Source organism: Mytilus edulis, chromosome 4, assembly GCF_963676685.1.
Source record: "Mytilus edulis chromosome 4, xbMytEdul2.2, whole genome shotgun sequence".
NCBI lineage: Eukaryota > Metazoa > Mollusca > Bivalvia > Mytilida > Mytilidae > Mytilus > Mytilus edulis.
Window position 1 is genome coordinate 68,029,724 of NC_092347.1, and position 144,179 is coordinate 68,173,902.

Here is a 144,179-nt window from a genome sequence, read left to right on the forward strand (position 1 = left end):
CATCATTTTGCAACTTGCAGCCTATTTTATTACCATTATTGAGTCCTCCTAAAGTTTCAGTTTTGTCAAATCCTGCTGCATCTCTTTAGAATGCATGTATATGTTACAGTAAATAGGTGAAATTAGGGATTACATGTAATTACTAAAATTTAGGAATTACATGTAATACCCGATGTACTTGGTAAATACAAGTAATTCCTGAAACGGCCCAGTTTACTAACTGTTAAAACAATGTTGTAATATTGTAAGCTGATCAAAAGTTATGGTAATTCTAGCTATAGAAGATCAGTGAGTACTCTTAAAAAATGATCAGCTTAAAATGTACCTTTTTTGTTATAAGAGCATTAGCTACGAGATATAAAATAAATTAAATATGATTTTTTGTTTGTTAAATCATTAATGGAAATTATATAGTGAAATTATAATTCACTTTTATCAGTCAATCTGGTTCTATTTTACTCAAATAAGCAGAGAAACATGGTTGATGATTTTTTTCACTTGCAAGTGAATAATTGGACCTCATTGAATACGTATTCATGTGACCTTCAATTCAACCCCTAGCTGGAAATAGGTTACCTATGTATTCAGATTTAGAATTGTAAGGGTTTCGCAGAACCCAGTATCTTGTCTATTTTAGCTGTAAGTCGCAGGCTCAACAAAAATGGGGGGAAAATATCAAATCTTTTGACTAGTGCTGTAAGAACCTTCTGTCCAAATTTGGTTAAAATCGAGGATGGTTTATGAAATGTAATAAATGTTAAAAAAAAAAACTTTAACCGCAGAGTGTATGTAATGTTAACTGGGGAAAAAACGAAGTCCATTTAGAAGGAATATACGAAAAGGGATTTGTTTTACAAACTTTACTTGTGGATATGATGATCATAAACAAGCTTCTGTCCAAGTTTGGTAGAAATTTAGGATGTTCTGAGAAAGTTATCAAAATTTTAAAAACTTCAACCAAAATGCCAATGTAATGTTAACTGGCATATAAGTCCATTTATAAGTAAAATACGGAAAAACGTGATTTTATTTTCACAAAATTTACTTCTTGAAAATTATCTCATAATTATAGTCAAGCTTCTGTTCACGTTTGGTAGAAATCCAGGATAATTTAAGAAAGTTATCAAAATTTAAAGACCTTTAACCACATAGTGAATACTTGTGAATGATGCTGACGACAGAATGGTTTGCTGTTTTTCGCTTTTGCGACAAAGGTCGCAGGCTCGACAAAAAGAAACATAATGACAACATTGAAAGAAAATCAAAAGGAATGGCTTATTCAATCCACAAAAGATCATTCTTATACAGATAAAAACCATAATAAAATTTTGTTGCGGGTATATAAGAGTTTGGAGGTCTTGAAAAACTCATAAAAAAGAGAAATACAAAAATATGAAATGCGACAAACTCATAAAAAAGAGAAATACAAAAATATGAAATGCGACTCTTAAAATCATCGAATTGTATAAATTTGTTTGTGAAGAATGTAAGCTTTATCACGACAGTCTGACAAAAGAAGTCGTAAATAAAACTATTTTGTAAAAGGAATTTGACTTATGTCATTGGGCAAGTTTATATGCAACAACAACAAACAACAAATATGTTATTTGCCAATCACGGCGTCCAAAATGAGCAGAACAATTACAATGTAATTTTCAAACATAATGTAAAGAAAATTTAAAATAGGTTAAAAATGACATAATATGATTGATTTTGATTTAATTGATTAATATAAAATATTAAAGCAAATGAAGTAAGCAGAGTATGCCTGATGGAGATTGTAATATAAAAAATTATGAGATTTTAAGAATTATCAAGATTATTCAACCAAATTTGACATTATCAAATGTTTATCATCAAAAAGAGCTTGCAAAGTTGCCTATAAACTTCTCACAAATGTATATCTCAATTTTGGATTGATATCATTGTTTTCATGCTGCAAATGACATTAAGGGAGTTTCAATACTAAGTCTTTTAAAACAACCATTTTTCAGTTTCAATTCACAACCACTAAAGGTGTGCCTTATATTCATTAATCCTTAATTAAGTCAGCCCTAAAATACATACCCTTTTACTTTCTTATTTGGTATCTTGGATTATATCTTAAATTTAAAAAAAAAATATCAAGTCAGTAAATAGCTGTAAAAATGACAAAAATAATCAGTAAATACCAGTAATCACTGAACCAACTAGTAAATACATGTAATTACTAAATTGGCTAGTAATTACAGGTATTTACTGAAATGTTTAGTAATTACGTGTAATTCCTAATTTCACCTATTTACTGTAACATATACAACAATTCTTTTGTTGAAACATCTGTACCATTGACCATGATTGACTTTTAATAATGAAAGTCAATTATTAACAAAGAGCTCCGTTCACCTGAGGAGTTGTACTCATAATTACCTGAGTGCAGACAGTATTGATGTCAATTGAAAGGTGATTAGTGGTCAATTAGCCAATCAAGACAGTGGCGGATCGAGAAATTTTCATTAGTGGGGGCCCACTAACTGACCTAAGAGGGGCCCCGCTGCAGTCACGCTTCAGTGATTCCCTATATAAGCAACCAATTTTTTTTCCCAAAAGGGGGGGCCGGGCCCCCTGCCCCCCCTAAATCCGCCTCTGCAAGAATTGACAAGATGACAACAGAAGAAACTGCAAATACAATTATTGATTAAATGCAATATGTTATGTCACTACACTAAACTAGGAATGTTTGACATGTTTAACTTTTCATACCATAATATGGTTTTAAGAAAAAAATGCTCCATTTTGGTTGAATAATTTGCTTTGAAAAACAAAGAATTATACGTCAATTGGTCTATACCATTATGTCAATTGGTGGATTATACGTCAATTGAGGTATAATCTTGGTGGTTATTCCTGACCTGTTGGTCCCTCAAGATAAAACTATAGTCCCATGAAAAACGTGACTCAATCAATCTATACAAATTTCTAGTCATTTTAAATCTGGTTACATTACCTCATTACATGAAAGGCGATATAGAAATTACTCTGCCGGTGACCTCGCTAAAAGCGTGCACTGACAAAAGGCAAAGAATGTGTCGAAATTGATAACAGATTTATAACAAGAGGTCTGGTCTTCCCTTCTTCAATACAATCATTAACCAAAAGATGAGCAATACATAGCTTGTGATAAAAATTCTGTATTATCAATAGCAGATTTATTGTTTTTACTAAATAACGTTTTGTCATTCATACATTGGCAACAAAATCAAAATAATACTTATCATTCATATCTTTGTCCGCAACTTGTTGGGTTGTTAAACTTGCTTTGGTATTAGGAATAGTCTTTTCCCTTTCAGAATTTTCCATACTAGGTTGAATGTATTCATTGTAAGAATTCGAAAAAAGCATCTAGAGCACTAAACTGCAATGACTCGAATGACTTGAACTACTATCAAACCACCCGTGCACGAAATTTTACCCGCATACTTTATATATCCAATCAAACAGACCTTTCTATAAATAGCGTAAACACGTGTACCTTATAAAAACTAGAATCGATATATGTACAACTTTGATAAAAATAAATATTTTTGTATAAGATGTAGAAATTTGAGTTATTATTGGATTTGCGATACGCAGCATTCAGTCGCATTAATAAAAACTTTGCTATACTGATTTTTGAATTGACAGCAATTTATTCAAAGAAATAGAAAAGTATTATTGTTGGTCCTAATGTATGTACGATCAGGTGCACTGGCGCTTGGGTATATGATACAGATATTTTTTTTTATTTTTTTCTTTTAAGTATGGATAGTAAAATTTGGTATTTTCTCCGAGTCGTTGAAATCACTCAAAACAATGTGAGACATGCACAGAAGTGATAGATATGTATTATAAATATAGAAAATTAAATATTTTAGTCAACAACAAAAAATTAAAAAAAAATATCTGTATCATATACCCAAACGCCTGAGTTTTTAGGTATAGACCCTTGCGTACAATTTTAGTAACTAAGTAGCCCTTTGTTTCATAAAACAAAGAATGACCAAGGTACAAGTATCTTGTCTTGGGGAGGGATAAATCCTACATTGTTAAAAATCACCCTTATTGAAACAAAAAATTCTCTGAGGCTGACATTATCAATATGCTTGATTTCTAAATTGACGACACATTTGTTACGTTTGTATGACGTATTTTTCAACAAAACAATCAACATTCCCATGGGAACTAGTCCCTCTTGTCGTCCATTTCCTTTATTCATATGAGGCTGATTTCATACATGAACATCTTAGGCAGAGAAAAGAAGTGACCAGTATCTTAAACTTTTCTTTATGCTAAAAAGATGATGTTATCTCACTGAATAATTAAAACTTTGGGGGCTATGTTGAACGCGTCTGACTCAAAACAAACAATTACGACAAAAAGAGATGATTTTGTAACAGCCACTATGTTCCGTCAGTTACTTTATTCCGGCGGAACTTATCAACTAGTTATTTCGTTCCGATGGAACTTTCCAACTAGTTGTTTTATTCCGATTGCAGTCGAAAAGTTCCGGAAAAAAGTAGCTAATTGGAAAGTCCCGGAACAATGTAGCTCGTTTCGAATATACCATATATTTCGTCCTTTTTGTAGAAAGAGGGGGAAGAATGGGTATCAGTATAAATAAGAGCAAATCATTAATTTACAAGAATACCCAACGCATTGAAAGTGGTTTCTTTGGGGACAAATATGAAAAATGGGCATGGAACTTTATTTTTGGAGAAATAATGAAAAAGTATTTAAATTTTGATTTACTGAGGAGGGGGAAGAACAAGCTCCTCAGTCCAGCAAAATTTAAGTTGTATTTCATAGCTCACATAAAACGGAATAAGTTGCATTATTATGCAAATATGTAGTATTCATATTACCTTCAAGAGAGGGAAGAATACCCCCTCCTCATGTGGGTCTTTGCATCAATTCTCCAAATGGAAGTGTCACGTGTGACTGGTCGATAAGTTCCGTTGGAACTTTTGGGCTAGTTTGTTTAATAATATAGTTCCGGTTTTGACTTATTTGCCAAAGAGGAACTTTGTGGCTAGTTGATAAGTTCCTTTTGACTTTTGTAATTAGTATGTTGGTTTCCCTTTGAAAGGTTCAAATATAATATGTTGCGCTTTTACTTTGCATCAATTCTCCAAATGGAACTTTCTGCCTGGTTGATAAGTTCCGTTGGAACTTTTGTGCTAGTTTGTTAATTCCGGTTTTGACTAATTTGGCAAAAAGGAACTTTCTAACTAGTTTATATACTCCTTTGGAACCTTTCAACTAGTCACTTTGTTCCGGTGGAACTTTTAAACCAGAGGAAGAACAAAGTAACTAGTTCATACGTTCCCTCCGGAACTTTTCGGCTAGTTAGTTCTTATCGCCCGGAACTTTCCAACGTCGGAACAAAAGAGCATTTACAATTTCAGATTCCTAATTGTGAACTTTTCATTTCTATGTAGCAACATTCCAGCAGCACCTGCATAGTATATATCTCCCAGTTATCTCTTAGTTATAAAAGGTTGCAACTACTGCCGCAAGGAACAGCATGGTTCTATCATTGGTGTTGAAATGAAACTCTCCTCCTGGTATAACTTAACATTGAAAAATTGTTGATTAATTCAAAGTCACTTGACCATGTCTCATTTTTCATGGTCCAGTACCTTTAAATTAATTGACAAATTTTTTTTCAAGTTAAGTTTAGTTTTCGGCCTAACTGAGTTTTATTGATAAGAACTACTACAGTAAACATCGATATTTTCTATAAAAATTACAATACTAACTGTACATATCAGTTTGTCGACCATTTTCATGCCCTGTCCACTAGATCGTGGTCCAGAGACTGAATTAATAAGCAAATAGAAGATGCCCACGAAATCGCGGTAAAATTCAGAATTGGGCAAAGGTTGAGTTTTTAAATTTCTCGGCGGTACGTCAACTGAGCATGCACGGAAGCGTATAAGACACGGATCGATCACGGTCTCCGAAATTGGACATTTTCTCAAAAGTTGGCGTTCTCTGTGGAAAAAAATATTGTTTCAAAGACAAATTAGAAAGTAAAAAACACTACATTTCCAAACGTCATATCATAAGCCTTTGCAGCTTCTTTAACTGCGTCAAAAACTTTGGGACATGGTGAGATTGTAAAGTTTGACAAAGTTTGGATGAACGTCAATAATGATTATGATCCAATCACTGGAGTATACACATCTCCAGAACCAGGGGTGTATCAATTCTCATGCTCCGTAATGACACAAAACGATAAAAAAAAACTTCGAGTGTACCTGTGGCAAAATAAGAAAAGGACAGTGGCTATTTATGCTGGTTATCCTGGTTATAATACGGGAACTCTAAATATGATATTAGATCTTAAAAAAGGCGACAAAATGTACATTAAACAACAAGTTAAGGGACAGACATACATGTACAGTGAATCTGCAAGCAACTTCAACATATTTTCTGGATATCTAATTCGGTGAATGGTATACACATAATAGTTGAATAAAAGTAAAAAATATTTTCATTACTTTCTATTTAAATTGTCAATTGAACAGATGCTCATTTGGAATAAGCGCTTCCATTGCAAGAAACGTTTTTATCGATTCGCTTCTTCCATAGACTGACAAAAGAATGTCTGAAAATTGTTTGATTTCTACTTTTAAATCTCACCCGGATGATATTAAATTGTCCTGTTCATATTTATACATAACTTAAAAAGATATGTAATATGACGTCAAAAATGGCTTTGTAAGACAAGTAGAGAAGTGATATTGGAATGTGATTTTCAGCCAATTATAGCGGCTACTATACCCTCATACACGAGCGAAATATTAACGATATGGTGACAATGATTGCTTGCCATACATAGCATAAAACTGATATTGAATATCCCGTTTGTAAAGTTCACTGAGCCGATTGCTCAATACAAAATAAAATGGATGAAGAAAAATCGGCGCAGAAAAGAGTTGTTGTTTTGGCGATGGATGGTAGCACCGATGCAGAATCGGCCTTGCAATGTGAGTTTCAGTGCTCTTTTTTTTTGTCAGTTCTCTGTATTAGCACAGTCTCGATTCATGCGTGTGCAAAACATCATTCATGATTAGTAATCGATCAATTATAATGCAGTTATGCCTTATGGTTAATATATGTTTCTTTTGGTGGTAGTGAAGGCCAGTACGTGACCTTTGACATGGATCTATACATTATAATTACACCCAAATACACACACAAATCACAAAAGTAAGGAAAGCCGTTTATATCAATTTGAGCCTTTAACATGTCAGGTATGTTTATGAATTTTGTTAGTAATTAGGTGACATTGCATGTTGCTTTTTTTTAAATAAATATTATTCAAAATTGTCTTGTACATTTTAAGTGACAAATTGGATGCATTGTCGTCATGGAGTTAAAAACACAGCCGAGTACACCAAGGAAGATGATAGACGAAGAAATTAAAAGAACTTTATCATATATTTCTGATACTGATAGTTTTCACGACCTATTCACATATATTTATATTTCATGAAAAGTTGTCCTATTATAGCGACGCTTCCTATCACCTTGTATGTAGGGAGCCCCCTTCCCTATTTCCCCCAAAGGTGACATAGGGATATAAATAAATAAGGTCCCTTATCGGTCTTCTCACGACTGGCAGTAATTCCTTTTAAATGGAGAAGTATACAATTTTGCAGCCGGTCAAAATGGTGACGCACTGTCACTGTGGATTCATTACTATTTGTGGGGATAACAATTTTCGTTAATTTAGTCGGAATAGGTGAACCACGAATTTTAAGGTTCAACGAAGTACAAATCTTCTAAAGTGCGAGGTTTTGGCATGCCACAAAACCAGGTTCTTGAACCCACCATTTTTTCCTTTAAAAATGTCCTGTACCAAGTCAGGAATAGGGCCATTGTTATATTATTGATCGTTTCTGTGTGTGTTACATTTTAACGTTGCGTCGTTTGTTTTCTCTTATTTTTGAGTGTAATTTCACATTGCGATAAGACGTGTCACGGTACTTGTCTATCCCAAATTCATGTATTTGATTTTGATGTTATATTTGTTATTCTAGTGGGGTTTTGTCTGATGCTTGGTCCGTTTCTGTGTGTGTTACATTTTAGTGTTGTGTCGTTGTTCTCCTCTTAGATTTTTGTTTTTTGTCCATGGATTTATGAGTTTTGAACAGCGGTATACTACTGTTGCCTTTATTTGTATGCATACTTTGACAAAATCACAAAAATACTATATCACTCCATTCCACGAAAATTGGTACCTATGAAAATATATGCATCCACAGTAAGTAAAGTTCGATGCCTCTCGAAAAGAGAATGCCATGCTATTTGTACCCAGGCTAAATGTTTGCCCTTATCTAAATATCCAAATTAATCTTCATTTTCAAGTGGCAGTCCAAATTCTCTCTATCTCATCTCGGACGGCCATTATTGCAGGACGACAGGACCTGCCGTATTTATTTATTGTTAAATTGTTCCGGCTCTAGTACCTGAACGTGCATGAAATATTTGCCACTCACTGAACATTAAACAACCAACACTCAACTAGTCAATCATCTCGCATTGTTTATAATTTTTAGCGTAACAGTAAGAACTAATGCACATGTGTCCCCTTTTAGATATCTATATTTGTTTACAAGTTAAATACAAAAGGTCAGTAATAATTTTCAAATAGTTTTTGACACATCCACATAGAGGTCTACGGTAGGTGGTCCGAAGTGACATGTGTTCTTTAATGTTTAAATGAACACTAGCTATGAGATGTATAAAAAAAATCTAATATCTTTTTTTTTTTGCTCAATCAATAACGAAATGCAAATACATTGTAGTGAAATAATAATCGCTTTTAGCAGCAAGTATTGTTCAATTTTGTCAAAATAAGCTAAAAAAAAAACCATTGATTATGAATTATTCACTTGCAAGTGAATAATTCGACCTCAATGAATCCGTATTCATGTGAATTTCAATTTAACCCCTTAGCTTGAGATGGATAACGCGTGAATTATATATGTGTAAAGTTATTTAAAGGAAAATAGTGTCAACATTGAAAGTGAAACAAAGATAAATCATTTGATTGACTGATTCGATCCACAAAAAATCATTCTTATACAGGTAAAAACGATGATAAACATTTATTTTTCATCTATAATATGAAATTAAATAGACCTAGAATAATCCAACAGCACGAGTTTTCTTAATCTTTATTTATGTTTACATCGCTTATATGGTCATTGCATGACTTTAGAGGTCAAACTCGATAATTTTAAAATTAGATGGCGTCTCGACTAAAATACACACGAAACAAAGCTACGTATTTTCATGCTCGTCCCTGTTTACTATATATTTTCGACTTTTAATAGTTTGGATAAATGTTTTACATTGTTATAAAATATGAGAGTTTGGTTCGGTGAACATGAATTGACAGCAAGTGCCCCTTTAAACAAATCAAAACCTAGAGAATTTCGTTTTAGGCCCTAAGCATTATGTATGATGATTAGTTTTTTTTCTGTTTTAAAACGGCTACATGAGCGGACCCAGGATATGATCTTGAGGGAATTATTTTTTAAATACATTTTGCTCGGAAAGTGTAAATTTTTAATTCGTGTTCTATTCTTTTTTCTCTATTAATATTCATGACATCAAAGTACAATCCATAGATCGACTAGATGACAACAGACAATAATTCTCAACAAAAAATGAAGAATTTGATTGAGCAACGTGACCCCTACCAATATCAGAATTGAAACTAGATGATCCCTTCACAAAAACACTAACTATTAACATGTTGGCAATTAATTTCCTTGGGTTGCCAAACAAATCTAGAAAAATGTCAGAGTTTAAATAATAAAAGAAAATATGAGATTAAAATTATTCAGCCAATATTTACTTTACAAATACAAAAGTTATAGCATAGCAATATAGTAATGGACAAATAAATAAGTGAGTTTACGATTTTTCAGGGTTTTCAAAGAATATTTATAGAAAAGACGACGAAGTTTTTGTAATACATTGTTTACACCATACAGCCAATCATGCCATGGGATGTACAGAGCACATGACAATGGGAGGTCAGTATGCAAATCCATTTGTCTTAATCGCGACACATCATCCAGTCCTTCTGTTCATCAAATGGTTCTTGTATATTCAAGGCCGTAACTAGGCATCTTATTTTAGTGAGGCAAAATAATTGAGCCAAGCGAAGCGAGGCGAATGTTTTTTTTTTGGAGAGTATGAAATGAATGGTGCAAAATCCTGCATTCTAGGTCTTTTTAGAGAGTTTGATAATGTTTTGAATTTGGACACTTTTTATATAAATTTTTCATATTTTAAGACTTTTACTAACACCAAATTTTTAACAACTTTATTTAAATTGATATGTAAGATAATCATCCAAATATCACTGATTTGAGTCTGCTGCCAGAACATAGAACATACATCGATTCAGTAGAGTTTTCAAAATTTTTCTATGGACGGTTCAATCAAATCGTTTCAGAATCATAATTTGGTCTGCTGATATCCTTATCGCGATGAACATGGAGCATGACAAGACCGCACAATCTCTCGCCACTCATGCATGCTCTTTTCCAAGTTTTCAGTTGTTCCAGAGCACATCATCATCAACACAATGATCAATGTCTTCTTCCAATTCCTTCTCCATCAGCAATTCGGTAGCAGCATCGGTAGTAACAGTTTTGTTTGCAAAAGGGAATTAAGCTTTCCTGTAAGCACCATTATACGTGGTATTTTAGTTCCAGAATCTATTAATTTAGGGGTTAGGGTTTGGGGGTGTCCGATTCCGAAACCCCGAATATAAAGAAATGAAATTCCGAAGTCCCGAATAAGTAAAGACAAAATCCTGTGTTAAAGGTTCTTCGATTCCTCAATAATATCAAATTGGAATATGGGATATTCTTTCAACTTTTAAGATTAAAGAAACATGGATAAAAACTAATCCATGCATTCATGTTTCATATTATTTATATTTCATTTATCTGTAAAGAGAAAGTTTAAAGTTCGTGAAATGAATACGCAGACAGGATTTGCCCCCTTGCGATGCCCAGTACTTGATTTGTCAAAAGTTGGTGAAACGGAGAAATGAATACGCAGACAGGACCAGTACTTTATTTGTCAGTCTACTTATCGTTTTTTGATTGTTCTAATGAAGTTATATGCAATACTCAGACTCTGTTCACAAAAAAACTAGTTTACTAGAATAATTCCTTCTTTACCTTCCTTTTTCTGCAAGAGCCTGTTTTTAACTAAAGAGCCATGATGATTATCGTTACTAGAAACATCACCCGTTGAGATGCTGAATTATATACAGGAATAATAGTTTAAAAGGAATGATGACAAGTTATAGAAATTAAGGTTGAGACAGAACAACAAATGACTATTATATTTATATATATATATATGTATTTAAAAAAATAATCATTGTCGAAATTTTAGTGAGGCAATTGCCTCACTTGCCTCAAGGGTAGTTACGGCCTTGATATTGTTTTCCTAGTTTACCCCTTCGATAGTTTCAAACAGAACTTTCAATTTATTATGGAGGGTATTAATTATTACAAACTCTAAATGTGTTTGCAGACCGTACTTTGACCTATAAGTGTTTACTTTTATAAATTGTGACTTGGATGGAGAGTTGTCTCATTGGCACTCATACCACATCTTCTTATATCTATCATAACATGACAGGACCTTGAACTTTGTTAATTGTGGATGCAGTTATGCATGCAGGGTATGCCGGGATTGTCCAGATATAGCTCTTCCTCCAGCATTCAAGCAAGTAATGCCATAGTATGTGGGGAGTTGGCATGTTATATGACAAGGATGTGCATTTTGTCATGAATTCGTTTGTTTAATGCATTCTGGATACGGTTTATATGGATTGTCCATTTTTATTTCCCAAATTACAGAGCCCATAAAGGGCATAAAATCAGATACAATTGATTTACCTAATTGGTAACAACAACAATAAAAACGGCATATATACACATATAAAGGTGTACATGTTATCAGAGCTTTTCTTATTCAAGTTTCTACAAATGACATGATGTTTAACTTTGTCATTTTGAGGTGCATCATGCAAGTGGGTATGTGACTTGTTTGTATAGCCCTCTCATAGTTTTCTAGCCAGAACTTTTATATAAAGCGGTTGTCCGTGCAGATACTATAACAGTGTGTTATTCTGTGACAGGATGTTAACAGTCAACATCTATTTTCGGCGCCGTATCAAAAATTCCAGAAGTTTATTTTTGTCGTCACATAATGCTGTGAAAATGTATTTATTACTTTAATACGACATTTGATAAATGAATTTACCACTTTAGCCTTAAATACGTTAAGAACAGTTTTTGCCTGGATATTACATTTACAAAGGATTTTTTACCCCCAGAAATAGATTACCTTCGATTCGAGCGTCACTGACGAGTCTTTTCTTCTTTAAGACGAAACACGCGTCTGGTGTACAAAATTAGAGGTCGGATTTTTTTTGTTGAAACTTGTGAACAGGCATTTTTTTCAACCTTTTTAGTCTATTTTTCTTCATTTCGTGATAATCGCAGAAAAAGTTTCAAACAGGAAATTTCTGTTTATCTGCCAACAGTGTCTGAATTGTTTTAGTATTATTGGTTGCAAATGTTGTTCTATGATATCCAGACCCGTTAAAACCGCTTATATTCTACTTTTATTCTTTTCAGTTTTGTTCTCTTCTTTCCAATCTCTTAACTTACAAGCTATAGAAAAGGCATTCCAAAAAGAAACAAACGATGCAGTTAAACTATGCAGTCAACTTGAAGAACTACTTAAAAAATACGAGGTAAGAAGAAAGAAAAATATTACATTTTTTTTATTTGCATATATTTTTCAGTATCATCAGTATTGTAACATAAAATTGAGAATGGAAATGAGGAATATAACAAAGAGACAACAACGCGACCAAACAGCAGACAACAACCAAAGGCCACCAATGGGTCTTCAACGCAGGGGGGAAATCCCGCACCCGGAGGTGGGCCACAACTGGCCCCTAATTAAAAATGCGTCTTTCTACGTTGTGATGATACACTATTATTTCAGATAAGGGTGCATTAAGGTTTGGTACCATTAAAACGTTTAAACCCGCTGCAATTGTTTGCACTTGTCCTAAGTCAGGAATCTGATGTTCAGTAGTTGTCGTTTCTTGATGTGGTTCATAAGTGTTTCTCGTTTCTCGTTTTTTTTATATAGATTAGACGTCATACTAAACTCCAAAACATATAAATGAACTAAAATTTAAAAACATACAAGACTAACAAAGGCATATCGAGATAACGATTTAATTATATCGAAATAACGATATATATATTGAGATAACGAAATTTTTTTTTTTTTTTAGGTCCCCTATGGGCTTCCGTAGGCAAGAGGCTCCTGACTTCGGATAGGCATACAAAATGCGGTGGGGTTAATTTTTGTGTGATCTCATCTTTCCCCCTGGATCTCTAGCCATATAACACAGAAGTAGAGCATTCAACTTTCATATTGACAAAAAAAAACGAGACAGACCAATCGTTTATTCCGCTTTCAATGTCACTTGGAGTAAAATTATTCACGTTTTTGCTGTACTAAATTGTTTCAGAATTGTTCATTTCAGATTGAAGGTAAAGTGATACGTGTGCAAGGAGATCCTGGTCACAAAATAGTAACGACTGCTGAGGAATGTAAAGCGTCATTGATTGTTCTAGGAAGTCGCGGACTCGGAGCCATCAGACGGACAATTCTAGGAAGTGTCAGTGACTACATATTACATCATTCAACTGTTCCAGTACTTGTATATCGAGGTTGACGCCATTTTAAATTGCATCTCCATTTATAATTTGACAATCACTGTAAACTTTGCAAAGAATGTCAACGGGACCAGTGACTAAGATTTGTTTATGTTTTCAAATCTAAAAATGATCAAAAGTGTTATTTCTAAACAGAAAGTCATTCCAAAAGATACTCAACATTAATACTCTAAAATGGTTGTGGCTTTCTTTAATTGTAATAAATGTTCATTTTCTCTTACATTCTAGTGTTGGTTTCTCTGCCTTAAGGATTTACTATTAGACATTTCCCTCATTTATTTCACAAAGAAATTATGAAAAAAATCACAGTATCGCATCCTGAAGCTTGTAGATTTTGAAATATATTTCATAATTGTCACTTTTATAAGTCAACATCCATCGTAATGAATCGGTCAAATCTTACATCACCGTCTATATATATTAATGATACGTTCCAATTATCATATTTGCGTATACATGCACCTGAAATTCTGTAGACTTTTAATTACAAATACGTTTCAGGGTAAGCAATGAATTTTGTTAACGGTCTAAAATTATTTATATAACCTGTGAAAGTTCTCACTCATTATACAGTAGCGGATCCAGGGGGAGAAGATGAGTCCGGGATTTGGATCCCCCCGAATTCTCATGATCAGTGCTTTTAAATAGGGACTTATAGTTGGAACCCTCCCCTTGTTTTATTTTGAAAATGTCCAAATCTGCCCTTGTTATAAAAATACCATATTATGATTGGAATGTTGCCTTAACATAGTCCACAACAATTCTCTGCAATTGTGTTTTGCCGAAATACTCTGAGCAGAGCTTGGAAAAACAAGTAAAAAATATAATGGACTACTGTACATTTGATAATATGCGAGACGTGGAAAATAGACATAAATATAAGGTTTCAGAATGTGTTGAAGTTGTTTATATAAAACTTGAAGGATCTATCAACACTTGTTATGCTTAACCATCGCTATTGAAACAATATTCAAGAATAAAATTATTGGTAGATGATTGCTATATACCTACAAGAACGATTTTGGACTATGTTGTCTTTAAGATAAAAATGAAGACCTCTCTAGATCTAGACGACTTCATGAATTGGTAAAGTAATATTTACGGAAAATCTGTGTCGCATATGACAATCTTCATGCTCAAGTTGTTGAAGCCACAACTATGTCCTCGTTTCCTTTTTTATAACAACACGAAAAAGCACTTGTACTTGTACATGTCATGAATGACTTGCGGTTAGACGCACAATTATTGAGCTAAAGTCAATTCAACTTCGTTGAATTTTCAAATTTTGGTGTAATCTATTTGTATTTTGTTTATAGGTTTCGTTTGTTCTACGTACAATACATACATACAAACTTGTTTCCAGGAATGAATTGAATGTTTATAAATCTATTTTAGTTGAATATCTTTAGTTAAATTTCAAAAGCCATCTCTCTCTTTACAATATATGTACTTTAATTATTATTATTAGGTAGACCTTGCATTGTGGTTAAAATTTGGTAGTCATTCCAGGGCTGTAGTTACATGGAGGCAAATGAGGTAAATGCCTCATGTCGGATATTTTTAAAAAAAAGTTGAAACAAAAGCTTGCCATATTTGTTTTTCACGGCTAGTGCCTTGCAAGAAGCAAGTGCTCTTCTCTCTCTGATGTTGCCCCAGTTAGAAACACGGGGCACGAATAACATGCAGGGCCCCTGTATGTTTTTCTTGACCCATATTTCTAAATTACTTTAAGTTTTCAGTGTTGATGGTCTATTGTTTGTAGTTACCCGGCTTTTTCTGATTATTTATTGTCCTACTTTATGACTATAGTCTAAGTATTGATTTTCATTTGTAAATCTAGTAATTTTGGTTTAAACTTGAGTTTATTATACCTTTCGTCTAATTAAAAAAACTACATTAAATTGTGAGAATATTTGAAATTAGCTCTGGTATCAAATCATTTGAAAAAAACAATGTATTGCAATATATGACCTTTTACATTGAAGGATTAAACTTGCATTAAGTCGTGTTCAGACTCTTTATACGGTAATAGAAACTAAAGGAGTATTGAGTAAACTTGCATGGGACTTAATCGAACACAAACCCAATACTAGTAAATAGAAAAAATACAAATTATCAATGGTCAGGGTTTTAATTTTATTCCTGTTCTTCATCTTGATAGTCGCTGGAGGGTCTTCAACATGAAAGAATCATTAATACCATAAAACAAGATCAAGATGGTCCCTATATAGTGTCGACTTATGCGGTATTTAAAGTAATACTATATAGTACTTCACTGTCACTATATATTCAAATTCAGTCAGAAAAAATCACCAAAGTCTAAATACAATACAAGACAAGAACAGACAGATTCGGTAATCACCGTATTAATGATTTTGAGCATAACGATTTTTGCCTTATCCTACATATCGGTCTTTTGATGTTGTCCCTAAAACCTAAAAGTCTTAAATCACATTGAATTTATATAGCTTGCTTTGAGACCAGAATATTGTCGAAAAATAGCTAAAAATTGATAGCTTTTCAGAGTAAGAAACGTACAGTCTGGGAAACGCTCAGAATGCACGATTTTGCGTCATTTTTTTTTCTTGAACGAATTTCGTCCACATTTCATAAACATCTTCTAGTTTCTCTTTTTCAACTTTTGGCTGATTGTAACTTGCCGACTGTTATTCAACGATAAAAATCCATCGTGACATAAAAAAAAAATCCTTTACTAACTAGTCTATAACTTTAAATTCAATGTTTAAGTCTATGTCAAAGTAAACTAACTTAACACAAATATAAGTTAATTCATTAAAATGATTCGTAGACATCTGTAAGAAAAAAGCTCAAATGTCACTCCGGTCAATTTAATATTTGTGTATAAAAATTTAAAGCGCAAATGTCCATAACGTGAGGGTACCCAAATTGCACCTATTATGACAGTTGTTTAACCTACGTTTATTTATGTTTCAGACAAAAGTTTTCATTATGTGTTTATTTTGAAGATGTATCATTATTTACTATATGGTTTCACCAAATTAATTTTGAATCCATATGAAATCATAGGAAAATTGGTCTAAACTGACCTTCAAACCATCAATGATTGTGTAATGAGGAGTACCCAAATTGCATCCATGCTTAAATTCGCATCGTCAAAGGTCGAATAACAGAGCTTTTGTTTAATTTAATGGGTACTCGGTGCAATTTGGGTACCGTTGCGTTAGTGTTTGGAGCGCAAATGTCCTATCTTGTTACAGATAATAAAAAAAGGACAAACGTCCTGTGTCCCTATTATCAACATATTTAAAGCAACAATCACTATCTCTGCTTACTGTTCATTTATTCAGAATATAGTATTTAAAGCGAATTTTATAATCCCAGTAGTTAGTCTTTAGTCTTTAGTTGATTTGGGGTTCGTGTCCGGGATCAGAGTCTTTTATAGGTAATAATTTTTAATTTGAACCGGAAGTAGTTTTGTTGGCGCTCATTTTATTTTCAAAATTTTGAAAGCAGGAAAAGGTAAACAAAGCCAACTACACCTGTTATTATGGACATTCACTTATTAATTATGATCAATCATTAAAGAATTTTATTATATCCAGGTTTTCAGGACATAAATCTGTAAAAATGTTATAGCCTGTAAAAACTAAAATACGGAAAATTCAAATATTTTCTGAATATGGCCGTGTTTACACCACACAATTTGCTCTCAATGCCAACACACTGGTTTGGTGTTGTATCATTCAAGGAGAATTTTAAGCCACGGCTTGACCTAGTTAATAAAATTTATACACATTGACAGATTATGACATTGGCATATTTCAAAAATCATACATTTCATGTCATTTGCTAGTCCAAATATTATGACGTCTGGCAAGGCTATTTTAATTTTTTCTGGGACGTCATTATTATTTGGACTAGTCATTTGCCTCTATTTTGATGCGAATTTCATCTATTAAACCCCAAATCTGCAAAGATGTCAATAATAACATAAACAACTACATGTATCTTCTTCCAATATCACATACATGTAGATGCAACCATTACGATTTTTCCGTAATATTAACGATTTTGCAATCAAAAGTACGCTATTACGGTCAGTAGTCAAATTATTACGAATTCCCCCTTTCTCAACTTCTCCTTGGCAAAACAAAAATGTCCGAGTCGTATAAAAATCCCAGAACACTGTCATTATAAATATAGTGTGTACATCCAACATGGCGAACAAGAAAATCACAATGGTCACTATGTTGGATATACACACTATATTTATAATGATCTTTATAAACTTGACTGCTCACTGTACAGGGATTGAACTTCAGCCTTTGGCATTGGTAGCCCACAGCTTAAATTGTGTAGACCACATACATGTATATAGTCTTGTACAAGAAAAGCAGAAATTTAAGTAGCCCACACCAAATTTTAGGGGCCATTGGCGAGAGGGCCCCTGCTAATTTCAAACCCTGCTGTAAATCATTTTTTATTAGTTATAAATTATTTAATAATCAATGTTTAAAAGTCACCAATATGTGCTAATATTAAAATTTCAGGTGTTAATCTGATAATAACAGTGTTATTCGGTCATTCAAGGTACCGCTTATTTCCTCAGCTCAGATCAAGTTCCTCTCATTTATAAATCATATCAGTTGGACCTGAAAATTTTGACTAATTTCTTATTGTCAATGAACTGCATTTTTTCCCTTTGTAACAATTTCAAATTTATTTAGGCCAACATGAAGCAGCCAACAATGAAAGAAGTGTTTGAACAGTGCCAGAACAGTATGAAAAGTCATAGTAACCTATTGAAATATATGGAAAAATTGTATGACAAGGTAAGCTCAATAAAAATATAAAAACAAAAGACTACAATAATACAACACACTTTAGAATTTGAATTGTGCCTTTTCTTTAGCCTGTTATTTGGATATATTATACTTCATGTTATTATTGATTATCTTGTGGTAGCCAAATGCAAGCTAACTTATTGTGGGTGACCTTTTTTTAATGCTATCCTCTTGTGCAGAACAATCAATAATTTAAAAGACAAAATAAATAACAGAGCATTCATTTTAAAAAATGTTATTAAAAACTGAGATAGCTGAAAGGTATCATATCTTGTTTTCAGCAATGCAAAATTATGTTCTATGTACATGCATATTACATTGACCAATACATTTGTTCATGTTTATAAGGGCTTTCCCAGCAAAATAGCTATCAATTGTTTGCATGTGTTCTAGACAACCACCCTTTGGGAAGTATAATTATTTAAATCCAACTTCCCCATGTTCCCAATACAAACAAAATTTGGCTTGTCCTGATGTCTTAAAAATCTTTTAAAAAAATGAAACTACATTGAAGCTTTGTCTTGTCATAATACACCTTATCGCTATTTGTCCGCCATTACTGGATATCACACAGGTTCCGGTAAAATTTTGACGTCATAAAACAAAATACCTGACGCCACAATGGAAAAGTGATTGTTGTATGCATCAAAAGTTCAAGCGGCCAGGTCAGCCGGCCGATAAGGCTGATAGCAATAAGGTGTATTCTTAAAATATACATGAAATATATATATGTCGTGTACAAGTTGCGATTTTGTACAGGTTATAACATGTACAAAAGTACCTCATACATGTTATAACCTGTACAAAATATTGCTTAAAAATGGTTTTAACTTGTACAAAATTTAAGGTAAATCTTAATGAAGTAAAATATACATTTAAATTCACCAATGCATAAAGAACAACAATAAATAGGCCAGAACGTGTCTTTTTCTTTAGAGGACAATGATCACAAAGTTTCAGAAATATATGTTTCATGACTTATGTTGGCAAAATGTGTTTTCATGTAATTGTATTTTTATGTAGTCCATCATGGCTTAAATAAGTGACACTATTTACTAAAAGCTTGCATTTCCTCAATGACAATTACATTAAATACTAGTAACTAAATTCTTCCAAAAATTTTAAGAACGATGACTAAAAATTTTGGGTAATACTCCTCCCTCTTGTTTTAAAGCATGCAAAGACTAAAACAATGTCTTATATGCTTACTCTGTAAAAGCAAGAGAGAGCTGAAATAGTTTTCATTGGACCACGCTTCATTATCAATATCTTTGGATCTACTCTTCAACATTTTTGGCCTTCAGCATGACTTATGTAAATTTATAATTTTTTTTTTATATAAACTATAAGATCATTGCATGAGGCGAATGTCATTTTGATGTTTTAAATATATATCCTCTACTTTGAAAGCATGTATTTGTGTTCTTTGGATGTCGTCTGCTCCATGGTCTGGTTGTTGTCTGTTAGACACATACCCCATTTCCATTCCCAATTTTATTTGTATACACATCTGTCCTGGCTATCCTCTTATGTCTTTTAGTGTGAACTAGAATGAAAGTATTTTACTATTGCCCTCAAAGTGGACACTCACAATTATAATTCATCAAATAAAGATATGTCCATAGATAGTCATAAGAGGATCATAAGACATGTCCTAAGATATATCTTATGACAAGTCTTAGGAATGCTTCGTAATACCGACCACTGGACATTAACTGTATCAAAAAAGGACAAAACACACTAACATGAAGGAATAATAAAAACGTTATGAAAATATTATTGAGGTTAATAACATCTGTTGCGATAATAGAAACATATCCTTATTTTTCGATTTTGTACAAGTTAAAACCATTTTTAAGCAATATTTTGTACAGGTTATAACATGTACGAGGTACTTTTGTACATGTTATAACTTGTATTTTTGCATTATACAAGTTATAATATGTACAATATTTTTGTACATGTTATAACCTGTACAAAATCGCAACTTGTACACAACATATACATGTATGCACATGAAATCCTTAATATCAATATTGCAGGCCCCTTTTTTAGGCAGAAAGAAGAACTATAAAGTTAGTTGAAAAATATGATTGTAGTGTAATTCATGTATATTTCTGAAATATATGATTGTAGTGAAATGCATTTATATTTCTGAAATATATACATGTATGGTACCATTTAGCAAAAACAACATGTATCTACATCTTTATTGAATATTATTTTTTTACATTTTAGACTGAGTTTTCCAAATTTTGGTCAGATTTTAATCACTATCTGAAGTATCCTATGATTGTATTTCAACGTGAGCCTGTTGTAGAGAGGACAATAGATTTTATTGCCAAGTTTGTGACCTCTGTTAATCCTGATCCTGAAGTGCCTGGTACTGATAAGGATGACTCTTTACTGGATGAAGTATCACAGAACAGATTATTGTTAAACATGTTTGAATTTCTTTTAAAGGTAACTTTACTGGTTATGTCTGCATTAACACACCATCTAACTGATGTATTTTTCTGTGAATTCTTATTTTTGGGTACTGGATAGCTACAATTACTTTTATTCATTTAATCTATGATTTAAACAGAAATGTTGCAGTGATGATAAGACCAAAATTTTTATTTATTTTCTCCAAAAGAACCCATCAGATATTGAAGTTTAGAATTTGAAAAGGGGCAATTTTTTTAAGAAGTGAAAAAATAGCATGAAGGGCCAAACAGTTTGCCAATTTTCATTAAAATGATTTTGAAAAGAATGAATATTAAAACAGTCATGACTGCACCAATTAAATCGTCTTATCATATATTAAAACTTCCATGCTATTGAATCCTTCAAGTAACATCTTTGAAGACATTTTAATTATCTCACACTTATATTTTCAGTCACATAATGTCAATTCAAGAGCAGTACGATTCAGATGCTGTCAGCTGATCAACAAAATTTTGAACAATCTTGGAGATGATGCCCAGATTGATGATGACCTATATGACAAGATCTATCAGTGCATGCTTGAACGATTACGTGATAAAGAACCTGTTGTTAGGTTTCATGCAGTTATGGCGTTGGCTAGACTTCAGGATCCTAAGGATGAAAATTGTCCAGTTATTAAAGGTAAAATTTTGATAACAAGTGATTTATTAATATTCTCATTTCATGTATATTGTTGCAATTCAGCAATACACTGGTAAAGGTTGCCAAAAATGGGGACTACACACTTATTTTGATATATTATCAATATTATCACTTTTAGAAGTAGACATCAAAAATTAACGGTGTAATTACTTTTGCTAAAATCTTGATTTACCCTTTCAAAACAAAATAGAGAAGATGTAATTGTGCATTACTTTGGCTGTTATCTGCTCTTTGGTCAGGTTGTTGTCTCTTTGACATATTACCCATTTCCATTCTCAATTTTATTACTATTGTATTTCAGCATACTTGTTTTTAATCCAGTCAGATCCTAACCCAGAAGTAAGACGTGCTGTGATGTCCTGTATAGCGCCTTCACCTAAAACTCTGCCAGCTATACTAGAGAAAACAAGAGATGTTAAAGACACAGTTAGAAAGACAGCTTATAATGTATTGGGTGAAAAAGTTCATATCAAGGCTTTGTCCATAGCTAACAGAGAAAGACTTTTACAAGAGGGTCTCACAGATAGAGTTGGTTGGTATTTTGTTTCAATCACAAAAAATAAAACTGTAATTAAATTAATTTTGACCATGCATAAAAAAGAAGAAGACTTTTTAAAAAAATTAAGCTTTCATTAAAAAATTAGGACAGGCTTTGTTTGATCATTAAAGTATTATTAGAATTTGATGGTGGCTTATCATCTACTACTACTTACATTATAAGAAAGCATAGACATAAATGAATATGATTTTTATAAAAATTGTTGCTAAAATTTCAACCATTTGTAAAGAGTCATATATTTGTAAATAGGATGATATGGATATCTATTAAATACAGTAACTTTAGAAATAATCTGAGCTGCCAAATTTGAATACTTACTTTGCTCTCTGTAACATTGTAACATATCATATTATAACAGAGATGAGTAATATTTTTACATCACTATTAATGACAATTGCATAGCATATTATGTATATATAATTTTTTTTTGTTCTTTATATTCTACCTTTTACTATAGAGAGTGTAAAAGAAGCTTGCTCTTCCAAACTACTGCAGGCTTGGCTAAGAACATTTGGTGGCAATGTTTTGGAGCTCCTTGGTGCACTGGATGTAGAGTATGCCACTGGCACATGTGAATTAGTTCTCAACACATTGTTCAAGCACACATCAACTGCAGAATTAATTAAAAACTTTGATATCTTGAATGAAAAGTAAGTGTTACCCTTGACTATCCTTCCGTTTGTTTTTCTGTCTGTTCATCCCAATTTCATTTCTGAACTCTTACTTTAAAAGTTATGAAACACACACAATGGTAAGAACCAAAATTCGCAGACAGAGTTTGAATTTGGGCATGAGTCACTTATCATTTTAGAGTTCTGCCTCTTTTTCTCTTGAATTTTAATTTCCACATTCTAACTTAAGTTTGTCTCATCTAAATTTTATGAAACGCATACACAATGCTAAGGACCACAACACGTAGACAGAGTTCAATTTTTTTTTTGTTAATCATTTACCATTCTTGAGTTATGCCCATTTTTAACTAGATTAATTTTTATTAATTTCACCTGTATTAAACTTGCACCAGTATTAATTTAAGACTTATTTGTTGACTGAATGTTTTAGATAATACCAAGACTATACTTCCGACCTAATATTTATTTGTTATGTTTTTGTAATATTCAGGGTGTTGATACCACAAGAGAAGTTGAATGCAGAAAGTGTAATGTATTGGAATATGTTGTGTAAACACATTCATGGTCTTGGAACAGATTTTGATGCTGATTTAGAAAAAGTTCTACCAAATTGTTTGGAATTTTCAAACTATATCAAGGAGTGAGTGAAAAAATATTATATTCAATTTGAAATTTGATAGAAATTTGTTTATCATTAGCTATAATCATTTAAAAACTTAATAGTAATCATTTTGTCGTCCGTGAATATAAATATTTAACACTACTGGAAAGAATAATGCATACATTAAAAAATTCCACAGTGAAAATTACAGTCTGTACTTTTTCAAATTTGTCTGCCCTTTGCATATGTTGAGATCTCTAACTTAAAAATTCTTCTGAACTTGGTTTGTTGAAATTTACCATGATTTTTTGTCACTAATAGAAGGTGTGTTGTGTTCAAGAAAGGTTACTGAGCTGTTTAAATTTAAGTCATTGTCAAAAAATCCTTTCCATCCTCCCTAAAAGTTTTGGGATGAAAAAAAATTGCACCACAATTCATTTATTTACTTGAACATTTTGATATCCTGTGTCAGGCTTCAGTCACTATCCTCTAGAAAATAAATGAATCATAAACAAATGTATTAAAATTGTTCATAGTATTATACAACATGCATATGAGAGTTGTTTAATAAAATTGAGGATGGAAATGCAGAATCTGTCAGAGAGACAACAACCCAACCAAAGAACAGACAACAACTGAAGGCCACCAATGGGTCTTCAACGCAGCGAGAAAATCCCTCACCCAGAGGTGGTCCTCAGCTAGATAGGTAGATGTACATTTTTCCATCATGTGAAAAAACAAATTCACAAAAGATATTATAATTTAACATCTACAATAATGAGACATAGAACACACATACAAGAACAAATGGATAAGAGATTGAATATTCATAATGGTACATTGTATGTTTATAATGGTGTTATTCTAATTTCTAGATATGTTGATACCTTGAAAGGCTGTGATGATATTGATATACAGTTACAAAAACAGTTTGTTATACAACAACTGTTAGCTATTACTGTTTACATGGATTTAGCAGATACAGTGTCCAGGTAAGGGACAACATCAAAAGATCGATGTAGGATAAAAAACTTAAATCAAATAGTTTGGGGGTGGGGGTTTAAAATTCTGCAAGTTTTGTATATATCTAAAATTGATTTATACATATATCCCTATTGGTAAATCAATTTTTCCCAAATTAAGTTAAGAGGTGGTGGGGGTGGGGTCAGTGAAAAACTATGTGAATTAAGTTTTTTATCCTACATTGAACTTTTGATGTCGTCCCTAAGTATATTAATGAATAAGATTTAAAATATGGCATGGTGATAACCCACTAGGAACATTTACAGCATAAAATATGGCATGGGGATAACCCACTAGTAACATTTACAGCATAAAATATGGCATGGGGATAACCCACTAGTAACATTTACAGCATAAAATATGGCATGGGGATAACCCACTAGGAACATTTACAGCATAAGATTTTGTACTTTTTAGTTTTATGCAACTAATCGGTACAAATTAAATTTTTATCAAATTTTATAGAATTACTCACTTGTATGAAATTGATTCACACATTTATGTATTTTTTAAACTGTCACTTAATCACCATCTTTTTTGAAAATAGAAATGATTTTGTTTTAAAAAAAAAATTAACGAAAAATTTAGAAAAAATATGGTTTTAATACAAATACTTATCTTTTTGAAATTGAGTCATATGGCTGTTTCAATTTTATGGGATGAAGACTGATTCAAAAAATGCTATTGATAAGGAGGGGTTTATTAAATTTTATAAGTCAATAAAAAAAACAATATTTAAGATATTTATTCATTATGTTCTTTTCAACATTTTAGAAAAGCAATGGAGAACTTATTGAGTTCAATGTTAACTGCAGATCATGTAGCCTTCAATCTTGTAAAATTTATCATTCCTCGACTGTGTGAGATAAAAGATTATTCTGATAGTTTGGTGAACCAAATGGCAGTGACCATATCAGATATCCGTGAACCAATCACTACTGTGGAGAAAGACGTCAACGAGGAAATGAGACGACAGAATGACCTGAAGGTAGAATACTTAATCTTTCCGATGCTTCTGTTATGACAACATTTGTTTTGTCTTTGTTTGTGCAAGAATGACGATCATTGTATCAAGTAGAAAAAAAGTTATTTGAACTATTAAAAACAATGCAGTACAAGTAATTAAGTAAGTAATTAAACATTTAAAGAAATGACACATCAAAATATTTATTGTTTACACCAATAGGATACTGTGAAATCAAAAAATCAGTGTCAAGCCGTTAGTAATTTTTTTCTCTCACCAATTTATTAAAATAACAAAATTGTTATTTTTCTGACACATATTTTGTTAGAATGTCATCACCAATAATTCAAAAAAATAAGAAGATATAAGTGACCTATTTTTACAGAATCCTTTTAATCTAATGGCAGTGTACAACTCCTGATTTTTTTCTTTTTCAAATGACCTTAAGGAATGGGATGAAGTTGTATTTCAGTGTTATTGCTATCTACAGTAAATTTCCCCATTTATTATGCCCCATTTATGGGCATTATGTTTTCTGGTCTGTGCGTCAGTTAGTTCATCCGTCCGTTCGTCTGTCCCGCTTCAGGTTAAAGTTTTTGGTCGAGGTAGTTAATGATAAAGTTGAAGTCTGATCAACTTGAAACTTAGTACACATGTTCCCTATGATATGATCTTTCTAATATTACTGCCAAATTAGAGATTTTATTCCATTCTATAGTCCACTGAACATAGAAAATGATAGTGCGGATTGGGGATTCGTGTACTCAGGACACATTCTTGTTTGTCTATAATTACAGTTAAACATAAAGATATCTATAGCTTTATAGTAAACACACTAATGAATCATTCTGATTATTATTCTTTTGGATAACAGATTGCTGGTATTAGGGTTAAAATCAATCAGTTAAAGGAAGATATGGATGAGAGTATCCGCAGTCAAGATTTCTCCAAAGCTGCAGAGATCAAAGAGTCAATCAAAGGTCTTGATGAAGAAAGGGATAAGGTTTTGAAAGATAATGAACCACAGACAGAAGAAGTCAAATCAGAAAAGGTATTTCACAGAGAATAATTATCAATTTGGAACAAGAGTGTACTGTACAGTAGGAAAATTTTGCAAGGCATTCATATTATGTTATGTTATGCTTATTTTAAAATTAAGAAATAATAACAAAAATGTTCCCCATGCTTTACTTTGATCTATTAAGTAAAATCATTATAAGGTACTAGAAAAATATGACAGTGAAACATCTCTCAAAGATTTAATTCAAGAAATCATGAAATGACTACTTCTAATACTATAATACTATAATATATGATACTGATGATAGTCCAATGTTTTATTTGTAGACTGATGTTGCAACATTACTGAAATGTCAGGCCATTGTAGCTGAGATGTTAGAAGCATTGCCACTGAAGACACTGAACCCAACTCTTCAAACTTTGATAGAGACTTTGGTATGTTTAACGCTAGATTAAGACTCATTGATATTATGCACAAGACCCAAAGTTGTCAGTTTATTGATTGTTTACTTGGCCTAAAGTAGTCACTATTCTTATGTTATCAGTTTATTGATTGTTTACTTGGCCTAAAGTAGTCACTATTCTTATGTCATCAGTTTATTGATTGTTTACTTGGCCTAAAGTAGTCACTATTCTTATGTTATCAGTTTATTGATTGTTTACTTGGCCTAAAGTAGTCACTATTCTTATGTCATCAGTTTATTGATTGTTTACTTGGCCTAAAGTAGTCACTATTCTTATGTCATCAGTTTATTGATTGTTTACTTGGCCTAAAGTAGTCACTATTCTTATGTCATCAGTTTATTGATTGTTTACTTGGCCTAAAGTAGTCACTATTCTTATGTCATCAGTTTATTGATTGTTTACTTGGCCTAAAGTAGTCACTATTCTTATGTCATCAGTTTATTGATTGTTTACTTGGCCTAAAGTAGTCACTATTCTTATGTTATCAGTTTATTGATTGTTTACTTGGCCTAAAGTAGTCACTATTCTTATGTCATCAGTTTATTGATTGTTTACTTGGCCTAAAGTAGTCACTATTCTTATGTCATCAGTTTATTGATTGTTTACTTGGCCTAAAGTAGTCACTATTCTTATGTTATCAGTTTATTGATTGTTTACTTGGCCTAAAGTAGTCACTATTCTTATGTCATCAGTTTATTGATTGTTTACTTGGCCTAAAGTAGTCACTATTCTTATGTCATCAGTTTATTGATTGTTTACTTGGCCTAAAGTAATCACTATTCTTATGTCATCAGTTTATTGACTTCACTTTTTTTTTTTTAATTTGTTATGAAACAAATTTTAGAAAGTTCTCACACTTGAAAGTAAGATGTCTTCTCAGAAAATACTCTAAAATGTGTTCAATGTTATATTGCAGATATATCAATTTTATATTATAGATATTACCAGGAATAATGAATGAAGATGCAGGAATAAGAAACATGGCTGTCAGGTCACTAGGGATGTGTTGTCTGTTAAATAAAGATCTGGTTTTAGTACATCTACCACTGTTCATGCAGGTATAAAAAAAATGTATCAAATATTGTATAACTTCTGTAATACTAAATGGGGAGGCTTGTTTTTTTGTGTCGCTTCTCAATCTTCCAAACAAGAAAAATGTATGGGCTACTTTTAATTGGTATGAAAACCATTGTTTGTTATGGCCAATTACTACTTTTGATTTAATTGTGGAAATAATTTTGGAAAAAAAAAGGATTTCCAGATATGCTTTCCTTATAACTATCAGTTTCAGATATTATGCCCCCTATTTCCACTCTCTCCATGAGCACACAGAGTTACTTTTTTTTTGCATCAAAATTAAATTCACAAACCTAACTATATTCGGTTACCCAGAAGGTTTTCATGGCCAGAAAACTTGACCAAGACAAGTGGAAATAAGAGTTTGACAAGTTGAATCATCAATAAGTTTTCTGACTTGAAAAGTGAAATAATCAAATAACTAATTCCCTTACTTAACTTCAATAGTAAAGTTTACATAGTTCTCCATTTAAAATGGGTCGATCTGAGTCAGAATGGAGCACTCTGTTAACTCAGAAAAAACTCTAATAGTAGGAAAAAAAGAAGAGAATTCAGACAAAAAGCTATTGCAAGCTGAGAAAACTGTTCGCCTTATGTACTACATGACTTCATCAGATATCATAAAACTTGCTTAGAATATATACATATACTATAAAATCAATTCAGTCACAGACCCACAATGTGGCCAATGTTTTCTGGTTAATATCAAATTACTTGCATTCTTTCTGTCAATTTTGGATAAAGTTCTATTACTGTAGAAAAATTATATGTTTATAAGTGTATTTCCTTACAATTTTTCTTTTACTGTTCATCCTTCTTGCCATGAATTCAAGAAGATAGAACTTTCCTTTTTCAGGCTTCCCAGATTGACGTAGAATGTGTCAGAGTGACTTCTCTGAAAGTGATGATTGATTTGTTACACATGCATGGTACAGAAGCTATTAAACATGCTGGTAAGAAGCCTACTGAAGAACAACTCAATACTAGTTGTGATCTCTATGAGGAACCAACTGATAATTCTGAACAGGCATCAAAACTGGTAGCATTCCTCACAGCTTTCTTGGATAGCCAGGTATTTGATTAAAACAAATTATTCTTAAAGTCTTTCTGTGTAATAAGAGGTTATCACTCTGTTTGTCTGTCAGCACTTCTATGTCCTATGATAAGTCAAGATGGCCTTGTATGATTTCTAAGATTTTTGTGCACATTCTGTATACCTATTTAAGGGATTTTAGTAAAATAAGATCAACAAAATTACTTAATCGTTTAAAAAATTAAAAAAAACTTTTCTACTCTTGGAGAGAGTTCTTTATTACATTTATTTTGTCTGTCTGTCTGTTTCTCAAAAAAAATGTTCTCTCACACTCCTTAGATACTACTTGACATTAGGCCAACTAAAATTAATTAGTAGATTTTCATCCAAATTTTTGAAAAAAATGGGATGGGTGGGAGGATTTTATTTTTTTAAATTAATTTCATTTGAAACCCTATTGTGACGTGTTTTTCATATCTGCAAGTGTAATAATAAGCTTATATCATGTATATACATGTATAAGGAATCGTAATTTTTATAATACTGACAGTAATTATTAAATACTGGAACACTTATAAACAAGGAATGTCATTATGACTAGAACTGTTTTAAAGAAATATATTCAGACATGTATGCTTCTTGACTAGAATGTTTTCATGAGTAGAGTATTTTCATCAGAAAAATGTAGATATTTAAGATTTATATGACAATTATTAAAGAGTGTATTTTTAATAAAAAAAAAAAATAACCATAGACTCTTCCTCAACTGAAATAAAGGCAACTTGAAAAAAAAGTATTAAGACATTCGACTGTTATATTTTTGCCAGGCTTTAATGAAAACCAAAGAAATCTAAAGTTTGGGTGACATCCATAGCACCCCATTAAAAGTAAATGGTCTGTACTGAAATGTTTTTAATGCATAACAAAAATTGGCAGCATAGCTTCAAATGACATGTTTTAATTGAATTCACACAGGCCACACAGTTTGGATATATTTAATATTGTAAGAAAGAGAATAATTGCAATGAGTGGGGCAGCCCCCCTTATCCTAAAGGAGCATACTCATTGCAATCGAAGATAGATTTAATATAGAGAGAGTATATTTATTTTTCAAGCTAACCATTCATTTTCTCTACATCTTTGTGTAGTTAGGGTTGCTTCTTATTGATTTGGCATGATCTATATCCATTAACATTTCAAATGAGCCCTTCCTCCGTACAGGCGTGTTTACAGATATCCATGAAGATTTAACACAGGGGCTTGTGGATTTAAGTCACGGAGGAGTGGTTTCATCTTTGTCGTCTTCACAACGATTTGTAGAAAATATGCCATACTTCAAGCTGCTGTCGAATTATTTAACCGCTGAAATTGGTTCCATAAAGTCAGGCTCCACAGATTCTGTCCCCGATTTGTTTGAGACAGAATGGTTATTGTGTCAGTTGTGAATATCCGCTGCATCATCGTCAATGATATCATCACACATCATTACACGTGCCTGAATCTGTATAAACAGTTTACTAATAAACTTTTTTGTTTGTTCTTTGTCTTAAAATTGACACGAGACGACAGCGTAAAGTACTCCTCTGTGACTTCATGGATACCTTTAAACAATTACCATGTGCTTTATCATTAAATGGTCACATGAACGCTTGACGGGAAGCTAAGAAAAACCGAACTTGAAATGCGTAATAGACCCAGACTTTAAATCATTTCGGGAAAGGACCCAAAGTTCCGGATCGCGTCAATAGAAGTATTAAAAAAAAAAAATTCTTCAAATTTAAAGCAATAAATTTTCACAGTCGGGAGGATTTTCAAGGGTCGGTCGGTAAACTGCAAACAAACAATATTTTAATTTAAGCCTAAATAAAAGGAAAGTCCATGGTTTGCTTATCACGGAATTTGTCACTAACCGTGATTTTCGTTTCTTGGACACAGGTATTACTCCTAATCAATCTCTATTCTCGGTAGATGATGTTGTCATCGTAGAGCAGTAGAATATGTTGACTTATTCATTTTGTTTTGATTACTCGAAGTTTTGAATGAAACAAAATTATCGATGATTACCAGTGACGGAAATGAACAAAATCCGGAAATCGTTAATTTTTTAAAAATAAAAAGAAATTGGGGGGACTATTTCTGAGGGCGTGCAGGGATGAAAATCTTTCAATTAACTTTAATTGGCCTAATGACAACTAATGACTTTACAAATTACATTTACAAATGCAATGTTCAACATCTTGACAATGAGAAGTTGTAATATATAACATTTTTTTATTCATTCTAACGCCTACATAATTTGTGACAAATGTACTAGAATGGTTCTTGCTGACATGAAAGTTGGTCTAATAAAAAAAAGTATTTCTGATGGTGTATATAAGAATTAGAATTTAACAGGTAAGCATAGTATATAGCCTGTATCCTATCATGTTGATTGAATACAAATTTTTTAGAAAATAATTGGATATTGCATGACTAAAAATAAGTAATTTTGTATGTTTAACTTTGTGGTATATTTAACATGATCAAGTGCTGAACAATTCCAACCATTATTCACATATTTAGTAGCTATGTTCATCTAAACCTGTATATAGATAATTAAAAATTCTGTTTCAGAACTCTGAACTACGTACTATTGCTGCAGAAGGCATGTCTAAACTTATGTTGTCAGGAAGAGTGGTATCTTCAAAGATCCTGTCTCACCTTTTATTGTTATGGTATAACCCAGTAACTGAAGATGATACACACCTTCGTCATTGCCTTGGAACTTTCCTGCCAATATTTGCTTTTGCTGGAAGGTATTTATATACAGATAACATACTTGATTACTCCGTCAATGATATAGTTAAATGCCCTACACACAATACTTACATGATGGTTATTTAAGCTGTTTAAGACTCAATAGTAAAGCATGGAATATAAGCAATAAAGCAGGGGCAGTGCTTGTTGAATGAATTTCTATATTTAAATTAAGCATGCTGAAGAATTGCTTTTATTTTCGAGGATTTCATATCTTTATTATATAGGAAAGAATACAAATTTTCTTTTACATTGTATGTTTACGAAAATAAACTATGTGTTTAAAATTATGAGACACCAAAAGCTACAAAAGAAAACTGTTCACTTTTCTATAAAGAGGCCAAACAAAGTTCAATTAACTTTATGTTAATGCATTGGTGTATATTGAATTTAAAATGCAAACAAGAGTAAAAAATATGCATAACCACCAGAGCACTAGAATATCAACCAATCTATAGATTTAAGAAAATGTGGTATGAGTGCTAATGAGACAACTCTCTGTCCTAGTCCATATACATGTATGATAGTTTTATGTCATTCTCTATAAAATTCTAAAAATGTAGCAACAAATTCATGTCAAACTGAGGACATTGGGAAATATACACTGGCTACAGATGATATTAGAGGTTTTATATTGTAAACTATTGATTGACAGACTAAAATGAAAAAAAAATCAGAAATTACTTTGAAATATGAATATCTAAATAGTGGAAAATATGATTTAAAGAGTCATCCCAATCATAATATTTTTCTTCGTTTTAGATCAAACCAAGAAATGATTGAGGAAGCTTTCCTACCCACATTGAAGACCATAGTTAGTGCTCCATTATCTAGTCCACTTGCTGAAGTCAATCCCGACAATGTCGCTGAATTGTTGGTACAACTGACAAACTCAAAACTGCTTCTGGAAAATCAGAAATCTGAAGAGCAAACTACTGTATGTATAAAAATCAAACTCAATTGTATTATAATTATCTTTTTTTTTTTCTCCATTAAATGAAGGGACTAAAATCAAATCTACCGATAACATATTAAAGTGCAAAATGAATCAAAATGATTAGGATAAATTGAGTTGTTTTATTATCAATTGCATTGAAAACAGGTACTTATTCAAGTTCATGTTTATGGATCAAACTTCCCAATGCAAGGTGGACCTTATATGAATTTGGCTATATTTATTGTCCTTTTTAGTTAGTTCTTTGTTTTATACCGACCATACAAGGGCTGTATAGCCAGTCAAGAACTTCTATTTGTTGTATGTTTTAAGATCTTATACATCCTTGGGTTTGAGCATTCTGGATGAAGGTCAATCCAGAAAAGTGCTTAGGATGCACACAAATTAATTAATAAAGTGTTATTTTTTTAGACCACTCTAAATAGCTTTGGCATTCATCCACCACAAATTAAATTTAGTGACACCTGTTCTTTCTTGATAAACAAAGATGGCATTGAATATTGTAGGAAAAATTATGTGGTGATAAGTTGTAATAATAAACTATTTTCAGCAAAATCCTTCTGTTTATAATTTACATAGATTTTAGTGTAATATAACTTTTTAGGACTAACTACTTGTTTCTATTTTTAGGATTAACTACTTGTTTCTATTTTTAGGACTAACTACTTGTTTCTATTTTTAGGAGAATCCAGGCCATGATAATTTAGCTATAACGATATGTAATGAAATTCTGTCTAACCCTGAGGCCAATACTCTGAAGGTGTTTGTCAAAGTCTTAAACCAGCTGGAGTTCTCACCTAATAATGTTGTTAACCTTAAAGAGATTGCAGTGCTAACTGAGAAGATATCAAAAGTAATTATAAATACTGCTTTTAACCTGTCTGTTTGTCCAACAATTCTTTGTTTATTTAACACAATTTGTTGGAATTGCAGAACATAGTTTGATTCTGCAGCTTGGTAGTGAGGAGTTGTTTGTTATATGTGAGCAATTTTTGGGGGGACTGTCAGACTCCTCCCTATTCACTGATTATTTGAATTGTTTCCCTATGCTCTAGTTGAATGACAAGAATGACTAAATATTTCAACATCAGCTTAAAAGTAATAAGTTAAAAGGTGTGAATGCATTTCAAATTTGTCCGACACCAACTTCCTGTTTGCTGATATTTTGAATTTTTCAAAATGTTGAATGAACCTTAACAATCAAAAGTTTAAGGGCTAATACTTATATCAGATAACTAATTCCTGTTTATGATAATTTGAATTTTGAGTTAGGTTATGCAGAACAGAAGTTAGAAATACTTCTTGTTATATTTTCTGTTTTAAGTGTATTGCTTATAATATTCAATTTTATTTTAAAGGTTATAAAGGATAATCCATGCCTGAAGACAGTAGAAAAGATCAAAGCTTATGTAAATTCTTTGCTTCCTGAGGAATCCCCAAGCATGGAAGAAGATAATAACACTGATGAACAAACAGAAGGTAATTTAAATTTATCCGTTCGTCCGTCTGTCCCGCTTCAGGTTTAAGTTTTTTGTTGAGGTAGTTGATGAAGTTGAAGTCCAATCGACTTGAATCTTGGTACACATGTTCCCTATGACATTATCTTTCTAATTTTAATGCCAATTTAGAGATTTTACCCCATTTTCACGGTCCACTAAACATAGAAAATGATAGTGCTGATGGGGCATCCGTGTACTGGGGACACATTCTTGTTCCTTTGTCATTTTAAGTCAAAGGAATTGAACATGAACAAAAAAATGGTATCAGTTAAGTACAGCTGATCCAACAGGAATTTTTGGTTTATAACTGTCAATTGTTGTCCAGTTTTAAACTGTTATTTTTCTCATATGTTTGTCGGTAAATTTTGTTTCAAATTGTTACACTGTCAGAATGAAGTATAGAAGTTTCTTTATAAGTATAATTCATTTTATTGCAGTCTGACTGCCTTTGAATTCGATCAAAGAAAATATTCCTTTTAGATTTGGGATAATAGAAAATATTCCTTTTAGATTTGGGATCAAAGAAAATATTCCTTTTAGGTTTGGGATGCCAGTTTTCTCATGTTTGTTTGTAAATCTTGTTTGAAATTGACACCTGCAAGAAAAAGTAATAGAAGCTCCTTTATAAGTATGCTAAATTTTATTACAGTCTGACTGCCTTTGAATTCTATTAAAGATAACTCCTCCTGTAGTCCTTTTAGGTATTGGATGCAAATTTTATTTTATGTTAAAGTACAAATGTACCTTTTTGATAATTTCTATTATATATTTGTAAAGCCCTCGAAGAGAAAGGTGATGGAGATGCCAACACAACAGTTGACCGTTCAGCTCTGAATGACACAGCCCAACAACTGGAAGGATCTTTGTTTCAAGAATCAAGAACTTTAAAGAGAAGTAAATAATTGTTTTGTTGCATTTTGATAATTTATATTATTAATGATGGAATGTAGTTTAACAAATTTCTCCCCATGTGAACTTATCTTATTTGAAGTTATAATCAAATACACACACACATACACAATTAATTAAATTTATGCAGAAATTTTTTAAACTATTAAACTTATGACACTGGTTACATATTATCATTCAATATTGTGTATACTTTCTATGACACTGCTTACATTTTATCATTCAATATTGTGTTTCACTTGTAAGGATTATATAACCTGAATAATTTAGTCGTTATATTCCGCTTACTACATTAACGCCTGAATGCATAGACAATGAAAAATCTTTAATCAACCATTAGGAATTAGCTCGGGATTTACCTATTTCGCTAAAATTGAGTTAATTGCTGATTGGTCACCTCTACTACAGGGCACCAATCAAAATCCAGGATTCGTGAAGTGTTTTTATCGTGTTGGGAATTCAGGCCCTCGCAAGTAGGAGAGATCGATTACGGGGAGGAACTGAATTATTCGGGTTAAGATTTATATGTCTTACTAATTTTGACATTTAAGGAATATAAAGGGAAAACACTTTTGACTCTTTAAAAGAAAGGCAGTCATGAAAAAAACCCATTTAAAATCACTAAGAGAGGGCATTGATTTTATGAAAAGGGACATGGAGGTTGGAAGGATAATTAGCTTTAATTTTCATTACCAATTTGCTTTCCTAAAGTGTAACTTTGATCTATTTTTCAGTAAAATCAATAACATCAACTAAGTCATTAGATGCATCAGAATTAGAAGCTGATATAAGAGAATTGCCAGTGTTCCCAGAAATTCAGGAAGAGCCAGATACACCCAGGTTAATAGGAATAAAAACACCATCTAAAAGTGTTAAACGAACACCAGCCAAAGGTGCAACTCCTCTTAAAGGACAAACCACCAAGACAATGAAACCATCTAAACTTACAGATGTAGAGAGCAGAAATGCTGCATCTTCTGAAGATAACCATGACACTGAAACTGTTTCTTCTGGGAATGAAACAGAAAAATCTACATTAAGAGGCAGAACACCGACTAAAAGAAAAACAAAAGATGATGAAGAAAGTCCGATTCAAATCAAATCACCTAAAAGTTCATCTTCTAAGAAATCTCCAGCAAGGAAAGAATCCCCTTCTAAGTCTCCAGCTAGAGCAGATAAATCTCCTAGAGGGAGAACCCCCACAAAAAGGAAAACAACTACTGAAGAACATAGCCCAGTTCATAGGAAGTCATCTAAAAAGAGTTCACCTGCTAGAGTTGAGAAATCACCTGCTAGAGGAAAAACACCTACCAAAAGAAAAGCAGCTACAGAAGAAAAACATTTGCAGGGTAAATCACCCAAAAAGCCTGCACCAGCTAAAAAATCTCCATCAAAAACAGAAAGTATTGGTAAAAGCAGAACAGCCACAAGAGGCCAGAAAACTACTGAAAGAGTACAAACTCCTACCAAAGGAAAATCACCAGTAAGAGGGAAATCTGCAAAATCCCCATCCAGATCAGAAACACCTTCAAAAGGTACGCCACAAAAAGGCAAATCTCCAACAAGGAAAGAGACTGCAACAAAAGTCAACTCTCCGAGAACAATGACACCTATAAAGAGCAAACCTAATACCAGAACTGGGACACCAACCACAGCAACACCTCCAGTTAAAAGAGCAACCAGAGGTAAATCTCCTAAAACAATAACTCCAACAAAAGGACAGCCATCAGCCACAGACACAACTCCAGTGGCCAAAAAGATTCAAAGCAAAGAAAAACCATCAGAGAGTCCAGCTTCTGTTAGAAGCAGAAGGGTAGTAGATCAAAAGAAAGATGCTGCTAAACCAGTTAGTAGTTTAGCCAAGAAATCACCATCTCCAGTGAAAAATACTGGCAGAAGTACAAGAGGAAAGGCATCATCTATACTCTCTGATGATGAGCTGTCAACTAGTTCATCAGTAAAATCACCAAGGGTCAATAAAAAGGATGCCTCATCAGAGGATGAGGATGATATACCATCAACCGACTCATCTGTAATCTCTGTCACCAGAAGCACCAGATGCAATAGAAATGTGTCAGGAGATACATCAACTAAATCTCCTGTCACATCTGTCACCAGAAATATTAGACGTGCAAAGAAAATGGCAGGTGATGATGATTTACCCTCCACTGATTCAACTCTGAAATCAAGCCCAAGAAACACTAGGAAGAAAGTACCAGCTAAAGGTACCAGAACAAAAGCCAAAAATACTCCTTCAGTGTCGGATGATGAAGATACAATGTCAACTGATTCATCAATTAAAAGACCAGTCCGGGGTACTAGGAAAACACTTATTTCAGACAGTGAGGAATCTGTTAAATCTTCGTCCAGATCGACAAGAAGAAAACCAGTAGATACCTCAGATGACGATTCTGTCAAGTCTACAGCTAGTAGTAGACGTTCTGCAGCAAGTAAAATAACTGATGATGACACAGATTCCTCTATTGTGTCTAGCACCAGGAATACCAGGAAGAAAGGGTCTATCAAAAAACCTTCCATTACATTACAAGAACTAGCAGCAGACAGGTACGGTAGAAAGTTGTCTTTATGATTTTAATAAGGGTTTTAGTCAGTAATGGAAATGTTTATCAGAAATATTAATAAAATGAAATTTTTATAGATATATTAAATCAGTCAAGCAGAATATGAGATTTTCATGGGGTCTTTTATCAATAAAATATATTTGATGTTCAACAAAAATATAACAGATTATAACAGCAGTAAACTATTTTTTCTTTTAATAGAACTTACAGAAAGCAATTGGTCAAGATTAAGTTGAAATTTAATAGATATAGGAAGATGTGGTGTGAGTGCCAATGAGACAACTCTCCATCCAAATAACAATTTATAAAAGTAAACCATTATAGGTCAATGTACGGCCTTCAACATGGAACCTTGGCTCACACCAAACAACAAGCTATAAAGGGCCCAAAATTACTAGTGTAAAACCATTCAAACAGGAAAACCAACGGTCTAATTTATATAAAAAAAAGTCTATTATAAATGTCAAAAAGCTGTACATGCGAATTCTTGCTCTGTTGCCAGAGATTTACAATATTTCTCTAAATTGAATATAGATTTTCAACATTCAAACTTTAGAGAAGCAGTTATTTTCTTAAATTTAACAATTGAAAATAGAGAGAAAATTTATGACCCATATTATATCAGAGAGAATTTGTTTTCCCTTGATGTTTTTCAGTCTTTTTGTTTGGTGTAAAATCATATGATTGGTCAGACAACAATGGCACTGATTCCAATAAACATCATGAAGTTACAATAGATAACATGCTGTTGAAATCAATTATTTACCAGTCACAGCACCTGTAATTACATTTTGTGCAATTTAGCCACTAACTACATGACAGTTGTATAAAAGTGCCATGTAAAAGAAGTTCAGCAAATTCCTATTATATATATGAGAACTAACATTTTTCAAATTTTGCAGATTTAGTAAATTGAAAAGTAGATTGTTTATTTATTCCTGTATCTATTTTTTAGTGACTCTGAAAGTGGTTCCCCTGCTAAGGTTTCCCATCATAGGATCAAATCGTCAAGGAAAATGACTAAAGACCTGGAAACTGTTTTGGATGAAAGGTAAAGATGAAATATAGTGCTAAAAAATGTAATCTTATATTTAAAAATGACAAAGAATGTTATAAGTGTTTATGATGAATACTGATCCTGTAGGTGACTATACCTGGCTTGTTTGCAGAAATTCTTAGATAATATTTTTACAGATATTGTAGGTATGATTATAAAATCTTACTTATATTGCTATAATTGTTGTTTTAAATTGAGATGGGGCGACCAACCTTTACCTAGAATGTATTAAATCAAATATATGTGTCCTGGCAGCCTGGAATATGTCTCATTTTGTGAAGAGAGAATCATATTTTACTCTTTAGTATTTTTATCATGGCATTATAAGAGAGAGATACTTAATTTACCCTCTAGTATTTTTATCTTGACATTATTGTGTAAATAAAAATGATTTTATCATTTTTTTTTATTTCTTTTTCTCTTAATTGTAGTGATATGGACACTGTATTTGAATCTCCATCTAGAGGAACAAGGTCAGCTGTAAAACCAACTAAGAAGGCTACGGAGGAAGTTACAAAGTAAGAATTTTCAATGTGGCAATGGCAATTACGTAATGATTATTTAAAAATTCTTTACACATCTGACCTGACAGTTGTGAAAAAAATAATCTTTTAAAAAAGATTATTAAAAATTCTTTACACATCTGACCCGACAGTTGTGAAAAAATAATCTTTAAAAAAAAAATTATTTAAAAATTCTTTACACATCTGACCTGACAGTTGTGAAAAAAATAATCTTTTAAAAAAGATTATTTAAAATTCTTTACACATCTGACCTGACAGTTGTGAAAAAATAATCTTTAAAAAAAGATTATTTAAAAATTCTTTACACATCTGACCTGACAGTTGTGAAAAAAATAATCTTTTAAAAGAGATTATTTAAAAATTCTTTACACATCTGACCTGACAGTTGTGAAAAAAATAATCTTTAAAAAAAGATTATTTAAAAATTCTTTACACATCTGACCTGACAGTTGTGAAAAAAAAAATCTTTTAAAAAAGATTATTTAAAAATTCTTTACACATCTGACCTGACAGTTGTGAAAAAATAATCTTTTAAAAAAGATTATTTAAAAATTCTTTACACATCTGACCTGACAGTTGTGAAAAAATAATCTTTTAAAAAAAGAAGAGGTTAGAGGCTTTGTTATGGTGGGAATTATTATGTTATGTTGATAAGTATAATTTATTTTTAGGAATTTGTTTTCGTTTCCTTTCAGTTTAATTTATATACTTAAATAAGTTAAATGCTCTCATATTTATTAGTATCACATCTAACCACTGTACATATACCTGTATTTTGTACAAAAATAAACAAAATATTGGGGGGGGGGGGGGGGGGGGGGAATGTACATTGTTATTTTGTTAAAAGACATTGATTACTATTTGTTTTAATGGTTTAAATATTTTTCTAAATTTCCAGTGAGAAGAAAGGAAAATCAACAAGAAGCAAACAAGATAGCAAGGCACCAGAAATCAATCAGCCTAGATCAAGGTAAGTTTAACAAAACTAATTAGATAACTTAAAACTTTCAAAGACTTGTGAATAGTAGGAAGTATACTCTTTATAGTGAGTTTACTGATTTATAATACCTAAGGCAGGATCCAACATTGTGTATAATTTGATATACAGTGTTTTTGATCTCATAGCTTTATTGATTTTAGAATTCTAAGAATAAAATATGGATTACCTAAGAAACTGTGAATCAAGTAAAGCATCATTATGATAAAACTTCTATCTGATACAAAATTGTTTCTTTGTTGATGAGATTTTGTTCGATAATTCATCTTTAAAGTGTTATTTTGTAAGTTTTGACTTACAGGTTGGCATTTGACTAAATTATTACTCAATAAAACAAAGTTATAAAAAAACAAATCTATAACACAGTGCACAATATGAAAATTTTTGCAAGTAAAAAATCCAGAGAGAGTATAAAAAGAAGATGTGGCATGATTGCCAATAAAACAAACCTCTACAAGAGACCAAATGACACAGGAAATAACAGCTATAAGACATTGAATGTCCTTCAACAAAGAGTAAATCCCAACCCAATTGTCAACTATAAAAGACTCCGAAATGACAAAATATAAAACAGTTCAAACTAAAAACGACAACCTCTGAAATTTTGCAACATTTTAAATCATCTACTTGCTTTCCTTAGAAACTGCTGGCAAAAATACAAAACAGAAATATCATGAAAACATTGACCAAAAAATAAAACAAGAATAAAAAGCACTAACTCTCCAAAATTATGAAAAGGGGGTCTCATCCATGTCTTAATATATTTCTGAAGGTTTTGATCAACAACAAACATGAATACTGTTCATATAGTAAACATTGGTACTCTGCTAGAAACAGGGTGACCATTACTCAACTAAGCCTTGCTTTTCCCTCCATTTCTCAGCCTCGTACAAATATTTCCTATATTTTTCTACACTGCTAATATTGCATATATATATATATTTTAGAAATACTGAAAATGTATGCATTCATGGAAATCATATTTTTATTTCCACAGGAGAACTCTGAGAAGCAAACAGTCAGATTGATCAGCATTAGATGACAGTAGTAGTTTAAAATAATTGACACCAGAGCATCAATAAAACTTTCTTAATTTATACCTATTATTCTATTCCATGTGTTCATTATTTTTTTGTGTGTAAAAGTTCTGACATTTTATTATTTTAAATTAAATAATTCTAACCTTGTGATTTATTGTTCAAACAAACAACTAGCATAACTACAGCATATTTTGTGCCTTCATAGTTTAAGAGAAAAAAACAACAACAAAAAAAAACATTTCCTTCCAGTCCCACATATTAAAATTGTTGAGAATGTTGAGTTCTACCAATTGTCCATATAGGGTAAAACTATCAGATAACTTCTTATAAAAGTTATTGTCCTTAAATGACAAATTTTATTTTTGCCCATTGTCTTGAAATCTATAATAGATCAAGAGAAACTTTAAATGCAAAAATGATCAGCTAGATAAGTTCTACAATTAAATCTGCATGGTAAAATCTGTCAATCGTATCCTTATAAGAGTTATTGCCCTTTGAAGACAATTTTTACCAATTTTATGAGTTTTTGCCTTATATCTTAAAAAATGATAAAACAGATAGAAACTTATATAAGCAAAATTAATCAGCAAGACAAGATCTTCAATGACATTATGAATGAAATGGTTCGGTGACTATATTGGTGTAATTGCCCTTTACTTATGATTTTCACAATTTTTGGGTGCAATTTGCATCATATGATAAATATTATAATAGATAGATAGTCGCTTCAAATCACAAAAATGATCAGAAAAAGCAAAACAACAAAAATACAGAAACAAGGAAAATTCAAATCAGAAAGTCCTGTAACAAATGGCAAAAGCTCAAACACATCAAACCATTGGAAAACAGCTCATATTCCTGACTTGGTACAAGCATTTTCTTATGTAGAAAATGGTGGATTAAACCTAGTTTTATAGCTAGATAAACTTCTCGCTGGCATGGCAGTTGCATAAAATTTGATTACATTGACAACAATGTGTGTCACAAAACAAACACATAATAGGTAAAATGTCAAAATTAGGGGTACAGCAGTCAACATGTTATGATCTAAATCACTGAAAAACAAATATAATATTTTCAAAAATATTATGTCAACAAAGAAAATCAAGATGGCATATAGACAAAGCACATAAGCAAAAATGAAAGACAAGAAACAAAAAATTACCACAGCACAACAGCACATTAGCAGGATGTTTAAATACCAAGCCACACCAAAAATGGACTTCTTAATTCTATAATCAGTAAAGGCAAGATCTACAAGTAAAATTTTGCCGTTATGTAGACCCACTCATTATAAGAGTGATTGCCTTTAATTTAAGATTTTATATGCCCCACCTAGGGAGCATTATGTTTTCCGGTCAGTGTGTCTGTCCCGCTTCAGTTTAAAAGTTTTTAGTCAAGGTAGTATTTGGGGAAGTGAAGTCCAGTCAACTTGAAAGTTAGTACACATGTACCAGATGAAAGGATCTTTCTAATTTCAATGCAAAAAATTTTGACCCCAATTTCATGGTCCAATGAACATAGAAAATAGTAGTGCAAGTGGGGCAACTGTGTACACATACACAATCCTGTTTTACACTAGTTTGTGTTTTGAGCAAAAACTAAGAAGATAGCAACTAAATAATGAAGGATCAGCAATTCAAGCAGAACAATTAAACAGAGCATATTGTCATGAATTATATTAATGTCTACAATGTTGGAGATTGTTGAATATACAAATAGACATAGGTGAGCGACTTTAGAGCCTCTAGTTACATCAGTTATGCCTGATGGAAAGAAAAACTAAAATGGTATTTAGGATTTCTTGTAAGATATCTAGTGAATAGATCCCTAAATTTAGTTTTGTGAGTTATTGCCTTGGGCAGATAAAATACTGTATAGCAGGTTATTTTCAGGGGTGTAAAATTTCGTGATTTTCATTGAATAAGGTATACAAAATATTTTGGCGGAATCATAACTTTTATTAATACCTTAGCATGTACAGTTTTTATTTGGTGGAATTTATTTAGGCGATTTTGTTCTAGCCTTGAAAATAACCTGCTATACAGTATGTACTGCAGGGGACATTTGAACACTTTTTTTAATAATTTGAAAGATATAAGGTCATGAGCAGCTAGTGTTGGTTGATTGTTGAACCCTTATAACTTTTTGAGTGAAGTTAAAATTTCCATTTGTCTGAGAACCAGCACACATTTTTATTGGCTAAGGGCTGAAAGGTGTGCAGATTTTAAATTCACTGTGCCCTGCATGTCATACTTCTTTTGACTTTGTTCCAGTTTGATAACAGACATAACATCTTGATAATAATAAATGATAGCACAGTCAAAACTTGCATAGAGATGTATCTTTGAGAGTAGATTGGTCTGGGAGTGAGTAGATTGGTCTGGGAGCAAATGAAGATCAATATAACCAGCATTTTATGCTTCTTTGACTTTGACATACATTTATATCTTGGTACCTAAAAGGATAATTTGGACTTATGCATCCATAATATATTTTCACATTATTTATCTAATTTGTTTTTTTTTCTGTGAGGAAATAGCAACCTAGCCAGGAATGTGTAAATATGCTGAAATGTTATGACCAAATAGAAACCTAAACAAAATAGCAATATTATTCATTTACATGTAAGGTCGACTTTGCCTGAGGGAGAATGTTTGAATTTACATAGGAGATATTCACCTTTTTTGTGTTGATAATTGAGAATTTTATAGACAATTTCAAGAGAATGTAAGACACAGGGATGCTAATCAAGCAACTGCATACTACTAACTATTTGACAATAGCTGGAATGCAAAGATGTAATAGTCTTTTCCTCATTATCATAATTCAGGATTTTTTTCAGTTAAAGTTTAATATATGAGACGTAAGACAGCCATTTTTGAAAATTAGAATGCATGCATATTTATCAATTTAACTGTTAACTTATTTCGTGGTTTATTAATCAAAGATGTTATGTTTTCATGATAATTAGTGTTTTTTTAGGCACTATAAATAGTACATAATTTATATAGGTTGTATAGATTGCTTTTTTTGCCTTGACCGCACGTTCGTGGTTTATTGGTCGGGGTTAAGGTTATGTGCTAAGTTATGTTTTTCAGATACTTTAAGTAACATTTAACTATGTTTGGTTTAATGAATGATAGTAAGGTGTACATGTCCATCTGATAGACTTCATATTTCAACTTCATATTCATGGTTCATTTGTCACAGTTAAATTTTTATGACTTGGTCATTTTTTCAGACACTATTTGTGCATCTCTTATTATATAAGTTCATTGAGGCCTTAAAGTAAGTAAGACCTTGATCTAAAAATCTTTCAACAATAAGTTTAACCATAACCACTACCAGTAAACCAGGTGAGACACTTCTGTCTGTGCAGTCAGTCTAGTTAAACAAATTTTAGCAAATCCCTTGATATAGTGCAGTTTTCCTTGGAATTGCTTTTTTGTAGAAACTGAAGAAACCATCTTTTTGTACAGCATTCAAATACATGAAGATGTCATCTAAAGAATAATTTTTATATAGTCTGTCAAATTATAAACCATATTTTTTGCAAGATGGCCAATTCAGATTTACTGAAGGTCTCGGCCTTCTCTAAATACATGTTACTAGTATTGTTTGCCAAAAAATGACAATCATTTTAATATGTGTAAATGCTATAAAAACCGTTATCCCCAGACAATATAGCAACAATAAACTAACAAAAAATATTTTGAAAATTTTATTTTCAACATTCCTTTCATTGGATTGTCATAATTCATATTTGTAAATAAATAATGAAATGTCTAAGAAACAACATAAAATGCTCATATAATATAAAATAACATAGTAAATAAATACAACTATCAAAATTTCTACAGAACTATAATACATATATCAATAATCTTTAATGGAAAATAATTTTTCAATAAATAAATCAATTTAAGTAAGTCTCCAATACATTTTAATACTAACATTTTTCATTTTTGAGGCCATGAGGTAAAATTCTAAGAAAGAGTGACATACCAGTGTTCCATATTCATTGTATGTTTGAATGTAAACATATAGATTTATCATTTTTATTAGTACTTCATTTGACTAAGCTTTATCCCCCCCTAAAAGGCATTTATTTTTCATTAGAAACACAGGGTTAGTTCCATAATATATTCCACTGCTCAGCTTTATTTTTTGAGGATTCTGAACCATAACAAACTGCTAAATATATAGTACAGTTTTGTGTACAGTATCAGAATAAACAGCTTATAAAATTTTATACCAAGAGCATATGATGGTAACGCATAGCTAAAATTTCCAACTATATCAATACACGTTGTTTTGATGTATAAATTATTCAAAGATGTTACATTGAAATGAAATCTTAACATACAGAGGATTCATTATTATTCGTTGGATATCAATTTTCGTGCTTTTCATGGGTACAGGTGAACCACGAATTTAAATGTTCAACGAACTACAAATTTCTCTCATGTTGTATGCAGACTTTGGCAAAACCACGAAATTACATATCAACGAAAAGGCAAGAATTCTGCAATCCACGTAAATTGGTACCCACGAAAATAAGTGTTAATAGTAACAATATTAGTATAAGACACATTTTCTGTGAAATTTAGCAAAGCTAGTGATCTTTCAATGCCATTACTTCTAGGCAAGCTGAAATCTGTGATGTTTCAAGTGTGTTTAAAGATGTCCTGTTTTTGCATTTGCATGACATTATTAATATTTATATTTTTGTGGCAAAAAATGGCTAGATGCGATACATTTTACCAATATTTAAAAGAGTAATTTCTTTTAGAGTTTAGTTGTATTCTGCGAACACTTTATCTTTTTGAAACAATATCACTTTATAACTATATGTAAAAATCCTTCTGATATCTAGGTCACAGTGTCCTGGTCAGTAAATTGATATTTAGGTCTAAAAACAAGTGATATTTAGGTCACAGTAACTTTTATAAACAGTCAGTAAATTGATATTTAGGACAGAGATAGAGACAATGTTATCCATTTGTAAAATAAATCATATTACAGAATGCTGCTGACTAATAAACAATTTAAAACAACTATTAAGATTCACTCTTCTAAAAGATGCAGAAAATTAATGAACTCAGCAGACAACTAGAAAGATGATCACTCATTGGATGATTGTAAGATTCAGCAGACAACTAGAAAGAGGATCACTCATTGGATGATTGTAAGATTCAGCAGACAACTAGAAAGAGGATCACTCATTGGATGATTGTAAGATTCAGCAGACAACTAGAAAGAGGATCACTCATTGGATGATTGTAAGATTCAGCAGACAACTAGAAAGAGGATCACTCATTGGATGATTGTAAGATTCAGCAGACAACTAGAAAGAGGATCACTCATTGGATGATTGTAAGATTCATCAGACTATATGATAAGGTTCATTAGTTAAACAAAAGGTCACTATAGTCATTCAGCAGACTAACAATACTGGTACAATAGTTCGTAGTGGTTCGTACAACCTTCTTTCTATCTGCTCTTTCAAAGTTTGATTTGACCATCTCGTAATACTCTCCATCACTCAGGGTAAACGATTTCATGTATGGACATCTCAATCTGAAATATAAAAACTCTGAATTAACAGGATAATATTTTCAACAAGACCAATACCTGGTATGGACCAGTGTTGTTGCATGCATTGATTGAGGTTATATATGTGAACTGAAGCACAACTGATGAAAATGATTAAAACCTATGTTCAATTCAATCTAACTTCTAACTCTCATTTTTAAATTATTTGTTTTTATGATTGGTTGCTGCATTGTACTTTCAATGAATTAATGTTGAAGGGATGAAAATGTTTTAATATTACAATGCTTGTAAGGTGTACATGTCTGGCTGGTTCATTTGACCTTGATTTAATTTTCATGTTTCATTGGTGAATACAATGTAATAAGTTTTCATGGTTTGGTCTCTTACTTGGATACTGTAAGCTATACATGTAGGTCAACTATATTTGGTGTACGGAATGATTATAATGTGTACATGTCTGTCTGTCAAGATTCATCTGATCTTGACTAATTCCATGGTTATTAATTCATTGGTCAAAGTAAATTTTCCAGGTGTGGATTCTTTCTTGGATACTATGAGCTATAGGTCAACTATGCTGATGTATGGAATTATTACAAGGTGTACATGTCTGCCTGGCTGGGTTTATCTGACCTTGACTTAATTACTCAACAATGGACCATAGATATAGCTGAGTGTATGAAATATTTGTAAAACAGTATAGTAAATCTCTTGTTTTTACATTTATCCTTAGACTTTCAAAATACAATTAATTATGGTTGGTAAAGCAGGCAAGACATTTCAGAGTTTACTCTCTTATATTAAATTACTTATAAAAATAAGAAGATGTGGTATATCAAATTGCCAATGAGACACCTTTACACAAGAATACAAATGACACAGAAATTTCCATATCTTGTCTGAAGTACCTAACTCCTTTCTGTATTTTCATGACCTACCGTATATGATCTATAAATTTACTACTCTTATCGCTGAATCTGATTGTATCAGGATCCCACTGAATTTCACATCTCAACATTTTTGGGCAGTTTTGTGCAAATGCTTCAATAATCTGATCAATATGAACACGACTTTGGATCTTTAGAAACCATCCATTAGCTGTTCCAAGGACACAAATTCTAAAAGTAGAAAAACAGGAAATGATTAAAATCTGTATTGAATGTCACTATTTTCAAATGTATTCCCCCAGGTTTGACTAAGATAATGAAATAGGTTATGGATTAAATCTTTGGTTACAATAAAAGTATCATTTATACAAATGTATCATCATCAACATTTTTTTCTTCTTCAAAGACTCTGATCTTTTTTTCAATTATAACATAAAGATCATTACATGAGAATATAGATTGTTAAATTTGCCTGTACCAAGTCAGGAATATGACAGTTGTTATCCATTCGTTTGATGTGTTTGAGGTTTTGATTTTGCCATTTGCTTAAGGACTCTCCGTTAAGAATTTTCCTAAGAGTTCGGTATTTTTGTTATTTTACTTTTTGCTTGTTGGGTAATTAACATGTGAATGATTTAATACCGTATAGCAGGTTATTTTTCGCGGGTGTAAAATTTCACGATTTTCATTGGAAAGGGTATATAAAATATTTTGGCGGTTATTATTTTGGTAGATTAAAAACTTTTATCAATACGTTCACATGTACACTTTTTAATTGGCGGAATTTTTTTTGACGATTTTGTTCTATCTGCGAAAATAAGTGAAAATTTACACCCCGCGAAAAAAACCCACTATATGGTAGTAAAAGAACAGGCAAAGATCAAAACTAGAGTACTGTTATAATAAAACAAGAGGCTCTCAAGAGCCTGAATCGCTCACCTGAATTTTTTTGGTTTAATCTCTCATCAATGATTATTTTGGCTTTTCAATTTATTTAAATGTTCTTTGAATCGTCCTATTTTCTTCAAAAGCAAAAAAAAATCATTTTCTCCTATGTTCTATTTTAGCCATAGAAACTATGTTTCTTGATATACAAGGAAATGAAATATAAAATTTATACTAGATACTCTGAAACTCTAAAACTCATTTAGCCTAAGTTTGGCTGAAATTGATACAGCAGTTTCAAAGGAGAAGATTTTTTAAAGTAAGTCAACATGATGAACAAATTGTGAAAAAAGTCTTTAAAGGGCAATAACTCCTTAAGGTAGATAGGGTGTCTTCCTCCATCTTGGATTTGGAAATACCAGAAAACAAGGTCTAGATCTTTAATAGAATGTGCAAATTTTTAGAGTAGTAGGTAATTCATGTGTGAGAACTTTCATTTCAATATAGAAAATGTCATATTTTATCATATTTATGGTTGTATTTTACAAAAAACAGAAAACTCATGTTTGATTAAATTTTTTCCAATTTTGCCACATAAGGGGAAGCAACTCATATCCAAGGGCAGATAATTCAGATTAAGGTACTTTTACAATAGAATGTGTTAGGAATTTACCTATTTTATAATGTAGCAAGAAAACGAGTTCGGTGACCCCATTTTTTCTTTTTCTTAACTGAAAGCATACTATCAAAGCTATCTTCTCATATGTTATCTCAAAATTCTATGGTGTAGTTTACACTTTATTGCAGAAAATGGGTTTTCCATGCATAATCTATACAAAATCTGTCAATTTTGAACACTGTGTAGAGTGAAAATAAGCCCGGTGACCCATTCTTTTTATTATTGTTTTTTAAAAAGCATTATATAAACTACATTTTGGCAAATTATTAAAAAATTCTATGGATTATAATTTAGACACCCCATCTACCTTAAGAGGTCAAATGACAATTTTGGTCAAATTGACTTATTTGTAGATCTTACTTTGCTTAACATTTTTGCTATTAACAGTTTATCTGTATCTATAATAATATTCAAGATAATGACCAAAAACTGCAAAATTTCCTTAAAATTACCAATTAAGTGGCAGCAACCCAACAATGGTTTGTTTGATTCATCTGAAAATTTCAGGGCTGATAGTTCTTGACCTAATGAACATTTTTACCCCATGTCAGATTTGCTCTAAATGCTTTCATTTTTGAGATATAAGCCAAAAACTGCATTTGACCCCTATGTTCTATTTTCAGTAACGGCGGCCATGTTTTTTGACAGATCAAAAATCGAAGCACACACTTTGTGCAGGATAATCTAAGGAACAATCATGCTAAGTTTCATCCAAATGCATTCGGCAGTTTCAGAGGAGAAGATTTTTTAAAGTTAGCAAATATGATGAACAAATTGTGAAAAATTGTCATTAAAGGACAATAACCCCTTAAGGGGTCAATTGACAATTTTGGTCATATTAACTTATTTGTAGATCTTACTCTGCTGATCATTTTTGCTGTTTACAGTTTATCTTTATCTATAATAATATTCAAGATAATGACCAAAAACTGCAAAATTTCCTTAAAATTGCCAATTAAGTGGCAGCAACCCAACAATGGTTTGTTTGATTCATCTGAAAATTTCAGGGCTGATAGATCTTGACCTTATGAACATTTTTACCCCTGTCAGATTTGCTCTAAATGATTTCGTTTTTGAGATATAAGCCAAAAACTGCATTTGACCCCTATATTCTATTTTAAGTAACGGCGGCCATGTTTTTTGACGGATCAAAAATCGAAGCACACACTTTGTGCAGGATACTCTAAGGAACAATCATGCTAAGTTTCATTCAAATCCATTCAGTAGTTTCAGAGGAGAAGATGTTTGAAAAATTGTTAACGACGACAGACGACGACGACGGACGCCAAGTGATGAGAAAAGCTCACATGGCCTTTTAGGCCAGGTGAGCTAAAAAGGACAATCTTTTTTTTATTCATCCTTCTTCCAATTATAAAATGAAGATCTATAAAATACTTGACTATAGATATTAGATTGTAAATTTGATTGTTTTCTATATTAATTTTTAATAACATGTAAATGAATCAAAATTGCAGTTTAAAGTGATTCTTGCAAAATATAAGAATTTAATTATCTGTCAGCAATATTGTTATGACATTTAAAGTTTTACATAAAAAATGTGATATTTACTATAAATCTTTTTTTAATTGGAATTTCTACAAAGTTCGCCTAAAACTGTAATCAATCTTTATTTATCTTTTATTGGTACGTTTTGATAATCAATATTGTTGTCTGTCACTTAAATGCAGATCTCATACATTATTAAATTGATCAATTGCATGTTATACATACAAAGCAATATATTACTTCTAAAAGATATTAAATTTGTAAACGAAAGGCTGAAAAAGTTACAAAAGGCTAATAAAGTGATTTTTGACACTTATGAGAAATGAAGTGTTCTTTAATAATTTTTTCATTTGTTTTTATGTTATTAAATCAAGCTATTTACTCTTGTTCAAGGAGAGGGAAAAAATTATAACACCTTGACATTTATAGATATATTGAAAAAATTGTAAGACCTTGACATTTATAGATATATTGAAAAAATTATAAGACCTTGACATTTATAGATATATTGAAAAAATTATAAGACCTTGACATTTATAGATATATTGAAAAAATTATAAGACCTTGACATTTATAGATATAAAAGGAAGTGAAAGTTTAGCTGTAGGACAAACAACAAATCATTTTAACAGGAAACAAGAAAAGTTATACAACATTTACCACACTTTTCACACATTCAGGATGTAAATTTTTGAAGTTATTGCCAAGATTTGTTTTAATTTTATTACTGTTATCCTGACTTGATGCAATGATAAACCTTTACTAATGATTATTTTTTACAATTTTTTATAATTAAAATGGCAAATTCATGAAAATATCAGAAGAAGCTTAAATCAGGAAAGGAAAAATAAGGCAAAAAATAATTAGTTTTCACAATAAATATAAAAAAGATTACAGAAAAGTTCCTTTGGTTAGTGCTTGTTATTTGAATGATATTTATAGAAAATAGAGTTATCTGTGTCCATTAAAAGTCTTTAAAAAAAATCCTAAAACCAAATAAAGAGTAAATCAATTTTGTGGAAGGTATTTATGAAAAAATCCGATAATATCATGTTATTTCTGTAAAACAAACATCATGTTGAAACTAACATTCAACATTGTTAACTTTTATTATCAGAAAGTTAAAATTGTATAACTGAATCAATAACCAATTTCAGCCAATACACAAGTTTCTGTTTTCCAATAACAGAACATTAATTGATCAATTATGTTGCTACAAATAACTTAAGTGGTGAAAGTGTGTTCAATTCTCATCATATGACTGATTGTTTTGTACTATACTGATCAGACTTATATAACATACAAATCATGTCAATACATGAAAGCCATGATCGCAATTCTAAACAGGATTTTTGCATTTGGAATTGATAATATTTTTCAAGCTCTAACACAAATCAATTATTCTTACTATGTCAATTTCATATGGCTGTTTATTTCTTTTTTAACTAGCCTGGCACATAAAGCCTATGAAGATTGACTGTTGTTGACTACTAGTATTTTGCATTTGTTCATCTATCCCTCTGAGTCTGTCAGTCTGTCTGTCATGAAAATTTGATCATTTAAAAAAAAATAATTAACTGACCCCATGATAGTAATTGAAAAAGCCTAGCCTGAGACATCCTTAAAGGTGTCTACTGAAATAAATTGGGATTTTGACAGGGAATATATAATGAAAAAGACTGGAAAAAACTAAAACAATTTAGTAATAGATATTTGAATGACTTATTGCAAATAAACTTTTGGAAAATAATATATTGTGGTCCCGTAAGAGTCATTGTTGAAGGCCAAACCTGCTTTTACAAGTTCATTCCATTTTTCTAAAAACTGAAATTTTTGGGTAAATATCTTGAGGATAATAATAAAAGCTTCAATATTAACTCAAGCTTTTTCAAACAAGCATTACGTCTCTCTTAGGAATAATTATATCATACACTAATCCTACAAGAATAAATAATAATTGTTTCTATGTTTTTCTTGCAGCTTGTCACATTGACGACTGAAATCTCCTGACTAGATTTCTTACTCTCCCAATAAATCTTATATCCGTTCTATCCCCTGCAGAGTACTAAGTGCCAAGTAATATTATTAGGGTTAATTTCTCAAGCTCATAAGCTTGGTAGATTACACTGCTAATGTTTTATGATGATAAATCAATAATCTAGCATTAGAATAGGCCTGTAATATCACTTGCTAAATTATTGAATGGGTTGTGTTGGCTTTATTATTTCATTAGTACTTTCCTCAATAATAGCTTCATGAAAGTGTGGTCTAGTAAGCTAATAACATTTTATGACTAGTAATACTTTTATTCCATCAGGGCTTTTTAGTAAATATTTTCATTACTTCCTTTTAATATCGCACTAATCTTCCTTTATGGCAGACCAAAAGCTTTATTGCATTATTGAAATAGCTATTTTATTGCACTATTGCTAAAGCAGTTTTATTGCATTATTGAAATAGCAATTTTATTGCACTATTGCTAAAGCAGTTTTATTGCATTACTGAAACAACAATGTATTATACTTATCTCAAAACTTGTCAATGTATAACGCATAAAAGTCACTTTTTTTCATAGAATCAAACACTATTCCCTAGTAAAGGTTTTGCTTATGATTAAGGGAAAAAGGGAAAACATTGGGTATTCCAACTGATTCTGTGGCTTGTAATTGGCTACCATATAATTTGATTTTCACATTAATGTCCTTGCTTTAAAAAAACTTAAGTACACCAGAAATAGAATCACATGATAAACTTATGTGAACCAGTGACCATTCTGGACTGTTTGGCTACCTAAACTTCTGTAAACACCTGCTTGTAACTGTCCTTTAATCTACTAGTATTTCTTATCAGGTGTGATCAACTATATTACCTTCTCTGTTCATATCTTAACATTGAACGAAAATTACATAAGACACAGCATATGTGTCCATCAATTTTCCTACAACTGGTCATGAGTTTAGTTCCTAAAAAAAATACTCAGGGAAAATGTAACATTCATACCTGCCAACTGTCACTATTTGCGGGGGATTTCCCCCATGGAGACGCCTAAATTGAAATTTTGAAAGAGCAATTTTGTACACAATTTTAAACAAAACAATGTATTTTACAATGGCTTTAGGCTTATGAGAGTATAAAGAAGCCAAAAAAAAACCAACAAATATATTAAAAGGCAAACTTGAAGGTTTTATAGTACTACGAGAGCCATCTTGCATGTAAAACCCCCATTTGCACTATGAAAAGTTGGCAGGTATAAACATTTTAGACAAAATTTTTATGAAAAAAATCAGAAAAAATGTCCTTTAGAACAAAAACACAGGCACTTGTCTCTGAAAAAATAATATTTAATGAAAACTAAGAGAAAAAAATGCTTTTTTATGAGAGAACTCTGTGTTAACGCTTATTAAAATAACAAACCACCCTAATTAATAATTAAGGTCCTCTTTCTTGGAACTTTTGTTTCAATTTTTATGTTCATGTACCTTGAACTATCACATTTTTAGGATATTAAAATAAATCTTGTTCAGATAAAACAGCTTTCTTCAGTCACTTTACCATTACATATTGTACTTTAGTTCGAAAGAAACAAAAGCTGGTTTTTCACACCTGTTTTCTTACTTTAAAGGCACTTCTCAATATAAAAAACAAGAAGTGTACTGAACAAACTATCCAGAAATTGATTCATGGTTTTCTTTGTATTCTAACAATCAATTATAGATTTTCTTTTATGTTTTCATGTAATTAATTATTTATATAAAAGTACAGCAAAGTACTTGTGTATAGAAAATAAACATATGAGCTAGCATAATAGTGCATCTTTCCTAAAAAAAAAAGACTAGCCTAAGGGTATCATTTCTGATGAAATAATCACACTTTTAAAGTGTGAAGAAGTAATACACTAGCGCATTTTATGTACCAGAAGTTCTTAACATACCGAGATGAAAGTACACTTATACCTAGCACTGATCGCTTCTTGTTTATTATCAATTTCTGTATACACCTGCTTTGAATGTCATTATCTCTGATAAAGTGAGAAAACTAATCTGTCAGAAAATTGATCATGTCAGTGACTATAAAAATAAGGAGATGTGGTACTATTACCAATGTGATAACTATCTACTAAAGTCCAAATGACATTGATGTAGCAATTATTTGGTCACTGCTTGGCCTTTAACAATGAGCAAAATCTGTATCGCCTAGTCAGTTATCAAAATCACATGACAAAATGTGAAAAACTTCAAACAGGAAATCCAATGAATGCATATTAAAAGGGGTGTTGTGAGTGCCAATGAGACAACTCTCCATCCAAGTCACAATTTGTAAAAGTAAACCATTATAGGTCAAAGTATGGTATTCAACGCAAAACCTTGGCTCACACCTAACAGCAGCTATAATGGGCCCCACAAATTACACGTGTAAAACCATTCAAACAGAAATGGCCTGATTTAAGCTTTGGTTTTGAATTCAATTAACTTACTGTATATTTTTTAGCAATGGTATGACATTCAACCAAAAGTTTTCTGTTAGTTTTGGTTTTCCACTCAGCATCAATCCAGTTAGTTGTCCCCCATGTTTCTGGATGAGTTTGTAAATGGTGTTTTCTGACAAGGCATTTGTGTAGCTTATATCAATAGCCTTGAGCTGATTCAATTTTCCTCTTTGTACCAGTGCCTCTAATATCTGCAAAAGATTTTTTTTAACTCTTTTTCTGTTGATAATTCTTTCAATATAATTAGAATAGTGACTTAAAATTTTGATTCTAGACTGTTCACTGATCATGACGGCAATTTTGAAAGTGTTGATTGTGAAAAGGATCTGCATGACAAGATATAGCTTCTATAAACATTTTGAAAAAAAATCTGTCTGTTTCAGAGTTACTTCCCCTGAAATATTCTTTTTACAGTTTTAGCTGTTATCATGAAAACTATTGGAGTAAGGTTAAAAGTGTAAATTGAAAAAATTATCAGCGTGACAGTTTCATAACAATTTTTGGAGTGCTGGCTCACTACTCCTTAAATTTAGATTTATACAGGGTTTTTTAATAAGTTTACGCTACATAAAAATCTTTAGTAACATGTTTAAACACAAAATTGCAAAAATGATTAGCAACATAAGAGCAACTATAAAATTGCGACAATTTTAATAGAGGCCATCTTTACCCTGATTATGGAAATTATTCATCGGAATTTATAATATTTCTAACCAAATTGCTCTATAAAAAACACACATACAAAACACCAGACAGTCTGACAGTGTCATTCTTTTATCATCATTTTTCAAAGAAATTTTAAAAACAATTTCATTAACTAACACTTTGTACAGGATGAGAAAAAAAAAATGGTTGTGTAATTATTTAAAACAAAGTTTCTTAAGTTAAGAGTATCGAACTTGGTGAAAGCACCAATGAGAATAACATTAACTATTAAAGTAAACTTCTTTGAATAGTATTGGTAATGAATGAGATCAAAAGAGAAACATATACAAAAAAATCCTTATAATTGAATAAAAACCCATACAGTCATTATATTTCTAAAGAAAAATTAATTTGAGACTGTCAGAAATCCAGGATATAAAAGAAGCTCTCCTGCAATCAATAAACAGATTAATTACTATATATAGACTTTTTCTCTCGATAACTACCAGTGGTCTCTATGATATCTTTATTCAGAACATTTTATTGTACGGTTACAGACAGGCTGATTATGTTACAAGACATCACATCACTCCATTCATGTACATTTGACCTTAATCAAATAAATTGAAAGAAACCAAAAATTGATTAGCCGTATGATGAAGGTGCTATTGGTGATTCAGTTTTGCTGGACAATTATGTCTATAGAATAGCAACAAGGAGAGGTTAATTTTGAGTTTATATTGAAATTAAATTGTGAGTCACAGTGAACTAGCAAAATATTTCCTTGGCTTACAATTCTAATTTGGAGAAATTTATTTTAATCATCTCCACTTTATAAATGTAAGACCAGCAGTGGTAGATCCAGGTGAAAAAATGGGGGTCCTGGGGGGTTGGAACCCCCCTTTTTTGGACGATCAATTCATTTTAATGGGGACTTAAAGTTGGAACCCATCCTTTTTTTTGGACGATCAATGCATTTGAATTGGAACTTATAGTTGGAACCCCCCCCCCATGCATTTGAATTGGAACTTATAGTTGGAACCCCCCCCCCTATTTAAAATGGATAGATAAGCCCCTGGATCAGGTTTATATTACTTTATGCACATCCTCAAATTGTTTTTTTTTTTCTTATTTCTTCATATCTATATATCTATGCTTATTGCAAGTTTTTTTTATTGGTGTCTTTTAAAAATTCAACAGCCCTTCCTCCTCTAACAACTAAATCAATATTGGGATCATTATTAATGTCTGTAATTACTTTTTATGATTAATATCCCCAGTGTTTATATCATTATTTGGAAAACATTCCATCAATCAATTTCATTGCAATATTGTTTATTAATAAGAGATTTTCTTACATCAGAAATAGATTTACTTGTATGGGATAAAGTCAAGCAAGAAAATAGGTTAAATTCAAAAATAATTTTCTACTAAAAGTACCAAACTCCTTCAAAGTTTTTTTTTTTGTGGAAGTAGAAAAGTCCATTAGTATGGTATGGGTCTTATAAATATATAAGTATATTATGGGTCTTATATTCTATATAAATCTTGTAAAAGTCATATATTGAATAAGAGAAATAACAATTTAAGTCAATATCAAACATGAACAGAAGGAGACGTGTGGATGTAAATGACATAAAAAAAGACATTTATATAAAAGTAAGCATTCATTCTGAGTTCAACAATTGACAGGTGTTTATACTTAATCACCCCTTGTCTTAATAAAGTTGTAAATAGATTTTACCTATTAAAGATCTACCATTCCCCGAATGACCAATAAAAGAAACATTATGATATAATATGTATTGGTTTCTTCATTAATGTTAATATTGGGAATAAAATGACACAGAATGTGTCACAGGCATGTATAGTGGTTGATATTATTATAATTATCTAGTTTTAGGAAAGCTTGAATCACAACTGAATAATAAAAAAGATTAGTTCACTGTAAGTGTACTTGCCAATGAAGAAACTGTCATATGAAGAAAATTTTATTCATAAATCTAACATTAGGGTATACTAATTGTGTTCTTATGTGACATGGCTTATATTTTTTGTTTCATCGTTAACTTCTCGTTAAACCTGTGTGTCAAAATCTCTCAGATGCTAAACCTTTATAAGCTAAAAAGTTAATGTGATAAATTTTTGGTTTACCACAAGGCTCAATTCTTGGTCCTTTGTTATTTGTTTTGCACATTATTGATCTTCCATTAAATATAAAAAATGTAGTACTGATTTGAATGCAGATGGTACAATTATGCATGTGTCAGGATAATCTCCAATGGATTCAGAAGTGTTCTGATGAAAAATGTGTTCATAAAAGATTTGAACCTAAACTCAACTGAGCAAGTCATGTTATTTACTTGTGTTATCTGTTTCATCTAGACTATATACTTATTACTTTTGAAATATATATTCAAGAATCATTCTCATCCTCCTACTGATTGATTGCTGTTGTATAGATGTAAAACTTACCCTATCAGTAAAGAATTCACAGTATCCAAGTCCCAGATAGGTAAAGCTTGGAATACGAAGCAAAATATTTTCTAAGCATTCCTTTGAAAGTTCTGTTGATGTCAAATCAAGTTCTGTCACAACAGATGATTCCCATGGTGCATTTTTCATATGCTCATCTTCAACCCCTACAAAAAATATTGGAACTTTGAAAATAACATCTATCAGTTACATGAAAGACACAAAGTACTGATCTAAGAGTACTCACAATTTCTAAAGTAAAAAGACAAATTCAACTGAAAAATAAACTATTTTCTCAGAATCAATGTCAATCAGAACACCTCCAATGGATTTAGTAAGGATGTCAGATGCATTATGAGAAAAGCATACTTTGTGAAATGTTAAAATAAAGTATCTACTGAATGAAGTTCATATTAAAGTAGGTATTCTTTCAGAAGTAAATTTTCCAGTAGAAAATGGCAAAATAAATCATTGCTTTTATGTTATGTTTGAAAAAAAATATATACGAATACACTATAATGTATAAAAAACATTAAAATTAATTCTACAAAGTTGTCATGAAATAGCTGATAGAAAAAGATATTGGGAAAATATTTTAGGTAACAGTATATAATTGTGTGTGGTTTTTTTTATATATATATAAACTCTTAGGAACAACAAAGAGAATATAATTTATTATGTGCTCTTAGGATGATTTCACAAAATAAAAATTATGAATTGAAATAAAAATTAAATTATATAATACGACAATTTCCCCACAACTTAATTGCTCAAAAACCATTATCTGATGTCATGTGAGGAAAGGCAATATTAAGAAGTCGTTAAATGTCAGAGCTATAAACTTGGCTTAATTTGAGAGGCTTGCCATGGAAAGTACCACAGTAAACATATAATCATGAAACATTAATAAAGGTTATCATGTTATCGTTAAATAACATGTAAGTACTTAAAACTTTAAATAGTACTCCAGCAATATCTATTATGGTTCCATCTGGAAATCAATCTCTTTGTAATTAGTTGATTCTATTCTCATTGATGTACAACATACTTTTTAAAAATATGAATTTATTGTGAGAGATGTACATGTATAACATCTATTTTTAGAATATAAAAAAGCTTAGATTTTATATTAGCTACAGTGGTTACCATAAGTTCTTTTGATTGCTCTAACTATAAGTTACTTCTAGCATTCACGAATACAGTATTATTTAGTATTATTTTACTTAATATTCTTTTTGATCTGATGTCCATGCTTGTATGGAAGAGTTGCTTTGATATCTATTTTACATTTTCAATGTACCTATGGTGATTTCATAAGTCAAGATTTAAAATAAGTCACAAACTGTGTCAGTGGTTGCTTTAATTTTTTGTCCTTTCAGGACCTTTTATAGCTGACTGTGCAGTATATGCTTTGCTCATTGTTGAAGGCGATAAGGGGACCTATAGTTGTTAATTTCTGTGTTATTTGGTCTCTTGAGGAGAGTTGTCTCATTGACAATCATACCACATCTTCTTTTTTATATTTAGTGTTTTTGGTTTAAGTTTTAACTTCATATATTTTATTGCTTATTAAAATCTTCTAAATATGTACTCAGGAACATGATGTTCAGTGGTTGTCGTTTGTTGATGTGGTTCATAAGTGTTTCCCCTTTCTAGTTTTTTATATAGCTTAGACTGTTGATTTACACAGTCATTTTTGGACCTTTTATAGCTTGCTGTTCGGTGTGAGCCAAGGCTCTGTATTAAGACCTTACTTTGACTTATAATGGTTAACTTTTACAAACTGTGACTTGGATGGAGAGTTGTCTCATTGACACTCATACCACATCTTCTTATATCTATCAGCTCAGTTGGCACATTAAAGATAATGCTATAACATAGGTATTCACTAACAAAGTGTCATATAAACCCACCTGTGTGTTGCAGCAGCAGAGATTTCAGCTTTTTACATCTTTGGAGAAGTGTTTTGAATGAAGCACCTTTGACCCTCAGACAGAAGTTCAAGGCCAATGTTTCTAGATGGATACAGTTGGAAGTCAGTAATTCAATGTGAGAGTCATCAATAAATGAAATACCATATAAATTAACAACTTTTAAATTTGGTGTGTGTGATTTGATCTTCCCAATATTAACAACTTCATAGATGTCTTCTTCAGCCTCAGTTGACATTTCGAAAGTGCCTACAATATTCAATTCAGAACATCAATATCATTTTAAATTTATTCTTATAGATTTAAGAGATGAAAAGATAGAAAACTCAGCATGTTAATAAAATTAAAATATGAAAATGTCAATTAAAGCAACAAAAAAACTGTTTGAAACTTTTTACAGTTAGACTTTAGTTAATAAATCAAATGTTATGGTACAGTACACTAAAATGAAGACACAGTAGTTCTTGCGCAGAATTTAAGTAAACTTTTTGTTTGACCACCTCAAGCTTTGCATTTCAAAGTCACAAACCGAATCATTTATTGCCTTCACAATATGGTTATTTTTTTGTCATTTAGGAATTAGATGTTTCTGGCAGATTTTTAATAATCTCCTTCAATCTTTTTCATAATTTGTATAGAGTGTAGTATGAGTATGACATATAAAGTTGATACTGTGTATTGTCGTAGACTTTGTTTTTCCCTCTAGTTATTGTTTTGTATTGTTTTGTTGCTGACCATTGATTGTATACCACACATTACTTTGTATTTATTATTTCAATATTTTTTTTCCTTTTAAGCTTATCCCTTGAGAAGCTGTGACATTCAAATCAATATAAAAGAATATAAAAAATTAATCTTGTTATGTTCAGTTTATATATAAGTGATAAAATTCTGTGTTATAATAATTAATTTGTAAAGAATCGTTAAAACAAAAATAGTACATAATACTAAATTTAATTTTCCAGTCAAGTTATATATTGACAGGATGATTTTATTAACATCATTATCAAAGTTTAATGTATCAAAGTTTAGTTAACCATGCTTCAAATGTTCAGATATAAACATGCTAAAACTTTTTATCGACTCCAATATCCTATGAAAAGGAAGCTGCAGGTTTAATTATTGACGGTTTGTGTAAAAATTTATTGCATTATATCGTTACAAAGCTTTCAACAATTCACTTTCAATTTCTCAAGCCAGGGTGCACTTACTGCAGTTAGAAGCCTAATTGAGAGAAAATTAGCCAATGATGGTCTTTTTATTGATTATCTTTAAGTGAAAAACAATAAGATAGTGAAGGTTAGGCAAGAATGTTACCACTGGTTTCTATGGTTACTAACAACTTTAACATTATAATTTGATATGAAAGTGTAAAAATAATTACCTATAAGATGCAACACCTCTAGAGAAGATAGACAGCTGTATATTCTTCTCATAAAACCTTCTAAGAATATCACTTCAGATAGACAAATACACATGGTTCTCAAATTGCAAGGAAACGAATTCAAATCATTGAAATCATGTAGTTGCATAGCATTTGAAAAATCAAGTGTCATGTTTTTTAAAATCGGACACTTGTTCGAAAGCTCGTGTAGTACTGGAGCAGTAATAAGTTCACTCGGGAGTTCAATTGTTTGCATAGTGTTTCCAAATCTAATGCCAATCAACTGCATCAAAATTTCGATGTTGTTCACATGGAGGCCACCGTACTCTGGCCGTAGGGATACATTTTTCCATAACTGTGTGCTGTAAACAATCATTCGCCATTTTTTGCAGACTCTTGCTAGTTTTCCGTAATCTTGGTGTTTTATGTAAGAGAATACTTTCATTAACAGTTTCTCTGGAAGCTGATGAATCTTTAATGACTAAAAAAAAAAAAAAAAAATCACTATATAATCCATCCTTCATACATTTTTTGCTTGTCAGGATACATATTCTTTTTTGCACTGATAAAAGCAACCATCCATCAATCAAACATGTGTGTTTCTTTGATATTTATAGTACAAAACTATATATATAATTAATTGAGAGAAAAGGGATAGTTCAAACCAGAAACACTTTATGTTAAAAAACTTAATATATGTTCACAGTGCATGGATTTGTTAATATTTTATATAAAAAGTTGTGTTTAAAAAAAAAAGCATGTATAGGAATGTGCTGTCATTGTTTTGTGTGTGTGAAGATTTTAGGCCAGGTTGAATAAAGGAAAACTTTTATAACAAAAAAGGGCAATAATAATGTTATTTCAAAAATATTATTAGTTTCACATGTTCAAACTCATAAGTCGAAAACACATTGAAATTTTTTCTACTGGCAAAAAAACCTAAACACTTACCAAGAGACAAACAACAGTAAACAAAACACAATATAGAGATCTAAAGACATGAACCCCTAAGGCCAAATAAAAATATATGTGTGGTTCCAGTTACCGGGTACCCTACATATGTACCTACCCTACTTTTTAGTCTTAAAAATAGCCTACCCTAAAGATTTTTTTATCATTTTTCATTAAGCACTGTTAAAGTCAGAATGTTGCTCCCATAAACTCAAGGTAAATATAAGACATAAAAATAAAAAAAAATCCCTACCTACCTACCCTAACTTTTTTTAGTTGTACAAGGAACCACACATATACTATTTTATTTTGCCTAATTATCCAATGACTGACAACTAACTTTGATACTTGATGAGGTATATGTATGATACAACATTAAACTTGTTCTCAATATTTAACTTAAAATTGTACTTGATTACCATTACAGAAATACACATTTTATAACACTTTAAACCACAGATATAAATGTGCAGGAACAGATGTTTTTGCTCTTTAATAAACAAATAAATGTTAATACAAAGATAACACAATATTACTGCTTTATAGATAAGAATTTATTGTATACATTTAACACTTGTTATTCCTAAATGTATGTTTTTTTTTTGGTTATGTTTTGGTGGGGTTTTTTTTGGGGGGGAGGTAAGTATCTAAATTTTCTATTATTGCATAGGCGGATCTAGGGGGGTCCTGGGGGGCCAGGCCCTCCCTTTAGCAAACAAAATTTGGTTGATTATATAGGGAATCACTAAGAGGGCCCACCCTTATGAAAAGTTCTGGATACGCCACTGGATTGATTGGATGTGAAATTTCTTTTGGTCAAATTGATGAAATTATCATTACGAACACAACTTAATAATGAGAATTATATATAAATATATAAAAAAAAGTATATTATCAATAAAACATTCATAGATTTAAATTTGTATACGATCCTATATACATGTTCTTACTTAACAAATAAACCCTCTAGCTGTTTAGGGGAAAATATATAGGTTTTTCAAACCGAATATAAAAATTGTCAAGGTTTTACAGATGAAATTCTTCGTGTTGCAATATTATAAATTAAATAATAATAGTTTGTTAAATAATTTCCTTTAAATAATATATCATCAACCAATAGTTTGTGCTTTAAAAAAACCAATTGAAACCACAGGCACTTGTCTCAGAAATTTTTTTTCCTATATACCTTAATATAACATTTTTTTTCTGAGACAAGTGCCTGTGATTGAAACTTTAAAATGTGTCATGTTTTGTATTAAACTTTTCAGTTAAAAGAGTCATGCAAGCAATATAAAATAAAGAAAAAATTCAAAGTATTTACTAACCGATATGACAATGAAATGATCAAAAGTATCCTGTTGTGAATTAGAAAGTGCTAACTTTGTCCTGGCCGAATCAATATCAACATCATAAATTGTTGATCTTGCAAAATCCATAATTGAATGTTTTTAATATACATCATACACTCCTATCAAAAATATTTTAACATACTGACAAGATAAAAATTCTGGATGTTGTTAAAAATCGTCTGCAGAAAGATTTTCTATTATCTTGGAACACCTCTGAACTTATCCAATACAATTCAATTGATAATTTTCAATCAGTTAACCTTTTGATATAAGAACTAAATTAGAATTGACATTGTTGAAAAAGTGTACCAATGACATCAATACGTGTTTTAGAATTAAAATTATTGTTATACTTTATGATTTTTTTGTCCAGTTGATGTCAAAACCTTTACGTGCAATCCGTTATAGACAGCTGATCTTTATTTAATGAAAAAGGTCAAGGACGTTAACGTCAGTGAATGGTAAAAAGCCGAGGACTTTCGATATTCTATTTATGAATGGGATTTCCCCAGTCAACAACTCATCATTCGGAGATAGATAAATATGTGAACACAAACAATGACAGTCACCTCCCAATATTTGTTAACATTCACTATCTTTTTTATACTGATAGGACTGTCAAATGGAGAGATACATCGAGCTAAAAGTCCACATATCAAATCTAACGGTAGAAACACGAGGACAACATCTGCCGAATCAAACGTGGCAAACAATTTCGAGGAAAGATCAAACAGTAACAGCAACATTATGGATGAGGAGCGAAATATGTCTGAAGTGTGGATTTTTTCAGTGTGTGGTTCGATAGCCGTTGGTCTCAGTGGCATTTTCCCTCTGTTGATTATCCCGATTGAAGCTGGACCTGCATTGAAACACGGAGGTAAGTTGCTCTCTCAGAGATATCAAATTACAAACAGATGCCAACAATCTGGAACATGGGGCGACTTATATAGAGTGAAATCATGTGGAAAATATCTTACTCTGCTTACATGCTTTTTATTGTACAAAAAATGAATAGAGAATGACAAATAAACATTTTTAATAACTATAATTGTTTTATACTAAACTTCAATACAACATAAGAGAAACCCTTTGATTCTTAGATTAAAAAATTAAAAGTTATTTTTTTCATACAGTTACATATATTATAAATACTTACTGACAGATAGGGTGAACAAGCTTCACGAAAACTCTCAGAGGCTTTTATTTTAGATCCCATAGTCATTTTGAAATTTTCCAATGACACTTATACAAATGTGTGAATAAACAAATGTTAACACTTTTAATATCACCTTCAAAACATCAGCCCACTTAATTAACTTTTCCAAGTTACAGTTACATGATTTTAAAATGTAATTCCAAGGTCATCATTAGCATCCATGTGCATTAGTTGTGCAGAATGATCATCCCAATACACAGTTTGGCACACATCACAGAATATGATCTAATTAAGACAAGATGTACAAACATTGTGACTCTATTTTATGGCTTTGGCTTACATTTGTACATACTAGTTAGTCTGTGATTGCACTATTACTACACATACACTGCTTTGTTTTGTAAATATCAAGAAACTAAAGAAAGTACAAATTAAATGTTACTTTTTATTCTAAATTTATAAAAATAAATCAGGTAGACAAGTATTTGACTTATATTGTTAAAAATGATGACCTTTGATTAGGTATATTACATTTGACAACTTCTGACTTCAGGCCATTTTTAAATTAATTTTTGTTTAATTTGAAAAAAAAATTAACACTTGATAATTCCTTAATAGTTTAAATAAAATCTCCAAAGATTCAGTCCAGTTTTTCAAAATTTTATTGGTATTATAAAATGAAAGCAGTGTATCACTGTGAAACCTTTACAATGTACTAGCAATGAGGTTATATTAGACCTTCTAATATACCTTCTAATATAACCTCCTTGGTACTAGGAATTCATTTAGTCTCTGTTCAGGGTGGATCCAGCCATTTTCAAAAGGGTAAAGGGGGGTTCCAACCATATGTCCCCATTCAAATACATTGATCGTAAAAAAAAAAGGAGGGGATTCCAACCCCTAGACTCCCTCCCTCACCCTTTGCCCCCTGGATCGGGCACTGCTGTTTTATCCTTATTTGATTTTAACTGAAAATAATACTCCACAAAGTGATTTTAATATTTGATCCCTGTGAAGTTTTATTCTTCAAACAATCAAAACATGCCATGTTTTTATCTTATCTTTATGTGGAATTTACTTAGATTTATATCCAAAAGTGTCTTCATATGACCTTTAATCAAGAACTTAGGTACATGTACTAATTCTTTACTTTCATATAACCATGGCAATACTTATGTAATCAGAATAAGAAAAATATAATTATAAAGACAAATTGATTTGAATATCTCTTTCCTGGGGTGTGTAATCATCTCAGAAAAAGACATAACCTCTGTTTATCATTGCTGTAAACTGCAACCCATTAAATGGTTCATTGCAAAGGAATGATAGCAAAGTTAGTAGTCTACTCTTACTTTAAGTCAAGGTAGACTAATGTTATGATTATATAGAACATATTTCAGTGTACTGTATATTGCTATGGTGTTGCATAGTTACTAGATCCCTGCATTAAAGGTATAGGTTTTGCTTAACACTTTCACTTTACAATGTTTATAAGTAAGCAACTAAAAAACTGTCATGACTGTAGAAGTTTATATTATATTTCATAGTTGTATGATTAAGCTACATTCAAATAGTTCCACATTGAACTGTAATCTTTTAAAAACTTAAGTGTGTACTATTTGTCAAATTACTGGCAGATCAAGAACTTTTTGTAAATGGGGGCCCACTGACTGAACTTAGGAGGGCCCACTCCAGTCATACTTCAGTGATTCCCTATATAAGCAACCAATTTTTTCCCACAAAAGGTGGGCCTGATTTTTATTCAGCTCCAGCTTTTTTTTCCATTTATTAGCACTGTTGTGGAATTATGTTTTTTTTCTAGTCTAAAACATCCAAAGTAAAAGATTTGTTAGTCTATCTACAAGCTAAAATGTATATGAAAATAGTGATTTGAATTTTAACTTTGCATAATTAGATGTACCTAAAAGATTTATGTTTTTCATGTAAGGACAGAATTTTTTTCAGTAACATATTGGTTTGACAACATCAATCAATTCCAGAGTTTAGTACAAGTATCCACATGGCCCAAGTGGGAACTAAAGTCTATGATTCATAGATTTTATTTGTCATTTGTTTAAGTATGCTGTCCAAATTTCAATGAGAAAACTTTAAAATATGTCATATGACAGTAATGTGCACCTGATTTTTTCAATGTGGATGCTTAAAATTAATATATCATATGATAGAAGTTTGCCCCTGATTGTCATATGTTTATGACTTTCTTGTAGAAATAAGAATTAATAGTGTGCAAAAACAAAACATGTAGACAATACTACTAGACATATCATAATCCGATAAATTTATATAAAACATTTTTTGTGGAATATCTGATCTATATATAAATGGCTGTAACTGCAATCCTATTCCAATTCTTTACAGATTTTAATGATAAAAAAAAGTGTTGTGGGGTATAAGTAATAATTGAGACAACAACCCAACCACACAAATAACTAAAAACATCCACATGTCAACATACAGTCTTTAATATTGTGATATTTGACTCTATACAACATTTGTACAATAAGTGAAGCTTTATTAAACTTGCCAGTGTATTTAAGAATTGAATTTTTGTTTATTTGATCATGGAAGAATTGTATTGACAATATAATACTTCTATGATTTGATTATAAAGTAAAGCGACTTTTAAGCCAGTCTATGGAAAAATTAAAAATCAACAGACATTTATAACATATTGTAGACTTACAGATATATAAAGAGAAGATTCCACTTGCTGTACTTCACTGTGCAGAGTCATCATTAGATATATCACCAAATTACAAGGTCATTCCATTAATAAAAAGATAACTATCTCCCAGCAGGTGCTCTTTTATAAGCTGAACCAGCTACTAATCACATTAATTATTTAATGGAAAATTATGCTCACAAATTGATTAATTGGTTCTGTGTTTAACTTCTGTAAACTTTGGGTGGGTAGATAAAAAAAAAAACCAGCCCAATGTCTGGATAGGAATGATTTGTTTCAGAAGATAGTTTGATGGTTTTTCCATAGTTTTTTTTTCTATGGAGACATTAATATTTGAGTACTTGTTTGTCACTCTGTTGGTGAGAAATCAATAGAATTATTTATGAACTTAAAAGGTAACATAATATACTTTTATGTTCAATATTGGCTGATGTGAATTGTTCCTTGTTGAATTGAACAAAGGCTAATATCTATAATTGAAATTATATTGCATGGTCTAGAATTCACCAATGATTTTATTGGCATGATATGATTATGTTTACTTTAATTTTAATTCATATACTAATGGATCACAGGAAACCTGGGGATAAATATAGAAATGGATTTCTAGTCTTAAATATATTTATAGAAGAGAAAAGTGTTCTAATGTTGTGTACTCATGACAATTACCGGTACATGACTATTCATGACTTCAAGATGAATATTAAAATAAAGTGAATTCAGGCAAAACTTTACATTGTTTGCGTAACCAAAAAACATAGTGTCTAGGAAAGATAAGAATGTTTCTATTGCTGAGCAGACTTAATATATATTTTCCATGTCCCAACATAAATGTTTTATTAGAAGATGGGCATCATGATTTCAAGTCTGTGTATCCATAGATCTGTCTGTCTGTCCTGAATCTGGTAAATGTTTTGGTTTTAGGTAGATTAAAGTTTTCTTTTAGGCTAGTGTGTGGTCACACCACAATTGAACCTTAGACTAAAGTGCACATGTTCATTATGAAGTGAAATGCCAAAGTTTTGTTATTTAAAAGTAGTTTGTGGTCACATCAACTTGAAATGTAGTACATGTACATAAAATTTATATCAATTGAACTGTTATATATAATTATATGCTAAATAGGGTATTGATCAAGTTTCATGATTCATAAGAATCATTAAATATAGAAATTTGCTAGTACTCTACTAGAGAAACATGAAAACATATATATATATATATTTTTTTTTAAATAAAATTATATGATTGAGTAAAGCCATTTCAATTGATATTTGATAGTGTACGTGTCTTTCTATGTTGTGATGTTACACTATTGTTTCTGGTTAGGGTGAAGGTTGGCACCTATTAAAATGTTTAATCCTGCTGCATTTGTTTGCACCTATCCTAAGTCAGGAACCTGATGTTCAGTGGTTGTAGTTTGTTGATGTGTTTCATAAGTGTTCCTCGTTTCTTGTTTTTTATACAAACTAGACTGTTGCTTTTTCTGTTTGAAAGGTTTTACACAAGTAATTTTTGGGGGCTTTTATAGCTTGCTGTTCAGTGTGAGCCAAGGATCTGTGTTGAAGGCCATACTTTGACCTATAATAGGTTACATTTAAAAATTGTGATTTGTATTGAGAGTTGTCTCATTTACACTCATACCACATCTTCTTTTATCTATGAAAGTAAATGTGGGGTATGTATCAGTGAGACAGCAATCCAGCAACTCTTTTCAAAAACACCTATAGGTCAACATACAGCTTTATTTCTAAATACCATCAAAAGAAAGAACAAACACATTTACATAAAAGACTTTATACATATAATTATATCAAGTTGATTGACCCAACCTGAGAAAATGGAAAGTCAAGGTAAATGAGGATAAAAGATAGATGATAACATTAATATACAAACTATCTTGTGGACCTTTGATAAAGATATGGTGATTTTGATATGTTCTGAATTTTAGGCTTATCTGGTTAAAAGGGTCAAATAAGAATTTATTATGAGACAACTGTTAAAAATTGTAACTGTAGGGCCTTCAATGATGAGCAAAACACATACCTCATAGTTTATTAAGGCCACTGAAGGTAAAACAATTCAAAGGGACAACTAACAGCTTGATTTAAGGAAACCACTTGAAATGATGAAGTGCTTATTGCACACTACAATGACAACCACTTGATTTCTTGCTCATAGCCAGGGAAAGGGACATAAGTATGTGACAGGGTTATTTATTTCAGCCTTTCCTTTAACTTAGGACAGTGGTGCAATAACAAAACACACAATTTTCACCAAAGTGCATTTTAGTATAATTTTATTTCTTAGTACTGGTAGACAATGCATACTTTCGTCGCCTTTTAGGTTTAAATTATTTTTACGAATCCCTATTGAAAAAAAAAATATTATTAATACATTTGAGATCAAGATTGAAGTTTGTCTGTGAAAGTCAAGTGTGATGACCCCAAAATAACCACCCTCATAGACATCCAGACTATAGAGCCTGATGCACATGTATAAAAATGTTCACACAATAAAACAATTCAGAAAAAAACTTGTATCATGGAAAGCTACTATATGTATTTAGATGAACATTTTGTGCAGATGTCATTCAAAAAGGTCGCAGACTTCAAACTGAACTTAGAATGGATATTGAATCTCTGGCCGGATATATTGAAACATATGCAATTAAATACCTAAGAAATCAGCTTATTCTGAAATACTTATAAGGTACAATACGCTTTGCTTAGATACAAATCTGTGTGTTACGTAACCTCTTTTTATACTATAAGGAAAAGGAAATGAATAATATAATCACACTTATATCATGTATACATTATCTGTAGGATCTGCTTGAACTTGATAGCAATACATTTGTAGTATCAGTTTTATAAAAACAGTTATATAAAGTATAATCACAAATAGTGTCATATATATAGTTTTATATAGAAAAGTCTTAAAACTTAAACCAAAAAGCTTTGCCTTAAGTTTAAACCTAAAAACTTTGCAGTCATGGCGATAGCGACAAATCTAAATCTTTAGTATATATGTGTGTGTATTTTGTTGTGTTTTTCGAACATCTGCTGTATTAATTGAAGTATCGATAACCCCTGATTCTTGATCAGTTTTAATCTGTAGTTTATATTTTGCACATGTACATGTTTCACTGAACTCAATCAGATTAACACATAGGCAGTCATTATGCTACAGAGAACATTATATTCCAGCTTAACTTCTCCAATAGAACATGGAAGTATTATATTTTACTTCCATGATTAGAATATATTTTCTGCTTCCTTATGTCATACAAAATATGTCACAATTAACGTATTTGATATGATTGATGCTTTTATGTATATGACTATGGAACAAAAAAGATTATGTTATATGTTTCAGTCTTAGTTGCAAGTATATGTCAGAACATTTAATTTACTGGTAACAAGTTTTGTTTTTCTTTCAGCTATAATGTAAATATTTATGTTATAAAAAGTTACAAAGTAAGAAATTATGTAATGCAATATATGTATATATAGAGATTTCCTGCAAGATTTACAATAATAATTGATTAACAGGCAAATAAAAAGTTTACAGACAAAACCAACCCATTTACATAATATCTAATGTGCAAGTTTAATTAACATTAAGGAAGGACTTTGTAATATATTTGTTTTACAAAATAAATCAACCTAGAAACAAACATAATTTGTATCAGGGGTGGTTTCCCTTGTTTGTTTGTTATTTTTGTTATTTTTTTTTGTTATTTTTTTTATATTCTGTTTACTAGAAAAAGGGGTGGGGTGTAAAGAAAAAAAGTCTTTTCTTGTACAACTAAAAGTATATGTTTTTTCATATAAATTAGGGGAAAACACAAATATCCTTCATATTGCTTTGTAATAAAAAAAAAAGTAAGTCATATTTTATGCTGTTGTTTTGTATGGTCGAGTGAAGGTACACCCTTGTTTCACTTTCAATGTTGACATTTTTTTCCCTTTAATTACTAGCACTTGTCCTGAATAGTTTGAATTATTTGCCACTGGGTGTTGAGCAACCAACAATCAATCAATCTTTACTAGCTGAACATGCCTAGTTCATGTGCAATCCATCTCTAGCTAAGAGGTTTGGTTGATTAGTTCACATGAATACAGATTTAATGAGGTCTATTTATTGACTTGCAAGTGATAAATTCATTAGCAATGTTTCTATGCCTGTTTTTACAAAACTGAATCAAAGTGGTTGCTAAAAACCAATTTTTATTTATATATTTCACTTTCATTAATAATTGAACCAAAAAAAATCAAAATTTATGTTTTTATATATTTTGTAGCTAAGTGCCCCTGTAAGAGTGACTTTTGACGCTTATATAATTTGACACAAATTCTTAAGGGTAAATAGCAGAGTGCCTTACACACTTATAGTATTGGACTCTAATTAACTTATTAACACTTGACAGCAATTACAGTTATTGACCCCCTGACCGTAAAACAAACATAGATCATTTACAAAAGTTACTGATGTACGCCAAAAATTTCAGGGAATTTTTTTTCTGGAGTTTCTTTCATCCTCCAGGATAAGCGAAAATTAACACCTGTGAAAAATAACCTGCTATACAGTATTTTTTTAATTTTTTTTTTTATCCATTAAGTTTATGGAAAACTGTTCTTGGTTGCAATGAAACAATGTGATTTGCAAGTCAGATCTCCAAACCCTTGCAAATTCTTCTCAGGAATCCTTCTCAATGTTATTCAGTGGTTGTTCTTCTTTACTGTTTATCTTATTTGTTTTTCATTTGTTGTTTTGTACAATCAGACTGTAAGTATTTTTACATTTGTCATTTGGTTGCCTTTTAGAGCTTGCTATGAGGTATGGGTTTTACTCTCTGTTGAAGGCTGTACGATGACCTATAGTTGTTTACTTTAATGTCCTTTGGTCTTTGGTGGAGATTTGCCTCATGCACTATCATACTACATCCTGTTCTTATTTTAATGGAGTATTTTCCAGGGCAGAAAATACCGCAGAGTCTTTACTAAACAACAACAAAAAACACAAAATAAAAAAAATGTCATTTTCCCTCAATGAACTACTATCTTAACAAAAACATTGCTACAGATTATTATACATATTAGGTATTTCTTTACAATTTCCATTTATTCATTATTTTCTTTAATTTAATCTCATTTTTGAGAATTGACTTTTTCCTTTGATATCTTGATTAAGTCTTACCTGAGCTTTGCTATGGGATATATCCTTCAGACAAGATTTGATTTCAAATCTGTATGCTTTAGCTATCATTATTTGCATTTGGCCAATAGAGTTGCTTAATTCCTTTCTATTAGCTCCGTTCAGTTCATTTTGTTTCAACAAGATTTATTGAAGAAAAAAAACCTATTTCTGTTAAGAAACTGTCAGCGCTTTTTGCTGTAAACAGAATTGTTTACAAGTTCTTATCTTGAAAAGACATGGTCGTCTTTAAAATGTTCCATTCATTGCATTATCTGAAAAAACAGATTTAATTTACAAGATCTGACTTGTAAATTATCGTAATTTGCTGAAAGAAAGCTATCTTCTTGAAAATTTCCATTCAGTGCATTTTTACTGCAAAGAGATTTATTTGGTAGTTCAGAATGGAATTATTGAATATCTAACTCAGTGATGGATGAAGGCTTTGGAAACATCGTCAGATATATTGAAGGGAGTCTGTGCCGGAATCTATCTCAATTTATTTTATAAGTCATTGCAATAATAGGATGCATTCCATCAGAATCTTATATTGTCAGAAAACAGGCTTTGGAATAAATTGCTCTAAATAAGTATAATAAAACATTAATTTAGGGATTATTATTGATTGTTTACTTTTATGAGAAACTGATCTATTTCACAAACTGTTACCACTATTTACCTAGATATGTTTTCTGATCAATACCCTGGGAAAAAATGTGACAGAGATTGAGAACATTCTCAAATTGATTTCTGGTTATCTATCCATAAATATTTCACAGCATATGTAGTTAGGAGTAATCTGTAGTTAGGAGTAACCAGATTTATTGATTTGACTCAGGTGTGGTTTCAGAGAGTACCGTAGTAGGAAAAGATTGATGGTTCTATACGTATCCAAATTGTTGTTGACCCTTTGTAATTTTAACGCAGTTTACAAAAAATGATGTTTTTATCAAAATTACATTAACCTTATAAACCCAATGGGTAAAATATTGAATTTTAACTTTAGTTAACTTTATTTACCATAAGTCCTTCTTAAGAAATCCTGTTGCAGCATCTTGTATATTTCCCCTACCTTAAATTAAATATCATGTAAAAAATGAAATGTATCAACTCTTTCTTTTAATGAAAATAATCTCTCTCCATAATTCACAACAAGTCTTGGATGCAAATCTTAAATCTAGCTTTATACTTGTCAAGGACTTGCATACAATATCTATATACCACAATAAACAACCTCAAAAAGTTTTCCTTTGCCTGGGTTTTCCTTGCCATGAACACTTCCAATTAAAAGTTTTTGTGATGAAGTAAATGCTAGCGAATAAGGATAAATAATACCAAGGTCACGAGTATCAATGTATACTAGAAAACATCCATTGCAGTCTAAGACATGAAGAGCATGATTGTTGCCATCGGTTACAAGAATTTTGTCTTTTGGGGTTGTTGCTATGCCTACTGGTGTAAAGTTTACTTTGTTGCTAGGGTGACCTGTGTAAATTGATTGTTTGTTTCCATCTTCACTAAGAACTACAACTCTTCCTGTGTCATCTTTCGATAACTGGTCAATAACAAAAATATTTCCATTTGAAGTTGATGTTATGCTCCTTGGATATGTGAACAAATTCTTTTCATTATCACTTTCATGTACTGCAAGGTGTTTTCCCTTTCGGTCCATCACAATTACTACTCTATTCCCATATGCTGGAAACACGGATCCTTTATTATCCCTAGCTCCAACTATTACTTTCCTATTATCTTTCGTCACGTGAACAGCTCTTACATGTAGATTTCTAACTCTATATTTTGAATTCCCAATTTTCCCCAAATTTCTTGATATTTGCATTAGTGATGATTCATATGGGCATATAAGAAGATTGCCTGTAGAAAAAGAGGCAATCCCAAATATTCTTATATCATATTTTGATTCAACTAATATGTTTTGTTCATCTATTTTGACTTTTTGGAGCATTGCTGATGTATTATCTCCAATCCACAAGAGGTCATAAGAATCAGATGAAATATAATGAATATTTGCTAAATCTGTTGTAAATTGCTTTGCCACTATGAATTCAGCTGATCCAATTTCACACTTAGGGATGGAGCTAAAATTCTGGTGATGTTTTAGCTCACATTTCTTTACTAAATTTTTGTAACTTTCTTGTTGTGTTAAAATATCCATTTTTTCAGCATCCTCCAAAAAAGTTGCAAAATCAGTAGACTTAATAAGATTTTCAAATTTCATATTTAGGCGATGTAACAACTTCCTGTCCTCCTCAATCATTTTCTGTTTTTCCCGAAATGCTTTAATCACATTTTTCCATTTATAATTTATGAAATTAAGTTCAGCTTTAAAAGAATCAGTGTTTATAATGGACTTTATTTTTGCAGCTTTTTTCCTTGCCAAAATTTCTTTCCTCATCTTATAATAATTTGAAGTTTCAACTTTTCTTTTCTGATAAATCTCTTCTTTGGCCTCTTTTATGTACTTCAAATTTTTAAATGCTCTGTCTTTCTGGTAAATCATTATATCCAATTTTCTATTATATTCTTCTTTTTGTATAATACTGTGTCTTTTATGGTTTGCATTTAAGTTTTCTTCTATACATTTTAAGCAGAGTAGCTTTTTGCAGGTTCTACAAAATGATGACACTTTTTCTCCGTGTTGGGAGCATTCTGTTACTGGAAAATCTGAAGAATTTTGTGAATTAGCCTTTTTCAGAGAACCAATCAGGCGAATATCTACAGAAAAATGGTCAAATGGATGTTTTTCATTTCGGCACTTTGTACAAATTAAAATATCGCAGTCAATACACTTCCATTTGATTTCTTTTGCATCACACAAGTTACAACAAACTGAAACTTGTATCCTTTTCTGACCAGTAAGTGGTCTGATATCCTCCATGATGAATAAAGAAAGATACGATACGGCTCATCAAATATATCTTATAAAATTGTTATTAGAATTGACATAAAGCGTGTCCTTTGTAATCTAACATTACACTTTTGAAATTATTTATTTGACCTCTTTGTACTATGTAGAAAACAAATTAAAGTATGAAGTTTTTGTTCAAATAATTTAAAGAGAATAATAGCTGTAAATTTTCAAGTCTTTTAATGATAGGAACAAGGCCAAGATCAAAATGTTTAATATGGTATACATTGTACTGGTATAATTATTAGAAGTTTTTCAGAATAATATAGTCATTGAAATTCCTTACAACTGTTACAGGATATTTTTAAACTATTGAGACTTAGAACTGTGTTTGAATAGAAATAACTTTATAATTTCAAATTTACTGTGCAGTTTTAAACATAAAATATGTCACAACATTAGGCCACAAAACTCAACCTTACAAACAGGATTGTAAATATTAACTTTTCCATAATAAAAACATATACATTTATAGCTCACTCATAAAACAAATATTATTCAAATATATTAACCTATTTTCTATTGAAGAGGGTCAGGATGGGGATGTGGATCCTTCGTTTCTGTATTCTGTAAATTTTACTTATTATGCCCCACCTACGATAGTCCGTCTGTCTGTCCGTTCGTCCGTTAGTCCGTCTGTCTGTCCGTTCGTTTGTCTGTCTGTTCGTCCGTCTGTCCCGCTTCAGGTTAAAGTTTTTGGTCAAGGTAGTTTTTGATGAAGTTGAAGTCCAATCAACTTGAAACATAGTACATATGTTCCTTATGATATCATTTTTCTAATTTTAATGCCTGATTATATTTTTTGTCCAATTTCATGGTCCATTGAACATGGAAAATGATAGTGCGAGTGGGGCATTCATGTACTTTGGACACATTCTTGTTTTCTCTATTCTTTTTTTTGATTTTGTTCATTTTTCTGTAATCATGGCCCATTATTCTCCATTCTGTATAAACCCAATCCACACCTTCATAGAAATGACTGACAGTGAATGATGAATTGATTGATTGATTGATTGGGGTTCAATGCCACTTTCAGCACTTTAAAGCTGTTATGTGGTGGTCAGTTTTTGTTGATGGAGGAAGGAAAACTGACAACTGTAGTCAATTAAGACCCCAGTCCAGCCACTTGCCACGTGCAGAATTCAAACTCTCAAGCTCAGTACTGACAGGCTTGTGAATGTTTGAAATATTTAACACCGACAATGTATAAGGCAATAAAGCTAGATATTCCCTGAGTTTTAGAGTATGTCAATCCTATAAATTCCCTATTTATTACACACTCATATATTTTAGTGAAAAAGATAGTGTACCAGAAACATTGTAATTATGTTTATACAAAAATGTAATAGCATGTTTATATTTATGTATTTTAGCTGCAGAAAAAAAGTTGAAGCTTTCATTATGTTTATTATTCTTATGTATTTTTAAGCTGCAGCAAACAAATTGAAGCTATTATTAAATTTATTATTTTTATTTATTTTTTAGCTGCTGCAAACAAATTGAAGCTGTTATTAAGTTTTGCTGTTGGTGGACTGTTGGGAGACGTCTTTCTTCATCTGTTACCTGAAGCATGGGAATCTTTAGATAAAAGTATGTAAATTAATTTCTTCAAATATAAGTATATTTTAATTTGTACATGAAAGATAATGCATGAAACTGTATTTATCTGATTTTAAACTTCAGGTCAATTTTGTTAATTTTATTGTTTACAAGTTAAAGTATTTCATTCTCATCCTATTAGAATTACATCCCCTGTTCATATCACTTCTACATATGTTTTGCAAGTTTTGTAATTTTTCATGAAAAAAGCGAAATATTCTTTAAATTCAGACTTGTCTCACCTGCAACAAATATCGCCAGCAGCCAACAGTTGTAAATTTCTAGGTCATGATCCAGCAAATTTCAATTAAATTACCAATTTCAATGCCTGAAGTCTTTTGCTTAAGTTAGCTTTATAGGAACTACTTATGATCGACAATGGTATTTTCTATAAAGTTGCATTACTATCAGTACATACTCAGATTGACCCTGCCCTCCAGCAACTTTGAATTATCAGCAATGTTGCTGTCCATTAAAGACAGATTGTCTTTTTCTGAATTTACTGATGACAGCCAAGACATATCTCTTTGTCAACAGTTAATTAATGTAGACTCACTGTCATATCTTTTTCAGTATTTCACCACTATTGTTGTATACAGGCAATTCTGTTTAGCAATATTTGGGTCAGTGTGACCTACATCCACAGTGCAATGCTGTTCAACCACAATTTGCTTTAAAAACTATATCCAGTGATTTTTGTTAGCCCATATTTGTGCACAGACACTTGTTTCTATCCATGCAAAGACCCACTATCAACATCTGAGATCAATGTTTTTTTAATGAGTGGTAAATAATCATTGATAGTGGGTCTTCCCATGGATAGAAACAAGTGACTTTGCATTTGTGGGTTATAATTCTTACATATTTGTCATCTGATATTTGTTATATTTCAGATAGCCATGACCATGGAGGTCACCTGTCAGTTGGATTGTGGGTATTAGCTGGAATACTAACATTTTTAGTTCTAGAAAAGGCTTTTGCCAAAGAAGGAGAGTTTGATCATGTATGTATATTTCTCTAATTTTTGTGCTTTTTTCACATTTCCTGACCGGTGTGAGAAAAATATTTCTCCTCACTAGTGAAAAATTTTCTTGCCAATGATTAGTCAAAATTTGATTATGACGTCAAAATGTTTTGTTTTCTTCTCAATTTTCCTATTGTGACACCATGATGAAAGGCGACCTTGCCTGATGACGTCACATATAAAGAACACAAGTTTCTGAAAATCTTTGAAAAAGAAGGATAAAAATCATTAGAGAACAGATTCGGACACTATTACTCGTGTATTACGATATTTCTCCACTCTCGACAGTTAAGTTTTATTATTAAAAAAGCTCGGCAAGCCTCACGCTTTAAATAATAAAATTTAACTGTCTCGAGTGAAGAAATATCGTAATAAACTAGTTGCAGTGTAGGAATCTATATATATCAACAGATTGTCTTTTGCAAACTAAATAATAAAAAACGATATGATGTTAATACAGATCCTGTAATTACTGTGTAATAAAATACTGTGTAATTACTTTGCCTCAGAAAATTTGACAACATTCTGTCAGCCAATTAAAATCCTGCTTACAAATTTTTGAAGGTGTGTATCATTACAAAATCAGAGGATCCAAAAAGATCTCTAAAACAAAAAGTTGTTTACTTATAGCCGAAAGCTGTAGGATGACCTGTACTATTCACACCCTTGTCCTTTGGTCCTTGGTTTACTTATAGCTGAAGGCTGTAGGATGACCTGTACGTAGTATTCACACCCTTGTCCTTTGATTTTTAGTGGTAAGCTGTCTCACTTGCAATTATACCAAATTTCCATACATTTATAAGGATTTCATGATTTCCATTGATGAACTTAATCAAGTGGATGCATATATACACATGTTTAACCCCGCCGCAATTTTGCACCTGTCCCATTAGTCAGGAGCCTCTGGCCTTTGTTGGTCTTGTATGATTTTTAATTTTAGTGTCTTGTGTATTATTCTGAGTTTAGTATGACGTCCATTATCACTGTATTAGAAAACATTTTTTTAAGGGGCCAGCTGAAGGACGCCTCTGGGTGCGGGAGTTTCTCACTACATTGAAGACCCATAGGTGGCCTTCGGCTGTTGTCTGCTCTTATGGTCGGGTTGTTGTCGCTTTGACACATTCCCCATTTCCTTTCTCAATTTTACTAGTCTTTGCTTGAGAATTTTTTTTTAATTTATCAAAGCGCATGCAAAGCACCAACGATTCAACTTTTGTTTTGACAAGTTTTGTTTTTAAATAAATTGAAAGTTTCCAAATTTCTTCAACAAAAGAAAATTCATTTGTTTTAGAAGAGTAGTGAAAAAAATAGTGAGTTTCAGTAGAAAATTAAGAGAGAAAAACATTTAAATAATTACATGTTCCTTTTTGTAATTGGGAATAATGTTTGTATTAGAGAAAAATCACCCTTATCACAAAAGATGAATGTTCAGTGCCTAAAGAAATTTGCTGTAATATAATGATTGTGAAAACTGGATTCTGATGAGACACATAAATATTGATATGCAATGAATATTTTAGGATTAATATGATGTAATACTAAAAAGAAATTGTCAATAATAAATTAAAAATTGCCAAAGAGAAATCCTTGTATTGGAATCTAACACAATAAGTTTAATATTGAAAAGACAATCAACTTCATTAATTAACTTATTTGAGTACCATGAATTATAAAATTCACTCCTGTACCAAGTCAATTAATTTTTCAAGCCAATTATTATCACGAGGTATTAATGATCAAAAGAATAATTAATTGTTACAATCAAACATTGATCACAAACCATGAGGGAACAATTTTCTGCCGGTGAAAGAAGGATTATCTATGCTTTAATCTCTGCAATTTCTGGAGAATTCAGGCAGAAAAAAATCATCTATAATATATCTGTGTTGTTTGGGGGAATGCTGTATCATTGAAGTGTACCTACCATCTCCTTTTATTGGTATGCTACTGGTTGGATAGCAAACTTCTCTATGCAGTATGGGCTTTGCTCATTGTTGAAGGCTGTACAGGGACCTATAGTTGTTAATGTCTGTGTCATTTTGCTCTCTTGTGGACAGTTGTCTCATTGGCAATCATACCACATCTTCTTTTTTATATTATACCATAAGAAATGTCAATTTGCATTAGGGTGACCCATAATGCATTTCTTCAGAGTAAATTTAAATTTACAGGATAACATTCATACATATAATCTTTATCAACAGTAGATAAGAAAGACTCAACAAATACAAAGCAACTATTATTTATACAATAAATTTCATTGCTGATAAGTTTTTCTTTTGTATAAATAACCTATATGGAAACAGGACTTTATTTTTATAAAACATTAAGACTGTATAACTGTTTACAAATTTTTGAATTTTTGAAATACTAAGGTTTTTCTACCTTAGCTGTATTTGGCAAAACTTTTAGGAATTTTGGTCCTCAATGCTCTTCAACTTCGTACTTTATTTGGCCTTTTTAACTTTTTTGGATTCGAGCGTCACTGATGAGTCTTTTGTAGATGAAATGCGCGTCTGGCGTATATACAAAATTTAGTCCTGGTACCTATGATGAGTTTATTTGATACCGGTAAGTATCACAGTTTTAATGGAAAAAATGAACAAGTTCACAGAATAGTAGAGAAAACGGGATATGCCTTCATCCATCACACTTTGAGAAAAGCTTCTTATGCTGATGATTTGATAATGATTATTCATTTACAATATATAAATTCAGTAATAATGTATCATTTCAGTAACAATGTATTATTCAGTTACAATGTATAATTGCAGAGTTGTAATGTATTATTTTAGTTACAATGTATTATATCATCTACAATGTATAATTTCAGCAACAATGTATAATTTCAGTTACCATGTAAAATTTCAGTTACAATGTATAATTTCAGTTACAATGTGTAATTTCAGATACATGTACAATGTATAATTTCAGTAACAATGTATAATTTCAGTTACAATGTGTAATTTCAGATACATGTACAATGTATAATTTCAGTAACAATGTATAATTTCAGTTACAATGTGTAATTTCAGATACATGTACAATGTATAATTTCAGTAACAATGTATAATTTCAGTTACAATGTGTAATTTCAGATACATGTACAATGTATAATTTCAGTAACAATGTATAATTTCAGTTAGGTGATGAATGTGAAGAGGAAGAAGTGTTGGCAGAGAAACAAAATACAAATACAAATACAAAACATAAAAATTTACGGAACAGAGATAAACATAAGTCCAATAAAACTACCGAAAATGGAAGTGTTCAGGAGAATGGTAAATCTGTACCACAGTCAAAAAATATAAAGAAAAAGACTGGTACAGTTGAACAGCAGTATAAACAGCAGCAAAATGGTGGACATGTGCAGCTGTCGAAAAATACTGAAAAACCACAGGACATAAAAGTAAGTTTATATTTATTTGAAAGCTTTCTTTTGTTTGATTGTTTAGGTTTTTTGAACATCTGTAATTTGTATATCAGTGTTTACAGATTAATCTTTCATTTTCGAACTCCAACTTCTTTATACTGCATCTCAATGATAATAATAAAGAAAACCATGCAGTTATATTTAAAAACCTCAGAACAGTGATATAAGTCTGCCATATTGCACTGCTGGTTAATGTTCAGCTTTCTGTAGGTATTAGATAATCTTCAGAAGTTCTTTGGTTTTGTTTTAGAAGATGTTGAACATGCCTCTTTTCACATCATTCATTCTGTATCTTTGACATCAGAGTATAGCCATTCTTTATAGGTCCTTCAGTTCCTTGTATCCATGTATTTTTATGGTTAACCTCAATTCATATTTTAACTCATTTCAACTGAATATCTGTGACATGTTTGAAACAGAATCTGTAGTCCCTTATTGGTTCAGTTTTGTCAATTTTCACTGTCAATTTTCTATATACATGTACAATCAAATAATTTTCTAGATATAATTCACTGTAAGCTAAATTGGGTAAGACGTGATAGGGCATTGACAAAAAAAATCAAATATCTTATAACATGCACAAGGAAACAGCTGATGAAGGAAGGCCAACATAAGTATTTAAGATTTAGCAGATATTTCTCAATATATATATAATTGAAATGTAAAGATAGCTCATTTTTGTTTAAACAACTTGTTAATTTATCAGATTTAATGTGGTTTTTCTCAAGTTTACAAAGACCCAAAGAAAAATCAACATACACATATAAGTCATCGGAAAACCTGAACAAAAACTTTATATCCATTACAAAAGAGAAAATTAAATTATAATCGTTTGATACCAATTTTGTCGGTTTTGTGGGTACAGGTGAACCACAAATTCAAATGTTCAACAAATGACAAGTTTTCTATAAGCCTTGTAGGCAGAGATTGACAAAACCACAAAATCTGATTTCCACGAAAATGCAAGTTTTCATAAATCCTTGAAAGTTGATATCCATGAAAATAACTGAATCCACAGTACATCTTTTCAAACTTTACCAAACTGATACAAGCTTTCCCTTTGATTTTCATATATATGCAGAAGCCTGTTTTATTTTTTTGTAAAAACTCATCAAAGATACCATACATGCGTTTCATCTTCATTAGACACATCCAGTGGCGAATCCAAAGGGGGGGTTCTAAAGGGGGGGTTAGAACCCCCCCCCCCCAAATCCTATTTTTTGGACTATCAATTTATTTGAATGGGGACATGTGGTTGGAAGCCCCTTTATCCTGGGTTGAAGTTGAAGAACAAGTTGTTCAAAAAGCTTTGTTACCAATTTGTGGGAGGAGAGATAAATTGTTATTAAATTAAGTTCTATATTGATAACCTTGACAGATATTTTTATATCTTGTATCATTAAAAGCTGATAATAGGTAAACATCATTGAGACAGTAACCCAATGACACAAAAATATAAAGATATCTGGAGGTCATTTGTAGAGTCTATACAATATGACTAGGTTCATGATATATTACTAATATTTGCCAGGTAAATGGATTTGTTGAAGATGTCTGTCTGACAGATTTCATATAGCCTTGACTTTAGGACTTTAGTCCAAGGATTGAATTCTATCTAAAGATTACATGATATTTGTTAACAATTTTTTGTATGTGAATTTATTTTTTTTGGATTTTAGTATATGTGCATTTTACTGGTTTTTTTTTTGCCAATCTTGATATCAGGGTTTACTGACTTGGAAAAGAAATCAGAGTGATGAGGTTTTGGAGCAGCAAGAGGTTTTTCAGTTGCAGTCCTTGATTACCAGAATTGAATTTTATATATATATATATATATATATTTTTCTTTTTTAGATAAGTGGTTATTTAAACCTTTTTGCCAATGTGATAGATAATTTTACTCATGGTTTAGCTGTAGGTGGTAGTTTTATAGTTAGTAATAAGGTAAGCCTTAAGTCTATCAAACAGATACTAATGTTATAATTTTCAGACCTTAAACTGGGAAACAGCTTTAAATTACCAACTCAAATTAAGAAGTTTCACATTTTACATTTTTTTGTCAATGAAAATGTTTAGTCATCTTTCTTTTCTTTTTATTATCAATCTATCCCCTATCAGATCATATCCAGTAGCAGGAACACTTTGTGTATGTAACTACAGCTTATATACTATGGTCTATCTGATTGATGGTAGTTTCACTGATTACATTATTTATTTTCATGTACTTTCTCAAATCCCTGTAATGAGATAGATAATGAGTCCAGTGGTCAAGCAGCCACCTTGGGTCCAGTGACTAAAAAAGTTTTTATGGATCCTGTTTAAAAAAAAAAGGGCTACCCTTTACCTTTCTGCATCCAATTTTGTGTTTTATCAGTATCAGATAATGTAACCTATAATTCAGTTACTATCAAAGTTATATAATGTTTTATTGATACGAAACTTTAAGATGAGATACCTAGATTCGACCTTTACCTGATGTTAACTATCTTCGCCCTAACTGACCTTGTTACAAAGCTGTCAGTATACTAGTAATTGACCTCTTACTTATGAAAACCAACATTGAATGTAATTAACAATTTAAGTATGTGAAAAATGATCACAGAAAAATGGTGATAAAGATTTGTCAATCAGAGGTCAATATTTCCTACATGACCGCATTCCAAACTTAGACTAAGGCAAATGGATTTCAAACTAAACAATACATTATGGCCCGGCCTTGCAGTCATAAACATATGATTATTTAACCAATCAAAATACTGGATTTGGTGTTTTGAGCACAATGTTTGTACTGCAAGCACTGAGTAAATATAAAACAAGAAGATGTGGTATGATTTCCAGAGACAACTCTCCACAAGAGACCAAATGACACAGAAATAGTTATTTGACCGTAGGTCCTAGCCTGTGAAGAAATTCATAAAGCCAAGACATTGATGATACTTTTTGGGGTATTATCAATGCATAGTGCTAAAAGATGTATTTAAACCCTTTGATAAGTACTTCTGACTAGCCATTGATATTTTGTATATCATTGTTTGAAGATCGATGTAGTCAGTTGCAAGTACATTTGTAGTAAAATGTATGAGGTTCAATTACTTTTAGTAAAAAATCTAGCTCAATTAACCTTATCACATTTGTTTAAATATTGAGTTTTCTGATATGAAGTATAGACTTTTAAAGTTTGTTAGGAATCAAACATTTCTTCACTTCTTCAATATAAATGCTAAATTTTAGATCATTCAAATGTTGTTTTATGATGTTCTATTCACAGGTTCGGTTGAAGTGGACCTCAGATTTAAATTGAAATGTGAAAAAAAAATCACACTTTGACTAGAATATATTTAGATCGTTTTATTTTCATAATGTTTTGACAAAATATCTTGAAGCAAGCAAGCAAGATATTTTGATTTTCAAAAACTTTTTATTTTTTTAAATGTTTCTTATTTTATTATTTTCAGGTTGGATTTATAACACTTTTAGCAATTTTACTTCACGAAATTCCACATGAAGTTGGAGATTTTGCAATTTTACTGAGGTCAGGGTTTGACAGATGGAAAGCAGCAAAAGCTCAGGTACATTGGCCTTTTTTCTAGTAATATCATATCAGAATGTAAATTTGTATCTAAGGTTAATGGTTAATATAGGTAGTATTAGAAAATTATTATATTTACTGCAATGCAATCGTCATTTTAAAAGAAAAAGGATAGCAGTAAATACAAAAAATGATTTACATAACAACAGACCACAACAACCATCAATCCCCAACTTCCCAGAAAAAAATAGGCAACTTTGAAAAACCCTGGAACAGGCACATAACACAAAGCAAGTATAAAGATATAAGAATGTGTGGTATGAGTGCCAATGAGACAACTCTCCAGCCAAGTCACAATTTGTAAAAGTAAACCATTATAGGTCAATGTACTGTCTTCAACACAGAGCCTTAGCTCACACATACACATGCAAACAAACCTCCCTCTGATGGTCAAGATTGTATTTTGAGGAAGAAAAACAAATCATAAAAATCTTCACAGCCCAGCCATAATCACCAAGCCAAGCAAATGTTTGATAAAATAAGATGTTGACATTTAACAGCTTCTGTTAGCTTTATTTTGACAAGATAATTGTCATATTTAATGTTCCCTATACAAGTAGATGTATTGTTTTATCCTTTTGTCTGTTCGCTTGTCTGTCAAATGAATTAGCTCACATAGATTTTTCTACAGACAACATAACCTTGGAATGAAGTGTTAAGTTATGCACCTTTATTTTTATATTTGATTGATACTTGTGGTTTACCACAGAAAAAAATGTAATTTCTACAAACATGACAAAATCTAGAAAAAGATCAACAGTTTACATAAACATAGAAAAAAAATTACAGAATTACAACATGTATAGTTGTACAATCCCTTTTATGACAGAGATAGATTTTGTGGGTATTCTTTGCCAAAATAAAGGTGAATATAAAATAAACAAGAATGTGTCCATAGTACACGGATGCCCCACTCTCACTATCATTTTACATGTTCACTGGACCGTGAAATTGGGGTCAATACTTTAATTTGGCATTAAAATTAGAGAGATCATATCATAGTTAACATAGGGAAAATGTGTACAAAGTTTCAAATTGATTGGACTTCAACTTCATCAAAAACTACCTCGACCAAAAACTTTAACCTGAAGCGGGACGAATGAACAAACAGACAAACGATGAACGGACGAACAAACGGAGGCACAGACCAGAAAACATAATGCCCCTCTACTATCGTAGGTGGGGCATAAAAAAGATATGGTATGGTTGCCAATGAGACCACTCTCCACAAGATACCAAAATGACACAGAAATTAACAACTATAGGTCAGTGTATGGTCTTCAACAATGAGCAAAGCTCATACAGCATAGTAGGCTACAAAAGGCCCCGAAATGACAATGTAAAACAATTCAAACTAGTAAACTAACGGCCTAATGTATGTATAAGAAATGGTCGAAAAACAAGTCTACACATTTACAATTTATTGATCAACTCATGAATAATATGCACCATTTATGCACTTATTTGAGATATTTTGTTTAAATAATTTCCTGTGTGCCATAACCAAACAGTAGAGCTATTATGTTTTTTTATAACTACTTAGGTTAAAAAAAAAATGAATTCATACAGGATTTCAATATAATTTTTATGCCCCACCTACGATAGTAGAGGGGCATTATGTTTTCTGGTCTGTGCGTCCGTTCGTTCGTCTGTCCGTCCGTCCGTCTGTCCCGCTTCAGGTTAAAGTTTTTGGTCAAGGTAGTTTTTGATGAAGTTGAAGTCCAATCGACTTCAAACTTAATATACATGTTACCTATGATATGATCTTTTTAATTTTAATGCCAAATTAGAGGGTTTACCCCAATTTTACGGTCCACTGAACATAGAAAATGATAGTGCAAGTGGGGCATTCGTGTACTGGGGACACATTCTTGTTTTCTTTTGTTTTAATGTTTGAAATTTAACAAACATGTGAAATTATAATGCAAATGTCTGACAATGCCTTTGTCTACCTTTGTGGCTTATGCCTAATGTAGACAAAAAAATGATAATGCACTTTAATTGCTAGAACATTTGTGTAAATTAAAGACATAAAAGCAAAATGTTTGTAACTCAGTAAACAGAAAGAGAAATAGGCTATTAAGACCCCTTTGAAGAATAAACAATTAAAGATTTTTTTGAAAGTTTTTAGCATAGTTATTACCTTTTCAATAATATTTATTTAAAGATTTTGGAGTTTGATGTTTTTACAGACAAATCTGACTCATATATGTAGGACTTTGATAATTCCTGTGTGGGATGTGATAATGTGAAATATTTGTTGATGATCAAGATGCCAAAAAAGCTTGTTTTAACGTGAGAAATTTAACAGTGGTCAAAATATAAATAGATGCAGATTTAGGATGAAGATAGAATTGAAAGTGGAGATGGATAATGTGTCAAAGAGACTATAACACTACCAAAATTAAAAAAAACAACAGTTGAAGGCCACCAATGGGTCTTCAACACAGCAAGAAAATCAGGCATATTAAAGGTTTTTATGTGTTTTGTGCTTGACAAAGAAAAAAAGATCTTTCAATTGCAGAATAATCCAAAAAGTGCCAGTAGGAAGAGTCAATAGCATCTAATGTTGCCTTTTCAATGCAGTTTGTTATTGCCTTGTAATTTATCAACTTATAATTTATTTTCAGTTGTTAACAGCAACAGGTGCATTAGTCGGTGCTATGACTGCATTACTTGCTGACTCAGCTAAAGCTGCTGGAGACAGTACAGCCTGGATCCTGCCCTTCACTTCTGGTGGCTTCATTTATATTGCATTAGTAACAGTAGTACCAGATTTATTACAGGAAACACATGCAAAGTAAGTAAGGGGTGATAAATCTGAAAAATACATGCAGGAATGCCTTTAAAGTGATTCTAACACTTGATACAGCACAATTTTTCTCCTGTATAAATAAGACGCTTTGTTCGATTAAAAAAATAAGTACTGTTACCATAAGATAAATACTTCATTGATAAAAATGGTAAATCTGTATCGCATTTTAATTTCTGTAATTTTGTAAAGAATTGACATCTTGGTGTTCCCAAAGACATACATGATATCTTCCTTAATCAGCTTATATTGGTGGAAACTTTACTGTAAATCCAGAAATTATTGCGTGCATTTATTATTGCGATTTTGTTATTTTAGACTTAAATGCGATTTTAATTTTTACGCTTTTGAGAAAAATCTTGTTATATTCATATAAGATATTTCAAAATGCGAGTTTGAATTATTGCATTTACAACTCAGTCACATTTTTCACAATAATAAAAACCTCGCATTAATTTCTGAATTACAGTATTTCACACTTAGCCCCTTTCTGACGACTTACATATTGTATTTCTACGTGGAAAAAGATATACTGATTCTTTATCTTACTGTGGTGTTTTTTCTCCTTTCAGAGAATCAATGAAACAGCTGCTGTGTCTGTGTGCTGGGATATCATGCATGTATGGTGTATGCATGATACATTGACAGTGTAACAGTGTTCTGTGATAATCTCAATAGACTGTGCAGCTGGTTGTGTTCATAGCATTATAGTCTATAAACAAGAATCTTTTGTATGTCAAGTTCAGTAGAATTTACTCAAATGATATTTGTATGGTAGATCTCCCAATGAGAAACACTTGTGACAATTGATCTCTCCATTACAACCAAACACATACAAGTGTTAGTGTTCTTGCAACTGGTCAATTCTGTGAAATTTTTTATTGAGATCTGTTTAATAAATTTTAGAATGGAAATAACTTATTTTTTTTAAAGATTCTTTACAAAATAAAGAATAGAATGACCACTTGCAAAAGAAATAGGATAATATTTCTATGATTTTAGTTGTAATCGGACTACAAAAGTATTTTTTTCTTGGACTCCAATTTGAAGGTTTTTTGGAACAGAAGAGTTTTTTTATTTTGTCAATGAAAATTGACACCTACCAATAAACTGGCTTCCATAGCAATTTACACATGTCTGGCAATGCTAAAATATTCGTGAAGATTTGTTCTTGAATATTCTGCAATACATGTACCCTTATCAAGATGACCTCTTCAAAATATGCACAAGTAGAACCTTTAATGGGCTCATATAAAAAAATTTCTTAATCCCCATATTAAAAATATTCCAGCATTAGGCTTTTGATTTGAGTTATTTTGGAGTACTAAAATTATTAGACATGTGATTTGATTTGCTCAAGAAATCCTGGTAATATATAATGTAGATAATTAATTAGAACCAATTATTATGCCTAATGTAGGATAGATTTGTGGTTCTTTAACTTTAACCAAACATAATCATTTAGCATTGTACCCAAAACTGATGTCTTTTGAAATCAAACTTCCTCTGTTAGAAGTAGGGTGAATCTAGGATAAGTTTTGTAAATAATTTAAGCCACTTGACAGGAACAATTTGATTTTAGCAGGTAATAATTACATTAGATGTATGTTTCATTATAATACGTTATTTTGATTGGCTAACTGCACATCATGTGTTATTCCTTAAGCAATTGCATTACACAATAAAACTTATCATTCATGATAACACGAGGTCCGACAATAAAGTGCACAGGTGAATTAAATAAAAAATTAATAAAAATCATATTTTCATTATCCTAGCTAAAAAATGTAATTATAAGTATTGAATGCTTCTTTTTGTAACTTCATAGGGTTGTAAAAGTGTTGTCCGTGCGCACATTTTAAGAATGAAGCGCTTTTGCGCTTCATACAAAATGTACTTCGGTCAATGCTTTTACATCCCAATGAAGTTACAAAAAGAAGCATTCAATTCTTAAATAATTTTTAATAGCTTCTGTATTTAGACAATCGAAAGAAAACAGATGAATGATATCCTTTGTAAAATGTGGTGCATTTTGTCATGTGTATTTATTTATTGATCAGTTATTTATCATTCATTATTTTGTTACATTATTTCATAGGTCTACATTCAATTGCAATGCAATTAATTTATTCTCTTTTATTTGTTTATTTATATGAAACATTATTATAAATATTTTATGATAGGTAGAACTTGTTATAACCAAACCTGAAAATTACTGCTGTAATTCATATATTTCAATTCTGTCAATCATTATTCTTTGTTTTATTTTTAAATATCTTTATTTTACTAAAACCTGATTATATATTGTCTGAAAAAAACATAACGACAGTGTATTTATAATAGACTGTTTGTTCCTGACACCAAAGAAAGACTGACAAAATAGATCAAAGTTTGTCCCGTGTCTTTATTTCGCTCAATGCATTGCATGTTGTTGAAAATTTAAACTTAATTATAAATCTTAAGCTATAAAGGGAATACCAGATCAAAAGTAACTTAGTGTAATGCATTATGGGAAAAAGGCAAAACATTGAATGCCATAACAGACCTAATTTTGTTGGTAATGTTATCCGTACTTGCATTTTTGTTGTCCACAATCTTCATGCTGCAAACAAGTGTTTTGTCTAGTCGAGATTAATTTACTTTCATTATTGTCTTATTCCTTTGAAATTGTTTAAGCTTGGTTTCTTTCATGTACAAAAGATGAACCTGTATCTGCTTTCATCAGCCACTTAGGAATTCATATTTAACAATGAACTAAACTTTGAAACTTTTATTCACAGTATCAAGTATCAAAGGCTAAACATTTGTGTTAAACCAATTTTAAGACGACTTTTTTTTTATTAATATCCAAACAAAAATGCATTATTATACATGAATCATTTAGATATAAACCAAAAAGTAGTACAAATATGATAGTAGTGTGTAATATGTCTTTTAATGAAATATTTGTCATGGCTGAAAAGTCATTATACATTGAAATTGTCGCAAATATTTTAAAACTGTGTTTTAAATCCGTTTTAAATCCAACAATCAAAATAGAAAGTATGTGATATTAGTTATTAAGGACCAACTTTTCTGTACATTTTGATGTATATATATATGTTTATGTTCATTATAATATATCAATAATATCCTAAATGTCTTTTCAGTTGCTGCTTTTGTGATCAGTTAAAACATTTATAAAATATTTTCAGTAAATTTTTAGCCTTTTTGCAAAGTTGTCAATTTCAGCTTATTTGATGTATTAATTTTCATAGGTATCAATGGTCAATGATTGAACAATTCTTTTTTTTTGTAGCAACATGATTTTCAGGTTAAATTTTTTTTGATATATCAGTGAACAAATGCTTGATTTTTTTAAACACTGAAATTCAGTTCCCATTTCCAACAAAATTCAAGAAAAGAGTATTTATTCCAGTAGAAAATCTTGTTGTAGAAGAATTGGTTAGCAATCTTGACATAAAAAAGTTCTCAATACAAATTAAGGATACTACTTATGTTATATTTCTCATTTAATGGCAATACTATTACTTACACTGTTTCAACATTAATTGATATTAAATCATATTTTTTTGCTTGTAAATGACAAACATTTGCATCCTTCTCAAATATTGTAAGTTTGATTTCCTTTCGTTACTATTTTAGTGCCATAATCCAGACAGCATTGGGGAAATGCCATGTTTTAGTTTGTCAAAAGAGCTGTAATATGCCTTCCTGTGTTCTCAAAATTAGCATTTATTATATTTATTTTATCACTTTGCTCTTTGAAGACTTGACTGTGGTTCTTCTCAAGCAGTTTGTTCAAATTTCTGACCAGTCTGATTTGTAACTACTCACCTACTTCACTGGCATGGTTAATACATTCTATTGACTGTTAGTGTACCTAAGCATTTATAGGTGTCTATATTGACTTCAAAAATATTTTGCTGACAAAATGAAAGAAAAAATGGTGTAATACGTCAAATTATTATGGTAGATATTTGTTGTAACTCCTATAATATAATCATAATTGAAAAGGTTCCAATTAAAAAGTATGGGGATATCATATATCAAGGAGATTGTAAATTAGGTAGGTCTTTGATAATGAACTGAACTATTAAGCCTATTGTTAATTGTGAGAACATAGAAAGGCCGAAGGCATAGGTAGAAGTGTTTATTTCCAGACTAGCCATTTTCAGCTAGAATTTTTAAAGTTTTATTGGGACATCAGGTTATCTTTTATTTGTTAATAGTTTCTATTTTAATCATTAAATCCATATATATGAGCTGTTAATGTGAAATGTTTTGAATGATTTTATGGATATATAGTATATGCAAAATATATTTTTATATGAATTTTAAGGTCAGTAGCAGTAGATTTTTCATATGCAAGATGTAGTATTATTGTAAAACAGTAGACTTTTGATAAATGTGCAATATTTGAATATTTGTTTTATTTGTACTAACTAGTATTTAAAGTATAATCCACTGTCATTATCCTGTTATCTTTGAAGTTGTTTAATATCTGATCTCAGAAAATTTGTTCTTTGGTAATCTGAATTATTTTGTAGATAATAATTTCTTTTGTAGATAAATTGTATAATTTTCCCTCAAAACAGCCATATGTTAAATGATAATTCTGAGGAAATAACCTGTATTGAGTGTTGAAATTTAAAAGCAGAGGAAAATATTTTCCATATTTTAGAATAATGGCAATGTGTATTCATGGATTGTATTAAATATGAGATATTTTAAGTTATTTTAAGAATACGAAACAATGCGTTGAAATAAAAAGAAAGAAGAACTTATGTCTTGAATGGTAAAGTTTTTGTTACATTTAAAGAAGAGGAGCAGAAAGAATATAAATTAGGATTTAGGGAGTTGCTTTTTTGAAGATATGACTCTTCCCTATAACTGCATATATTTTGATTGTTGGGCACCTTCGTGTGCTTCTGTGTTGATATTTTTTTTAAATGATTACAATGATAATTATCTTAATTTATTCTTGTCAAGTAGTGAATTGCTTTGAGAAACTTTTGCCACATATTGTTCAATATGTATCCATTCAAGTGTATAATTTTCTCATCATTGATAAAATAATGTAGCTAACATCAGGGAGAAAAGTTCTTGCTTTCTGGATAAGAAAAGCAGATGAAACTAAAAATTAAATTGAATATTGCATTTCATTAATGATAATTCTCTTTTTCAAATAACATTATACATTTTATTTAATTCTGTCATATGTAATAAGATGTTTTTTTGAAACAAAATTAAGGCCACTGCGATGACATATAAGGACAGAATTCGAATGCATCAGAAATATCAAATTTACACAAAACACTTATTCTTTCAAACTTAAGAATAGCTTAAATATCATCATTCATTTTAAAATTATATGACATAGAGTAAGAATTCCTATCTATCATATCATATATACATTTACAAATGTCATCAGATAAGTCTCAAATGAGGTGCTTTTTATCTTTCTACTTTCTTTCTACTAAGCTAAGAGGAAATACTTTGTCACATTCTTTAACTAATCAGAAACAACCACATGTATTTGATTGTGATCTTGCAGAAGATTAGCATACGTTTTTTTGTTTATAACAGTTTCATTACTTATTATACAATCAAAACCTTATCTTAATCATCTTAATTGGAGGCTAAGGACTTTGTTTAATTCCCTCCTGTAAATGCTGGTAAACATTGTTGGCTGAATAGGAATTTTGACTTTTTAAATGACCAAATAATTTATCATTCTTCATTATATAATGTGTTCAAATAACTTTTCTTTTTTTCATCAAAATTTACGCATGGGTGTATTTTTTCATTTTAATTATTTCCTATCAAATGAATATAATATTTGCGGATTCTTTGCCAAACAAATATTAATTGGTGCTTTGTATTTTTCTCTGTATTATGAGGGTACTCATATACATGTATTGCTAAACATGTATTCTAAATCATTATTAGTAAAATCATTATTAGTAAAATCATTAATAGTAAAATCAAGGAGGTTATACCTCCTTGGTAAAATTTAGTAAAATCATTATTAGTAAAATTTGGAATTAAATGTACCAACAAAATAAAATCCATAATTCAGATATCAAGAAAGTTTCTATGTTCAAATTTGAAAATGAAGGACATGATTTAGTCTCTGAAATGATAATGTATAGATCAAATGAAAATTGCAAACTTTTATCTAAATACCTTTAAAAGAAAATTTTCCAACCTTCAATTCCATTACTTTTCTCAAATAAGTCGTGCAGTTAGTTAGGCATTATAACTTATTTTGTTTGTAAGTTATATAAATATGCAATCCATCTTTCTATAGCATATGTTTGTTTTTAGTGATAAATATACGATACCAAGTACTATCATGTTTGTTATAAAAAATGTTTCAAACCATTATTGTTATCATGCTTTTATCATGAACATCTAAAAATAAAAGAAATATATTGTCATTTGTTGCTTTTTATATATAAATGTTCAAAGACGCCACAGTGACCAAGTGGTTTAACGAAGTTTAAACTACTGTATCAAAAACAAGTCAGCACTGAAGTTATGAGTTGAAATCCATCAAGTGAAGGTGCACTAGACTCCAATCTTAATTGACTGGGATTGTCAGTTTTCCCACCAAAGGCTGGTGATTCTCTCCAGCACTCCGGTTTCCTCCACCAATTAAAACTAACCACTACGAAATAGCATAATAGTTTTAAACACATATGTACAGTTCAGGATTTCAACCTGTAGTCACATTAAGTGTTTGTACATTGTTTTCGTATTGCTTTGTATTGTTTATCGTCTGGTTTTGTGGATAAAGATTTGCAAGAAATGCAATCAATACCCTTATGTCACTACTGGCTAGTTAATTATATCTACCATGAGTTTACATCGTGTATGAACCTTTTTATGCCCCACCTACGATAGTAGAGGGGCATTATGTTTTTTGGTCTGCTGCGTCCTTTAGTCCGTCCGTCCGTTCGGACATCTGTTCGTCCCGCTTCAGGTTAAAGTTTTTGGTCAAGGTGACTGTCGTCTTGATGAAGTTGAAGTCCAATCAACTTTAAACTTAGTACACATGTTCCCCATGATATGATCTTTCTATTTTTAATACCAAATTTAAGTTTTGACCCCAATTTCACGGTCCACTGAACATAGAAAATGAAAGGCGAAGTTCAGGTTAAAGTTTTTGGTCAAGATAGTTTTTGATGAAGTTGAAGGCCAATCAACTTGAAACTTTGTACACATGTTCCCTACAACTAATGGAAGTTTTTAACGACCTTGACTGGCTATACAGCCCTTGCACGGTCGGTTGTTCCCTATGATATGATCTTTCTAATTAAAATACCAAATTAAAGTGTTGACCCCAATTTCACGGTCCACTGAACATGGAAAATGATACTATGGACACATTCTTGTTGTTCATGGAACAGTTTAACAACAAATGTACAATTATGTAAAAAGTAAGATAACTCCAATTGAAATTACTGTATTGTCTATAGTTATCTAAGGGAACAAGCTTATAATTTAATACGTCAGACACGCGTAACGTCTATACATAGACTCATCAGTGACGCTCATAATCAAAATAGTAAGGAAGACAAACTAGTACAAAGTTGAAGAACATTGATGACCTAAAGTTTTAAAAAAGTAGTGCTGACTACTGGGCTGGTGATACCCCCGAGGACGAAACGTCCACTAGCCGTGGCATTGACTCAGTGGTGTAGATCAAAGATTTCAGGCTTATAATTTAATACGCCTGCATTGTGTTCTGTTGCTAAAATACATTTTATCAGAATCAAGTTCCATTAACTGTTTATTGACACTGATGGTCTCTAAGACCCATTAGTCGTTTCAAGTTGCTATACAAAGACAATTTTATATTAAAGTGAGAAAGAGTAAACAGTTGGTCATATTAAACAGACTGACAACTATCCATAGATATCCCTTTAGAAAATATAAACCCTGATCTCGATGAACATTCCGCTTTTAAAAGTGGCATCTTGACTTCAAACCGGGGGTCCTACTAAAATGCGCCCGGGAGCGCCCGGGTGAAGAAAAAGCGCCCGGGGAAAAGAAAAAGCGCCCGGGGAAGAAAAAATAGCGCCAGGGGAAAAGAAAAAGCGCCCGGGGAAAATAAATAGTTATTGTATTGGCATGAGACAACTTTGTGACGATAAAATAAGTTATGCAAATTGATTTATTTTTATTTTAGACAAGTATTTTGCAAATAAAGATAATAGACATTTGTAATAAAGCACAAACACAACTAAGAATGTTTCAATTTAAACAATAATATATGATTACTATTTCGAAAGACAGATAATAATGGATCACAGTTAATGCTGAAGATTTATAAATTGCAAGACATCAAAAGACATGTTTTTCAAAAACGATATCAAAATGAAAACTTAAAAAAAAAACCTTAAAATTCACAGTTAGATATTACTTTATACAAAATTAAAATAGTTACACAAAAAAAAATCAGCAAATAAAGCAGTACTATACATGTACCGTATAGCAAAAACAATGGTATAAAAAGCAGGAGTTGGGTTAAATTTTAAAACTAAGCACTGATAAGCATAGCCATTAAAAGAGATTCAGTTTTAAAACAAAGAAATAATTAATCTATATCAACATCTGCATATAAAACATTTACTATTGTTTAAAAGCACTAAAAGTAAAAAGGAAATATTAAAACACTGATAAGCATAGCCATTAAAACAGTTTCAGTTTTAAAAAAATATATAATAATTCGTTATCCATGTTATCAGCATATGCATATAAAACATTTACTAAATTGTTAAAAAGCACTAAAGTAAAAAGTAAATATTAAAACACTGACAAGCAAAGCCATTAAAACAGTTTCAGGTTAAAAAAAAGGTAATATTAAATCTATATCAGCATCTGCATATAAAACATTTACTATTGTTAAAAAGCACTAAAAGTAAAGCACTATGCGTCTTACCACCTATTCATACTAACTGTCAACTACATTACTGTTCATAACAAATATAATACAATGTACATTAAAAGTTATGTTGAAAATTTCAAGGTAGTGGTCTTGTTGCTACGAATACGCTTCTTTTGGTTTGGCTTCCTTGCGGTGGTTGGAGTTTTAGGAATCTTTAATTTTCCGTCAGATGATTCCACAAAATTGTCTCTAGGTTTGCTTAGATTCATTAACTTTCTGAAAATGGCGTCCTTTTCTTTTGCACATTTCGACGACCATACCACTTCTGTTACTTGAAGTTTTCTAGCCCAAGGAGCCAACGCATATTTCCCCTGGCCATGTAATGCTCGGCGTATATCTCAATATTGTAATTGAACAATTTTGTGTAGTTTGCCTATAAGGTCCGGGAGCTTAACGGCTTTCCAATTTGTTGATAGTTTTAAAATATTGTTCATGGATTCGCATGAATTGTTCTTCCAGTTAATTGGGGAAATGTCTTTTTGTGCCGGTTCCCAGACATAGTTCTTCAGAGATGATGTACTACTGCTAAAGTAACGTTGAAACGCGGGAACACTGTACTCGTACTTCGCTTCCAACTCCATTACCTTTAGGTCAAACTCTACATCATCAGGAGACGAGAGGAGACCATCTACGCCAAAAACATCGTTGAGCACAGTGTTGTAATTTGGGTCTTTTTCGCCAATGACTTCCCGCAAATGTCTCTTAAAATTTTCCTCAATGTGACGTGTGCAAAGAATTTGCTGGGAATCTGGAAAGCACTTCTGAATTGCTTTCGTCAAAGCTTTTTCTTCGTCCGAGCCAAAAACAAGGCTTATATTCAGAGTAATGAACGCAAGATCACCAGTGCCGTTAACTGGAGGATATACAACCCTAATATTGTTTCCAGTGACATTGCTCAATGCGTGAAGTGTCCATTGTGAAGAATAACCGCCGGGTTTTGAACAGTCAATACATGACTTATTATAACTTGGGGAGACTAGGAGAATGTTTCTATAATTATCAATCTTAGAATACTTGTTGCTGTTTAATGACATTTCAATGCAAGTACGGACACGGAGTTCGGTCACAAGACTGTTGTCACCCACGAGGGCCATTGAAGCAGAACTGAACAGACAACTCCCATCTGTTAAAGACGTCAATGGGACACCTGAAACCAAAATAATAGAGTTTAATAGATCGTTCCAATGTTGTACTGTCCCAGGTCAGGGGAGGGTTGGGATCATTAATTTTTACATCAATTAGCCCGTATTTTTCTTGTTTGAATTGTTTTACATTTTTATTTCTGGGCCTTTTATACGGCTGACTATGCGGTATGGGCTTTGTTCATTATTGAAGGCCGTACGGTGACCTATAGTTGTGAATTTCTGTGTCATTTGGTGAAAAGGGGGTTCATTGGCATTCACACAACATCTTCTTTATATTTTAGACATATAGTGTAAAGAAATTTCACTTATTTACGTATACCCAGTATAATTCGAAGCCTCGAGATAGTTTAGAAAGCATGTGACTTCATTATTGTCCAGTTATTTTGCTGTCTTTTATTATATGACAAACGAGACAGTGAATTCAAATGCTTCATATGAACCAGATATAAAAAAAAAAATTATATTATATATTTTAAAGCTTAATGTTATTATAAATTTATATTTCCGGTATTTTCTTTAAAGCACCAAGAATCTCTCACCATTCTCATTCATCTTGTATTGTTTCAACAGCAGTTTGGATGTAGAATGTTCCGAGTATACCGCCAACTTCTCTTCGCTGTACTCAGCTTCAGTCATTGTGGGTAGCATTCCCTTTTCTCGTTTACAGCAAAATCGTAGGTAATTAAATTCCTGTTCACCAGCCTAAAAGTAATCAATTTCTTTATAAATACCTAGTCCTATAATATAAGACTCTGCAGGTTCATAGAGTCTTATATTATAGGACTATATAAATACCCTATATGAAATACACACAAATGGTTTTGAATATTAACGATTGTGGTTAATTGGATTACCGTAATCAGCGTGTCGTGTGTACAGTTAACGATGGTTAATTAGTCTTATCTTATTTTATTACAATTGGATTACCGTAATCAGCGTGTCGTGTGTACAGTTAACGATTGTTAATTAGTCTTAGCTTATTATATTTATAAATATACATATCATTTCAATTCTTTATTACTTTAAGAATACATATAATTGTTAAAAATGAAAACGGGGGAGAATAATGGAAATTAAAATTCCATAAGCGTACATTTTGGCTGAATAAGAAGTTTTATTATTTTCTCTCTATAATTTATAAAATATATTACAAATCTCACCTCTGTCAATCGTAATAATGCTGATGTGTATGTGTATTCATCTGACTGATCATGGGAAAAACACCCCTTGCACGAATAATTCAATTTTTTTTTCTGTCAGGAACATCTCATAGTCTGCTAATTCCAGCTCTTCACATCGTAGATGGTACCACGTATCACAATTGTCACAGCAGATGCTTGCAATTTTACAGTTTTTACGGCATATCCCACAGTTCCGGAATATCATATTAGCTTTATCTTTTGCAGTAGGTTTAACTTTTCTTTTCTTAGTGGCAGGCATATTGAAACCCTTCAACAATCTTCAACCGTCAATTCAAGTGTGTTTTATAAAATACAAAACTTTGAAAAGTGTTCACCATGCAGTTGCGAATATTAGACCTCAGGCAATGCTTATTTTTAAATAACGAAATATACGTTTTGATCGAAGACAATATCGTTCATGATTTTTCTATAAACTCTTGTTTATATTTACTTACTTACTATAAAAAAAATTGAAATCTAAAATGTAAAAATGCAAAAACACCATCTACATGTACACTTTAGATGTAGCATCGTGTATATCCCCATTTATATTTAGGACAAAACAAGCAAAATTTTTATTTTTTATTCAAGAAAACATTAATGTTGTAAAATTTTATTTATTTTATTCTCCCGGGCGCTATTTTATCTTCCCCGGGCGCTTTTTCTTTTCTCCGGGCGCTCCCGGGCGCTTTTTAGTAGGACCGCAAACCGGCCTTAAAATGGATGTTGTTTAGAAAACTAGGTTTAGACAATATAAAATCCTGTACTATCCACTCATTGACTTGTTATATTATTAACAAGTGGTCTAAATACATTTTTCGTGTTCTATGATCTTTATAGAAATCTGATATGGTCGACAGTTTATTAATATTACCATTTTTAAGCTGCAAGGAATTTGTGAGACATCGTAGCTGAATCATAACACTAAATTATGGTCACAAGTTCAACAGTCATAAAAGTCTCTGCAGATTAGATCAGATCAAAGCCTGGATTAGACAGTTAGCTTTTATACAATCCTAGATTCGTCTTTACAACATGTAATATAATTTCAATTCGATTATACTTGTATTCTGCTTTTCTGTTGTCATATTCATTTGACTGCTCATCTTCTCTCATCTCTGAATCTCTGTCGCTCTCTGCATGTGGTTTGATGTCTTCCGCCGGTGGTTCCATCCTTCGCCAAATATTTCGACCTCCGCTTGGCTGGTCGGTAGAGGGGGCCCAAAACTCTGCTCATCAGCACTCGGCTTCCAGCTCAGATCATCTCGACGATGCCATAACCAGCAAAATTAACGTTCTACTGCTAATCTTCTGAAGCCTCCTTCTCCTGGGAACAGCCACGCTTTCCAATCTCTCTCTCAAAAAAGATTAATGATTATTGCTTAAATTTACACTCTTCTTAGTTATATTAATCTAAAGATCTGTAAACGTTTTGGTGATGATTCAAAATTTTATTTAAGAGTAATTGGGTTTTTGTAAAAAAAAAAAAAAAGGGGGGGGGGGGGTATGTCGCGCCGTATCTCAAACACAATTTAAGATTATTGCTTAAAACTTTACACACTTCTTAGTTATATTGATCGAAAGATCTGTATACTTTTTGGTGAAATTTTTTTTTATTTTAGAGTTATTGATTTTTTGTAAAAATAAAGGAGGGGGGGGGGGGTCACATGTCGCGCCGTATCTCAAAACCGATTTATGATTATTGATTAAAACTTTGCACTCTTCTTAGTTATATCAATCTAAGGATCTGAATTCTTTTTGGTGTCGCGCCGTATCTCAAAAACTATTAATGATTATTGCATAAAACTTCACTCATAAGACGACAAGCGTATCATGCGCTTGTGGCGCATCTGTTTATTCATATATGTTAGACTTGAATGGTTTAACACTGGTAATTTTTGGGGCCCTTTATAGCTTGCTGTTTGGTGTGAGCCAAGGCTCCGTGTTGAAGACCGTATACTTTGACCTTTAATGGTTTGCTTTTATAAATTGTGACTTGGATGGAGAGTTGTCTCATTGGCACTCATACCACAGCTTCTAGTTAAGGACACAAGTTTAAATTGAGAATGGAAATGGTGAATGTGTCAAAGAGACAACAACCCGACCAAATAAAAAACAACAGCAGAGGGTCACCAACAGGTCTTCAATGTAGCGAGAAATTCTCGCACCCGGAGGCGTCCTTCAGCTGGCCCCTAAACAAATATATACTAGTCCAGTGATAATGAACGCCATACTAATTTCCAAATTGTACACAAGAAACTAAAATTAAAATAATACAAGACTAACAAAGGCAAGAGGCTCCTGACTTGGGACAGGCGCAAAAATGCGGCGGGGTTAAACATGTTTGTGAGATCTCAACCCTCCCCCTATACCTCTAACCAATGTAGAAAAGTAAACGCATAACAATACGCACATTAAAATTCAGTTCAAGAGAAGTCCGAGTCTGATGTCAGAAGATGTAACCAAAGAAAATAAACAAAATGACAATAATACATAAATAACAACAGACTACTAGCAGTTAACTGACATGCCAGCTCCAGACTTCAATTAAACTGACTGAAAGATTATGATTTCATCATATGAACATCAGGCACAATCCTTCCCGTTAGGGGTTTAGTATCATACCATCATAACATATATGAGAAGAACATAACCCGTGTCATGCCAACAACTGTTTTTAGAATAAATGTGTTTAGTTCCGATGCAAAGACCTTATCAGTGACTCAATATTAACGCCAAAATATGCAATCTTTAATGACTTGACAACAGTATCGTAATTATATCCCTTCTTAATAAGTCTATTCAAAGGTTTTGTAAGTTTCTGAGGTGAATACTGACACCTTTGTGCTTTATAAAGAATATTTGTTTGCCTTAGTATACTATGACCTATAATGGTTTACTTTTATAAATTGTGACTTGGATGGAGAGTTGTCTCATTGGCACTCATGCCACATCTTTTAGTTAAGGACACACGTTTAAATGACTTGCTTCAAAACATTGACTGAATGTTTGCCTTAGCATTGTCATTGATATAAGAGTAAAGTAATTGTTTCAAATTAAAGAAGAGAAATTAGGCGTGCGCATGTCTATAATGGCAATTATTGACACATACATTGTATGCGTGTAAAGATTGAAAGACAAAATGAACTTGCTTTTTTGTGAAATCTTGAAAAATATGCATTTTTGGAACCTTTTATAGCTGACTTTGCGGTATGGGCTTTGCTCATTGTTGAAGACCGTACAGTGACCTATAACTGTTAATGTTTGTGTCATGTGGTCCTTTAGGGGAGTTGTCTCATTGGTAATCATACCACATCTTCTTTTCTATAAATCTATCTCTGTTAATTATAAGAGAGAAATCTGCTACGTCGACTTAGCCAACTTATGTGTGTAAAATATTTGGAAAAAAAAGACAATTATAACGAAGCAATCTTGCACAATTGAAATAAAAATTTGAAATTTCGTGCTATCCTTAAGCTTTTCTTGATATACCTCCATCACAAGAACGCTGAAAGTCACGGATGTTAAAATACATAGGAAAAAGTAAAATCACAAAAATACTGAACTCCGAGGAAAATTCAAAACGGAAAGTCCCTAATCAAATGGCGAACTCAAAAGCTCAAACACATTTTTTAAAAACGAATAGACAACAACTGTCATTTTCTTACTTGGTACCGACATTATCGTATGCAGAAAATCGTGGAAATGATAGGAGCTACATGACTATAGAAGAGAAAAAAACAAATGTATCTACTTAAGGTCAACTTTGGTTGAGGAAATTGAAACCTTAGTTTCTGAAAATTTTCTGATATTTGAGATAATCACAACACGTAGACACGAAAGTCAATCATAACTCATAACGTTATATTTTACTGATAATCAAAATTATAACTTACGTTCAGCTGATGAAAAACTATTAAATCTTCCAAAACCAAAAACAAATTTTTTAAAGAAAACATTTACATATTCATGTTCTCAAATATGAAACAGTTTACCAAATGAAATAAAAATGAGTAATACACTTGTATCTTTTAAAACAAAATGTTACAAATTTTTCATCAATTGTGCAAATTAATATGCTTTTTCATTATTATTTAAATACAATTGTATATTGTGTATAATATAACTTTATAATACTCTATGTACTTATAAATATGTTATTATTATTTTGAGGACTCTCAGGAAGATTAGTTTTAACTAATGGGATCATCCTCTTGAAATAAAGATTATTTATTTATTTTATTTATTTATAATCACAACAAATTGCTACTACTATCGACAATCACAACTGGCACCAATCACAACGCTTGGACACAAAAGACAATCACATCACAGCAACGCTCTATGGCAACGTACACGTCCTTGCATTCTTGAGCATCTGTAATGTCGTACGAGTGGATTTTCAGTGACAAGTTTGTTGTAGGAGCAGCTGCAATTACAGTTGCAGCATATGGATTGTACAAAATATGGAAATGGTGGCGATTTGAAGATGAATACTTCGAGAGAATAACACACTCTGGTTCACCGGTTTGTATATACACTTGGAAAATCATTGCACACATACTTTCATATCTTATAACTTCAACAATTTCTCCTGTTAGTGATTCTTATAATCATGCGGTTATAGCTACTTCTGATCAAGAAGTTGTACACGGTGTGCAGTCGGTCTGTGTATTTCAAAACTAGTTTCCAATAAAAAAAAAAAAACTATGATAGCTAAAATGGAATATACTTTATTATAGGGGAGACCGGGGTTGAATGAGACACTTTTTATGTTCTTGTCTATACATACAAATCAATTATACGCAGCCTTCTCACTAGACGTAGCAAACTAGACAAACATCTCGTGTACATTTTTAAAAGGATTTGAATCCACTAAAGTTATTTCTTAAGTCACATCTGACGATTTAATGGGGTTATCGCATGTCACTACCTACCCCGTGTGCGGGGTACGTTGAGACAGGGGTTGGGGTAAGTTGTGACATACATACAGTACTGGTAGTCCTGTTCATATGTTCAGATGTACATGCTTTGTCACAATTTCAGAAGGTGGAAGACCTACTAGATGGGTCATACCTTGTATTGCGCGTGAAATACGCTAATGTTAAGAGCTTTTCCGTCAGTCATGTATTCTTTGTCCTTGACCTCATTTTTATGGTCAAGGAACTGTTTTGTCATATGAAATACCGCACTTATATTTAGTTACTAGTATGATAACTTCTATGTTTGGTATTATGTATATTGGATTCTTGCAAGGTGTACATCATCATGTCATTCAGACAGTGTTAACCGACAACCTCATATCATGGATCAGTTATCATGTCCGTATCACAGATACCCATAGAAATATATGCAATAGTCTACTGTATGTGTATGAATGAAGCACTCGCACCACATCTTCCTTTATCTATATATGAATGAAATTCAATTATAATAAAAGCAGGCGAGACATTTCAGACATGGTAATGCCATATAGTGAATGTCTAAGCAGTGACTATCTTTTACGATGCTCGAAAAAAAATACTATTAATATTAATAATACTTTGTAAAATAATCAAGATATATGAACGAAGATAAAAAAAAAGAAAAGGAACCGTTTGTGCTGTCATATAAACTCCATTACATAATTGTAAAAGTATAAGAAAAACTAGCAGATGCTGCTCAAATACAACCATACTTCTGTGTAATGTTGGACTGAAAGGGTATTACCCTTTAAAAATTATTTTGTTTAAGATGTATGAAAAAGCTTTGTTTTATAAGACATAAGAATATATATATAATATGCCATATATACATAATGCAGTTAAATGATATACTGATGCGTTGGTATGTGATTGAGTGTGGTTTGCATTGCCATTTGTGGATAAGGTTTTATATAGCAGATGCTGCTCAAATGAAAATATCATTTTGTGTTACATTGTATTTATGTTGCATTATTTCATAAGTTTTCCTCACTGTCCAATTGTACGTCTTTTTGACTGAACAATCTAGTTTTCTCCTACTTTGAAACTAAAACACCGGAAACAAAAGTGTTTTATGTCAGATGTTGTTTGTGTATATCCCTTATTTGGATTGAAAATAATTCTTATTGGAATTAATGGTCGAAAAGACTCGCAATATACTTGTCTGAGGTTGTCACAACCTGCCCCGTTTGTGCTGTATCAACCTGCCCCTATGAAGTGTTGGTCACGTGGCGATCAGGCGTGGAGAAACTTATTGTACTTGGATTTTATATGATATCACACATTGAGCCCCGGATTTTTATCTTCATTTATATATCTTGATTATTTACAAGGTATCATTAATATCAATAGCATAAAAAATATTTCGAACATCGGAAAAAATACTTACGGCTTAGATTTTCAGTATTTACTTCATAAAATCTTCAAAACGCTTCTATGGCATAACCATTTCTATCTCGATGCAATTTGAAAAAGACTTCACGAAAACTTTCTAAATATGCCATAATTTCTTCTCTAAAGGAAGATTTACAGTCACTGTCTCATTCAACCCGTGTCACAATCAACCCCAGTCTCCCCTACTTTTAGGTAAAACAAATAGTATCCTATCCGGAAGATATAGCTGCATAATTGATTTGTCTAAGTATACCATTGCATGCTGCAATGACACCAAAAAGGCTACTTGTTTAATTATTGTCTGTTTTTAACGCTGTTTTTTTCCATACGAATCAATTCTACGATTGCACTACTTGAACGTTTAAATTTATAACGAAATGCAAGGATATAGCCAGTATATTGTTACATGTTCCTTACGGTTCACGTATCTTTTCAGATCTTTCTTGATTTCCCCCTAAAAAACACTCCTCTTTCTTCAATGGAAATTTAGGACCCTATAATACTGTTTCTTTATCATTTCGTATAGGTCTTTATAAAGCACACGACACTGGGGTTCGTGTTGTTTATTCTTTAGTTTTCTATGTTGTGTCATGTGTACTATTGTTTTTCTGTTTGTCTTTTTCATTTTTAGCCATGGCGTTGTCAGTTTGTTTTAGATTTATGAGTTTGACTGTCCCTTTGGTATCTTTCGTCCCTCTTTTTTTAACAACAAAATAGCAGCAAGCAGTCATTTGTTTATTAAAATTTGAGACGGCTAGAATTAATTCTGTAGAGATATTATTTTGTTCTTGTACTTTGTCCGTCCAACCTATTTTGTAATGTCATATATATTAGCTATTGTCACAACTTTCAAAATAAGACATTTTTGACCCAAAAAAATGAAATAAAAAATAAAAAACGAAATTAGACTATATAAGACTAAAGAAAACTTGTTTGCGCTTCTTAGTCACAATAATCTATTTTACGTCTACTCCTAGGCCAATGATTGATATCCGCCCGCATCAATAGAGCTCATGAATAAACACCAAATACAGACGAGTACTCATTTGTCATCCATCAACTATCATTTTTTTAGTTGTATTACACTTGGGTCTATCTCATTGTCTGTAAATTATAATAATAATTGAAAAAATCAGCAGGCATCATTCCGATTAGTCACCGGCCTAAGTGCAAACAAAATGTTGACTCGGAATTATTGATACAACAACATTTTTCTCTTTTACATTTCAAATTTAAAACTGTTGCAAATGAAATATTTTAGGTAGAAATAATCAATTTTGAATTTGAAAAACGTGAAAATTCTGCAAGCCTGCATTCCTTCGCGACGTCATAGACAAAACTCTATGGAAACACATTGTAAACGTCACATACAATGCCAGTGACCGTATAAAGCTCACGTATCAGAGTTGCAGTATCATAACAAAAAATGTATCAAACCTTTGCATATTTTCAAACTTACCTGTTACCTAAACTGGTCAAGACATCTATAATTCGTTCACTCCTTTTAACATGATTTATGTGTAATATCAGTCTTTAGCATCATATTTAAGTGGTATGAGTGTCAATGAGACAACTCTCCATCCAAGTCACAATTTATAAAAGTAAACCATTATAATTATATCAAGGTACGGTCTTCAACACGGAGCCTAGGCTCACACCGAAAAGCAAGTTACAAATGGCTCCAAAATTCATCTATGTAAAACCTTTCATACATTTTCTATCTGATATACGAAATAACATGCAAAAAGACACACTAAGGTTGCTGCGTTTGGAGTTGTGGTAGTGCACCAACACGTACTATTGATGATAGTCCAATTTCTCACTACTTATATATACAGTTCAACAGCCGCGTCTAAATTAATGCCGGTTTTTTCAGTTCTGGAGAATTTTGAATTTGTACCTTTAACCACTTTTCTATTGATAAAAATCCTTACGTAGGTGTATTCATAATTATCAAAATCAACTGTCTAATTATTCTTTATATGATGTACCGCAAAAGTCGCCGCCATAGATTTTTTAAATTCTTTTTTAATTTCAAACAAATATTTTTTAAAAGATACGTCTTCAATTCTTAACAAAACCAATCTGTTAATCTAAAATACATTACAGTCAAGGAAGTTATTGGTCCTGATTATTGGCCTCGATGGTAGTGGAAAGACCTGCTTCCTGCAGTCCCTAGGAGAATCCCGACACCAGATTCCTTACCCTCAGCCAACCAGTGGGGTAAATTCCATCAGGAGAACCATTGGAGATGTAGAATATTCTTTGTATGAAAGTAAGTTGCTAGTCTTCATGGTAATGGCTGATCTGTATCAGTGATTGTTTTCCGTCCTCAATTTTCTCAAAATATTACTATTAACGTTTGCCCAACCAGCTCTACGAAAATGGTTGATATGTACTCTAATCAATTGCGTTTCATATGCATTCATGTGCCACGGTATAAAAGTCACCAGGATGATATTTGGCTGGTTTCACATCGAGATTAACTTCAATAATTTTGAGTTGTTTTCACGTACAAAATAGTCTTTAATAATATAAATTTGTGTATAAGGATGTATCATAGGCTGTATACCAGTACCCACCAGAAGTTTTTACCCAAGGACGATACGAGACTGGAATGCCCTACCACATACTGCCACCAATGCAGGTAGTCTTGAATGCGTCAAGACTTACCTACATGAGATGATCTAGATCAACTCCAAGACGTTTTAAAATTCACTGTATATATGATGTATAGCACAAATTCAAATCAATTAATACTATTTCTTGTCTAAATTTTAAATGCGCATCCAAAAGAGGCAAAACAATCAACTTATTGATGGTGGGCGCGTATTGGTAGACGTAGAAAAGTCGGTCACTGTGATCTTCAGGTCAAGCTTCATTGAATTTTATTAAGGTTTGTTTGCGATATCTGATACTGAGAGACTTACATTAGCACGTCTTGGTGCTTGCAAATATGTATCATTGGGAATGTAAGGGCTTCCCTAGAAAAGCTTATTTTGAACACTTTTACTTTTATAATAAATAACTCAACTGAATAGGTTGGGAAAACTTGGTATTCAGTGGTTACAAATTTTTGCTTGTAATTTGTTCGATATTTCTGAAGAAGGCTTTTGAAGTTTAGGTAATTTGTCAAAAAGTCACTGAGGTTTTATTGTGGCTTACAGTCGGAAACCAGGTTGAAATAGAACAAAAGAATCGAAGCTCTTTGTTAGAGAAGGCGATAAATGTTTACTGTATTGTTTACTATAGTGACAAAAAATTTAAAAGTTAATAGAAACAAACAAAATTGCAATTTTCTTCTCAATTACGAGGTGTTTAATTTTAAAAACACCATTTGCATAAGTTTTCAATTTATCTAGTACATAGTTAAGCAGAACAATTAGATATCAAGTCGACGACATGGGTATCTTTCAAGTTGGATGAAGAAAATGCATAACCTCCGATTTTTATGAAAAAATTACCACAGACTGAAAACGTATCAATCTATTAGTTCAGTAATTTTCGTGTCTGCCCTTCCATTATGTGACGGAAGAAAAAATTCCAAAAAATGGATAACAATTGTATCGAAAAGAGAAAATCGAGTGCACCTTTTTATGTTAGGGCGTGTTTGAGTTGAGTATTTTGTCTTGATATCGTACAAAGTAAGAATATTTCATACATCGTCTCGCTTCAGATTCTATCATTTTTATATATTAAAGCTACAGGTTGACTTTATAACACAAAAAAATCACAGTACTAAAAGATGAAATATATGGGTCAAGTGAAATACCTATCTAATGAGTCACAAAAACAGAGAAGGTGTGTTCGAATAGCTATTTTTTTTACTGAAAGTACTTGACGACAGTCTTTCAAGTTGGATGATGAAAATGCATATCTTCGAAAAATTCTAATTTTTTGTGTGTGATTACTAGGGTTTATAGTCTTCATACACTAACAAAATCTAGTCTGCCCTTCCACGAAATATTTAATTAGAATTTTTTTTAAATGTTTATGAATTTTCGAAAATTCTACCTGACAACCGATCAGACAATAGTTTTAAGTTGAATCAATGCAGACAAGATTATTAACTGATGCTCATTAGCTAGTTGATACATTTGTCTTTTAAAATACAACTGACATATAAGGATCGTAATGGTGCAATGTGGATAAATTTATCGGTTTCCAATAGCAATTTTGGTAGCGCGTCATCCCTACAATGGCTTCCATTTCTACGATTGTGAAAATGAACTGGCGTAATGGGGAGATAATTTTGACGAATTAGACTCCTGACTTATAAACGGTGAATCTCAAGTTGCAAATAGAAATATACAAAGTTATAGTCAAGTGATTGCGACACACAGATATATGTTTAGCCTTTTTATTTAAAGAATTTCTTTTCATATAAATTTTAGTCGGTGCTGGTGGTGGTTTGATCAAAGCAAGGTTATACTGGTCTGAATTTCTCAAAGAATTCAAGGCAAAAACCGTTGTGTATGTTGTGGATGCTGCTAATCATCAGAGGATAGATGAAGCAAAGACAGCACTGTCACAGTTTTCTGAGAAGAATAAGACAGAAAACCTTCAACTTCTCATCGTCGCAAATAAACAGGTGAAGTATATAAACTGGGAACAGTATATGTTCCAGAGTATAATGAGAAATAAGGATGAAAAATTTTGTCCTGCATTTTTTTTAGTTGTAATCTCTGTCCTGCCTTTTTATTGTTCACTCTATTCGGTCCTGCCTTTTTTTATTAGTTTATCCTGACCTTTTTTTTGCAAAGTGTCTCATCCTGCCTTTTTTTTTTACTCAAAACTCCTGTCCTGCCTATTTTTTTCAAATTTCATCCTAGCCCCCCCCCCCCCCCCCCCCCCCCCCCGATAAAAATCAAATGGTAGCTCCCTTAATTTTCAAGGCAATCACGATTTTGAGAGCAATACTGAAATCACACGAATTGTCGGTCATTCGTTTATACTTCTCGATCTACAAGTATAATAAAGATATGGAAAAATTACTTTTCCGACAACGGTAGGAAGGTATTTGGCAATTTAAAATTGAAGAGTGTGAAATATATCCAATAAACACGAGTAAGACATGTTCCCCAATCCCATTTTGCAATGTATGGGCATATCCAACATTTCAAATCTCAATATACTTATACTGTCTTTTATTTTGTAGGATGTACCTGGGGCCCTGACACCAGCACAGGTTCTTCAAAGAGTGAAAGAGGTCAAATACAAATACAAGAGTGTACATGCCGTGGGAACAGTTTTAAGGCCAGGAAAAAAGAGAGAAGGCGTTTACGAATCTTACACTTATTTGCAATCATGTGTTCCAAAACAAATCTAACAATATTTTTTATATGCATGTTTCCTAAAAATAATTTTTTATAGATGATGTATTTTTTTTCCATTACAAAGGTTCTGTTGAATAGATTAAGTAATTCTCCCAAAATCAGGATTCAGTGGTTATCGTTTACTTTGTGGCTTTATATCATATTTGTTTTTGTTTTGTACATAAATCAGTTCGTTAGTTAATAATTGTATCGTTTGAATTGTTTTTCACTTGTCATTTCGGGGACTTATAATTAAAGATCTTCAAGCTATGCATTATGGGTTTTGTTCCGCCTTGAAGGCCCTATGGTGACCTGTAGTTCCCAACTTCAACGTCAGTTGGTCTCTGGCGGAGAGTTGTCTCATTGGAAATTAAATCATAAATTCTTGTTTTAATTTCGATGATTTGGCTCCTCGTGTTGTTGGTTTACTATCTTATTCTAAAAAAAACTACAATACTGTGACTCCCCATAGTGATGTTATCACAAATCAAGAACGTTATCACCCAACCCAACTTAAATGTCTGGCATTAAATTCACCAACCATGCATTTGAATATCAAATTACTACCATAAGAACTTCCCTTTCACTTTTTGACTGATACAAAATTCGTCATTTGTAAATCATCAAGAACTTTTATCCAATAGAGAAAGGGTGGGTGGAATTGGTAAATAAAGCCCAATAGCAAATATCTCATGGTTTCTGTTGGTCCAAGACCATGAAAATGTTATGGACCATGCTGTGTGCTTGACCGACACAACAAGCTGTGACATAATATAACACGACATATTTCTGAAAAATTTGAAAATTTTAAATTTGCAGTTTATAAATGTAAAGTATCTTCAAAACACCTGCTGCATGCAATTACCTTAATTACTTTGAAAAGTATGATAACATAATTTATGTTTATGCCCCACCTACGATAGTAGAGGGGCATTATGTTTTTTTTATCTGTGTGTCCGTTCCTCCCTCCATCTGTCCCGCTACAGGTTTAAAGTTTTTGGTTAAGGTAGTTTTTGATTTAGTTGAAGTCCAATCTACTTGAAACTTAGTACACATGATCCCTATGATATGATCTTTCTTATTTTAATGCCAAATTAGAGTTTTGGTCTCAATTTCATGATAATGAACATATGAAATAAAATTATAGTTATTCAAGTCACTTTATCAATAGGTAACATATATAAGTAACATCATCTTCCTTCATAGATTATGCAAATGATGAAAAGCACAAAAAAAACCTTGACAAACAATTTCATAAAACACCACTCTTTTTACACACAAAACCAGACCATTTTGATTTATTGATTCTTGAAAAGTAAACCCTCAACATTGTTTTAAACAGCCCCTATTATTTATATATCTGTGAAGCAGTAAGCAATGGTGATAAAACACTGAAATACTACTTGTGTATATGTAATAGGACTATGATGCAACGCACACTTAGTGATTGATTGTTGGTTACTTAACATCCAGTGGCAATTATTTCATGCATGTTCAGGACTATAAAAAGTTAATTATAAATAAATACAATAGGTAGTCCGGTAATAGAGTCTGTTTTGGATGAAAGTCGGGGAAATTTGGACTACCACTTGAAATTGAGAATATATTGGAAAGGCACAGAACTTCTGCATGCAACAGGTCTACTTCAGACCCCTCAAATAGTTGTTGATATGGTTATTAACATGCAAAGAGTGCACACACTTTACATCCGGCATCATATTTAACATCCCTATTCTGACTGGATGTGGCTGCAAACTTGTACAACCCTGCACAACCAAATGGACGCCCTGCTTTGCCAATGGTTTTACTGATGGTCAGAGGAAGACCAGTTGTGATCATATTACTATTCCCCAGTCACCCTAGGAGGACACTCTTAGTATGTTACTAGTTTTCCCCAGTCACCCTTGGAGGACACTCTTAGTATGTTACTAGTTTTCCCCAGTCACCCTTGGAGGACACTCTTAGTGTGTTACTAGTTTTCCCCAGTCACCCTTGGATGACACTCTTAGTGTGTTACTAGTTTTCCCCAGTAACCCTTGGAGGACACTCTTAGTTACTAGTTTTCCCCAGTCACCCTTAGAGGACACTCTTAGTGTGTTACTAGTTTTCCCCAGTCACCCTTGGAGGACACTCTTAGTGTGTTACTAGTTTTTCCCAGTCACCCTTGAAGGACACTCTTAGTTACTAGTTTTCCCCAGTCACCCTTAGAGAACACTCTTAGTGTGTTACTAGTTTTTCCCAGTCACCCTTGGAGGACACTCTTAGTGTGTTACTAGTTTTTCCCAGTCACCCTTGAAGGACACTCTTAGTTACTAGTTTTCCCCAGTCACCCTTAGAGGACACTCTTAGTGTGTTACTAGTTTTTCCCAGTCACCCTTGGAGGACACTCTTAGTGTGTTACTAGTTTTTCCCAGTCACCCTTGGAGGACACTCTTAGTGTGTTACTAGTTTTCCCCAGTCACCCTTGGAGGACACTCTTAGTGTGTTACTAGTTTTTCCCAGTCACCCTTGAAGGACACTCTTAGTTACTAGTTTTCCCCAGTCACCCTTAGAGAACACTCTTAGTGTGTTACTAGTTTTTCCCAGTCACCCTTGGAGGACACTCTTAGTGTGTTACTAGTTTTTCCCAGTCAACCTTGGAGGACACTCTTAGTTACTAGTTTTCCCCAGTCACCCTTGGAGGACACTCTTAGTGTGTTACTAGTTTTCCTAAGTCACCCTTGGAGGACACTCTTAGTGTTACTAGTTTTCCCCAGTCACCCTTGGAGGACACTCTTAGTGTATTACTAGTTTTCCCCAGTCACCCTTGGAGGACACTCTTAGTGTGTTACTAGTTTTCTCAAGTCACCCTTGGAGGACACTCTTAGTGTGTTACTAGTTTTCCTCAGTCACCCTTGGAGGACACTCTTAGTATGTTACTAGTTTTCCCCAGTCACCCTTGGAGGACACTCTTAGTATGTTACTAGTTTTCCCCAGTCACCCTTGGAGGACACTCTTAGTGTGTTACTAGTTTTCCCCAGTCACCCTTGGATGACACTCTTAGTGTGTTACTAGTTTTCCCCAGTAACCCTTGGAGGACACTCTTAGTTACTAGTTTTCCCCAGTCACCCTTAGAGGACACTCTTAGTGTGTTACTAGTTTTTCCCAGTCACCCTTGGAGGACACTCTTAGTGTGTTACTAGTTTTTCCCAGTCACCCTTGAAGGACACTCTTAGTTACTAGTTTTCCCCAGTCACCCTTAGAGAACACTCTTAGTGTGTTACTAGTTTTTCCCAGTCACCCTTGGAGGACACTCTTAGTGTGTTACTAGTTTTTCCCAGTCACCCTTGAAGGACACTCTTAGTTACTAGTTTTCCCCAGTCACCCTTAGAGGACACTCTTAGTGTGTTACTAGTTTTTCCCAGTCACCCTTGGAGGACACTCTTAGTGTGTTACTAGTTTTTCCCAGTCACCCTTGGAGGACACTCTTAGTGTGTTACTAGTTTTCCCCAGTCACCCTTGGAGGACACTCTTAGTGTGTTACTAGTTTTCCCCAGTCACCCTTGGAGGACACTCTTAGTGTGTTACTAGTTTTCCCCAGTCACCCTTGGAGGACACTCTTAGTGTGTTACTAGTTTCCCCAGTCACTCTTGGAGGACACTCTTAGTGTGTTACTAGTTTTCCCCAGTCAACCTTGGAGGACACTCTTAGTGTGTTACTAGTTTTTCCCAGTCACCCTTGGAGGACACTCTTAGTGTGTTACTAGTTTTCCTAAGTCACCCTTGGAGGACACTCTTAGTGTTACTAGTTTTCCCCAGTCACCCTTGGAGGACACTCTTAGTGTATTACTAGTTTTCCCCAGTCACCCTTGGAGGACACTCTTAGTGTGTTACTAGTTTTCTCAAGTCACCCTTGGAGGACACTCTTAGTGTGTTACTAGTTTTCCTCAGTCACCCTTGGCGGACACTCTTAGAGTGTTACTAGTTTTAATAAACTGATTATTAATCCATTAAACAAACAAACTATTCAGTAAACTATGGACACAGAGATGATTTGCCTGCATGTAGTTTTGATAGTAAAATCTAAATGTTGAAATAAAACCAAAAAAAAACCTTAACATTTTAATTACACACAAAACATTCAAAGTCAATAAACAATGACTGAGAGCTAGGAATAGTATATATTTTCCTGCTGAGAGCAAAGAGGGAAATGAGATGTGCCAATGCTAAAACAACCTGATGCCATAAATCATTCACTAACTAGAGGGACATGAGATGCGCTAATGCTAAAACAACCCGATGCCATAAATCATTCACTAACTAGAGGGAAATTAGATGTGCCAATGCTAAAACAACCCAATGCCATAAATCATTCACTAACTAGAGGGAAATTAGATGTGCCAATGCTAAAACAACCCAATGCCATAAATCATTCACTAACTAGAGGGAAATGAGATTTGCCAATGCTAAAGCAACCCGATGCCATAAATCATTCACTAACTAGAGGGAAATTAGATGTGCCAATGCTAAAACACCCCGATGCCATAAATTATTCACTAACTAGAGGGAAATTAGATGTGCCAATGCTAAAACACCCCGATGCCATAAATCATTCACTAACTAGAGGGAAATGAGATGTGCCAATGCTAAAACACCCAGATGCCATAAATCATTCACTAACTAGAGGGAAATGAGATGTGCCAATGCTAAAACACCCCGATGCCATAAATCATTCACTAACTAGAGGGAAATTAGATGTGCCAATGCTAAAACACCCAGATGCCATAAATCATTCACTAACTAGAGGGAAATTAGATGTGCCAATGCTAAAACACCCCGATGCCATAAATCATTCACTTACTTGAGGGAAATGAGATGTGCCAATGCTAAAACAACCCGATGCCATAAATCATTCACTAACTATTAGACCTTATAACATAACTTAAACATATTGTTGATGCAGTTGATGCTTAAAACAGTACTCTTGTGTCCTGACTTCGCAATTTTGTTGTTTACTCCATGCAAATATTTTATTACCCTGAAAAATATGGCAATACAATTTTCTTTGATTTCATTTAATTAATATGTAACATTATTTACGTTATCTTACATCATACATAAAAAACAAGCAAAAAACGTAACAGTATTAAAAAATAACATGGATGCTATTATAAACAATACAGCAGTTTACAATTACAGTATGGCTGCATTTTGCAACTGGTTTAAAAATGCATACAAAATCTTAGTAATCGTTTGAATTTATATATGAGGACAACAAGGTTTCTCATAATTAAAATGACATTTTACAAAAAAAAAAAAAACACAAAATATTAAACCTTACGAAATATTTCCACAATTTTTGACCTGTGAAAGTAAAATGTGTTTTGAGATAAATTAATTTTTTTCTACAAATCTTTAAAACACAGTTTTGACGTTGAATTATTACATTTTAAATCTGAAATGGTTTAAGAAATGATGAAATGCAGGAGCAAAATTCTTCTGCCATCTAGATGATATAAACAGGATAAACATGACCAGCTTTGAACAGCTGTAATCCTATACAATAAATGTGTGTGGGCTCCTTTGAAAAAAACAAAAATGTTGGAATCTAGGAGCATATAAAATAAACTATTTGATGTGTTTAGAAAACTAATACAGATGCTTCACCTTAGTATACATTGTACCATGAGAATAATGTTCTTCAAACATCACTGAGTTCCAACTGTTGCTGTACAGTATTGTTCTAAAAATAAGACTACAGCAAAAGGAAGCTGAAAACAATCAAATTTTATGAACCCACAAAAAAAAAGGGTTTGGAAATTTCATGAATCTGTAGTGTAGTATTTGACTATATACAATGTATGTCAACTATTTCCTTTTCTTTTGACCTTGTTTATTATAATCTCATTATGAACATTTCTAAAATAGAGTGAACAAAAAAACAATTTTAAACAAAAACACAATTGATATATACACTGTACAAAAGTTAACTTCAAAATTTGAAATATTCATTTCCTGCAAATGCTACATGTATTAACTAGTACTTCAAGATGTTATCATTGAAGTATTTGACTAGATGTAACCAAGGGATATTTTATTCCATGATTCTTGCATGATGGCAAGTTGCCCATATCATTTAATACATAGGACCTCTTTCCCTACCATACGGATTGAACCTGTTATGTTCTGCATGATTTTGAAAATGTTCATGGGATAACTCTTCCTCCTGATAGGGTTGCCATTGACCATTGTCAAAATTCAACATCTGAAAATTGTCATTTCTGAAGTCTTGTTGTTGAAATGCATTATTCCTCAAGTTCTGATTCTGAAATGGATTTCCAACCATGTTTTGTTGATGAACTATGTTTTGTTGATTAACCATGTTTTGTGAATGAACCATGTTATGTGAACGAACTATGTTTTGTGAATGAACCACATTTTGTGAATAATCCACGTTTTGTGAATGAACCACGTTTTGTGAATAATCCACGTTTTGTGAATGAGCATGATGAAATTGATTTGATGGGATTGGTGGATTATGAAATGGGTTTGGGCGTGGAACAAAGGGATTTTGCTGTATCTGATTGGCTGACTGAAAGTTGAAATTAGCATGCTGTACATTCTGTGGCTGATGATTATAGTTAAATACTTGAACATTATCATTATGCATAGTAGGCACTGGACTGTGTCTGTCATTTTGCCATTGACGTCCTTGTCTGCGCTTCCTTTTATTGTTTCTGTTTCTAGCTGACTTTGGTTTGAAAGTTTCTGGTTTTGTTGCATTTGGTATGGGTTTATTCTTATCTTTAGCTACTTCAACTTCAACAATATCATCATGTTTTGGTTTTTCTGGTATTTTCTTTTCAACATCAAAAATACTTTTAAATTTGATTTTTTCAGTTTCCTCACGACTTCCTGTGTTATTAGGTTGTGAATTCTCATTTATTTCATTGCCATTATCATCCATCTGTATTTTAATATGCTTTGGCATTTTTACACCCCATGTTTGAGCAATATGTGACAAGATTAAGTTTGTTATCCTACGATGCCCTGTCATATCCCAATGGATCCCATCTTCAGCACGTCTATGAATTTGATGACGAAGGAAATAATGTAGGTCAATGACATCATGGCCGTACTCCACAGCAGCCTTAGAGGCATAATAATTAGCCTCTAAGACATGTAACTCCATTGAGTCCTTTAAGTAATCAAGTCCTGGTATAAAAACTCCTCCCTTAGGGTTATGAGATATAGCAGGATTTGTATTCCATATTACAAGGCACTCTGGTAAATCAGATTTCAGCTTTTTGAAAAGTTTATGCAGATTTTGTTTGTATTCAGGCACTGGTATTTTACCATATCTAAAATATAACATAAAAAAACAATTCAATTTACCTAAACCAACTTCTTCTGTTAATTGCAGTAACCAATGCATTAAAATTGGTTCAGTTGTTTCAGAGAGGAATCTGATTTTTGAATAATTGAAAAATGGATGACAGACAATGTACAATTCAAAGGAGCAGAACAGGCTCATATTGCCTACTAGGCCAGGGAAGAGTATAAAGAACCTTATGACAATCTGAAATTCCTGAAATGGTGCCTCCCCTTATAGTGTTCTTTCTATAAAATATAATTTTACTGACAATTAAAAAGAAAAATACAAGATTTAACAAACAGATTTAGTTAAGAAAACTTTTACTATGAACCTTGAAAATGTAGCCAATGTAGGATTTACCCTCTTAGAAGGATATGTTACCTTTAAAATGAATTTTATACCGAATATATATTTTTCTTTGTTATTCATTTATCATTGTTTGCTCTAGATGTACATCCAGTAATAACATAAAGTGACTTCATCCAGAATAAAGATTAAAAAAAAGAAATATGAACATGAGTCATTGAGGACACCGAAAAGAACATGACCAGTTTGAAACTTTACAAAAAGAAGAAAACTTTCTATCGATTACTTTTGTCAAAATGTTTGTTTTGAACAATTTAAGATAACACTTTAGCATAAAGTTTTTATCATTGCAAAAGCTTAATTAGCTCCCAACAGCTGTTTGTCAGCATCATGTATTTGATGTAATTAGTCCAAAATTTAATATAACTTTTGCCTTAAGATACTACCAGCAGTCAAAAAATTGAAAGGTTTTCCTCTACTTTTATCTAATGGTTTAAATCAAAATTTTAGCTAGTACACATTAATCCTATTTATGTATGTGGCTGTGCCAAATAAAATATAGCAGTTTTATATTTCAACCACTTTTCCTGTGATATTGTTAACTTGTAAATAAGTAAGTGACACATCTCCATTAATCCCAAAAGAGAGTGTACGCGGATTCGCGGATTCCACTTTACCCTCACAGCTCTTGAGGAGTGCTCTGAAAAACGGAGGAATCTACCAGTACATACATGTGAGAGAGCTATCTACATTGAGGCTATACTGTGACCTATAGTTGTTTACTTCTATGTCACTTGGTCTCTGGTTGTGATTTGTCTCATTGGCAACCATACCACATATTCTTATTATAATTATATCAAATACCTTGTGATATCCCAGAGACATGAATTAACAATGATAACATCTGGTTTCTGTTCTGCCAAAGCTAACTTGTTTATAACTGACTCTATATAAGTATTATAAGATCTTGTCATAAAGATAAACTGTAGGAAATAGAAGTCTGTCTGGTACTGTCTGACTTCTCTGTAACCTATCCCTTTCTTGTCAGCTCCTCTCATACCTCCATCTAATAGTTTATCACGAAGACAGGAATCTTCACCCTGGAAACATAAAACATTTCTTGTTCTACAAAACATCACTTTTAAAAGAACTCTTTTAAATTTCAAGCATACATCCTTAAAGTTCATTCATTCAGTTTGGGAAATTTCTAAAACAAAGAAACAATAACTATGATATTTCACTTTATAGGACCTCCTTCCATATTTCTAAATTACTGACTTAATAAACAAGAATGTGTCAAGAGTACCTGAATGCCAAACCTGCACTATCATTTACTATGTTCAGTGGACCGTGAAATTGTGTACTAAGTTTCAAGTTGATTGGACTTCATCTTCATCAAAAGCAAACTATCGGGACTCATCACTTTTTGGATTTGCCTTTGCTTTGAGACTATCCAACCATAAGAGTGCAACATTTCTATTCGAGGTCTAATGGTTTAACTATATATAGAGCAAGGACCTGCACTTTCCAAGATATAATTTCTATCTAAAATTTGATTCTAATGGCTTCATTAGCTATAGTAAAATCACAAAAATACTGAACTTAGAGGAAGATCAATTGGGAAAGTCCATAATCACTTGGCAAAATCAAATAACAAAACGCATCAAAAACGAATGGACAAAAACTGTTATATTCCTGACTTGGTACAGGCATTTTCAAATGTAGAAAATGGTGGATTAAACCTGGTTCTATAGCGCTAACCCTCTCACTTTAATGACAGTCTCATCAATTTCTGATATTTTTACATTGATGCGTTAAATAAACAGACACAAGAAATATAATAGTCAAAATATGGGTACATCAGTCATCATCGTTTAACAATTTTAAAAGGAACAATTTAACAGAACAAAAAAACATCTACTATCTACGAACACATTTATTGAGTGTCTGACGTCAGAAAATTTTATACGTCACATAAATATTGTATTAGTACATGTAATGAATTTTAATACTTGCTAACATCAAACATGAAACAACAAAAGACAAAATCAATGTTTCATGTCTGCATTTATAAAACTGATAAGTCAGTTATTCCTTAGATTTGTTTTGCTATTCTTGCCATTGAAACTCAATTTTATTACATTCAATCTTACCTTCATTCTTAGAAGATTATCAGTAAGAAAAGTGTTTCCTTGTATAAGTCTGATCAAGTCTTTGTAAATGGACCGCTGAACTGTAAATAGAATGAAATGTATTATAATACATATTGTTGCAGCACAATGTTACATATCCCTTGTATTGCACATAATCTAATAGTACCTGGTATTGCACATAATCAAATAGTATACACCTATTGACTGGTTATGAGGGTAACAGCAAGTTTGTTGTCCCTGAGATACCAACTATTGCTTGAGCCTTAACCATTTATTGTTGATGAGTTTGTGCTAATAAAATATTTGTATTTGTATTTGTGTCTGTTCTAGTTTCAAATTAATATATCACTTACCAGAAGCAATAAAAAAAAGAATAAGAAAATCTTCACGATGCATTTTTAAAAGATCTAAAATATATTAAACTAGAACACGCCCGCGAAATTGCGGGCATATTCTACTTGTGAACTGTTGAAGGATGATTTTTTTGTAAAAAATATTATGTATGGAGAGTTTCTTAAAAGGTATCAAAAGCCATCTCCCTTTTTCCAAAGTCCGATATTTGTTTGCCTCCTGTCTGTTAAATTCAATTATTTTTCGTGTTTCTGGCCTCAGACCACACTTATTCTTTTCCTTTGCTACAATGCATCTTTTGGTAAAAGTCAAATTAAATTAAAAATTTGCGCTGCTTCAAATATGAAATAAATGTAACTGCTTATATATAGACCATTATTAGTCTAATGAAATATGCGTCTAGGACAGTCCATCAGTGCTTTTTCTTTTGAGAGCCTTATCAACATACCAATGGTATGATATGAATCTTGTATAAATGACTAAGACCAACTAAGACAAATTTGAGTGGTGGTAGGAAGGGTCCTGATCCCGAAACCCCGGGCTTAAAAACATGAAATCCTGAGATGCAGAATTTAGAAAGATTCATATTCAGAGATCCCGCAAGGTTCAATCCCCAAATCCCGAGCTTACAAACACACGATCCTGATGTCCCGAAAAAGGTCCTGCCTCTCTCTAATCTCTACCTACTTTCATTTTTGCCAAATCACTACTTTGACTTTCAACAATACATTTTTATGCTTTATGCATGGGTATTATGTTCTCTAGTCTGTGCATCCAAGCGTTCGTTTGTTCGTTCGTTCGTCCGTCTGTCCCGCTTGAGGTTAAAGTTTTGTTCGAGATGGTTTTGATTAAGTTGAAGTCCAATCAACTCGAAACTTGGTAATATATAGTGCCGATGTGGCATCCCTGTACTATGGATACATTCTTGTTACCACATGTTTTACTTATTTTAATATATATGCAACTGGCATGACCCCTTAAATAGTAAACATTTCAAAGAAAACAGTAGACAGAATACAGAGAGTCTCTATATATTAAAGAATAATAATCGTAGTTTACATTTATATAAACGCGAAAAATAATTGTTCTCTCTATTAAAGGAGGTATAATAGTTGTGGTTCTTGCGATCTGAACACCATGATATGGAGAACGCTCTGATTAGCTTATTTATTTTTCATTTTTGTTATCTATCATACGATTGGTTGTACTTGTGCATGTTTCAAACCGGAAGTCTTATCTATGACTAAAAGTTAGGCTGATGACGGAATCAATATCCAAATCCGTTTTTGTCGTTTTTCTCCAAAAATAACTCAATCTGAATAGTCATAAGAATGGATGACAAATGCGACTACGCATTTTACCTATAGAACACAGAGGCATAATCAGGGCCGTAACTACATGGAGGCAAATGAGGCAAATGCCTCATGTTGGAAATTTAAAAAAAAAGTTGTCTTCACATCAAATTGTTTTCTCGGCGAGTGTCTTGCAATAAGCAAGTTCTCTTTACTTTCTGATGTCGCCCCTGCATGTTTTTTTGTGATCCATGTTTCTAATTTACTTTAATTTTCAGTGTTGATGGTCTATTGTTTGTATTTATGTGTCTTATCTGTATCCGGGTTTGTCTTTTGTTCATTTATTGTCCTACTTTATGACTATAGGCTAAATGTTGATTTTCATTTGTAAATTAAGTAATTTTGTTTTAAACTTGAGTTTTCTTATACCGAAGGACCTTTTGTCTTATTTAAAAATTACATTAATTTGTAAGAATATTTGAAATTAGATCTCAATGACGGGTGAACGGTTGTGTGGTTTGGCAATGTTGCATGTCCACCAATGGCCAGACATTCTGCGAGAAAATATTTCAAGAACATGTTAGAAGATACGATGCTACTGGACACAGAAAAATTCATGGAGAATTGAACTTAATATAAAAGAATACAAAACTCTTCAACTGGCTCTCTTTTTGTAGATAAAACAAGTTAGCTGACATGGGTTAAATTTATGTGAGACCACCAATCTCACGGTATCAAATCATTTGAAAAAAACAACAAATGTATTGCCATATGACCTTTTACATTGAAGGGTTAAACCTTGCATTAAGTCGTGTTCAGACCCTTTAATAGAAAATAAAGGAATTATGGATTAAACATGCTCGGGACTAAATCGACCACAAAGTCAATACATAGAAAAAATACAAATTATCAATGGTCAGGGTTTTTATTCCTGTTCTTCATCTTGATAGTCGTTGGAGGGTCTACAACAATGAAAGAATCATTAATACCATAAAACACGGTCAAGATGGTCCCTAGTGTCGACTTAAGCAGTACTTAAAGTATAATACTGCATTGTTATTATATTTAAATTCATTCATAAAAAAAATTCACCAAAGTCTAAACACAATACAAGACAAGAACAGACAGCTCCGATATTAATGATTATGAGAATTACGATTTTTGCTTTATCCTACATATCAGTCTTTTGATGTTGTCCCTTAAACCTTCAAAAAGTCTTAAATTACATTGAATCTATATATTTTGCTTTGAGACCAGAATATTGTTGAAAATAATGGTTCAAAATAAATTGCGTTTCAGATTAAGAAAGTGTCCGGGAAACGCTCAGAATGCACGATTTTGCATCATTTTTTTCAGAGCTTCTGGGGGCACCCCTAACCCCTCGCTGAAATATTTTTGGTGAATATATTTGCCTCACTTTTAAAAGAGGCTAGTTACTGCCCTGATGATGATTAATTTATCGTGGAAGGAAGAGAAGTGACACACAAAATGAGGTCTTCTCGTTTAATAGTATAGATGTATTATATGGGTCTGTGTACAGTACTTTAGCTAGTCTAGTAAAATTTATGTTATGCACATGAGTTTTATATAGTCTGACTCTTGATTACAATTTATGAAAAATTTATAAATACAACCAAAGCTATAAAAAAAAAAAAAAAGTTCATCATGTGCATGTTTATGTGACATTTTCTTTTTCTTTCAGATGATTTATGTAGACTTTTTAAAAAGTTGAATTGTTCAGTATAATAAAACACTGAATTCCTTCTGTTAAGATGAGTTTCCATATATATTGTACAAGCATTTCAGGTATGAAACTTATTTATTTTATCAAGTTTTACCATTTGCTATACATTTTTCCTGCTTCAGCGCTCTGGTATTGCCTCCATTGTCCCCTGGTAATCTACCCGAAAGCTTGCACCATTGAAGGTAATAGAGGGCGAGCTGGACTCAGTGACAACAAAAAAGTCACTATTAGTCAGAATCTAAAACAAATTTAATTGCAATATCATGATTATAGCAATTAAATTTGATGTTGTCAATAGGAAAACAAGATACTATTGTTATTTCAAACAGTTTTTGCCCAAAATATGTGTGGTTTTGCAAATATAGTCATGATAAATCTTGTAAGGATAGTACATATTATAAAAGAAAGTCCATGTTTTAGATTCTGACTAATAGATACAATATTTAAACAATTGCCCTATAGTTCCTATTATAATTACAATTGGGCACATTTACCTGTTTCCTGTAAGAAATTTTTAATATACATTACATACATGTACAATGTACTTGTGTTGAGGCTCAGTGTGTACGGTAAATCAAAAATCAACCAAATATATCATTGAATGAACACACTTCTTCTGAGGCTGTGTAAAGCAACCATTGATCAATAAAAAATTGAATGCACACTTACTTGATCCTCCCATAACTATGACATATTTGTTTTTTAACAACTCTTGTGCATCCTTCTGAAGAAAGATGGCTGCCATAACTCAGTTTACCTAAAACAAAAATAAACACAATTTAATAGATTCAGAATGCATGTTATATTTATAAGTAAGATTGTGGCCTTTTTCACAAAGCTCATTTGAGAAAAAGCAATTGTCAGTCATGAACAAGTTGAGTAATTCACATACAAATTTTGTCCACTGAAAAAAAAAACAAATGTATATCAACATAGGATTCTCTGTGAGGAGGGAAATATATAATATACATTTTGTACATTAACAAGTTTAACCAAAGTGTAAAAGTGCTGAAAATAGAATTTATAAATACTAAAATATGCATGTGTGAAAGTATTTCTAGAACAAGTACAAGATTATATATATTAGTTCCTTTGTCCATGTTGTCACAAGTCATGAAATAATTTTAAACCAAGTATCATTAGGGTTGGCAAAGTATTACCCGCCCGGGAATTCCCGGGTTTTCCCGGGCTGGGCAATACTCTCAGAAATGGGGAATTCTGGGCAATACTGGGCAATATGATTTTTTAAGCTTATTTTAACACAAAATAGTAAAGTCTTGGTGTAGTTTCATAGTATTACAGCTAAATATATACTTTTTATACAGATAACCATTGACAGTCATTTCTAAAAGAATGAAAAATTCAATTTCATTCCCTTCTATATAGACAAAATACAAGATTTGCACATTTAAAGAAACCTTGTTAATTACCAAGCATTCAATTTGTTTCAATATTAATCCATACTTTGAAAGAAAAAAAAATATTGCAATGTTATAGTGAATTGTTCATTTCAAATGTTATACATTCATATTGCTAAATAAACACCCTAATAAGGGGTCATGCCATTAACACATATAGAATTGAAAGGGCTGATTAATATTGTTACATAAACAAATCTGCATTCTAATCTGAATAATTATTTACTAATTAGTGACAGTACATAGACATTATGTAAATATAATTTTTCTTACATGTACATTTAATTGTTAATCCTTAATAGGAGTTATATTTATTTAAAAAAAACAATTTTTGCTTTATATTTACAGTTTTACCAATCCAAACAAACAAAAAAGGTTATATATATCTTGAATGTATAACATTTGTGTTTTATCACTGAATACTCTATAAAATTCAGACCAGTATTTAATATTACCCAGTATTGCCCAGTATTACCCACTAAAACCCAGTAAAACCCGGGTTTTCCCAGTATTTCCCACTGGGCTGGGCAATACTCATAAAACCCGGGTTTTTGCCAACCCTGACTGTATCATCCGTAAAACAATAATCAACTCCCATGCAGAGCAACTAAGCATAAAAAGAATGAGCCAGTATATAGATTTTATTTAAATAAAACTTAAGAGTAGAGTTCCACTGTTCCCTGCATTGCACATATTTCATCTGTCTGTTACATTTAAGTTCAAAGTGCAATACTTAAAAAACATATTTTTTTTTTATAGAAAAAATGAATTATTTTAGAGAAAATGGAATGCAATGACCAACATAATATTTCCAAGGGGCAATAAAAATGCACACTAGTTATTAGTAATTCATTATTGATCAGGTGTTATTTCTAAATTGTCTGATTGATTGCTGATATAAACCCAATATATAACTTATAAAATCCAGTAAGAAATGTACACATGATAATGATACCAATACAATTTTTGTAAAAATCAATATTTCCAAGAGACACATACTGTAACACTTTTAAAAATAATTGATTGGCAGTGAATTTCAAACTATTTACAAATAGTGCTGATATAATTTTAAAATGATTTAGTTTCACTAAAAAACAGGGGACAAAACTCTTACATGTAGTTCATTGACAATATTTTCAAGCTAATTCAAGAAATTGCTGATGTTAAGCTATGATATAAATTTTATCTACATTTGTATGTATCTGGCATACATTTTGCAGGTGCTACTCAGATATAAATACTGTGTGCTACTATGTGCTGATATTTGACATTTGCTAAGCTTTTATTTTTGCATGTGCTATCTATGTATTAATGAGGGTGGTAATGGTGGTACCTTCATGACGATTACGGTAAAAATTCTTGCCAAATGACATTAACCGTTATTTTTGGTGCATGACGATAAAAAATGCAATTTTTAGACGATACAAAAATCGAATGATTTTGACGAATCACGTTAATTTTTTTCCCAAAATAACGGTAACGATAATTATTTGAGAGCTCTGACGAATCAGAATTGCGATATTTTGACGAATCACGGTAAAATTTTAATCAATTTGACGCTAACGGTAGCTGAAAATGGCCGTTTGACGCCCGACGGTACAGGGCATTACTACTCTCATTAATGCATTTATATGTGCTGTCTGTGAGTGTTTGTACAAAAATGTATGTTTGTGTTGTATATATGTATCTGATGTTATTACATGTTGATGTATGTTTTGTTTATTAATATCAGTCAGTTAAAGAGCTCTTAACAGCTCATGTTCCTTGTTATTATATATATATGCAACCCGACTTTAAATAAAGATTACTTTACTTTACTTGCAAGAATTGTACACTTGAGAGAGCTTACAAGACTTTATTAGTAGATGGACCCATCCACAGACAGATAGACACCCAGCATTTATGCAATTGGGTCTCATTGGGTCTAAGATGTCTAATGGTAAAGCGGGATTGGCTGTTTTTTTCAAAGTTAATTAACAAGGCCGTAACTACCCTTGAGGCAAGTGAGGCAATTGCCTCATTAAAATTTCGACACTGATTATTTTTTTTTATACATATATACAAATAAAATAGTCTTTTGTTGTTCTGTCTCAACCTTAATTTCTATAACTTGTCATCATTCCTTTAAACTATTCTTCCTGGATATAACTCAGCATCTCAACGGGTGATGTTTCTCAATTACATTAACCTAGTAACGATAATCATCATGGATCTCTGGTTAAAAACAGGCTCTTGCAGAAAAAGGAAAAGCGACACTGAAGGTAAAGAAGGAATAATTCTAGTAAACTAATTTGTTTGTGAACGTAGTCTGCATATTGCATGTAACTTCATTAGAACAATCCAAAAACGATAAGTAGACTGACAAATCAAGTAGTGGGCATCGCAAGGGGGCAGTCCTGTCTGTGTATTCATTTCTCCGTTTCATCAACTTTAATCTTTCTCTTTACAGATAAATAAAATATAAATAATATGAAACATGCATGGATTAGTTTTTCATGATCCATGTTTCTTTAACCTTAAAAATTGAAAGAACATCCCATATTCCAATTTGACATTATTGAGGAATGGTATAGAACCTTTATCACAGGATTTTGTCTTTACTTATTCGGGACTACGGAATTTCATTTCTTTAATATTCGGGGTTTCGGAATCAGACACCCCCAACCCCTAACCCCTAAATTTATAGATTCTGGAACTAAAATACCACCGACTATTTCCAGAAATAATTTGAAATTACGGACCTACATGTAAACGTCAAAACTCCATTTTAATTCCCCTGTACCCATATCATATATACTTACTCTATAGATAGATCATATACATGTATCTTATCTCATTCTATCCCTAGTTTGTTTACTCTTTGTCAGCATACAAGCGAGTTTAATATTTTGTAACTGAGACTGTATGATGATGCTAGCCTTTATAGGAAAGCTTAATTCCCTTTTGCAAACAAAACTGTTACTACCGATGCTGCTACCGAATTGCTGATGGAGAAGGAATTGGAAGAAGACATTGATCATTGTGTTGATGATAATGTGCTACCTTTAGAAACACAGACTGCCCTGAAACGACTGAAATCTAGGAAAAGAGCATACATGGGTGGCGAGAGGTTGTGCGGTCTTGCCATGCTCCATGTTCATCGCGATAAGGATATCAGCAGACCAAAGTTATGCTTCTAAAACAATTTGACTGAACCCACCATAGAAATAATTGGCAAACTCTACTGAATCGATGTTTGTTCTATGTTCTGGCGGCAGATTTAAATTGATATTTGGATGATTATCTTACATACAAATTCAAATAAAGTTGTTAAAAATTTGGTATTAGTAAAAGTCTTTAAATATGAACAATTTATATAAGAACTGTCCAAATTCAAAACATTATCAAACTCTCTAAAAATGCCTAGAACGCAGGATTTTGCACCATTCATTTCATACCCTCCAAAAAAATTTAACGCCTCGCTTCGCTCGGCTCAATTATTTTGCCTCACTAAAATAAGATGCCTAGTTACGGCCTTGATTAAGTGTGAAAACCGGAAACGAAGTCTGGCGAGACATGTGAAATTAAATGCGCTATTAGAGCAACGAGAAACAGGATATGGGATTCTCACTAAACAATAAGCGGGATCTCGGATCAGACCCTCCCAATGAGACGTACATTGTACTACATCTTACATGTATGCAAATTATGCATCTCACTTGAACTGTCACAAGGGACAATAAGAATGAATTAATTTAAAACACAATCCCTCAGACATGCCATGGCCAGTTACTAGAAAACATGGCCAGACACTTATTTCATCCAATTGTTAAAGCTCCCGCCCTCTTTTTTCCACAGAAACAGAAACAGGATTCTTTAGACTTATGAATCAAACTTGTGTCTGTGATCATCATCATGTCCCTCGTTGTCACATTGTATAATTTACACTGAACCTTCAGGTATCTTGCCTTGTTTTGTTTATAATTTGGATGATATCTCATTGATTAACACCATACTATCTAATAATTCAATTGTAGAATGCTTCCCTACCAGTGTTCTTTTCGTTTCGTTTTCCTCTTAAGGGCTAGTTGAGAATGGGGAGTGAAGCGTACAAAACTTGACTGACTCAGTTTCACAAAGCCTTGTGTTTTTGTTTGTTTGTCTGTTTGGTTTTAATCTTATCACAGGGATGGATAGTTTTATAGGATCTGCACACTGGGAGTTCAGAAGTGAACATATTTGACATAAAAAGTCTAAAACTACTATAGTGATGGTCTTCATAACTTCTGACGAGATTTCTGTTTTCCGTTAAAATTTTTATAGTTTTTTTCTTTTCAAATAAGAATATAGAATTGATTCATATAAATTTTTAAGGGGCCTCTTAGTCTAATCTCTGTTCTTTTTAATTGTCCATATTCTCTCTTTTTGCAACCTGAAAATTAAAAAAATCTAAAATCATTTACAGCAGTAGCTGCGGAACCGTAGCTATTTAATAGGTCCTTATGTTATTTTTTACTATTTGCGGACCATGGACCTAAGAGCTACGGTTCCGCAGCTATTACAGCAGGTGTTTTATTTTCACGATAAAACCAGACATTTCCTTGATTTGAATGGTGATATAGCTACATTATGATCCATTATACTTACTCGTCTTCTAGGAGTACCACCATGAATGCCGGGTAAAACGTAAAGCGCTTCTGAAATCTGATATATTGAATACAGTAACATATCATTACTTTACTGATAAAAACTATCAATACGTAATTAAAATTCAATTATGATTGGGTACACGATCAGCTAGATAGCCAATCGCTGACCTGAGACTAATATAATGTGTTATAGACTTAGTAGTCTCAGCTGACGGTAACAGTTTGAACTTGTGCACAGTTCACCCATGCGGTACTCAAGTCATTCAGAAATAATGGTGCAACAGTCTGAAATTATTGGACAATTTTCAGAGTCTCAAGTGGGTGTTGTAATACAGAAGTTTTATCCCGAACAAACTATACGTTGCAAAAAAGTTTGGATGTTTTGTTAAATATCTAATAATTGCCAAAAATAAATATTTAGTCAAGCATGAGAAAGGGGTCAACATAATAGTCCTATTTGGTTAATCAAGCATGAGAAAGGGATCAAGATAATAGTCCTATTTTGTAAATGGGTCTTTAATTATTTAAGAAACAAACTTCATGCTATAGCAAAATAACCAATATGAACATCGACTTATCTTCAAATCGCTTTTAGTTTCTACGTTCTAATCAAAAGTAAAAATACAGGAAATTAGATATATAAATAAATGTCTTAATTTTACAAAACAAAATTCGTCTTCGGCTAGGAAGCACCCTCATTATCGTAAAACAGCTATACAATCAGGTACGTATTGCCTTGGCAGAGCAATATTTATTTAAATAGAAGAATCCCCAAATTCTCTCTTCAATGAATTCGTTATATAGAAATTTACCGTTTTGGAAAATCGATTATATTGCCACCCACAGCCTATGGGTTGGTTGACCTCTCCTGCGTCAAATGGAAATCAAATGGTTTCTGTAATCAAGTTGGCTCAATTTTTGTTTATAAATTTTAAACTTTTATGAGGGAATTTTATTTAGCTAGCACCTTCCACTTCTGGTTCGTGTGGATAGTATAAAAGGTATTGTAATCGACTAGTTATGGATTTTCGAAACTTGGTTTTTGTCTACCCTTGAGAAAATTGAAAACATAAACTGATGAAGTCTTTTTTAGTGTTGGGTCGAAAAGGGGGGGGGATCCATTCCCCGAATACGTTTGTCCGGAATGAGTTTATAAAAGACCATCAGGAAAGAAGATTTTACGACCATGCAGTTTTGGTAATCCAGTAATGCATATAAATTGGTATACTATTATAAATTGGTCTCTGACTATACTCCTAGTACTTTATCAATGAATTAACTGAAAACGACGAATCGATTGAATAATATTTTATGTAAATCATTTCAGTAACATGAAAATACTTCTCCATAATAATAGACCATGTATATAGTTTAAATTTGATTTTTTATCAGAAACAGGAATTTTGTAGTACATATAAAATATAAACAATGCTTCCCAGAACAACATATAAGAATATGTAACAGAATTTTACAGTCAATGCAGCAAAAAAGAGAGATTGAAGATAACAAATAGACACTCATAGCTTATATTAAGCCAAGAAGAGACACACAACCACGACAGAAAAAAAAATGAAAAGACAAACAGTCTCAAAATACTCCTAAGAAAAAATAATGACAGCAGTAAAAAAAATCACCAGAAACCTGGGATTTAACTTTTAATGGTTTGATATGTTTCTCAGAAAAACACAATATAATTTGTGTCTATAACAATTAAAGAAGATATAGACGGCGTGCACAAAGTTGACGGCAACTGTAAAATGCGCTTTTTAAATTGTTGTATACAACCGTGTTTAAAATATTTTTGAATAAGAATAAGAATAAGAATTTTTTATGATAAAATAATGAATGCATGCCATTAAAATCCACACTACCAGTTGTAACAAAAAATTTGTTCCGGCGCGACATTTGTTCCGCCGGAACAAATTTCATAGGAAATATGTTCCACCGGAACTTATGTCACAGAAAATATGTTCCAGCACTATAAAATTTGTTCCGGAACTAATTTTTTAACCAAGTGTGAAATAAGTTCCGGAACAAAAATCACAGAACCATGAGTTTTGTTCCAATATTAAAATTAAAAAAAAAGTGAAATAAGTTCTCCTAGATTGTTTTCGGATAATAAGTTTTGAATAAGTTAAAAAAAAATCAATTAAATTTTAACACAGTGTTTATAACCACAAAAGGAAGCTTGGGATTGCTTTTGGGGGTTATGGTCCCAAAAGTTAAGGAATTAGGGGCCCAAAACAGCATTTATCTAGCTTCAGGACATAATGTTGTATAAGTATTTCAATTGTTCTGAAATAGTACCACAATGTTTAATACCATAAGTAGAAGGTTGGGATTGATTTTAAGGGGTTATTGGTCAAACAGTCTAGGAATTAAGGGCCAAAAAGTGGTCAAAAACAATCTCTTTTCTAATTTCCAGACAATGAATTGTGTGTAACTGTATGGATCTCTCTGACATTGTACCACAAGGTTCCGTATACACAGGGAAGGCTGGGATTCAGTTTGGGGTTAATTTTCCCAAATATGTAGGAGTAAGGGGCCAAAAACAGGGCCAAAATGAAGCCTTTTTCTAGTTGACAGACAATAACTTGTGTGTAAGTGTATGGATCTCTATACATTTTTACCAGAAGGTCCAATACCACTAAAGGAAGGTTTGGGTTGATTTTGGGGGTTATGGTCCCAATTTTTTTCGGAATTAGGGGCCAAAAGGGGGCCAAAAATAATCATTTTTGTAGTTTTCAAACAAAAACTTATGTTTAAGTGTATGAATCTCTCTGAAATTAAACCACAAGTGTTCATACCATGAAAGGATGGTTTTTTCGTTCCCTATTGTTAATTTTCCATTTTTAGATGGTGATGTGCCTTTGGCACCATCTTACTGTGTTTATATTTCACAACTTGTTCGCTATGCCCGTGTCTGTTGTGACGTTTTTGATTTTAACGAACGCAACCTATGTGTTACTGGTAAATTATTAAACCAGGGATATTGTTACCATAAATTACTTAAAACCTTTACTAAAATTTTCCATAGATATAAAGATTTGGTTTTGAAGTTTGGTTGTACCTGTAGAAAACTTATTTCAAACGGGATAGCACATCCTCATTTTTACGGAAATGTTGTTAACCGTGCCCGGAAATTTAGGAATGATCCATGTAAACTTGTCGCTCCTTTAAATAAACTTATTCTAAAAGGTTACCTATTCAACACTGTAATATGATCATTGAATATTGTTTTTATTGGTGTAAATATTGATTTTGTTATCAGTGAATTAAAAGCTAACTAAATATTTCTAGTATTTTATATACATATACATATTCATGGATCTACAATCTGTCGATACCTGTAACTTGGCATTGCACAAGGTCATGTTTTTCTCTGGCTGTTTATGACGTCTTTATACACTAAATCCATTGGATGTTGGATGTGTACGGATTGATAGTTTAGTCATAGATGCATGGTTTTTTTATTAGTTGTTAGTGGCTTTGAACTAGCTGTCAGATAACTGCGAGTACTCTCAGATCTGTACATTGCGTCTTTTTGTGTCGGGATGTATAAGTACCCGGCCACGTCCACTTGTATTTTTGTCTATCTGACGAGTTAAGCCTTTTTCAACTGATTTTTATAGTTCGTTCTTATGTTGTACTGTTATACCACTGTCCCAGGTTAGGGGGAGGGTTGGGATCCCGCTAACATGTTTAAGCCCGCCACATTATTTATGTATGTGCCTGTCCCAAGTCAGGAGCCTGTAATTCAGTGATTGTCGTTTGTTTATGTGTTACATATCTGTTTTTCGTTCATTTTTTTACATAAATAAGGCCGTTAGTTTTCTCGTTTGAATTGTTTTACATTGTCTTATCGGGGACTATTATAGCTGACTATGCGGTATGGGCTTTGCTCATTGTTGAAGGCTGTACGATGACCTATAGTTGTTAATGTCTGTGTCATTTTGGTCTTTTGTGGATAGTTGTCTCATTGGCAATCATACCACATCTTCTTTTTTATATTAGTATTGACTTTGGGGGCTTATGGCTCAAAACGTTTTGAAATTAGGGGCAAAAAAGGGGAAAAACTAGGTATTTCTGGTCAATGGACAATTAAGACAATTTAAAAGCAGTGTAAGGGAGGTAATTCTAAAACATTTAACATACAATGTTGGGTATATTCAGATTTACTCCCTTACACTACTTGTATATTATGTATGAAGAAATGTCAGTTTTGGACTAATTGCAAAATAAAAGGGGGGGGGGGGGTAGTAGTTTTCAATTTTTTTTTTTTTAAATTTCTCAAATTCTAAATTTTTGAAAAGTTTAAAGAAGAAATTTCTAATTGCACAATATTGGGCAATAGATTTGTAAGATCTTGACAAATGTTTTGTGTCAGAAACTCATATAATGTCAAAAATTTGGTCGCAATCAAAATTCAGAGCTGTTATCAAGCTTGAATGTTGTGTCCATACTTGCCCCAACTGTTCAGGGTTCGACTTCTGCGATCGTATAAAGCTGCGCCCTGCAGAGCACCTGGTTCATATCAGTTAAGATATTAGGATTAGGCACATACCATGTATATGTTTCGATACTGTGTAATTTGAACGTTTGATACTAAAGAAATGGCTACTTCTTCTCGTGCACATTTGAGTATTTGTGACTTTAAACAGAATATTCATTATTATCTGAGGGGTCTTATCTAGGCCTAGGATATAGTAAAACTTATTCTATGTCAACGGACAACCCGCTTAGGACATATTGTTAGTGTGAATAATTTTGTTATTGTTGATGTTATCTTTTACTTTGGCATTGTTGTGAACCGAACATAACAAACATTGCAACTACAAATTCTGCTACAAAAGTTCAAATTGATATATTTTTCTTGTTTGTTTTGAACATTTAAGCTTAATATTATTAAGGGATCTATTCATTGTATTGCATTACTTGTATTATGTTTAATTACAATACATGTTAAGAAATAACTTAAGAACAATTACTTATGATTGTTTATTTTTGTTGTAGCTTTTTACCTTCTCCTGGGAAGTTTGTTGTGAAATAAAGAATTACAAGAAACATTTTGTTAGTCATTAGGCATTACAATAAAATTACCTATATGATAGCGTCTTTTTAATGAACGGTCATACCATATGAAGAGTTTAGAAGTATTAAAAGTAAACTGTAACAGAGTGTTAATTACCCCGACCATACGCGTACAGTCGGACCATACGCGTATGGTCGGACCATATGAGTATATACCCATATGGTCCGGAACAGTTACATGATCATGTTGACTCATGGAGAGTACAAGTTATGTGATAAGTCAGGGACTTTCTATACTAGAGTATATACTTAGTATAGAAAGGCCCTGGGTAAGTCTAATTAGGTTTTACACATGAAAATGGCGAGAAAAGATGGCGATAGTGTGATTTCAACAATTGAAGCATATCCATGGTTATTCATGACCCAAATATATCCACAACTGTCAACCCAATCTTGACGACGTCTGCGTAAACTGTTAAAAGTGCGGACTTTAACTTCAGTACTAGGGCCACTTAGTTCAAACGTTTCATTTTACAAGAAATACTTTATCAAGTGAATGCTTTTAGGAAACTTTACTGGGATGTATTTATATGTCATGGACACTAGCTACAATTACGTTAAACACTTTAATTGCTGAAAATCACCAAAACTTGCACCAAACTTTGACGACAGCTTCTAAATAGCAAAAAAACAAATTCAAGATAAATGCTTGCTTCTTTTTAATTTTTCATGAGAACCTCCTGTGTGAAGTTATATCCGGATACAGAAATTGCTAACAAAAGCACATAAGTTTCACATGTGAAGCACATGAGATGCAAGTAAGAATTGTATGCAAATCAGGTTGCTCACATGTGCAGTTTGGAAGTTCATATGTGCCAACAAAAATCTAACATAATGCTCACATGTGCAATTCAAACCTCAGGTGAGCTTTTATCATCCATGTTAGTTTTATGTTAGTTTTGTACTTTGAAAAGTTTTTCCATTCTTCTAACCATTCAAAACTATTAAACCTACATCATTGCTCATTCTAGCTTTTTCAAAATGACATGCCCAGTCATGCACTTCCTGTAAATTCAAATTCAAAGCATGCAATAATTGGAGGGAGATGGATATAAAAAATGTTAGCCCTATATTGTGCTATTTGAAGAAAATGGTATGGTTGAAATCTGATAAAACCAGTGTGGCTGTGGTTAATTATTTGTAAGTTATCATTTTTATTTCATTATGTTCATTTTTGTGTTAGATTCTGAAATATATTACAATTTTAGTCCTTTTTCGGAGTATTATTTTGCAGATTGCTTCAAATAGGTATTACATGTATATATAGAATAAGAGGGTTTCTTATCGTCGAGTTGCAAGTTGCGAGTAAAAAAAGTCAAGTTGCAAGTTACGAAAGTCGAGTTGCGAGTTAAGAAAGCCGAGTTGCGAGTTAAGAAAGTAGAGTTGCGAGTTACGAAAGTCAAGTTGCGAGTTACAAAAGTCGAGTTGCGAGTTAAGAATGTCGAGTTGCGAGTTACAATATTTTTTGATAAAGTATGCATTTACCCGAACTTAGTTATTCCCGTGATTGCAGGATTTGAAAGAGTTATATATGTGATACTTATATCTAAAAGTCTAATATAAGTTAAGTTCTGGAAGTATTTGATTTTTTTTATTATATCCTTAAAGGACGAGATCGGTCTTATTCGATTCAGTGCGTTCACACTACAACATAAAAAGAACCAGTCTGACCATAAATTACCTTATTACCTTAAGCTTAATATATTTCGTAAACAAACAAGTGTGGACACAGATGAGTGTGGATAGTATGTTTGGATGTTTGACAGTGTCTAATGACAATAAAGCTCTATGTTTTTCCTATATGGTGTTAATAACTGTGTTGCACGGTGACAACCGATCTGAGCATTAGGAGTGTTATTTATTTGATATTTTTTTATGTTTAATACAGACATGGGGAGACAGTAATTACATTAGTTACCAAATGATTATGATAGAACATGTTCTACATCTTTGGTTTTGGATACATTTTGTAGCTGGGAGAGCAATTGTTAATTTCTGTGTCGATTTGGTCTCTTGTGGAGAATTGTCTCATTGGCAATCATACCTCATCTTTTTTTAAATGTATTTGCTTACTATTGGTATGGTTCTATTTACATTACTTTGTGGTGGATCGTCAGTATCATTAGTAAAATTTTTTGTTAAAATGTCGAATTTCTTCCTCAGATTAGAATACATTTATTGGTTTTAAGTAATGACAATGGCTTATGTCTGACATGATTATTGGGGCTAAATAAGATAGGAAGTAAACCTCTGTGCTGATTTATATCAATTCTTTATATCTCCTCCAAAGCTGGTCGAAGCAAAGACAAATTTTGACCAATATAAAAATGATTTCACCAAAAGAACCTTTGTGAGCATGCTTCAAAGACTCATAACTGCTCCAAAAGTAATCTGATCGAATTTGAAGCATGTCAAGCAGATATCATCAACATCTACTTAATAAGTCTTAATATGTCTAAATACCTAAAAAGCTATTTAGTACTCAAAAGGTATTGCAAAATTATTCCTTTTCATTTTTTGTTTTGTTATATGGATACAAATATAAGTGATACATGTACCAATACAGTATTTGTTGTGGTATGCAAGTGTAGTAATTAACATTTACTGTAACAATGTTAATTCACACAAATTAAGAAATAACAAATGAATGGGACAGATACTCCACAGCTTTATACGACTGCAGAAGTGGAAACCTGAACGGTTGGGGCTAGTATGGACACAACATTCAAGCTGGATACAGCTCTGAATTTGGATTGTGGTTAAATAGTTGACACAACATAGGTTTCTGACACAGATTGAATGTGGTCTATTAAAGAACTTCAACTTAAAAATTTTAAATTGGACATTTACCTATGTTGGTCCAATATCCAAAATCTAAATACATGGTTAAATTCAGAATATCATAGAACCCGAAGATTTCAATTTTTGATGAAATCAAATAATGTTTAATTTTAGACCCTTTAGACCTCCATGTGGACCAATTTGATTACCGGGCCCAAATATTAAAAATCTAAATACACGGTTAGATTCGGCATATTGAAGAACCCCATATATTCAATTTTTGTTGAAATGAAACAAAGTTCAATTTTTGTCCCTTTGGATCTTAATGTAGACCAATTTGAAAACTGGACAATACTGTGCAATATTCCTGGCTATTGGCAATACTGTGCAATTGAAAATTTCTTGCTATTGCACAATATTGTGCAATACAATGCAATTAAAAATTTCTTGCTATTGCACAATACTGTGCAATTGGAGATTTCATGCTATTGTGCAATACTGTGCAATTGAACATTTCTTGCTATTGAACAATACTGTGCAATTAAAGATTTCTTGCTATTGCAGAATACTGTGCAATTGAAAATTTATTGCTATTGCACAATACTTGGTATAATAATTTTTGACCCCGATTGGGACCAACTTGAAAACTGGGACCATAATCAAAAATCTAAGTACATGTTAAGACTCACCATATATCAAAGAACCCCAACAATTCAATTTTTGTTAAAATCAAACTAAGTTTAATTTTGGACCCTTTGGACCTTAATGTAGATCAATTTAAAAACAGGACCAAAAATTAAGAATCTTAACACGGTTAGATTTGGCATATCAAAGAAGCACAATAATTCATTTTTTTGATGAAAGCAAACAAAGTTTAATTTTGGCCCCTTATTCCTTGGGACCAAAACTCCCAAAAATAATCCAAACCTTCCTTTTGTGGTCATAAACCTTTAAAGATTTCTATTAACTTATGCTAAAGGTATTGTTAAAAAAACCAAGAAAAATGCTTATTTGGGACCTGTTTTTGGTTCCTAAATCCTATACTGTTGGGACTAAAACTACCAAAATCTATTCCAACCCTCCTTGTGTGGCCATAGACCTTATGTTAAAATATCATAGATTTCTGTTTACTAATACTTGAGTTATAGAGCAAAAACCATGAACAATGCTAATTTGGGCCCTTATTCCTAAACTGTTGAGACCAAAATACCCAAAATCAATCCCAGCCTTCCTTTCATGGTCATAAACCTTGTGTCTAAATTTCATATATTTCTATTGACTTATACTTAAGTTAGAGTGCGAAAACCAAATGTCTTTGGATGAAGACGATGACGCCAACGTGATACCAATGTACAATCAAAAAGTTTTCAATTTTTGCGGTCGTATAAAAATGATCTCAAATCTAATGGAGTTTGCAACAATAATTATTCGACTACTCATTTTAATAAAACATAAAGTATTAAAATATAAATGTCATACAGTCATGGTGATGATGCCCCCGCTAGCATATAACGTTAAAAAGGTACATAAAGTGAAGCTGCCAAAAATTTGAACTTAAACTGAGTTTAGAGGTAATAAGCATTATATACATATTTCACTAAATTTAGTTGAGACAAACTTGAGAAATTTTTCCATTTGTGAAAGGGCATAACCCTAGAAAGATAATCAAAGTTCTTGTAATCACTGAATGGCTATTAAAGACTGCTTAAATTTATCAGTTGGTAGTAAAGTGAATTTTGCATTGTATATTGTATATACATGTATAGCATTATTTTAAGTTGATTCAACTACTATTCTGGACAGAGAAATCTAAACTCCAATTTTTAAAGAAGATTTCATAAAGCATTGGTTTTAGGTAATTCAACAACCATTCTGGACAAAGAAATAACTCCAAATTATTGTCTGGAATTTACAAAAATGTTTGTTTTTGGCCCATAACCCACAAAATAGACCTCAACCTTCTACTTATGGTATTCAATATTATGGTACAATTTCAGAACAATTGAAATACTTATACATGACTTTTTGTACAGACACTAGATTAATGCTTGTTTTGGTCACCTTTGGAACCCTTATTCCTAAACCTTAGGGACTATATATATAACCCCCCCAAAACAATCCCAAGCTTCCTTTTATGATTATAAATATTACTGTGGATTCATAATTATTCTTTGGATACCAATTTTCATGGCTTTCGTGGGTAGAGTCTAACCACGAAATTAATTGTTCAACGATTAACACATTTTCTATAGGCTTGTATGCAGACTTCGGCAAAACCACAAAATTAAATATCCACGAAAATGCAAATTTTCTTTAATCCACGAAAATTGGTACCCACGAAAATAAATGCATCCACAGTATGTTATAATTTTAAGGCTTCCTTTTTACTTATACTGAAGTTATTATCTGGAAACCATCCGTCTTGGGAAGACGACGACAGGATACCTGCATGTATTTCAACTGCAAAAATTTCTGTGGTTGTTTAAAAATTTCAAACATGTACAATGAAATATTGTTTTAGAAATTGATAAGCCTAGATATGCCTTATAATTTTTCCCCGCATAGTTGAAGGACCATTTACACTCAGAACCGAGTCATCAGTAGGAAGCTAGTACAGATGTATTAAAACAACCTAGCATCATATTGCTAGTAGTGGTAGTAGCATTCTCGGGTAAATTTGTTCTTTTTTTTATAATATGTTTGGTTCAAATCAAAATAGAATGCTTTTATCTCCCTAATACTTACATTGTAAATAGAGGTGATACTACTTTGACAAATCCTTGTACATGTGAGTTTTCTATCAAATCTTTATTTCACAAAGAATGATTTGCATAACAATGAACTGAGCTCAAAGCAAAGTATTCAATAATACACTTAGACAAAGAGCTAAATTCAGTGATATACTTTGTACTACAGGTCCTTCATTAACATCCATCGACCAAAACCACATCTCAAAAACATTCCATACTACATGGTTGGATTCAGAAGTCCTGAAAAAGACATGATTTTTTTTATCATATTTTAAGTATATATACACAGGTTAAAACTTTCTTGTGGTACAATCATTCCGTATCTAGCAACTATCAATTTGCTTCATGCACATATTGATATGTGTTGAGTTTACCTCTGTTGGAAATAAGAACACACAAACCTCCACCTAATTTTAGTCAACGGACAAAACATTCAAAACTATAAAATATTATCTAAGACTTGTCAGTGTCTATTTACCATTGCCACTGAATCAGTGATATATGTACACATAATTATGTACATGCAAGACTAAAATTATAAAGTACATATATAAGACTAAAACTGACATTCAGTCTTTAAGATATCTTCATTCCCAAAGTCATTTTCAAATCTGACTTCATGGTAAAATAAGATTCCATATCTACAACCAATGAAAAGGAAATATCCCTCTAATAGACTAGCATTTAAATCACAGTTTTCTAAAATGGAAGCTAGGTCACCGTGGAACCTAGAACTAAAAAAATCGAAACAATATATCTTAAACATTTCAAATGCATATACATGAAATAATATTAATCTCTAAAATTCACCATATTGTTCCCTTTTTTATCTTCTGTTCGATTCTGTATATCCAGTGGCGGATCCAGAAATTTTCTAAAGTGGGGGCCCACTGACTGACCTAAGAGGGGGCTCGCTCCAGTCACGATTCAGTGATTCCCTATATAAGCAACCAAATTGTTTCTCAAATAGCAGGGGCCCGCCCCCCCTAAATCCGTCTCTGATATCAACCTCTAGATGTCTTTCAATTACATTCAGTTTAGTGTGGGTTGATGTTTGATTGTTGTACATGTTACAATGAGCAAAGCCCATACCGCAGTCAGCTATAAAAGGCCCTGATAAGACAATGTAAAACAATTCAAACGAGAAAACTAACATGTCTGTTTAAGGTTACATCATCAAAATATGTAGGGTAGGTAGGTAGGTCGGTATTTTCTTTTTATTATTTTTTGCGCCATGATTTTGAATTGTGTGGTCCGTCTTGCATGGTCCGAGTTGTCCATGGGGCGACTCGATTCCCCTATTTATAATGATTGGATTATTTCTTACGACGGCAATAAAATGGCTTAGGGTGGGTTCTCAAAATAGGATCGGTCAGGTACCCGTAAACAAACATATATTTTTTTGGCTTTACCGAGAGCACCATTGAAATATATACAAATCACAGATTGGATACGCATCAACAATGTAAGACCTAATTTCAACACCCCTAAACAGTGAATATTTTTATCGCAAACAGTAGAATTTTATTACATAATCTGAAAGATGAAACCTTGAACTTCACAGGAAAAATACTCCCATTGCTGAGAAAAATCATTTAAAAAAGTATCAGTTCAATATGTAAAGCCATTATTATAGCATTTTTTCAACTAAAATAGAATTTTCAGCTAAATGATAGCATCAAAGGCATACACCTTGCTACTTAAAAGTAGCAAAAAGTGTTGTTTTTTTTTTAAATGTACATGTACTAAATAAAAGATATCATTTAAATCTATTTGTTGTAAGTTTTGAAAAACTACAAAATCCCAATTTGTGACTAAACCTTGCAAATTGAATTTTCTACTAAAAAAAGTGATTTAAAAATCACTTATTTCCCCTGCATGACTGAACATGGCAATTTATGAGCTGCCATTTTATCACACCAAAACAGACAGATAAACAAAAAATGACAATTGTAGGATACGTTTCTGTAAATTATGATAAAATCATGTTTTTAAATAAATGAATAATACCAAATAGATACACCAAAATTTAAAGCACATTTATAGGAGGGATATACACAATCATTGCTAAACTATACATTTCATACTCTATGCATTTCAGAGGCGGATTAAGGGGGGGGGCAGGGAGCCCGGGCCCCCCCTTTTTGGGAAAAAATTTGGTTGCTTATATAGGGAATCACTGAAGTGTGACTGGAGCGGGCCCCCTCTTATGTCAGTCAGTGGGCCCCCACTTATGGAAATTCCTGGATCCGCCACTGCATTTATAAATAAATATTGGTTTAAAAAAAGAAATATTGATGTGTATGACAGTATGACTATCATGCTTATTCCAAATTGATGGTAAATTCCATGTCAGCATTGTATTTTGGGAATTCCCAGGTAAATGCCAAGTCTAAATACAGCTGCTTCATCTATACTATAGCTGTCTGTAAATATATTCTTCCAATCAAGGCAAACCCAGCTGAGTACGGTGTATAAAAATACACTGAATATCCTCCACCAGTATTTACATGCGTACAGTAAATCCGTTAAAGAGTAAACCCCTCCTATACCCCCTCATTAAATGCACCAAGAATTTCAGGGCTGTAATGTAGGTCATTTATACACACCAAAATTGTACAAAAAACTTATGTCATGTTTCTGTATACCAAATTATCATGAAA

The 144,179-nt window shown here is 32.0% G+C and overlaps 7 protein-coding genes across 14 annotated transcripts; 4 read left to right on the forward strand and 3 right to left on the reverse strand.

Moving 5' to 3' along the window:
* The first annotated feature begins 6,844 nt into the window (after positions 1–6,844).
* Positions 6,845–14,049, forward strand: LOC139520308 (universal stress protein YxiE-like). The gene is made up of 4 exons (XM_071312840.1): positions 6,845–7,010; positions 9,966–10,073; positions 12,708–12,826; positions 13,637–14,049. The coding sequence occupies exons 1-4, from the start codon at positions 6,929–6,931 to the stop codon at positions 13,826–13,828; spliced, it is 501 nt and encodes a 166-aa protein (XP_071168941.1). The 5' UTR covers positions 6,845–6,928; the 3' UTR covers positions 13,829–14,049.
* Positions 14,050–17,249: 3,200 nt separating this feature from the next.
* LOC139520309 (condensin complex subunit 3-like) lies at positions 17,250–41,670 on the forward strand. The gene is made up of 23 exons (XM_071312841.1): positions 17,250–17,330; positions 18,539–18,643; positions 20,894–21,118; positions 21,538–21,766; positions 22,089–22,319; positions 22,804–22,996; positions 23,469–23,618; positions 24,455–24,571; positions 25,377–25,590; positions 26,441–26,617; positions 26,914–27,021; positions 27,990–28,109; positions 28,985–29,200; positions 31,775–31,956; positions 32,720–32,894; positions 33,595–33,765; positions 34,271–34,391; positions 35,189–35,305; positions 36,055–37,885; positions 38,858–38,953; positions 39,391–39,477; positions 40,382–40,453; positions 41,478–41,670. The coding sequence occupies exons 2-23, from the start codon at positions 18,545–18,547 to the stop codon at positions 41,506–41,508; spliced, it is 4,962 nt and encodes a 1,653-aa protein (XP_071168942.1). The 5' UTR covers positions 17,250–17,330; positions 18,539–18,544; the 3' UTR covers positions 41,509–41,670.
* A 3,559-nt stretch (positions 41,671–45,229) lies between these two features.
* Positions 45,230–73,453, reverse strand: LOC139520311 (F-box/LRR-repeat protein 2-like). Of its 5 annotated transcripts, none has more exons than XM_071312845.1 (7): positions 73,314–73,453; positions 61,955–62,435; positions 60,553–60,819; positions 58,640–58,806; positions 55,508–55,710; positions 48,015–48,194; positions 45,230–47,103 (listed from the first exon to the last, which is right to left on the reverse strand). In XM_071312845.1, exons 1-7 carry the CDS (start codon positions 73,389–73,391, stop codon positions 46,932–46,934), a joined length of 1,548 nt encoding a protein of 515 aa, XP_071168946.1. In that variant the 5' UTR covers positions 73,392–73,453; the 3' UTR covers positions 45,230–46,931. The 5 variants fall into 5 exon arrangements, with proteins under 5 accessions (XP_071168946.1, XP_071168948.1, XP_071168947.1 ...); XM_071312847.1 differs by lacking the exon at positions 73,314–73,453 and adding an exon at positions 68,115–68,260; XM_071312846.1 differs by lacking the exon at positions 73,314–73,453 and adding an exon at positions 65,411–65,717.
* LOC139520312 (zinc transporter ZIP13-like) lies at positions 64,722–95,139 on the forward strand. The gene is made up of 8 exons (XM_071312849.1): positions 64,722–65,131; positions 77,725–77,829; positions 78,732–78,841; positions 82,005–82,271; positions 84,150–84,239; positions 85,751–85,864; positions 88,515–88,684; positions 89,269–95,139. Exons 1-8 carry the CDS (start codon positions 64,813–64,815, stop codon positions 89,339–89,341), a joined length of 1,248 nt encoding a protein of 415 aa, XP_071168950.1. The 5' UTR covers positions 64,722–64,812; the 3' UTR covers positions 89,342–95,139.
* Positions 73,916–76,292, reverse strand: LOC139520310 (E3 ubiquitin-protein ligase TRIM71-like). Its single transcript, XM_071312843.1, has one exon. The coding sequence runs from the start codon at positions 76,207–76,209 to the stop codon at positions 74,524–74,526; it is 1,686 nt and encodes a 561-aa protein (XP_071168944.1). The 5' UTR covers positions 76,210–76,292; the 3' UTR covers positions 73,916–74,523.
* Positions 95,140–104,314: 9,175 nt separating the features above from the next.
* Positions 104,315–111,711, forward strand: LOC139520313 (uncharacterized). The gene is made up of 4 exons (XM_071312850.1): positions 104,315–104,505; positions 108,444–108,609; positions 110,729–110,925; positions 111,493–111,711. Exons 1-4 carry the CDS (start codon positions 104,362–104,364, stop codon positions 111,661–111,663), a joined length of 678 nt encoding a protein of 225 aa, XP_071168951.1. The 5' UTR covers positions 104,315–104,361; the 3' UTR covers positions 111,664–111,711.
* A 4,919-nt stretch (positions 111,712–116,630) lies between these two features.
* LOC139520323 (PC-esterase domain-containing protein 1B-like) lies at positions 116,631–130,917 on the reverse strand. 4 transcript variants are annotated; one of them, XM_071312863.1, is made up of 5 exons: positions 130,893–130,917; positions 125,518–125,605; positions 121,462–121,541; positions 120,173–120,408; positions 116,631–118,988 (listed from the first exon to the last, which is right to left on the reverse strand). In XM_071312863.1, exons 2-5 carry the CDS (start codon positions 125,591–125,593, stop codon positions 117,764–117,766), a joined length of 1,617 nt encoding a protein of 538 aa, XP_071168964.1. In that variant the 5' UTR covers positions 125,594–125,605; positions 130,893–130,917; the 3' UTR covers positions 116,631–117,763. The 4 variants fall into 4 exon arrangements, with proteins under 4 accessions (XP_071168964.1, XP_071168961.1, XP_071168963.1 ...); XM_071312860.1 differs by lacking the exon at positions 130,893–130,917 and adding an exon at positions 130,296–130,368; XM_071312862.1 differs by lacking the exon at positions 130,893–130,917 and adding an exon at positions 130,178–130,348.
* Positions 130,918–144,179: the final 13,262 nt, after the last annotated feature.

What these genes read in the sequence shown, in the direction of transcription:
- LOC139520309 (XM_071312841.1), top strand. Translation starts at nt 18,545, where the DNA reads ATGAAGCAGCCAACAATGAAAGAAGTGTTTGAACAGTGCCAGAACAGT. An exon ending in TGGAAAAATTGTATGACAAG is followed by an intron (nt 18,644 to 20,893) that starts GTAAGCTCAATA and finishes TTTACATTTTAG; the next exon opens with ACTGAGTTTTCCAAATTTTG. An exon ending in TAACTGAGAAGATATCAAAA is followed by an intron (nt 33,766 to 34,270) that starts GTAATTATAAAT and finishes TTTATTTTAAAG; the next exon opens with GTTATAAAGGATAATCCATG.
- LOC139520312 (XM_071312849.1), top strand. Translation starts at nt 64,813, where the DNA reads ATGACAGTCACCTCCCAATATTTGTTAACATTCACTATCTTTTTTATA. An exon ending in AAGAAGGAGAGTTTGATCAT is followed by an intron (nt 78,842 to 82,004) that starts GTATGTATATTT and finishes GTATAATTTCAG; the next exon opens with TTAGGTGATGAATGTGAAGA. An exon ending in AAAAACCACAGGACATAAAA is followed by an intron (nt 82,272 to 84,149) that starts GTAAGTTTATAT and finishes TTTCTTTTTTAG; the next exon opens with ATAAGTGGTTATTTAAACCT.
- LOC139520308 (XM_071312840.1), top strand. Translation starts at nt 6,929, where the DNA reads ATGGATGAAGAAAAATCGGCGCAGAAAAGAGTTGTTGTTTTGGCGATG. An exon ending in AGAGCACATGACAATGGGAG is followed by an intron (nt 10,074 to 12,707) that starts GTCAGTATGCAA and finishes TATTCTTTTCAG; the next exon opens with TTTTGTTCTCTTCTTTCCAA. An exon ending in AACTACTTAAAAAATACGAG is followed by an intron (nt 12,827 to 13,636) that starts GTAAGAAGAAAG and finishes TGTTCATTTCAG; the next exon opens with ATTGAAGGTAAAGTGATACG.
- LOC139520311 (XM_071312844.1), bottom strand. Translation starts at nt 64,341, where the DNA reads ATGGATTTTGCAAGATCAACAATTTATGATGTTGATATTGATTCGGCC. An exon ending in GTGAATTCTTTACTGATAGG is followed by an intron (nt 55,711 to 58,639) that starts GTAAGTTTTACA and finishes AATCTTTTGCAG; the next exon opens with ATATTAGAGGCACTGGTACA. An exon ending in AAATTTATAGATCATATACG is followed by an intron (nt 47,104 to 48,014) that starts GTAGGTCATGAA and finishes TTTATATTTCAG; the next exon opens with ATTGAGATGTCCATACATGA.
- LOC139520323 (XM_071312863.1), bottom strand. Translation starts at nt 125,593, where the DNA reads ATGGCAGCCATCTTTCTTCAGAAGGATGCACAAGAGTTGTTAAAAAAC. An exon ending in CATAGTTATGGGAGGATCAA is followed by an intron (nt 121,542 to 125,517) that starts GTAAGTGTGCAT and finishes TTCTATTTACAG; the next exon opens with TTCAGCGGTCCATTTACAAA. An exon ending in TGTCTCTGGGATATCACAAG is followed by an intron (nt 118,989 to 120,172) that starts GTATTTGATATA and finishes GTTATATTTTAG; the next exon opens with ATATGGTAAAATACCAGTGC.
- LOC139520313 (XM_071312850.1), top strand. Translation starts at nt 104,362, where the DNA reads ATGTCGTACGAGTGGATTTTCAGTGACAAGTTTGTTGTAGGAGCAGCT. An exon ending in TAACACACTCTGGTTCACCG is followed by an intron (nt 104,506 to 108,443) that starts GTTTGTATATAC and finishes AATACATTACAG; the next exon opens with TCAAGGAAGTTATTGGTCCT. An exon ending in TCATCGTCGCAAATAAACAG is followed by an intron (nt 110,926 to 111,492) that starts GTGAAGTATATA and finishes TTTATTTTGTAG; the next exon opens with GATGTACCTGGGGCCCTGAC.
- LOC139520310 (XM_071312843.1), bottom strand. Translation starts at nt 76,209, where the DNA reads ATGGAGGATATCAGACCACTTACTGGTCAGAAAAGGATACAAGTTTCA.